We start from the raw sequence: 144,179 nt of genomic DNA, 5'->3' as shown, positions 1-144,179 counted from the left end.
TGTATTTGTACTATTCTGTGAGATAGTGAGAAGGGGAAGGCGGATTGAGTCAGTCAAAACATTTAATATATCATCCTGTAGGTAAGTATTTAATCTGAAACAGAAATAACAAAGATCACTGAACAGTCATACATATTTACCTACAAATGAAGACGCATTTAAATTGCAAGTTAGTGTCAGTGCAAAACAATCATTGCATTAATGCTGCATTTGCAATATAAATCTGAGTCCAACTTGACTACACAGCAGAGTGGAGGCACCATTTAAATTTTCCAGTTCTTAATTGACTTCCTATATTGTAAGTATTAAAAGAACACTTTTGGAAGAAAAACCTGCACAAGCACAGACACGCACAGAGCTCTCTCTGTGAGAGGGCCTGATGATTCAGGTTCCAGCGAAGTAGGAGCCAAGCAGAGTACACACAGTTCTGCCTGACTGGAAGCTGAACTGCAGCTACCAATCTCGGACCTGTAGCTGCAGTTTAGATGTGATCTTACTGACTTTTAACATCAGAGCAGTTAGTATTTGTATTTTGAGAACTAGGAGGCAAGAGCATTTAAGATGAAATTCAACATAAAAATATGTAGGGGCCTGGGCTAACGGTATAGAAACTATGTGGACTAAAAAATTGAGAAGGCAGGTTAGTAGGCACAGGATCTTGAGTGCGATTACCCTGGTTTGATTATGGTGATGTAGGCAGCATGCAAACTCCATACTGCATGTTCATCTTCATGATTGAGGCACGCAGTCCACTATTGAATGCACTGCTGAGTGGCTGCGCGTTTAGCTTGGGGGCCCAAGTTTGTGCGAGGTTAGCAACAATTAAAGCTAGCCTACACTTCTTAAAATCTGTCTCTCCTCTCTCATAATGACAAAATTCATTCTCCCACAACTGCCACTCTGCTCACGCTGCTCATGCTGTCACCACTCAGCCAGCAAGTCTAGACTGCTGCAGTCCATGCCAAGGTGGTTCAGTTTGAAGCCAGCCCCTCAAAGGCCCAGACCTGCTTAGGGCGTCCTGCAAGGTCATTTGCAGTTCCTCCATTAAAAGTCTGCAGCCTTCCACTGGCCTTGCTGGAGCACTGGGTTAGCACTGGGTAGGAGCACCAGGACAAGAAAAAGCAGCCTCCTAGCTAAATGAAGGCACAAGGGTTAATAGTTGAGTAGTGTATGTTTTATTGGAAAATGTTGGATAAAGTTGGAACTGAGTGGGTTGTTTGGTCTTGTCTTTTATTTCAGGAGTTTGACTAAGAGGATGCAGTGTGGTCTGTGACAGAGATTTCTGATATGTATGTGAACTAGTGATGTTTTCAGGGGAACCGGAATCCCATGAGAAGCTCATGGCTGGACTGGCCAGAGCGATGAATTTCCGGATCCCTCCTTCCTTTCACCTTCTCCTCTTCCTCCTCCTCCTCTGCAGCACTGGCTTGGAGAGGTGGCGCAGCTCTGTGACTGGCTGCTTGGCAAGGTGCAGTCACTGCAGACACCGCTTCTGGCTGTGGTGGAGTTGGGAGAAGTGCTCCCTAAGGGAAAGCCCCTTGCTGAGAGCCCTCCGCCTTCTTTCTCTGTGACTAAGTTCTCCTCTTTGCTGCCTCTGCTCCCTGTCCTTGTCATGCTGCAGCCTAAGAGGGACTGCAACTATATTGCCCCATAACTGGGAGGAAGTTCTGTGCTCAGAGGCATTTCAAATCCACACCACTCCTTGCAAAGATATAGCACCACTCCCTTCTGACTGAACTTCATTCAGAGCCTCCAACAACACAGCCCTGGCACTAGCTCTGCAGCAGTGAATAGAAAGCCAGAAGCTGAATGGTGATGATTTTAAATAGCATTGGCTGGGTGGGGGGTATCCCCACCAGAGCTGAATCCATGTCCAACTCCACGTACTTAGGAAAGGGGGATAACATGACCAGTGAGGCCTAAATAACAGGTCAGCCCCGAATCAGTATTAGATGCTGATGCCACAATCTTCATTTCACATGGTTCCAGCACACGCACGAGATGCCTTCGTTATTGTCTTTCAAAACATAGTGATCGGCGTGAGTCACACTGGAAGTAATCAGCAGTGGATCAACCTTCCTCCTTTTCACCTCCAAACTCCTGTCGTGACAAAACTAGTGACGCTACAGAGCCAAACTTTGCAGATGTTCCTTCTTCATAAGCAAGCCAAGTTTTTGTTCCGAAGTTGCTAATCATCAAAACTCCTGGTTAACACTAACGTGGCCTCGATCTCAGCCAATGATAAAGATAACATCATATCTTTAAAATAGTGAACTCAAAACAAAATGAAAAGGTGCAAGGTAGCTTTTTATATTTAGATGCTGATGATTTTCCATCTGCAGAAAATGAAATGGAAGAAGATGCAAAATCCTACGCAAGATATGTTGATGGAAATTCTCATTTCCATATAAATTTAAAGCAGTAGTGTGCATACAAACAATTCTTGCTCCGACAGAGCTAATTGCTTTTGGATATACTGACAGGGAATTTCCTTGAAGCTACTTGCAGTCCGCTACCGTAACTTCACCTGATAAGTGACGAAAATCGCACTTATGTATGGAAACAGAGTTTGTGCATTTCCATGCAGTCACAATGGCAACACGATTCTGAGAAAGTTTCCGTCCGCGTATCTTCACCACCTAAGTAAAGAAACAAAAGATGGGCAACATCAAGAAATACACTCAATGAAAACCAGCGCTTTGTGCTTAAAGTGTGATTATTTCTAACTTATGGGAACCAGAAAATATAAGGGGGGCGGTGAGGGTGTAGGGGGGTGTGGGGGGAGTGGTGGTGTGGGTGATGGTTGGGTTGTTCCTATTCAAAAGCACTTTATGCCCAATCGAAGGACCTGGCATTAGGAAGTGGGGAGGTGCTGCTGATAGCCAGCCCCCCTGTCCTTTTCTCCAATCCCCCCTTCCCTCTCACCCACACTGGTGACACCCTCCCTGCGACTTCCAACCTGCCCTCACTCAACCGTGTCCTGGGTTTCGGCTTCAATCCTGTGGCTGGGTCTTAGTGGATTACCGACAGCAAGCACCGCTGATGGCGGCGCTGCCTGCAATGGAGCTGGCAACTCTCAGGGGTGGGATTTCCACCCTCCAGGGTCCTTGATTGTGTGGGACACCCAATGTTGGCCAGTTAATTGCCTAACAGGCACTCAATTGAGTTGAGGGTGTGGGGTGCAGGGGGGAGGTGGTGGGCGGTAGATTCACTTTGCTGGACCAAAATCCAGCCTAGTGGCTGCAGATTAAATGAATGGTTATTGCTTCCCTGTCATTCAATCCCATCACCTGAATTTACTGTTGCCTCCATGCCTCAGCAAAATCTTTCAAACAGACGATTTGGGCAAAGCTAGTGATCTAACTCAATTTATTTTGGTCCAAACATAAGTGCTAAATGTGGTTCTAATGTGTATGTCAAAGTCATCGCCTGTGAAAGCGATGCAGCTCTTCTCATCTCATGGCATGGACAATGGAAGCATCCTCTACATTCCCCCTTTGGTACCATTAGCAGCAGGGGAAGATGGCTCATCCAATGTATTAGGGGTTCCATACCCTTCCTCCTTGCAGTGCTTCTTGGACCCTGAAATTACGAGAACAAAATGCACACAGCAAACAGGGTTTGGCTTAACCTTAGATTTGTTTGTTTATGGAACACACAAAACCACAGTACAAACTCCTTGACCATTTGACTGAAAGCTAACAACGACAGAACGCAAGAGTACGGAGTTGAGATAGAGAATCAGCCATGATCATAATGAATGGATGAGCAGGCTTGACGAGCCAAATGACCTACTCCTGCTCCTATTTTCTATGTTTCTAGGACAGCACAAACCCCTTTATGATTTGACTGAAACTTACAATCACCCACGCGGCTGGTCATTACCAGTGTTGATTGTAGGCCTGGGTCTAGAGATGACCAGTCCCTGTCCTTCTCCTAACTGCAGTGACCATGCTTTGATGCTGTCCCTTTTTTTATTGTGTTCAAGTCACACAATCACACACCTGGGCCTCTGGCGTAGATCCCGATAACCTTCCGTTGGGTTGTCTTCGGACCCCCTTACCCTAGTCCTTTCAGTGTCCTGAGCTATGCAGAAGGCAAGGGCATAGAAAATGTTCCTGCTGTTTACGCAACAGGAGGATAATATGATTTCCCTTCCATGGTGAGGGGCGCTTAGCTCATAGCTTATTCAAGTGTAAATGCTCCTTTCATTCTCAGCAGGAACTGCTCGTAATTCATAATTACAGTTAACCTGTATCATTGTCCAGCTGCTATTGCTCTTTAAATCAGTCATGAGTCCGTTAGTTCATTCCCTCTGTGTGTTGAGGGTAACTGTTTCATGTCCTTCAGTTCAGGAGTTAACTCTTTCATGCCCTTCAAATGGAAGACTTCAACTTAGCAAAAAATATTAGTTTTTGATTAACGTAAAATTATTTGGTTACACTTTGTAGGTTATTTATGTTTGGTGAATCACCATGGTCTGTCTAGCAGCCCAAATATCTGTGATGTCTCCACTCAAAAGCCAAGAAGGTCAAGTAACCACTGCTGCTTTTATCTCAAAGTAATAGTTTATTCACTCCTTCATTGGGCCAAGCTGCCTTTCCACATTTTGGGGCTTTCATTGTCAGGCTTGGCTCTTTGTTGTTGAACTGCTCACTGTCCAGCACAACTCATGAAAACCATCCTAAGTAATAAAAGAAAAAAGAAGATATGCATTAATAAAGTGCCTTTCATGACCACTGGAAGTCTCAAAAGGTTTTACAGCCAATGAAGTACTTTTGAAGTGCAGGGAATACAGTTGTCAATTTGCACACAGTAAGCTCCCACAAACAGCAATATAATACTAACCAAATAATCTGTTTTTGTGACGTTGATTGAGGGATAAATATTGGACAGCACACTGGGGATAACTCCTCTGCTCTTTTACAAAATAGTGCCATGATATTTTCAATATTCACCCGAGGAAGACAGGGCTTCAGTTTAATGTCTCATCAAAAATGACAGTGTAGCACTCTCACAGTTCTGCATTCGAGTGGCAGCTATGACATTGGTGTTCATTTGGGACTTGATAGGCTTAGAGGGAGCGGAATTCTTAAAATGCATCCAGGAGAGCTTTTAAAGTCAGTACGTAGAAGGTCCTATAAGAGAGGAGGTGGTGCTGGACTTAATTTTAGGGATTGAAGCCCGGCAAGTGGCAGAAGTATCAGTGGGGGAACATTTTGCAGATAGTGATCATAACTCCATTAGATTCAAGGTTGTTACGGAAAAGGAAAAGGATGGTCCAGAAATCAGAGTTCTAAATTGGGGGAAGACCGATTTTAATAAGATCGGATATGATTTGGCCAGAGTGGACTGGGAGCAGCTACTTTTAGCTAAATCTGCATCAGAGCAGTGGGACACATTCAAGAAGGAAGTAGGGAGAGTACAGGGCCAACATATTCCAGTAAAGATAAAGGGTGGGACCAACAAATCCAGGGAACCCTGGATGTCGAGGGATATACAGAATTAGATACCGAGGACTCAAAACAGCGGAAGCCCTGGAGGAGTATAGAATGTTTAGGGGGGAACTTAAAAAGGAAATTAGGAGAGCAAAAAGGGGGCATGAATAAACATTGGCAGGTAAAAAGGAAAATCCAAAGTTATTTTACAAGTACATTTAGAATAAGAGGATAACTAGGGAATGAGTAGGGCCCATTAAAGGTGTATGTGGAGCCGGAAGGCGTAGGTAGGGTTCTAAATGAACACTATGTGTTGGTGTTCACAAGTGAGAGGGATGACGTGGATATGGAAATCAGGCAGAAGGACTGTGATATAATTAAAGAAATTGGCATAGAAAGGGGAGAGGTTCTAAGTGGTCAGGCAGGCTTAAAAGTAGATAAATCTCCAGGCCCGGATGAAATGTATCCCAGGCTGTTGAGTGAGGAAAGGGAAGAGATAACAGGGGTAAAAGCAAAAAACTGTGGATGCTGGAAATCCAAAAGAAAAACAAAAATACCTGCAAAAACTCATCAGGTCTGGCAGCATCTGTGGAGAGGAGCACAGTTAATGTTTCGAATCCGCATGACTCTTCAACAGAACTAAGGAAAAATAGAAAAGGGGTGAAATATAAGCTGGTTTAAGTGGGGGTAGGTGGGACAAGAAGAGCTGGATAGAGGGCCAGTGATAGGTGGAGATAACCAAAAGATATCACAGACAAAAGGACAAAGAGGTATTGAAGGTGGTGATATTATCTAAAGGAATGTACTAATTAAGGGTAGAAAGCAGGACGAGCAAGGTACAGATAGCCCAAGTGCGGGTGGGGTGGGGTGAAGGAATCGAAAAAGGCTAAAAGGTAGAGATAAAACAATGGATGGAAATACATTTAAAAATAATGGAAATAGATGGGAAAAGAAAAATCTATATAAATTATTGGAAAAAACAAAAAGGAGGGGGAAAATCGGAAAGTGGGTGGGGATGGAGGAGACAGTTCACGATCTAAAATTGTTGGACTCAATTTTCAGTCCGGAAGGCTGTAAAGTGTCTAGTCGGAAGATGAGGTGCTGTTCCTCCAGTTTGCGCTGAGCTTCACTGGAACAATGCAGCAGGCCAAGGATGGACAAGTGGGCATGAGAGCAGGGTGGAGTGTTGAAATGGCAAGCGACATGCAGGTCTGGGTAGGTGTTCGGTCCGTCCGCAAGCATTACTACTTACCTGGTCTTGAAAATTGCATTGCCTCTTCCGTTCGCCGGAGCTGCTTGGGGCCTACATTGAAAGGCTCCTCGCAGGCCCCAGTGAAGTGCAGCTCCAGCGGATTCATGGAAGCCACGCCCCCTTTTTTACGGCACTTGCTGCCGTAAAGCAGGTAAGTTTAAAGGGCCAGGGAAGTTGACAGTCTGGGGGCGGGTAAGTGCCTAAGGTAAGTGGATAGGATTTGGAGGGGTGGGTGTGTCTGGGGCCAATTTGGGCGGGGAGGTGGGTCAGAGGTCGGGGGGGGATAGGGGAGTTGGTCGGATGTCTGGGGGGTGGGAGCTGTCAGTCGGAGGTCCAGTAGTGGGGGCGTCAGAAGTCCATGGGGTGGGTGCCCAAGGTAAAGGGGAGGAGTGGGGGTGGGTAGGGTGTCGGAGGGGTGGGGGGGGTGTCAGTGGTCGTGGGGGTGAGGGGTGTCGGAGGTCAGTGGAGCAGGGGATTGGAGGTCACGGCAGGGGATTGGAGATCGGTGAGTTGGGGATCAGAGGTTGTAGGGTGGGGATCGGGGGTATCGGAGGTCGGGGTGTCAGTGTTCGGGGGATTAGGGGATCAGTTGTTGGGGAGTGGGGGATCGGAGGTTGGGGGTAGGCGTTCGAAGGTCAGGGGGTAGGGGATAGTGGGATGCTGGGTGTCAGATGTTAGGGTTGAGAGGTGTCGGCAGTCGGTGGTGGGGTTCATAGGCTGGGGGATGGGGGTGTCAAATGTCAGGGGTGGGGATGTCGAAGGTCAGGGGAGTGGGGGCGTGTCAGGGAGTCAGCGGTGTGGGGGGAGTTCTGTGGAGCCGGTCTGGACCTTGACAATAGTTACTCAGAAATTAGAAGAGGTTTTAATTCTTCTAACTTTTTCTGAGTAACTATTGGTGTAACCCTGACGGAACCATCCGAAGTTTGTGATTTAAATTGCATTTTTGGATGGTTCCCAGAGCAGCATAATTGCCCAGAGGAAGTGTGCACTTCTGGACAATTGCCGTGCAAACCCTTACCTGGGAACTTTCCAGACGGATCCCATAACACATCTTTGGGGTAACCCCCAAATCTGATGCTGGGAGCTTGGAAGTTATGGGCCAATGTGTTAATGAGGAAATGGAGACCGTCTCACATTCCAGCAAATGACAAGCGGGCGGTAGTGCATCAAATAATAATACCATTTGGGTACTGAAATGAAATATTAAGAGTGGCTCATGAAATTCCAATAGCTGGACATTTAGGAATTAGGAAAACTCAGGCTAAAATACAAAATCATTTCTATTGGCCTGGACTGCATAAAGATGTAGTAAAGTTCTGTTGAACGTGCCACACATGTCAGGTGACAGGAAAACCTCAAGCTGTGATTAAACCTGCACGTTTAATTCCAATTCCAGCATTTGAAGAACCTTTTACCAGGGTCCTGATTGATTGTGTATGGCCCCTCCCTAAGACCAGAAGTGGAAAACAGTACTTGCTGATAATTATGGATGTGTCCACTAGATTTCTGGAAGCAATACCTTCAAAAAAATTACAGCAAAGAGGATTGTAGAGGAGTTGACCAAATTCTTTACAAGATATGGGTTACCAAAAGAAATACAATCAGATCAGGGTTCGAATTTCATGTCACAGCTGTTTAAGGAAAATGAACAGCCTGCAAATAAAGCAGTTTAAGGACTCAGCTTCTCACCCTGAATCACAAGGTGCTTTAGAGAGATGGCATCAAACTTTAAAAACTATGATGAGGGTGTATAGTCAAGATTACTCACAGGACTGGGATCAAGGGATTCCATTCTTGTTATTTGCCATTAGGGATGCCCCGAACAAATTGACAGAGTTTAGTCCTTTTGAATTAGTCTATGGTCATGAAGTAAGGGGCCACTTAAGTTGATTCAGGAGAAACTAGTGGGTCAAAGTTCCTGGATTGTGTGATAAAATTTAGAGAAGGATTGAACAGAGCATGTGAGTCAGCTAAGGAACATTTAAAGACATCACAGCAAGTGACGAAGGCAGGTGCAGAGAAGAAGGCAAAAGCTCACGGTTTTGTTGAGGGAGAAAAGGAGTTAATCTTGTTGCCAGTGTCAGGCGAACCATTAAAGGAAAGGTTTACTGGGCTTTACTGGATTGAAAAGAGACTAAGTGAAGTCAATTATTTAATAAATATTCCAGAAAGAAGTAAAAACCAGGGGGTGTGCCATGTAAATATGCTTAAAAAGAACTTTGACAGGGAAGATAACCAAAAGGAGGTGACAGTGAGAGTAGATAAAGAGAAAAAGGTAAAAATGAAGGATTCTGAAATTGACTTTCCTTTAATTTAATTGAACAATGAGGAATTGCTTAACAATTTAAATGTAATATTGAGTTATCTTCCACACAAGTGTCAAAGTGATTTGGAATAGCTATTGCAATCACACAAACTATTTGTGGGAATAAATTGGGGAAAACAAATTTGGCTACACATGATGTGGATGTGAGAGATTCAGTTTCAATAAGGCAACATCCTAATAGATTAAATCCAGTAAAATTAGCTCAAGTGCAAAAAGAAATTGATTTCATGCTTCAGAATGACATCATAGAGTCTAGTTGCAGTAATTGCAGTTCACCCATTGTGATGATGCCAAAACCAAATGGAACACAAAGACTGTATATTGATTATAGAAAAGTGAATGCGATGACAAAAGCAGATTCAAGCCGTATTCCACAGTTGGAAGATTGTATTGAGAAAGTGGGACAATCAGAGTTTATCACAAAGATTGACTTGCTGTGAGGATATGGGAAATACCCTTATCGGAAAGAGCAAAAGAGATATCAGCTTTTGTAACACCAGGTAGACTATATCAATTCAAAGTTATGCCATTTGGTATGAAGAATGCACCAACATCATTTCAAAGGCTGACAAGTAAACAGGACTGAGCAATTGTGCTATTTATATTGACGACTTAGTTGTTTTCAGTCAAACTTGGAAGGAGCATTTACAGCATCTGAAAGAATTGTTTAATAGCCTGCAAGAAGCGAATTTAGTGGTGAACTTGGCTAAGAGTGAATCTGCGAGAGCGCAAGTTACATATTTAGGCCACACTGTTGGACATAGGTGGCCCAATGAGTTGTGAAAGTAAAAAACATTGTGAATTTCCCAGTACCTACATTTAAATGCGGTGTTTTGAGGCTTCTAGGCATGAGTGGGTTTTATCAGAAGTTTGTACCAAATTTTAGCAGTATGGTTGCTCCACTGATTAAATCACTGAAGAACAAGAAATTTCAATGGACATAGGACAGTCAGAATGCATTTGAGAGTTTAAAAACTATGTTGACTACTACACCAGTTTTGGCAGCACCTAATTATGCCAAGCAGTTTAAATTGGCGATTGATGCAAGTGATCTAGGTATTGGCGTTGTGTTGTTACAAGAAGATGAAACAGGAATTCAAAAGCCGGTAGGTTATTTTTTATAGAAGCTGAATGTACATCAGAAAACATACTCAACCATTAAAAAAGAGACTGCCGGTCTAGTGTTAGCATTGCAGCATTTTGAGGTTTATGTTGCAAGCAATTCTTCAGAAACAATAATTTATACAGATTGCAATCTTTAAAATTTCTGGAAAAAATTTGAGACCTGAGTGCAGACTGCTCAGATGTAATTGATTACTGCAATCATTTAATTTACAGATTATATATGTGGCTGGATGAGAAATTTTAATTGCAGATGCGTTGTCAAGAGTTTAAAGTTGAAAGGAAATTGGACATTTGAAACATGGATAATGGACTCAAATGACCTCTGTTGACATGAAGACCTGGCGTAAATTGTCACGTTAATACATGTACCTGGAAGTGTAATAGTTTTGGGAATATAGATAACAGTAGTAAGTAACGTGAAATGGGTTGAGAAAATGAAACCTTTTAAAATTATGATGGTTTATCTTTCCATAAGAATGGAGGTGTAAAGAGAATATCATTTTCCCAAATATTACTGTGGGATACTGAAGCAGGCTTATACGGGCTGTGTATGGGTGTGTTTTGTGTATGTGATTAATTTAATTAAATTGAAGACAGTCAGACTACAAGTTTTAAATCATCAAAGTGATTAAGTGTAAAAGCAGGCATTTTGAAATGCAGATGGACAAGCTAAGATGAGATCCCAGTTGATGCAGTATGAATGGGAATTTGCATTTGTAGATAAGTTGAGAGGTTGCTTGAATTTCAATGGGGAATTAGAGGTAACAAGGAAAATGTTTGCATCGTGCAGGTGTTCATAGATAAACAAGTAGTGGGGATATCAAATTTTTATTGACCCAAAAGCAAAGACAAGATGGAAATATGAAAGATCTTACATTTGGAAGAGTTTTTTCAAAGGGGTGCGAGAACAATGGGTTTAAAGATTAAAGAGGAAAAATATACTTAAGGGAAGATTGAAAGCTGTATGAGAAGAGTGGCCATGTGAGATCTTAAAGACTGTACTATGAAGTAGCAGCTTCTCGCCACTCCAGAGAAGTGCGTTTGTTCCAAAAAGCAAGGTTTTTACACAAGCCTTGGATTTATATTGTTGAGTGACAGAGAAGCTTGTGAAATGCCTCCCTTATAGCAACAGTAGGTGGATGTTTTATAGATTAAGGGAGTCTAGCTAAGTAGAAATGTTTTAGGAAATGTTGTAAGACTAAGTTTACCGGGTAACTGTAATCTTGCGTGTAAGACTGTTATGGCACAGCCGATGGTAAATGCTGAATTGTTCAAATCCCAGAGGGAAACTTGAGACAACTGCCACAATTATTTTTGTAATTTGTATGTTTCGAGATGCAAGCTTTGAATTCAGTAATAATAAGACCACCGAGCCTTATAGGTTTTTACAAAACTAGATTAAACATTTATTAATAAGAGAAATAATTTTAAGCACATACATATGTCTACAAATTGCTACTATAATAACTTCCAAATCCCTGAATTAATCTGACTCCCAGTTACACCTCTGTTAAGGCTACAGTAAGACACATAGATTTTATAAGACCCAGGCAAAGCAACATGATACCCTGAACAATCCTGTTCAAAGTGAGTTTCCTTAACTTCAGTTCTTTGTAGACAGCAGCTTGAGGCCTAGATGCTGAAGGTGTTTCACACTTCTTAGGTCTTAAAATGCCTGCCTTTACACACACCCTTCTCTCCTTTCGACATATTTCCCCTTTGAATGCAAATTCCCATTGTTTCACCATGTCTTTGGACTTTACCTCTCTGATCATAAAAAATTATCATAGTACCAATTGTACTTTGGGAAAAATAAACACACTGTTTCTCAACTTCTGCTGTTAGGTGTAATATTTCACTCCCTCTTTTGAATTCAAGCTTTCTAGTTTATTTAAAGATGCAAATGTCCTTTTACACCTTACATTCTAAACGTCCCCCATGTTTACCGACTTAACATTTCAAACTTAGCTTATCTTCTGATACATCAAAGCTTCAAACCAGCTGCCTTTAATCCAATTAAGTCTCTCTGCCTCTCTCTCCAACACACGCACACACACACACACACACACACACACACAGATACCACTATTTTACAATAAATTCCAATAACATTATTATATCTTCCTGACAATGACCAAATTAGCTGTGTAACTGTAATCTTGTGCATTTAAGCTTTATTTTATTTTGTTAATGTATGTTTTTAGTTTAATATTTAAAATCTCCAAAAGTGGTAGTGGAATATTTACTTGTGACTGCAGTGCACATACCTTCTCACAATAGAATTACAAATTGCAAGTTATTGTGATAGCTTGGCCAAATTTGCCTTTGGGAATTGGTCAGCCTGGCAATTACCATCTGTGATATCATGACAATGGCTAGAAATTTCAATGTTCCTTGTCCTCTGAATCTGTCTTTATTTCAGCTCAAAAGAGCTAATAAATGATGCCAACCATCATACAAATACTGCCACCTCCACCAGGAAAATGTGCTGCTAGATGCAGCCATGGTCCTGGTGGCACGTCTTTTCTCCCACCTTTGTGCCACCTGGTCATACATGTCGTAAAGCTCTCTCATGTTTTTTGCCCATCCGGCGCCCAAAAAGTGTAATAGGCAACAAAAGATTTCATACAATTTGCTCTTTAACAAGTTCAATACCTTGTTAATTGGTGATTTCAAAATGGTGGGTGATCTTCCGATTTCTGCACCCGCTTGCCTTGCATAATATCTGAGATTGTATTGCTGATCCGACATCATTATGCCGTATTTTATGTTCACAGTGATGGCAGGGGCAAGGGCAGATGATGCAGCCCACCTGATTTACAGCCGTAAAACCCAGCCCTAAGCTTCAAACAGTTTTAAATTAATTTGCATTGGCCACTGAACCCAAAGGTCACTTTTACAGGTTCACAATACCTGCTGCTGGTCATATATAAATTCCTATTATAGATCTGCTACTGTGACCTTGGAGTTAGCGTTAGAATCATGACTTCCAGGCAACCTATAAAGCATTATTACAATGATTGTTTAAAACAGTGCGCTCAGTGGAGTTTTGATGTGACGAGATAGAGCAGGTGCAATTTCCTGGAAATATTTAAATATTTTTATTTATGTATTATTTTTCTGTCATGTTAAAAAAAAAGTTCCAGAAGATAACTGTGGTATTGCAGTAACCCACAAACCCCCGCCCACACAGTTGCCTCTGTTCAAACACCCATACACCCACTCACACCATCCACATACTCGATTTCAAAGACTTGGTGAGTTTATGAAGGGGCAACTGAAGGTAAATGCGTGGGTTTGAGTTTGCTAAGCTGCGCCCATTCCTCTATCAATCCTATCTCATCGACATCTCCACTATAATTTCACTCTAATTTTCTATAAAGCTGAATTTAATATATCTTTCGGACAATGGTGCCTCATTGGATCTTTACGGTGTTACAGCAAGCACTTAATCCAATGATTTTGTTCTTCTTGGGATCTTGTCCTATATTAAAGGCACTATACAAATGTAATTTGTCATTTTTAATTGCCTCTGGGAAGTAAGAACACAAGGAATGTGGGCAACCTGGGAATTATATACTTCTGTCACAATTATGAGGCTTGTAAGATTGTTAGGTTTTTGAACTGTGCCTTTAATTTAGGGAAAATGAAGGGGGTCATATGGCCTATTCTGAAAGCTGCCTGACAGCAAGTTTGGGTGCTTTGACTGTTGGTGATTAAAGGGGGCCCAGATTGTTTTACTGGGGGTCTTGCAGTGCCATGGGTAATGCCACCTGCCTCTCAGCCGGAAGCTCCAAATTTGAGTCCCATTCCAGGACTTGTTGGTCACAAAAGGTGCATTCATAACGTGGCCAAAAAGCGTGAGTATTGTAAATCCTTCCAATATGCCTGTGGCAGGTGGTAAGAGCAGGGAAGTCTCTTGGTCAACCATGCTTGATGCGGAATGGCGACCCTCAAGCTATAGCCTCTGGAAACAAGGTGGCAACCTGTTCCAGGAAAAACTAGCCATGAAAACAGACAAAGATGGGTGTGTAAAAGGTGCATGCTTTGTCTGCCTCATGTGTCACTAGACACAGGAAAGCCTCTAATTTTTACTGAGAAGAAGGTAAAAGGTGTTTACACTTGGAGATACAATGGAAGAAACCTTTCTGCTGACAATGGGTAGATCGTGAGTCTCCAAAGTGCCAGAAGGGTGTTGGGAATGTCGTGTAGTAAACAGTTATGTTTTAAAATGTCCATTTGCTTCCAAGACGAGAGAGAGTCGGGGCTCAGGAATAGCTAATCAGAATTTTTACTTGGGATACAAGGCCCATGTGATTCACATTGCCATGGAGATGGGTTTTGAGAGGGAAAGTATTTAAGATATTCTCTGAAAGCTGAAAGACACAGCTAGTTTGCGAGGATCCATGAGAGAGAGGGAGTAGCTAGAGGTTACCATAGGGGAGAATTTTCCCCTTGTAGGGCAGGCCGAGTGGGAGTGGGCGTGGGTGGGCGTGGACCTAATCACCACCTGCGATGGGGTCCGTGCCACCATTTTACACAGGCAGGCTAACAAAGGCCCGCCCAGTGTATTTATCAACTCCCAAGGATAGCAAGAGTGGGTTGGCGGAAGCAGGAGTGCACTGACCACTGGGTCCAAAGGTGACCCAGTGGCTGTTTAAATGAAGGCCTGGCAGCCTTTGCAAGGCTGCTCACAATGGCCAGTAGAAGGGCCCTCCAGAGGGCTTCTGGTGAGCAGGCAAGCCTGGAGGATAGGCCAGCGGAGCAGGCCAGGTCAGAGGGTAGGGCAGCGGGGCCCCCCTCAGTTCTTGGGTGAGTGCCTAGCTGCCCTCCTGGAGGAGGTGGAAGCACGACAGGAGGTCCTGCTTCTGAGGGACGGGAGGTGGAGGCCTCCTCACTTGACCAAACATGCGTGGGAGGAGGTGGCCGAGAGTGTGAGCTCCCGTGATGTGGTGCGACACACATGGGTCCAGCGCTGAAAAATATTCAGTGGCCTCCTGTGCTCGGGAAGGGTGAGTACCATGTTGTCTGAGGCCACTTAATGCAGCCGTCACTCTTTCCCCCCCACCCAGCAACTCTGAGTGCAGTTACAGCATTGAATCCTTCACTGCATGTGTTCCTCACTGGGTGGGCCAGCAGATATTGCCCATGCCTAGTTCACCCTGAGAGGGTTGAGCTGAGATGGGTTCTGCACCCACAGCACGGGTGACACAAACACCCATTGAATAGAATGGTGGGGAAACTCAAGGATCTGTACCTAGGCATAGTGCTGGAACTACAAAGCATGCCAAAGTCAGGGTGCTAATATGCTGGGAGGGGAGCTTCCAGGTGGCGGGGCATCAATCCATCTGCTGGCCTTTGTGTTCCACGTGCCTGTGTCTCCTTGCTTTACAAAGTTAGACCGTGTGCTGCCAAATGTGATGGAGGCAGCATTTGGGCAAGGGAGGGGTCAGCCCTGGCTTCTTTGTGTGAATGTGCGGTGGCTGTGGGGTAACGAAGAACTAGAGCCCTACAATGTCCCACTCTGGTTGGGTTGGCAGGGATGCAATGGGAATCCAGGTAGAGGCTGGACTAATCAGTGCTCTTCTCTCCTTTTCAGGAGCAGACTGCACACAGTTCCGCAGAGCAGATGTGGGCTGGCTGAGGCTAGGCCCAGTTGGCCTACTTGACTCCTTTTGAACAGCAGACCATGGATGTGGAGAGGTGCCAAGTGCCCAGGTCCACCGGTGGCGGTGAGGCTGCGGTGCCACGGGGAGGTATCTTTGCGGAGCACTGAGGTCACCATGTATGTCCCAGCAGCCATGGCACTGCTAAATGCTCAGTGATTGAAGTTAGCAACACGGGTTGACCATTGATAATGGAAGGATGAGCGTATAATAATCTCGGAGACCAGCGTGCAAATTGACATTGTCTCCACTTTAACAAATCAAATGTCCTTGTTTGTCCTTTCAGCATCACCAGAACAGGGCTGGGAGGAGGAGGAGGCAGAGGGGCCTCCTGTCGAACCTGAGGGTCCTGAACATACTGACTCACCAGCGTCACACCATCTCTGCCACACAGGCACCAGCGCAGATATTAGCACCTCGGTAGGAATTAGATCTTCGGCTAGTGTCCAGGGGCACAGCGGTGAGGACACTTCACACTCGCTTGAGGTGCGGGCAGAGACAGAGAGTGCCCAGGGTGCCGGCAGTCAGAGGGCTGCAGGGGACCAGGCACATGCTTGGTCGGTGGCTGATGATGTGCCTCTGGAGTCGTCTGTGAGGCAGCAAATGCTGGAAGTGCAGCAGGGTACGCGTGGCATGGTGCCTGTGCTGGAGGAGTCCATGTGGACCATCACCGATGCAATGAACCTCATGGCCAATCGCCATGCTTTCTCCATGGAGAGAGTGGTAACTCTAGTGGAGAGGCTCCTCCAGGAGATCAGTCAGGGCCTCCTGGGGATGTGCTCGGACCTGCAAGTCTTCACAGTAACATTGACCTCAGCTGGTCAGTGCCAGTGTGGGAGATGGCTTGGGCACCAAGTATCCCAGCTTGGTGCCCATCTGTCTAGGTGAGCAGGGAGATCAGAAGCGACCTCACGTCAGCTCAGCAGCTGCCTGTCGCAGAATCACAGAATCACACAGAATCACACAGAATCACAGAATCACACAGAATCACAGAATCACAGATTCACACAGATTCACACAGAATCACAGTGCAGAAGAGGCCCTTCGGCCCATCGAGTCTGCACCGACACATGAGAAACACCTGACCTACCTACCTAATCCCATTTACCAGCACTTGGCCCATACCCTTGAATGTTATGACGTGCCAAGTGCTCATTCAGGTACTTATTAAAGGATGTGAGGCAACCCGCCTCCACCACCCTCCCAGGCAGTGCATTCCAGATCGACACCACCCTCTGGGTAAAAAAGTTTTTCCTCACATCCCCCCTAAACCTCCCGCCCCTCACCTTGAACTTATGCCCCCTTGTGACTGACCCTTCAACTAAGGGGAACAGCTGCTCCCTATCCAGCCTGTCCATGCCCCTCATAATCTTGTACACCTCGGTTAGGTCGCCCTTCAGTCTTCTCTGCTCCAACGAAAACAACCCAAGTCTATCCAACCTCTCTTCATAACTTAAATGTTTCATCCCAGGCAACATCCTGGTGAATCTCCTCTGCACCCCCTCCACTGCAATCACATCCTTCCTATAACGTGGCGACCAGAACTGCACACACTACTCCAGCTGTGGCCTCACTAAGGTTCTAAACAACTCCAACATGACCTCCCTACTTTTGTAATCTATGCCTCGATTGATAAAGGCAAGTGTCCCATATGCCTTTCTCACCATCCCACTAATATGCCCCTCTGCCTTCAGAGATCTATGGGCACACACGCCAAGGTCCCTTTGTTCCTCAGAACTTCCTACTGCCGGGCCGTTCATTGAATACTTCCTTGCCAAATTACTCCTTCCAAAGTGTATCACCTTACACTTTTCAGAGTTAAATTCCATCTGCCACTTATCTGCCTGTTTGACCATGCTGTCTATATCTTGCTGTCGCCCAAGACACTCAACCTCACTGTTAACCACCCGGCCAATCTTTGTGTCATCCACAAACTTGTTAATCCTACCCCCGACACAGTCATCTATGTCGTTTATATAAATGACAAATAATACAGGACTGAGCACAGATCCCTGTAGTACACCACAGGACACTGGCTTCCAGTCACTAAAGCATCCTTCCGTCATCACACTCTGTCTCCTACAACTAAGCCAATTTTGAATCCACCTTATCAAATTACTGTGTATCCCATGTGCATTTGCTTTCTTTATAAGTCTCTCATGTGGGACCTTGTCAAAGGCTTTGCTGAAATCCATATAAACTACATCAACTGCACTACCCTCATCTACACACTTGGTCACCTCCTCAAACAATTCAATTAAATTTGTTAGGCATGACCTCCCTCTGACAAAGCCATGCTGACTATCCCTGATCAAACCTTGTCTCTCCAAGTGGAGATAGATACTCTCCTTCAGAACTTTCTCCAATAGTTTCCCTACCACTGACGTGAGACTCACTGGCCTGTAGTTCCCTGGCTTATCTCTACAACCCTTCTTAAATATCAGAATCACATTAGCTGTTCTCCAGTCCTCTGGTAACCGCAACCGCCCCCCCCACCCCCCCCCCCCACCGCCCCCCACCCCCTACCCGCCCCTGTGGCCGGAGAGGAATTAAAAACTTGGGTCAGAGCCCCTGCGATCTCCTCCCTTGCCTCCCTCAGCAGTCTGGGACACAAATCATCTGGACCTGGAGATTTGTCCACTTTTATGCCTGCCAACACCTCCAATACCTTGTCACTCCCTATATCAATTTGCTTAAGAACCTCGCAGACTCTCTCCCCAAGTTCGATACCTTCATCCTCATTTTCTTGGGTGAAGACGCATGTGAAGTATTCATTCAACACTCTAGTGATGTCCTCTGGCTCCACCCATAGATTGCCCCATTGGTCCCTTATGGGCCCTACTCTTTCCCTGGTTATCCTCATCCCATTGATATACTTATAGAATAACTTGGGATTTTCTCTACTTTTACCAGCCAGAGCGTTCTCATATACCCTCTTTGCTCTCCTAATTGCTTTCTTAAGCTCCACCCTGCACTTTCTGCACTCTACTAATGCCTCTGCTGATTTGCTTCCCTTGTACCTTTCTAAAAGCCTCTCTTTTCCTTCTCATCGTAACCTGAATATCTCTGGTCATCCATGGTTCTCTGGGCTTGTTACTCCTTCCTATCACCCTAGAGGGAACATGTTGAGCCTGAACCCTCCCAATTTCCTTTTTGAACACCCCACACTGTTCCTCTGTAGACTTCCACACACGTAACTGTTCCCAGTCTCGCTTGGCCAGATCTTGCCTTATTTTACTAAAATCCACTCTCCCCCAATCCAAAACATTTTTTTGCAACTTGTCGATTTTTTTTTCCATAACAAACTTAAACTGTACCATGCTGTGGTCGCTATCGCTAAAATGCTCGCCCACCACCACCTCAACTATCTGTCCGGCTTCATTCCCCAGAATCAAGTCCAGCAATGCACCATCCCTTGTTGGGCCCTCTACATTTTGACCTAAAATTTCTCCTGTATACAATTCAAGAAATCCACCCCATCCAAGCCCTTAACACTATGTCTATCCCAATTAATGTTGGGAAAGTTGAAATCACCTAATATAATTACCCTATTGTTATTGTTTTTACACACCTCCACAAATTGTGCACATATTTGCTCCTCAATTTCCTGCTGATCATCTGGGGGTCTATAATAAACACCTAATAATGTGGCTGCCCTTTTTTTATTCCTAAGCTCTACCCACAAAGCTTCATTCGATATCCCCTCCAAGATATCATCTCTCCTTACTGCAGTAATTGACTCCTTAACTAATAATGCAATGCCTCCTCCTCTTTTACCCCCTCCCCTGTCTCGCCTGGAGATTCTATATCCCGGAATGTTGAGCTGCCAATCCTGCCCTTCCCTCAACCACGTCTCAGTGATGGCTACTATATCACAATTCCATGTGTCAATCCTCACCCTTAACTCATCCGTTTTACCTGTAATACTCCTGGCATTAAAGTAGAGGCCATCCAGCCTTGCCTTACTCCCTTGAAGATTAATGCAGCTGTACACCCTCTGACTTGATTGTTTTACTGTATTATGATGTGTCCCTATTCTGCGAACATTCTGTGTCCCCTCCCCCTGCCGAATTAGCTTAAACTCCTCCAAACAGCACTAGCAAACCCGCCCGCAAAGATGTTAGTCCCGCTCTGGTTCAGATGTAGACCGTCCCACTTGTCCAGGTCCCACTTTCCCCAGAAACGGTCCCAGTGATCCAGGAATCTAAAACCCTCCCTCCTGCACCAACGCTTAAGCCACATATTCACATGCACTATTCTCCTATTTCTGAGCTCGCTAGCACATGGCACTGGGAGTAATCCAGAGATTACAACCCGAGAGGTCTTGCTTTTTAGTCTACTGCCTAACTCCCTGAATTCTCGATGCAAGGCCTTATCCCTCTTTCTACCTATTGGCACCAACATGTACCATGACCTCTGCCTTATCACCCTCCCTCTTCAGGATGCCCTGCAGCTGTTCAGTAACATCCCCGGACCCTGGCACCAGGGAGGCAACATACCATCCTGAAGTCATGTTGATGGCCACAGTAGCGCCTATCTGTTCTCCTGACTATAGAATCCCCTATTACTATTGCTCTTCCTCCCTTCCTCCCCTCCTGTACAGACAGGCTGCTTGTGGTGCCAGAAGCTTGGCTCTGTCCGCACTCCCTGGAGGAACCAGCGCCCTCATCAGCTTCCAAAATGGAATACCGATTTGTGAGCGGAACCCCAGGGGACTCCTGAACTACCTGCCTGTTTCTCTTGGACTGCCTGGTGGTCACCCATTCACTTCCTTCCTCAAGTCCCTTCATCTGCGGTGTGACCACTTCTCTAAGTGTGCTATCCACGATGTTCTCAGACTCACGGATGCTCCACTGTGTCCCCAGCCACCGTTCCAGCTCTGAAACCCGAACTTCCAGGAGCTGCAGCTGGACACACTTCCTGCACACATGCTGGTCCCGGGCACTGGAAATGTCCCCGGCTTCACACATGGAGCACGAGGAGCACACCATGGCTTTGAGTGCTCCTGCCATGACTTATCCCTTTAAATTAAGTCAATTGCTCTAGGGCCATTCTTTCCTGATCCTCGTTACTGTAGAATATACAAACTGTAAACTACAAAAAGACTTTAAACTATAAGCGATTAAAGTAGTAAATACCTTACCCACTACTTACCAGTGATTCCTTTCCCTTGTAGCCTCTACTGCTGCAGCACGCTTTGAAGATTTAAGAAGTTGGATAGCAAGGAAAAAATGCAAAGAGCACCTCGTCCCCTATGCACCGAATTCCCGCTTTGCACCAAATTGCCAATACCCACTCTGGCTGTGCCCCACTCAGGATGTGCTCTCTCTCCTGTTTGTGTGCAAGCACGAGCTCCTCTCAGGGTGCTTCGGATGAGGGCAGCAGCTCCTCCGCCCCTCTGCCAGTGACCTTGTCAACCGATCAGTTAACTGAATAATGAAAACAGAACTGTAAAAACTACACCCACGTGATGAAATGAGCAGCTTTAACTTCTTTGTATTCTTACAGTTGCATACACCATTTTCTCCTCTTCAGTCACCAGAACATCCATAAAGCTAATGAAGAAAATGGTAAGTCTTGCTGGGGATAAGCCAGCTGTGGAACTGGCCGCTCCCTCCCCGGCAGGGCCATCAAAGGCTCCGTGGACCAGAGGGCGGCCGCCAAGGTCATCGAGGCCAACAGGACATCACTGTGAGCAGGCTATCTCAAATGCCAGTGCCAGCGAGGGGACAGCACCTATACGTAACACCCGTAAGCGTAAATTTAAGGCACTTTAGGCACACCACAGGTTTCTCACTGGTGCTTTTATGTTGCCGCATATTCATTCATTTAAGACCTGGTGTGATGTGCAACACCGGTTATTTTTGGTTTCTGAAGTGAATCTTTTAATCTCATCAAATTTTGACATGTTGCCATGCCTCAGGATGATTCCTTACTTCTGCAGGTGGACGGGAACCAATGATGTTATGAGTGAGTTGTTTGACATTGAGCTTTATTGACAAGGAGTTAATGTTATTATCCAGGCAGATTTAGCACTCGGGTATTGAGTGTGGAGCCTGCAGCCCTGGCGTGTGTTGAAGGTCCATCTGTGGTGGGCAAGTTGAAGGTTCGTGGGATGAGAGCCTCCCGGGTGTCCCTCCCTCCCTGGAGTATGCCCGGGTCAGTGTCTACCCCTTAGCGTTCTCCTGTGTGTGCTCATCCTCGGACTCACTGCTGGAGTCATCGTGTGCATCAGGAGCAACTGCGTCCACATCTTCTTTGTCCAGCACCAGATTGTGGAGAGCACAGCATGCAACCGCTATCAGTGACACACAATCTGGGGGGCATTGTAGTGCGCCACCTGAGCGGTCCAGGCATCGGAAGTGCATCTTGAGAAGACCGATGGTTCTCTCCACCACAGTCCTTGTGGAGACATGGCTCCTATTGTACCACTGCTCAGCCTCTGTTCTTGGATGGCGGAGAGGCATCATGAGCCACCTTTTGAGGGGATAGCCCTTGTCACCCAGCAGCATCCATCCAGCCAGGCTGCAGCACTGAAGAGCCTTGGCACCTGGGGGTGTCTGAGTATGTAAGCATCGTGGAAGCCGCCTGGGTACCTTCCATAGACTTGCAGAGTCTGCATCTTGTGATCACACACTATCCGCACGTTCAAGGAGTGGAATGCCTTCCTGTTGACGAAGGCACCGGGCTCACCCGCTGGTGCCTTGACGGCCACGTGTGTGCAGTTGATTACACCCTGGAAGCAGGGGAAGCCAACAATCACTGCAAAGCCTCTGGCTCATTCTGTCTGGCTGGCCTCGTCCCAGTGGTAGTAGATGAAAGCCCATGCATGCCTGAACAGAGCATCTGTCACCTGCTTGACACAAGTTTGGGTAGCTGACTGGGAGACTCCGCAAAGATCATCACCCACCGACACCTGGAAAGAGCTGGAGGCATAGAGGTTCAGGGCAGCCGTGAACCTAAGCGCCACTGGCAAGGGGTGCCCTCCCACACAGTTGGCGCAGATCTCAGGATCTATCACCTGACAAATGGAGGTGACTGTCTCCCTTGAGAGACGGAGCCTCCTTCGGCACTGCATCTCAGACACATTGAGGTAGCTGCTTCACTGCCTGTAAACCCTGGCAGCAGGATATTGGCGTCTTCTGTGGCCATTTCCGCTTTGGACTTCCTCTCAGCCCTGCACCCCTTGTGCCATAAGACCAAAAGACATAAGACATAGGAGCAGAAATTAGGCCATTCGGCCCATCGAGTCCGCTCCGCCATTCAATCATGGCTGATAAGTTTCTCAACCCCATTCTCCTACCTTCTCCCCGTAACCTTTGATCCCCTTACCAATCAAGAGCCTATCTATCTTGGTCTTAAATACACTCAGTGACCTGGCCTCCACAGCCTTCTGTGGCAATGAATTCCATAGATTCACCACTCTCTGGCGAAAGAAGTTTCTCCTCATCCCTGTTCTAAAAGGTCTTCCCTTTACTCGGAGGCTGTGCCCTCGGGTCCTAGTCTCTCCTACTAGTGGAAACATCTTCCCCACGTCCACTCTATCCAGGCCTTTCAGTGTTCTGTAAGTTTCAATCAGATCCCCCCTCATCCTTCTAAACTCCATCAAGTATAGACCCAGAGTCCTCATACGTTCTTCATATGTTAAGCCTTTCATTCCTGGGATCATTCTCGTGAACCTCCTCTGGACCCTCTCCAGGGCCAGCACATCCTTCCTGAGATACGGGGCCCAAAATTGCTCACAATATTCTAAATGTGGTCTGACCAGAGCCTTATAAAGCCTCAGCAGCACATCCCTGCATTTATATTCTAGTCCTCCCGAAATAAATGCCAACATTGCATTTGCCTTCCTAACTACTGACTCAACCTGCAAGTTAACCTTAAGAGAATCCTGGACTAGGACTCCCAAGTCCCTTTGCACTCCAGATTTCTGAATTCTCTCCCCATTTAGAAAATAGTTTGTGCCTTTATTCTTCCTACCAAAGTGCATGACCTCACACTTCCCCACATTGTATTCCATCTGCCACTTCTTTGCCCATTCTCCTAATCTGTCCAAATCCTTCTGCAGCCTCTCCGCTTCCTCAATACTACCTGTCCCTCCACCTATCTTTGTATCATCTGCAAACTTAGCCAGGATGCCCTCAGTTCCTTCATCTAGATCTCAGGGTGCCTATGCCTATCCTCCCAAAGGTGGCTTCCCTGGAGGCTGAATGTGGACTCCTGGCCTCCTCCCCCTTCTGGCCCTCCCTTCCTCCTCAGAGGAAGTGCCTTTAGTGGATAGCACAACTCCCATTCCCAGGTGAAGCGAAGGCTTCCTGTAACCTGCAGGCCCCAAAAATGATCTTTACTGTAGAGTCCTGACCTGAAGGCTGTTACTCCTGTCCAAGCAGCTGGTCTGAGTTTTGAGCTATTCGTGCTCACACAGCAGTAACTTTCACAATTAAATGTCTAACAGATACCATTTACGACACCACTCACCCCTCTTATCATGCCCATCTCCTACCCGCCTGCCCAAAGCGCCCGTGCGATGACCTGAAGATTGCACGGGCCCTGAAAAATTGCAGACAATTGCTGCCTCAAGGGCCTTAAGCACATGATTAATGAATGGCGGGCGTGCATTCGAGAACATCACGCACCCACCCACCTAAATATCGCAATGGCGTGCGGTGATGTCGGGACACACGCCCAAAGTCACCGTGCATCATTTTACTCGTCGGCATGCAGGGCCCAACCCCACATGCCAACGGGAAAATTCTGGCGATGGTTACCTTTCAGGAATTCAGGTGGGAGTTTGCACTCAAACTGGAAAGGCCAAATTCGTGAGGAGTTAAAGCGAGGCTGGAAGATTCACCTCGCTTGCACTAAAAGAAAACTCTCTGTAGAAAATACCTCACTGTGAAAGACAATTCTGAGATTAAAAGCTCCCAAACTGAGAAAGGAAAAGAACAGAAGCATACCCTGCTAACAAGCTGAAATTTCATGACTTCAGTCTGACCATCCACTGCAGCATGAGGATGTTGGGGGACTTCTGCTCATGCTGCAATGGAAGCTGAGGGATCGGCCATCAGATACTGTAGCATGGTTGGATCTGCAAGTGCTCTCATGGAGTTGGCGATCTCTTACAAACACTAGAAAGGCTAGGCTCCAAGCTCTGTGTGAACAAGCATGGGTTAATCACATATGGTGATCCTTATGTCTAATAACTGACCTTATCCAATTTTACCCTCTAGGTGGTTTTGAAAGGAGTTGGTTATTGAATGGAAAGAACTATGTGTGAAAAAAAATTAAGTATCAGTTATCGGAATCTGATGAGTTCACCCAGATTATTGCATAGAATTTGTTTCCTTTTGTTCCGTCTAGGTCAGCTCTTTTATTTTACATTAAGGGATGGAGACGAGGGACATGCTGCTTATCTTTATGAATCTGTAACCTTTCTTAAATTCTCTTCATATTCGTTAGACATTTAAAATCATTGGTAAATTTTCTGCAATCTTCACATTATGAATGCCTTCAAGAACTGAGATAACAGCTATGAGCCAGTAAAACATTCTCTGATAATTATCATTTTCCAGTTTCTATGCTATAAGTTAAATCCTTTGCATAGTTCAAGTGCTCATGATCTAAATTGAAAAGATAATGGAAATTCTTTTATTCAAAGTGTCCTTATGTCCACCAGCCTTTTTAAATTTAAATATTTTACACACTTCGATTCAAAAAATATTAGATAGAGTGAAATGTGTGAGAAATGTGGTTATTTTTAAAATATTTTTGAGGAATATTGTGTTATTCTGTGAAGAAGACTGTGTGTGTGTGTAAATGATTTAATAAAACTGGGCAGAGGAAGACTGGTTGTTAGGTGATTTAAAACATGAAAGGATAGAGGCATTAGGTTTGAGGTACAAGTGAATAGGTTGGATTTTGTATTTTTAGATAAGTTGAGAGTTTGTTTGAATATCAAAGGGAAGTCAGAGGTAAAAAGAAACATGTTTGTACCTTGCAGGAGTTCCATAGGTTTACAGAAGAGGGTATATTACATTTTATTGACCCAAAAGTAAAGGCAAGATGGAAATATGTGCAATTTTATATTTGGAGGGATTTAAGTTTCAAAGAGGTGTGAGAACAATGGAACCTGAGATAAAACGGGGTGAAAAGTATTTTACAGTTGCTGTAGCTGTGAGATGTGGCTGAGATGGGAGCTGTTAGCTGTTGGCTGTGTGAGGAAGATCTCCTGGAAACAGCTCTAGGCTGGGAGAAGAAGCAGTTTGAATCAGCCTTCTAGTCATGCCAAAAAAGTCTTGGGCTGCAACAAGCAGTTTTGTTCTGAAGTTCTGGATTTCCACAGCAGAGTGGAAGAGAGTTAAGAGGTCATGCGGTATGCTACAACAGTTTGCCTTGGGTAATTTTACTGGATTTTTATAGTTAAATGTAAGGGAGTGTTGCCTGCAACACATTTATTTGTGGATCTGACAAAGTCGAGAGTCTTTTAGGGGGAATGTTTTGCAAGACTAATTTTTAACTGTGTAACTGTAATCTTGTGTGCTTAAGTTTTCTTTTATTCTTTTTAATAAAACTTTTAATTTTATTTTTTAAAAATCCCAAGTTACTGGACTTCTTGCTGCTGAGATGAGTACATCTTCATTTCGTTTTCAGAATACAAAAAAAAAGAGCCAGTTTTCCATCTGGGATTTGGTTTGTGCAGCAATTAACGTCAGCTGTGGTCATAAAAAAGTGGGAATTGACAGAGAAAGACATTCTTGGAGGAACTCCTGAAATCACGAACCAGAGAGAAACAAAGCAGCATTAGCCAAATCAAAACTGCTACAAAATATCTAACTCTGAAGCACCATAATTTTTCAAATAAAATGCACACCGAGATATCATATGCACTCCGATTTTCATGAATGAAGAGGCAAATATCCTCTATCACTATGTATGATACACAATATAAATTTTTGCAATGCAATGGTCAATATGATCCTTTATTGGCAAAAGTAGTGAGAGTACATATTAAGCTAATTCCTACCCTCATTTGCTGAGCATCCGGTTTCCACACCCATGCGAAAGGTGCAATACTCAAGTAGACCAAATGAATCAGCAGTGTTTATCAATCAATTAAACATAGCATGTGACATGTAGATAAGACTTTCAGGGCAGCAAGGCAGGATTCTTTGTACTAATGTTAACATGGCAGGCAAAAGAGCAAGATATGTGACAGCTTTCAAATCCAAGGTGATAGAAGCTGCTGATAAGAGTGGCAGCATGGAATTTTGATGTTAGTGAGGCAAATGTTAGGCTTTGCTGAAACTCAAAGGACAAGCTAACGTCCCAGCCCATCTTTTCGTCAACAGCACTGCTGTGGTAGACAACAAAGTTGCAGACAATGCCTGTGGTGATGCCACTTACAGTAATGAGGCAGTAGAGAAGCTTTTTGAGGAGAGCGATTCAGGCACAGCATTTCAAGATTTTACTGAAAATGATCTGTAGCTTTGAATATTAAAAGTAGTAATAGCTAGTTTTATTTCCAAACATTTCCAAGTGTACTTCAATTCATGCAAATAAATGTAAAATATCTCAAGGCTTAGCTTCCTGATCATTTCTTTCAAAATTATGTTTAGAAATGCTGAAAATTAATGCAAACAAGAAAAGGCTGTCATATATGCCTTAGAAACAGGAAGAATTTGAAAGAAATGCCATTGAAATGCAACATTCCTAGTGTGTGTCCAGAAAATTTTTTCTTGACAAGCTGAAAAAATCCATTGTGATTTGTTACATACCCTAATTTCTAGATAATTTTTTTAAAGGAAAATCTAAGTTATCTTATTCTGCCAGATCCAATGGGCTAGGTTGCTTTCTAAAATGCTCTTCCAAAATCATTTTGCCTCACCATCTCCCTCCCTTATTTCAAAAGATTCCAAAGACATGTTCCTGACCCTTAAATGCAATATAATTATATACAATATACCTTATTTACTTTTCAAAGTGCTTCTCAGCCAATTTATAACTTTAACATGGAGTGTTCATTTTAACTGGGCAAAAATGGCAGCCATATTGCAAACAGCAAGATCCCACGAATTGTACAAATCACCGGTTAACCTATTTTGGTGGTTTTGCTTAACGAAACACCAGGCAAGAGCACCAGGAGAGTGCTCTGCTACTCATCTAAAAAAAAATTCCCATGGTGTTTTTGATATTCAACTGTACGCTGAAAAAGACAACAGGGTCCCAATTTAATGTTGTGCCCAAAGGATGGTATCCGTGAAAATTCAACACCTGTAAATAGGCAATTAATGCTTATGTTCCCAACATCACCCATATCTCAAGGACTCATTTTATATAGAACTCCCTCACTATTGTATTGAATTGTCAGCTTAAAGCCCTGGAAACAGATGACATTAGCTTTTCCATCTGTGGGAGTAGTGAATAAAATTATTGAAGGTGAAGATTTGCCAAATGGAAAATATACACACTGGGCTTAATTTCCTTGTGCCTGTAGTGGCAGGCTTGGTAGTGGGGGGTGGGGGGGGGGGTGTCAGGGAAAATGAGGGAAGCCAGCCCGAGATGGCTCCCTAATTTATTCCCCGCACTGGGAAACTTTCCCAGCTGCAGCCTGGGAAGTAGATCTGCTGCTCATTGCATGGAGGAGTTAAGGCCTCAATTAGGGGCGATTTTGCAGCTTCACAGGCACAGGAGAATAAGGGTCCACAGGGCATGCGGCCTCCAGTATGTTTGGGAGTCCGGCGGCTCAATGGAGGCAGCCTCCCTGCAACAGGCAAGAGGGCCATCGGAGTTGGGGGCCTCGTGCCCCAAAGATGGGAGCACGGCCAGGAAAGGCCACACCTGTGGCCCTAACAATCCGACCATAGGAGAGTTCCCCTTCAAGGGTCCTAGCAGCTTCAAAACCTGATGATTTTTCACTTACCTGAAGGTCTCCGAGGGTGCCTTCATGTTGACCTGCCGGGACTGAAAGCTTAATGGCAGTCAATTTAGAAAGTTACCTCCAAGAGGATTGTTACACTGGCCTTGCTGCCAGCAAGTGCTGCATCCAGGTGTCCATTTTGTTCCAACATCAGGGTCCTGTTATGAAATCAATTCATTCTGTTTCTCTGTGTGCTATGTAAGCTTGTAGTCTGTAGAGATTGTAACATTTAAGGCATAGTAAGTTCCACTGCTTGTTACATTTGTTCCTGCCTAGTAACAAGGATGGTACCCTCTTGGAATGTTGTGATAGGTCACCAGATCAGTTCAAGGGCCAGTGAACAGCAGTTCTGGGAGTCAGGTTTTAGTCAGTGAGTCAGTTTTTGGTCAATCAGCCACCAAAAGTCTCAGGTAAGGGATGAGGGAGGGGGCAGAAAGAGGTGCCCGTTGAATTTAAAAGCATGAAAAGAGCAGCAGTTAGCAGATTTTAAGTGAAGTGGGCTCAGGAGAAGTCCTGAAGATCCAAAAAGGTAGCCAAAGGTTGGTGACCCTGTGCTGAAGGCCATTGGGGCAAAGGTACCCCTTTTGACTAGTGGCGTTCTGCTTGGCATGGCCAAACATCTGAAGTTGTGCTTGTAAGTTGATGTTTGAGTGTACTCGGAAATCCAGGGGAACATAATCTCGGAAGGCAAGATTGAAACCCTGCGAGGTTTGCCATCGTTGAAGCCATCTGAGTTGGAGCAGCTCTTTGGAGAGAATCCCAAGGAAAGATCTTTGAAGGTGAAGATTGGAAACCCTCATGAGAAAGATGAAGTTTCAATGAGATTGGCTGGCTCACAGTGTGACTAGCTTCTGGGTGAGTTGTTGAGAAATCCCTTGAATCCATTTTGGTCGCATTTAGCATTTATTCAATAGTGTGGTGCATTTGACCACAGATTGCCTGTTAATTCAGATCTACCTGAGTTTTAGAGTATAAAATAGATATTGTAAATTGTTTTATCTTTCTGAACTTATATAGTAAAGTTAATTTTTGTTTGTTGAAAACATGTGGAATGTTGTGGCTTTATTCTATTAGCAGGTGTCTTAAATCTCAAACTTTGTTTGCTTTAATCAAAATGTTATTGGTCCCCTAACTGGATCTCCCCCACAATCCAGGGTCTGGCCAAGGATTGTAACAGTCCCAAAGCCCACCGGAAAACGCAGCCCACTACATAATACATGCATATACTCACATAGCTTGTAACACAGCCATAAGCATGGTTTCTATACTGGAAGGTGCTGCTCAGAAATTTTCCACAGTGAAATAGCATTGTCCCCTGAGTCAAACACCAAGAGTAGGGTTTAAACCCATAACTTGCTTGGGCTTGAGTGCTACCCACTGAGTCAAGTAAATAAGAAAAACAACATTGACATTCAGCAGTCAGCAAATGGTTTGAATCATTTTTTCCACTTTATAAACTCAATGATACCCGCTTGAAGGTATGAGATTAGAATCTTGTTGCGCCAAAATGTTACAAGTACCTTGTTGGTGAACAAAAACTTGATTAGTAGTATTGTGTTTTTAACCTATTCTGTTTTCTCTTTCATATTTAAAGTTTTACAAAATTTCTTTATATATATATGTTCAAGTTTTACAAATGTTTTTTTTCCCAAAAATTAAAGTTAAACCATTGCTTAGAATAGATATATAACAAAATTCAGAGATAGCTCTGGTATGAACTGAAGCAAGCAGCAATAACAGATAAAGTCAGAAAGCTTCCACTGTTAAGTGATAATGTCCTAGAACACATGGGGAACACTGGGACATGCCCATGCAGTGGGGCCTACACAGGAAAATTCTACTTCTGCTCAGGATGTGACAGATTGAAAATGAAAACATTTTGTGAACAACTCAATGCGGGCTCAAGATTTAGATAGAACTTTGCAGTGAACTTTGCGGGGAGTTGAAGTTAAGATTCCAGACAGCTTGACAGGTTTTCAAGTTACTCGTGCGCTATAGTAACAATAGGTTATGCATCCCTGGGACTACATGCTAAAATTTGCATTAATGTAGCACGTGTAACATAGTAATTGTGACTTGCTTCTCTCTATACTTGTATGTCAGTGCAGCCAAATCTAGACTGTGACACTATGTCCATCTATTCTAGACTGGCTGTAAATTATCGACTTTGCTTTTTTCTCTTCTATGATAGCTTTCCTTATTGGGCATGCCAATTTTCTGTTACTGTGTAACTACGGGAAACTGGCTCATCCATCTTCACATTTTAAACCAGTAACAGCAACGTTTCTCAAAACAATCTTATTGTGCCTTCCTGTATTCTAGTGGGGTAAATTTCTCCAACCTGATACACTGACCCCTTAACCACACAGTTAGCTGAAACATTCAATTGTGGTCTGGCCTTCTCCATCTTCTCACCATCTCTGAAATAATACTACCTGCTACTTCCTTTTATATTTGTGGGGACAGCGGTTGGATAGGCAGATGATGAAAAATAAAGAAAACCTTCCATTTCTGTGGCATCTCTCCTGTCCTCAAGATACAACGCAGGGAATGGACAGAATTTAACGGTCTGCCATGGGAATGAACTGGGAGATGGTGGGCATGTATTGGAAGACAATGCTAGCAAGGGAACAAACTCAGAAAGTTTCCATGGTGAAATAGCATTGTCCCCTTAGATAATAATTCAAACATCTAGAGTAGGATTTAAACCCATAAGTTGCTCGGGCATGAGTGCTACCCACTGAATCATGTAAATAAGGAAACCAATATTGGGATTCAGAATTTAGTAAATGGTTTGAATCATTCTTACAAACCCAGTGGTACCCGCTTAAAGGTATGAGATTACAATCTTGTTGTACCAAAATGTAACCAATACCTAGTTGTTGAATATAAACTTGATTAATGGTGGCGTGTTTGTAACTTGCTCTGTTTTCTCTTTTATTTTTAAAGTTTTACAAAATCAGGGTGGAGAGTGCGATTCCTTCTCAACTCCCCCGATTAAGTAAGAGGGATGGAAGGTTGGAGTCAGCCTTCATGTCCCTAAGTCAATTGAAGCCCTTAAGTAGCCAATTAAGGACCACTTTAGGGTCTCATCCTGCTGGTACTGGTAGAACGCCAGTGAGTGCCTGCTGACTTGGGAGGTGGGGCCCTCCAAATTGGGTACCCTGTGTCCACTGTAAGAGCCTTTGCTGTCTTCTGCACGTAGCATCCCCCTCCTCTGGCTGGGACCCTCCTAACTAGCCTTGGTGAGCCCATCCCACTCACCCCTCTCCTGGGGCCTCTAGCGATGATTCTGGTCCAAGGCCTGCTGCACACCTCAGCAGTGGCCACCACTCCCAGTGGCACTACAGGGATTGAAGAGCTACTAGCATCTGATTGGTTGGCAGCTCTTAAAGGTGGGATCTTGGCAGAGTTGAAACAATGGATACCTTGGGGGGATGTGGGACAATGGTGTAGGGCTGGAAGAGTTACACAGATAGGAGGGGTTAAACTATGAAGGGATTTAAATATGAGGATGAGAATTTTGAATTGCAGGTTTGAACTTAAGTTGTGTCAGTGCCAACATAGTTCAGTTGTATGTTTAAAATGGTAAATTTTAATTGAAGAAACTACATTTTTACCGACACTGGCAAAGACATCCAACAGATAGAATTGAAGGAGAATGCCTGAAATCATATTGGTCAGGAGGTAATTTCCAGAATGAATTGCAGATGGCTTCTTTGACAATAGTTCCCAAACCTGCAACTCCATTACCTAGAAGGCCAAGGCCAAGGCCAAGTCACTGAATATATTTAAGAAGAAAATAGATTTCTGGACTCAAAAGGCGTCAAAGAGTATGGAGAGAGCGTGGGAGTACAGCGTTGAGATAGAGGATCAGCCATGATCATGTTGAATGGCGGGGCGGGCTCGAAGGGTTGAATGACCCACTCCTGCTCCTATTTTCTATGTTTCTATGCCTATATGGACACCATGGTTCAAGAAGGCTCACCACGACCTCCTCAATGGCAACCAGGGTTAAATAATGGTGACGCCCATATCCCAAGAAAGAATTATAAAAAGTCATGTGCAAGTGAGAGAATACTAAATGTGCGCAGGAATTCTGAAGGGAAATGGAGGGTTTGGTAAATCCATCTTTGATGAAGCAGTTGAGCACCCTTCTAAATATCTCTTTCTTTGCCCATTTTTTTGTCTTTGGGTTTTGGTAAATCCTAAGTTTTACCATCCAGGTCTCAAGATGGTATGGATATATTAATGTACCTATAGTTTCTTGTTCAACTGCCAGTCACAGTTTTTGTCCATGGGTGTCCATGTACAGTACCTGCAAAACCAGTTTGTAACAGGACTCCAGTTGAGAATAGTGGACAAGCATGTTATTTATGTGCTATGCTATGTGGTTTATTCATACTTTTTCACACTTATACTTGCGGAACTTATATATAGGAAATGCCTTTCTTGCAACATAATGAAATTCAAAGGTTAATCCGTTACCTGATTAACAACTGCAGTATTGAGTGAGAATACGCCTTTTCCCATTGACTTCCACACTGCGAACAGAGCCCCAGTTTACAGTAAACACGCTTAAGAAAGGGACTTTGTTCTTCCAATTATCAAAACAGCCAAAGTCTTGCTTTGGTTTCCTGTGTTTGATTGCTAAATAACATTTTAAATACCCATACTGGGTGCAATAGGTATTCTGCAAGTTAAGTGTTTCATGCACAGCAATCAAAAAAGTTTCTTATTCTTTCAAAGTTCAGCAGAAATGTAGCTCTTGTAAGATTAAGGTTAAAACAGAAAACAAATGACTAGTCTGACATTAACCAACATATTCAGATGTCCCCCGTGTACCACAGAAAGCTACAAAATTTGCATCTTTCAGTACATTCCACGTTACTCAGTGACACTTGGGGGCCCCAAGCAAAAGAACTAGCAAAAACATTGGAAAAATATGTGAGGCAGCTCACAAAAACCAACAGGGGATGGTGGGGGGGGAAAATTTGCTAGCTCCCCAAAACACATTGCAGCACAAGTAACTTCCTCAAAGGGTCAAGTGGAAAGCCAAACAGCTGTCATTGTGACTTTGGAGACCAGTGCTCAAAGTTAAACTGCACCCATTTACCATGATACAGACAGCATGCTAAATTTGTGCATGCTGCCTGCTATTTAAATGATTCCTGTGTGCAGGCAGTTCTACTAGCACTGTTTATTAACACACATCAACAAGAGGCCCAATATCATAAGTGGCTTGCAATACCTAAAGGCAGCCTACACCTCTTAAAGGGGATGTGCATTGTAGCTCAAATAGGTGTTGGGTGTCCTTTGTGAACTGAATCTGTGCTGATTGGTGAATGGCTAAACATGGTTATGATAGTGCCCCAAGACTTTTTGGTAATGCTTTGGAGACCTTGGTGGAAGGGGTGAAATGCTGGAGAGATGCCCTCAATCTATCTATAAGGTGGCAGAAGGGCCTCTAGATGCATATTCAGGAGGTAGTGGGAAGAAATAGCAGTGGATACCATTGCCAGGTGTGCTACTCCTTAAACATGGAGGTATTGCAGGTAAAAGTTTAATGATCTCACATAACTTGCCAAGATGAGTGAGTTCATCTTCAAATGGTTTATTCAACTAACTGCAACAATAATGTCATGTACTGTCCAATTCACTACACCCCCATCACTCACCCACCGATAATCTCTATAAATCAGGTTTCAACCCTAACATTCTTAAGTTGCACCTCACCCTCAATGTTGCAACCCTCACATCCATAATTCACAGCTCATGCGCAATGGCAGCTATTTAACCATTTAATCATATTTGACGCACATTGACACATCTCAATTCATTGATTTCCAAGGTGATACATAACCATAGGCAGAAGGAAAGTACTAGAGGACGACCGCTCCTGCACTTTTTTATGCTGAGGTAGGAGTCAGTACTGGCCATCATAAGAAAGGGCATCACTGAAGTCATAGTCACTGGCAGCACTGAAACGATTGATAATGAGGGTATCTGCATACCCAATCCTCATTGTCTCACTGTCCCTTCTCCCTCATCCACCAATTTCTCTTGAGTGAGAAGCTGCTGATGATGTAAGCACACACCTCTCACTTCTTCCAACTCCTACCACCACAAACAACTCCTGTCCCTTTTTCATTTGAAATGCCCAAGAACTGAAACCTGCCTAGTCAGTGGAGAAAGTGAAAGAAGATTTTGAAGATAAAGAAATGCCATCACTTGATCTTACACTGATAGACATCAGCTCAGATACTGATACTGTGTTTGAGACTAGGAGAGAGGTGTGATCTGCATGTGGGGAGACGCCAGCCACAAGTGTGGAGAGCCAGGGCGGAGGGATGGGATAACACAAGAGGTAGCTCCCTGGAGGGTAAGGCTGCAAAATAGATTTGCTGAAGATTGAGAACTCAAATGAGGACTCCTATGGTCCAGACTACAGAAGACGGTTGATGAGTATACATACCAAAATGCTTTGTGCACTGTTAAGTCTGCCAGAACGCTTGAATTCAGTGTTATGGAGCATTGAGGAGACAAGCACTAACTTGTCACAAGGCTTTGGGCAGAGTTTTTCAATGTGTAACATGTAGGCACCTCCATCAGCGCACCCTTAGAACCCATCATGCTGCAATGTTTTATGGCCAATTTCTCAGTTTCCATTACAACACAAATAGCTTACTTAAAGGGTTGAGCACTGTAATGGAAAGCCAGACTTCTGCCATTGTGAATTTGGAGATCAGTGTTCAAAAAAGCTTCCAAGGCATCACAGCATCTGTTCCCCAACAGATTGCTCGGGTTGCTGAGTCACCACCCCAGGACAGTGGCAGTGGCTCCATGCAATATGAACCTGCTGCCCTCTCAGGATGACAATATTCATGCTCCCTCCCCTGGCATTCCACCAGTGCCCTGTCATTGCTTGTCAGCCAGCCAGCCCTGACTACTGCAGCCCAGGTTGAGATGATGCAGTTCACAATCAGACCTTTAGGCCCAGAATGACTTGAGATTGTCCTTGAAGACCATCCAAGGTCTCTTAATTGAAGGTCAGCATTCTTCCATCACTCATACTGCAGCCATTGGGGAAGGACTTCACAGGAGCACTAGGAGTAGCAAATGCACCAAGGGAATGCACAACATTTTATTTTTGTCTGCAATATTATGTCATGACTTAATTTAGATTTGATTGGAATGTAAATATTCTTTAACTCTTGTGTTGTCAGAAAGAGAACAATGTGGTGGTCCGTGACAGTGAAAAGATAAGGATTGTGGGACTGTTGGTGAATGGGAAGCTTATCCATTCTGCGTGGAATCCACGCACGTGTGCACACAATGAGAGCCATGTTGCCACATGGAACATTATACAGCACACCATCGATGTCCTCAAACAATGTTTCCATCGGTTTCCGCACAAGTCTTTAAACCTGCAGAAAAGTACTTCAGCATCAGCCAGACTACTCCCTGTAGATATTCAAGCTTCAGGCAAATACAGGAAAGCTCAAAAAAGGCAAAAGGTTACACCAGCAGTAGAAGAAATAATCCACCATCTAATCTGTAAGTAGTCCATGGTTCCATTAAGCAGTACTGGTGGGTGGTCCTTCATGCTGTTCAAAATTATGTACAGCTGTATGAGGTGAAGATAGGGCACAGGTTGGTCCGTGACATTCAAACTTGACAGCGCTGGCATCTAATCAATGTTGTACACCAGTTGACATCATAATTTGCCTGTCCTGCATGTTATCAGAAGTTGTTAGGTGTGCACATAAAAACCCTTTCAGAAATGTGCACACACATCTTGGATATCATATTCAAGCATTAAGAAAGCAATTAGTGCCTAAAATGTTGGATGCTACGGAGCCCAATTTCTCCCTCAATGGATCTAAAAATGAAATACAGGTTTTACACAGCTTGACCTAACAAAACACTTTTAATGTTCTCAATGCTCCCTGGAGTGGCCCAGTAACTACTCAAAATTTCCATGGTAACTAGTGATGGGCAAGAAATGCAGCCTTGTCAGATTTATCCCCAAACTAAGCAAAACATGTATATCTTAATCTCAGCACATGAAGAATGTAAACATGACAGAAATTTGCTTATCTGTGAACCATTATAAGTGGACAGTATGCATTGTGCATATTTAAGGGACCTTCCTGTTGGTCAGCCTTTTTGATTCCTTCCCATTGCATTGGATGCTACCTGCTTTCTGATTTGTTCTTACATTTACAGCCATTAGCAGTTGTTGGTAACACTGTTCAGAACAATGATTTTTACAAACTCAATGGTGCCACCCATAGATACTTCAATGTTCTTGCACCTGGCTTTTAAATGTCCATGGGCAATTTACTGCATGAAATAAAGTTATTTTATATTTCATGCAGGGTTTCTTTGAATTGTTAACAAGTCACTAAGAACAGGAAACACATTTTACAAAGAAAGATGCTCTCTAGCTGGGCATTTAATTTTATTATTTAGGTAAAGAGATTTTATTGATCCATTAGTTATTTAATGACCGGGTTAAATATGAAGAATAAAAATAATTGGAGTAAAGGAATGAGAAGGCTGAAATGATATAATCAGATCCATATAGGGCATTAATAATGGGAGGAACTAAATATATTTCTTAAAATACAAAAATCCCTCAGTGGCCCATTAGAAAGGTGACAGGATTGTATGCAATGCTGAGCTTACACTCCATTGAAACCAATGAAGGTTACTAAGAGGAGGGTTATAAGAGCACCATGCCACCTCATCCTGTGGCTTACCACTTGACAAATTACAACCCCCTCCCCCAATCCCGCCAACCACCATCACTTCGGCACTGAACTCAAATATTTTTCCCTTTGACCTGGAAGCAGTACAGAAAGGAAAATCTGTAACTTCTTTCAAATGGAATCTGGTATTGTTTTTAAGAATGTTTGTAAAGAAGTTTTATGAGGCTACATCAATTGTAAAGGGATTGGGGGTTACCATCAACCAGAAACTAAATTGGATCAGCCACATAAACACTGTGGCTACAAGAGCAGGTCAGAGGCTGGGAATCCTGCAGAGAGTACCTCACCTCCTGACTCCTCAAAGTCTGTCCACCATCGACAAGGCACACGTTAGGAGTGTGATGGAACACTCTCCAGTTGCCTGGGTGAGTGCAGTTCCAACGCCACTCAAGAAGCTCAACGCCATCCAGGACAAAATAGCCTACTTGATTGACACCCCCTCCACCACCTTCAACATTCACCCCCTCCACCACCGACACACAGTGGCAGCAATGTGTTCCATCGACAAGATGCACTGCAGCAACTTGCCATCACCTTCCAAACCTGTGACCTCTACCACCTAAAAGGACAATAGCAGCAAACACGTGGGAACAGCACCACCTGCAAGTTTCCCTCCAAGCCACTCGCCATCCTGACTTGGAACTATATCACAGTTTCTTCACTGTCGCTGAGTCAAAATCCTGTAACTCTCTCCCTAATAGCCTTGTGGGTGCACCTACACCACATGGACTGCAGCGGTCAAAGAAGGTGGCTTACCACCAGTTTCTCAAGGGCAATTAGGGGTGGGAAATAAATGCTGGCTTAGCCAGTGATGCCCACTTCCCATTGACAAATGAAAAAGGAATCGATTGAAATTGTTTGGAGAATAAGAAATTCTGGTAATGTGACCTGATGACTTTTGACCTGGAAACAGTACTAACTGGAAGAAGGTTAAATAAACTGTGAGGCTCCACAAAGGAAAGCTGCAGAAACAAAGGGCAGCTGCAAGCAGAGGAGCTGGAGATTGAAGGTGATCAGCACACAGATACAGGCACAAAGAGAAGGCAGACAGAGATCAAAAGAGGAACACAGACAATTCACATACCACCCTCAGAAAGAACTCAGGTTTTCATTTAACAGAAAAGGAAACAGGATCGGTCTTGGAGGTATTGTGTAAACTGACTAAAAAAGTGAAAAACATGTGTGAACAGTTGAGAGATGCTAAAGAGCTGGCTGTTTTCCAAGAAGTGACCAAACAATGAACCAGGGTGTTATTGGTTGGTTCATTGAAAACAAACTCTGGAGCATCCAGACTGTAATGACCCAAGGGAGAGATGCCTCATAGCAGTGTGCCTTACTGATGATACCTGTACCTATGAAACTCAAAGGTGAAAGCTACTGTTGGATAGGGCTTCTGACCTAAACCTACATGAATATAGAACAACATATTGTGGAATGGTGGAGCTATCTAGTGCCACATTTTGCGGGGAGTATTCAGGTGCTTATGGTCAAGTAATATCTATCTGTATTGTATTAACTATTTATAGTGAAATTAACTTTTTTTATTTGAAATATCATTCACCTGCTAAATCATGTTTAATTTGCTTTGATTTTGATTCGTGTTAGAAGTTACTAAAAATGAAATCTTGTTGGTAATTTCTTCTTTTGGGGTCATTTTGTAAATCAGGTTATTTTGGTTTATGGATCCCCCATGGGGACCGGACTAAGGTGCAGTCAAGAAGTGAAAGGGGTTTTAGTAAACTACCTTGAAGAGAGCCATCCAAAATAAGAAATCCCCACTGACACAATGAGAAGCTAAAATAAAGTCAAACAAGGTTCAAACACCACAGATTGTGCTTGGGTACTAATTAATTCTGAGACTGATGTCCGAGCAGTGATGAGATTAACATCAGTATCTGACTTCACACCTCTAGCAGGAACCTTGAGTGTCAGAACTGATCAGAAATTCTGACACCCGCTGTTAACAAGTAAGATTTCCACCAGGAGTGCAAAATCACCAAACTCCCCCTGAACAAGCCAGCATGGGATGCTAATCACTTAATCTTTGTCATTATTAGAGCAAAACCTTTCACAGCGAGGACTTTTAACTGGGAGTCAGTTCTCTCTTTTCCTGAAGGTGTTAAATCTCACTTGGGTACAGTTTCTGGTCACTTGCTGGTAATTCAGCTAATTGGGCCCTCTTCAGTGATCAACCTACAGTGATGCCAACAAACTTTTCAAAGAACAAAGAAAAGTACAGCACAGGAACAGGCCCTTCGGCCCTCCAAGCCTGCGCCGATCATATTGCCCATCAACTAAAACATTTTGCACTTCTGGGGTCCGTATCCCTCTATTCCCATCCTATTCATGTATTTGTCAAGCTGCTTCTTAAACACCGCTATCGTACTTGCTTCCACCACCTCCTCTGGCAGTGAATTCCAGACACTCACTACCCTCTGCGTAAAAAACTTGCCCCGCACATCTCCTCTATAGTTTTCTCCTCTCACCTTAAATCTATGTCCCCTAGTAATTGACTCTTCCACCCTGGGAAAAAGCTTCTGACTATCTACTCTGTCCATGCCACTCATAATTTTGTAAACTTCTATCAAGTCGCCCCTCAATCTCCGTCGCTCTAGTGAGAACAATCCGAGTTTCTCCAACTTCTCCTCATAGCTAATAACCTCCAGACCAGGCAGCATCCTGATAAACCTCCTCTGCACCCTCTCCAACGCCTCCATATCCTTCTGGTCATGTGGCAACCAGAATTGCACGCAATATTCCAAGTGTGGCCTAACCAAGGTTCTATACAGCTGCAGCATGACTTCCCAACTTTTATACTCAATACCCCTGCTGATGAAGGCAGGAGTATTGAGTATAAATTTCAATTAGTGGGCACTTAATTTCCTACTACACCCTTGCTGCTGTAATGGTTAAGGTCAGCAGAGACCAGGGACTAAGGGTGGAATTATCCATGCCCACTGGCACTGGGCGTGCTCAGTGCTGTGAGCGGTGAAGGCCAGAAGTTGGTTTCACGACGATTGTCCGCTCAGCCCATCGATGGCGGGCCACATTCCTTGCCTTTGGACGCTGGGAAGCTGCATAAGGCTAGCCCGCCAGGATCATCACCCCCCTGCTGGATTGTCCACCCACATCGGCATGATTGCACACTGGCGCAGAGCACATCTTGTCAAGTGTGATGTGCAGAAGTCGTGACTTACCGCCAGGGCCTTGCTCATTTCGCGGACATCCAAGGAGAGAAGATGCTGGAGCCCAACATCAATGGCACACTGGAGGAACATCCATGGCTGACTGGATTCTCATGGGCATACCTCTGCTGTGAAGCAGCCGACGGAAGTTGGAAGGTCACCGTTGAGGGTCTGCTCACAACAGATGATGGTTGAGGGGATGGAGAGGAAGGTCCTGCTGTGTTTGGAAGAGGAAGATGTATCTGGGGGTGGGAGAGAAAGGTCTAGGATAGACTGGGAGAGGAAGAGGTGTCAGGATGGGGTGAGGTTGTGAAGTGGGGAATGAAGGTGTCAGGGGGAAGGTTGGTGGGGAGGGAGTATGGGGAAAGGAGGGTGTAACAGGGAAGAAGACAGTAACTGGGGAGGTAGGTATAAGGGGGGTGTAAATTGTAAGGGAAAGAGTCCAGAGCAGGGAAGGAGTGCGGAGAGTGGAGGAAGTCTGGGGGAAGGAAGAAGGAGAGTGGAGGGAGTAAGGCTGGAGGAAGAAGTAAGGGTGGAGGAAGGAGTGGGGAAGGGGGAAGGAGAAAGCCGGGATGAAGTCCGGGGGTAGAGGACCAAGGGAGGGAGACTCTGGGAGAGGGGGGAAGGGGTTCCAAGGGGAGAAGGGATTCCAAGTGGGGAAAGGGTTCCAAGGGGGTAAGGGGTCTGGAGTGGGGTGGGGGGGGGGGGTGTCCAGCTGAAGGTGCAAGGGAGGGCTCTGATGAGTCCATAACTGCCTCCTGAGGATGGGCATGGAACAAGGAAATGGTGAGTATGACCAAGGGCAGAGTGAGACAGTAGGGTGGGAGGAGGGTTTGACGGTAACGGTAGAAGGGACGGTGTGGGTGGTCAATGGGGACTTGGAGGTAGACACGGACCATGGGAGTGGGAAGGAGGAGGTCAGGGTGGTGAATGTGGATAGGGTGGGATCTTCGGGAAGGAAGGGAACATGCTTGTTCACCTGGACATTCCCAAAGGAAAAGAGTTGTGGCTCGTAGGTCACGGAGGAGAGGTGGAAGGTGATGCCAGGGGGATCATCAGTGAGGGGGGGAAAGGAAATGGGTGAATGTCGGGGGGGGAAGATGGGGGAGCATATGAAAAACTGAATTAAGACCATGATGTCTAAATCGAAAGTCAAACAAGAGTCATGGTTGGAGAGATCAGGAGCTGCATGGGAGTGTGATCAGTGGGTGGGTGGAGATGCAGGTCAGCTCAGATGGACAACTTAAAGCAAAACCTAGCAGGCAGCATTTAAAATGCTTAGGACAGTGAGACCTGTGTGTTATAGGAAGGATCTGTGTGTGTGGGAGAATACTTGCATGAGGCTTCGAAAGGCCCCGCCACATTCTCCCTCCAGAATCACTTATTGGCCAGCCGTTCCCTCAGCGGTGACAGAGGACGAGGTTGAGGGGTTCACAGACAAAGGGGACTCGGGGGGAGTGGGTAGACTCTGAGATTCCTGAGTGGATGATCCAGGAGTGTCCAGCTGCTGCTCCTCCTCGCTTCAAGTGCCCGGGGCCCTGGCCTGTCTCCTTGAGAGGAAGGAGCATCTGGAGGGATGTCAAGGGGCCCTGTTTCTCTCTCATGTTCCCACTGCAGGAACTCATCCATGGCTCACGCGATGGAGTGCAGGTCTGCACACATATCCACATTCTGCTGGACCAGGGCCTCCATGGCATCCACCATCCTCCCCATGGAGACTTCCACATGCGCATATGTGGGTACCACTTCATCAGAGATCTGGCGGATGTACTCATCCAACTTGAGTGCCACTCTGTTGAGTGCTTCCAACAGCTCTGCGTGATGTTCCCATGCCTCCCACTGACTCTCCACAATGAGTTGGAAGGCCAAATCCAGAGGCTCATCATCTGACTTGGACCTCACAGATGCCTGATCCTCAGCAGTCCTCAGAGTCCCAGGGAGCTCAGCTGAACCTGGCTCCTCCTGCTGTGCGCACGTTCCATGAGGTGACCACCAGATTGTGAGCCAGAGCCTGCTCTAGGTCTAGGTCCCACTGAGGTGTGTGTCTCTGCGCTGGTGCAGGGTGTGGGTAAGCACCGTGACGGGTCTTCCAGCCTGCTTATTTCCACCTCTTCAATGGAGGAGGTGTCCGCTTGGCTGGAGGTGAGGACCTGGGTGGAGCTGAGGAACTGGCTGGCTGAGGGTGTCTGATGCTTGTCGGAGCTCTTCGCAAACCAAAATAGAGATAAGTGCATGGCAGCAGAGTCAAAAACAGGAGAGAGAGCATTCACATCTGCATTGAGAGAGGGATGATGTGGTGCAGAATCCTCACATGGGTGTTCGCCACCGACCTCACCGTCACCGGAGGCAGGGTCCACATCCTCACCAGTCAGCGCGATGGCCTGCTCCTCAAAGTGAGTGAGGGGCCTAATTTGGGCTACTCCACCACCGGTTTGGGACCTCTCCCTGCTGTTTTGAGCAGGCTTCTGCTGTGTGGAAACAGATGAAGATCATGTGAGTGGGACACATGGCACTGCGTGGAATGTTTATGTGGTGAGCGGAGCCATGGACAGGATGAGGACATGAGCTCGTGAGGGTATGAGCCTGATGGAGATGTGAGGCTGTGTGTGAGGGTTAGCCGTATTGTCCCTTGAGGTGTGAGATTCCTGTGGATGTATAATAGGTTTGTGAGTTTGTTAGTTGAGAGTGATGAGAAGTCAATTATCCTGGCGGAATGGATGAGACCATTCATCCTTTTGTGGCGCTGGGTGGCTGTCCTCTTTTGCAGGGTATTGGCGCTGACCACTGCTGCCGCCACCTCCCATGCTGGATTGGTGTTGCAGCTGCCCCTCCTGTGGTCAGAGCGAGGGTAGAGGACATCACGGTGGGCCTCCATGGCGGCGTTCAAAAGGTGCTCGAGGGATGCATCACTAAAGCAGAGGGCTGCAGCCTTGTTGCCTTTTGGGGCCATCCTGTCTTCCGTGCAGCAGTAGTGGGCTGGAAGCTCTGAGAGGTGTGCGCACGGCTGAACTTTAAATATGGTGCCCGGCGTGATGACGCAGCGAGGTGATGACGTGGTAGGTGAATGGCAGCCCGGCCACTATGGAAACGGTGTGTTTCCTGGGAATGCATAATTAACGCGGCGTGTCTGGGACGATACGACATGAGAAGCCGCCATTGCGTCCAGCAGGTAAATCAGTGTAAATATGTAATGATTCCACTCTAAGCCAGTGCTCCATAAGGCTTGGTACCATAATAAGCAACTGGAGTATCAGAGAACAGTACAGTACACATTGCAGTCTAAAAAAGACTTGATTTACTTCACACATAAATAACAGATTTATCTTAAAGTACAAATTTTCCACTATCGGCACATCAGTAAGAAGCTAGGCGTTTAATTCTAGTTTATGGGAACTAGCACCTGGTCAAGGTACCATTCACAGTGCAATAATGTGCACTTCAAGCTAACCACCCCCATTTCCTGCTTCTGCACCATTATACCAAGCCTTGTTGTTCTGGCTAGCAGCTGCTGATGCACTTTACCACAGTGTGCTTAAGTTATAACTGGTGCAGGAAACTGGAGGGAATTGAAGCTTTTTTCATTGCGCTGTTTTTAAATTTCAAATTGATAAGCAGCTTGGATTGTGGTGGCCTACTTTGAATTACAAGCCTATTATAAAGTAAGTAGTCTCTAAATTTCTGATTAAGGAACATAGGGGCAGGAGGAGCCATTCAGTCCCTTGAGTCTCTTCCTGAGTCTTTACAGGTCATGGCTGACCTTTACCTTTACTGCATTTGCCAACCTTTGCTCCACATTCCATGATGCCCTTTGCTTAATAAAAATCCATTGATCTCAGTCTCGAAAATTTCAACTGAGCGAACATTTATAGCGTTTTGGCGGAGAAAATTCCAAATTTCCCCAAACCTTTGCGTGAAAAAGTACTTCTTGAATAGAACTGTTTTTCCCTTACTCAGAGCAGAGATCATGCACCATTTGAATGATGAATCAAGACACAAGTGCATCCTACAGCCGACACTCACAACATCAACTTAATGCTTGCAATACAAAAGGATAACATTTAAAATAGCTATTCTCACAGATCAGAGCAGTTTTAAGGGCTTGCCCAGTTTAATAAAACAGTGTCATAAAACAGATCCTTAAAGGTTAACAGCTTGAACATTAGCATTAGAAAATGAATTCTAAAAAGGAATCATGCACAGCTTAAATACAGATAAGGATCTAGTCAGTGGGCTACAATGACCTGCAACAGAAAGAACGTTTCAAATATCAAAGGCAGAGGCTGAATTGTGGAGATGTTAAACTGCTGTTAGACTGGGTCACAGGTCAATTCTCAAGGAGAGAAATTCATTTGTGTAGCGCCTGTCCAGACTTACCTTGGCTCCCCTGGGCAGGCAGTGCCACACAGGATGTTGTGGGTCTGGCCTACATGGCATTCTTAAATGATATAAATGAAAGATTGTCCCATGAGCCACACAGGTAGGCAGCACTGTCTACCCCGGTGAGTGAAGGTCAGTGTGCGACTGACTTCCTCTCCCTCAGGGCCAATGATATAAAGTAATTCACCTCTTGATGGAATTTATTTATCACTCAGTAATATTAATGTAATACTCTGCTGATTTAGGTATGAAATGACCTCAATCACTTCAGTTTACCACTATTCCGTATTTGCATCAATATTAGGAATTTAATTTTATTTTGAACACTAAGTATAAAAAAATGGCCTGTGGCTCTGCACTTCCTATGAATTTTTTGATGTTTTGTGCTAAAAATAGCTGTAATATTAATGAAACACCCACATAAATAAATGTAGAATACAAAATTCAGGCCCTCAAATTTACACACCCTCTTGTTAACATCCATAGCCAAACCAGTGAGTTTAAAAACTGATATAACCTATGTGGTCCTTTTTTAAAGTCTGAAATATTTAATTTGTTTGATCGGCCAAATGTTTATTTCGTTTTGTACTCTGAAAATGTTAATTATACAAAAAAATTGCACTGGACTTTATTTGGGTTGTTAAATATTGCCATGTTTCATACAACTAGAGGACAACATCTGTCCATGAAATCACGCCTCAAGTCAACTCATTTCTCAATATGGCTTGTTCCTCAATATGAATCATAGTGCCTGGAATCTTATAGCAGGAGAAGAGGCCATTTGGTTTTGCCTCATCTTTGAAAGAGCGACCTGATTAGTCTCACTCGCCTGTTCTTTTCCCGTAACCCTGCCGTTTTTAAAACATTTTTTCAAGTATTCTCTTTTGAAATATATAATTGACTCTGCTTCCATCACCCTTTCACAAAGTGCATTCTAGTTCATCACAACTCGCTGCATTCAAAAAAAATTCATTTCCCCTCTGGTTCAGAGTGTCAAGAATTCTGTGTATCTCCTTCCCAACCAAATGCATGAGTGGAGCTTCTTTCCTACTGTAATTCTCATCATTCCATCTTGAAACCTCGGGCCAAATTTAATGCCCCCACTCCGCCCCCCCCGAAGACAAGTTCATGGGGCTGGGGGAGGGAGTGGGTGGGGATGGGGGGGGTGATGAGTGTGATCAAATCGGAGGGTGTAGAGTGGAGGTCTTGCCGCCTTCCTGCCTCGTTCTCATTAAGTCCGGGGTGGGAAGGCTTGCGGGTGGCCTACCCACCCAAAGGCCAATGAAGCCCTTGCTTGGCCACTAAAGGGCCTCATTCTACCACCCCTGGCATTCAACCAGCGGAGGACGGGAGACTCGCCATCTGAGACCGCCCAGCAAACCCTGTCAGTTCTGCCTGTGGCCTTCTTGGAGGAGGGGAGGGGGTGGCTGGTGGTTGCGGGGTCCCTTGTTCTCAGGCACTCTGTGCCCAATCAAGGATCAGGAAGGGAGGGGGGAGGGAAGCCACCCCCATGCCCTTGCTGTTCAAAGCCTCTCCCACCTACCCCGGCTGGTGCTCCCCTCTCTGACAACCCCATCCCACCCTAGTTACCTGGCTCCAGAGAATCCATTGCGGATCCTCTGGGTAGGCCCCACAGCAATACCATTGGTTGCCATCACTCCCAGTGGCGCTATGACACAGTAGAGATGCTGACTTCTGATAGGATGCCAGATCTCTGGGGTGGGATATCTGCCCCAGACATGGCAGTGCAGCAATTGAATGACCCTGGGCATGCCCAGAGACCCAGCAGCAGGATTTCCACTGCTAAATAGAAACATTATTCCATCAGGGCTTGCAGCGATCGTGTTGGTAGAGCTGCCACGAGGTTTTGTAGTGGATGATGGGTCCCCCATCCACCACATTAAATTCCACCTCTCGTCAGCAATTTTGGCCAGTAAATGACAAATGAGAATGATTGAGACTGAGTGTGAATAACAGTCAGTGCTGACAGTCAGGATCTGGCACATGCATGATGGATCAAATGGCCTCCTTTTGTGCTATATCGCCCTTTGATTCTATATATCTGATGCCAAGTTGCTAGACACTCACAAACTATGTATTCAAGCTCAGAGCTGACTGCCTCTTGTCAACATTATGCATGTGGAACTAGGTTTGAACAAAAGAGAACAGGGGCCTCTGTTTTTACTAGTTAGCTGTTCTTTGGGTTCCTTTGGCAACATATCTTCCAACTTATTGACCTTTTATATCTCAATTAGGAGCTGACATTCAGTCATGACATAATGTCCAAATCAAGTATTGCTCTGCTGGTTGCATATGTAAATACACAATAAAGCCCTAAACTTTGCAGAAGGTAATGGTTAAACTGTGAAACCACAGTTTTTGGTAGATATCTAAAAGGAAGTAACAAGCTTCGAGGAGCTAACCTGTGAAGTTGGAAGACCAAAATACAATTAGCTTCTAAATATTTCCTCAGCACCAAGACTGGGGATTGTTAGTGAATTGTTAGTAGGCACCACCTAATATTTACACTGCACATTATAACAAGGCTGCATGTAACAACTTGAAGAAGAGGGCTTCAGCCTAGTGGGTATCATGAACCTAAAGCTGTTTTCAGGACATTGTCCAAACAAACTCTACACTGAATTTAAATTAAAAGTACTTAATTTCAAGTATTAATTAAAATGAATTAATGAGACAGATAGGATTTTCGATAACCACGGCTATATATACCTATTGTGGTTAAAAATGATTCTGCAGCTGCACACGATAAAAATCAAATAGATTTCTACATCACAATCGAATTAATAAACATATTTGCAGATTTCACATTTTGTGGGGAACTTATCGCTCGGTTCACACCATTCTGCCATATTGAAGGAAGCCTTCCACTGGGCAGCTCAGGTGGTGACCTGAATCAGATTGCAAGCTCATTACTATATTCGACCTGGGTCCTTTGATGACCCCAGGCCCCCAATGCAATGTAGAGGGTCAACTAGACAGTGCCCTTCTTCCCTGGCCCTACCTACCCGCTTAGCTGGGTTGGTCCAATATTGTGCCAGCCCTGAGCTGGCAAGATTCAGTGGTGTGCCCTGTTGGAGTGAGCAGCTCGCTGGTAGCAAATTAATGAGACCTAACTTTGAAAGCGAATTTCCATACGGCCGGTAAGATCTAGTGGTCAGCCTCTACACTCTGCGCCAGGTCATCAAGAATTAAAATCTCCCCGAATGTGACAAAACCATGACTTCCACTATATCCAATATTTTTAAGCATGAACATTAAATTACACTTTAAACCAGCTGGAAAACACTTCTAAATGTAGAAACAAGTGACATCTTTGAAAGTTAATTTTTTTTTCCCATTAAGTGAATTATAAAACAGGAACTGTCAGCATCTTATATGTTCCTTAAAATGCCAGATATACCACATCATCATAGCATCTGCAATTATCTTTATTTAGATGAGCCAGGTGCATTGCTCGACAGTTTGCAAACATATAAATAGTTTTACGGTCATGTTGTGCAACTAACTCTCAGGAGGCTTTCAAAGCAATTGTTTCTTCTATTTACTTTTGGCCCACGCTAGGCTTTTTGAGGTGAAGATGTGATAGTATTCTTTTTCCATTACTTTGCAGCCTTCTATTTGAATGAGGTTTACCACTTTTTCCGTGAACATTGCCTATTTTCTCCCTCCTGTCGGCATCAACTGACACGGGCACAGAAGTAACACAGACATTGGCAGCCCACATATCACTGTTCCATTGTGTGTGAATTGAGATAGTGAATATGCTAATTGATCGACAGGATCACCTTTGTTGAGGTGACTCCCACCTAAACCAAAGGTAATTGGAGAACTGGCAGTTTATCTTTTGCTGGTCTCAGGGGCACTGACAAAACTCATGCAACCACAGATGAGATCAAGCAATTCAGAACATACAGAAGGTTAATCCTGAGGCTATCACTGAGCATTAAATTAAAATTAAAAGGAAATGCAATGCACATAAACAGCTTGAGGCAGGATAGTAATACACCCTTGACAAAATATGAAATATATAAAACTATAAAATATACACAATATCTTGCATCCGCAATCATTTCCTGTCTGTGCACTTTGTCTTCCTGTCGTCACATCCTTCCCACTTCCCCATTATAAATTCTTTATCTGTACTGATTACTGTTTTTACCAATGTAAATTTGTCATTCAGATTATACAATCTGACCAATTCCGAAGAGCATTTTCTTTAATTTTTTTTTCCTCTGACATTTTCCCCATAGGAACTGCAATTTCAATGTTCAAGCAAAAGGTTTAACCAAAATATAAAAATCCAAAAAAGAAAGGACACATTCCACTATATGATCAATTTGATCAATTACATTATCTTTTGTGTCTTTCAATGCCTCCATTAAAGTTTTCATTGGAAGGTGTCAGCCTCCTCCAAAAGACTGGGCTTGGAGCTGATATTTTTGTTGAGGCCTGTGACTCTGTGAACAGAATATAGTTTATATATTCTGTTCATATGCAAAATTTCCTATAGGACATATCAGCTCCTGTCATTCAACTAATAGAGATGGAAATTGTTCTACAGTTTCTTCAACTTTCTGCTCAGTAGCTTTTCTTTAAATTATTTTCAAAAAGGCAGGGGACTAATTTCAAAAGCGTAAACTAAAAGTTAGAATGATTTTTTCAAAAAAAACCGCATCTATGTACATTTGTGAGACAAACACATTGTTGCTTTGTTTTGTGGATTAGAGAGTGGAATGATCCCTATACTGGTACAAATAGGCCCAACTGAAATTGGGCCTCAGGCCTCATTTAAATCGGACCAGTCATCTGCAGATGACTGCAGTTTATTCCCAAGCAGTTTGCCAGAGAAATGGTCATCAATATTGGGCTGCTGATAGCAGCAACACAATGAGATCAGTGGTAGTTAAGAGAGCCAGCACATTTATCTCAGTTTATGTAACAATACGGGAATTTAGCAAGTATAATATTAAAACTCTTGAGCTGGGAACATACTTCCTGTCATCAAACCTTCCTTCCTGTTGTCATGATTTTTGGTTATTCTTTCATGTCAACACATACCCCAGTGCTACTTACTAGGTCAGCATTTCCTATTCAACTTTGTCAAATGCTTACAGTAGGTTCAGACCACTTGATGAATCTCTGCAGTGATTTTCTGAAGTCAAATTTCTCATGATCTTTTACAATATATATTTAAATTATATTGATAAACTGGCCATGCACAATTTATTAGTGATAATAAAGATTTTAAAGCAGTTAATAGAGTATTATCTTCTCCCAGCAAACTTAGTGAGCAGATGCTGAATATAAGGGGACAAAATAATTGGGAATAGGGCTAATTGGATAGTACATTTAAAGATGGGTTAAATGCCCTTTTCTCTGCTGTATCATTCCATGATTATAATGAATTAGCCAGAAAAGTCTTGCATCTGTGGCATTTCTGCCATATAACACTTACTTCCTGTAACAACCACATATGTTTTGTTACAAGCACATTTTCACTATCACACTTTCACCATCTCACTTTCACTGTCACACTTCCTTGATTAATTCAAATTAAAATAACAGCAAATTAATAACCAATAACCAGTCAGAATAATCTCTAATTACATTAAATGAAAGTCTTTCTTCATAAATTTTTTCAACAGGTTTTAGCAAGTTTCTTGCAAGTTACAGAAAAGGGGGTCTCTCCTGTAAGGATTTGTGAATTTCTTTGTATGCTCAAAAGACAAATAAAACAAACTTGAAGTTGAATTTTCAAAGTTTTATTCCAATTATGAACTTTTCAGTTTCTGCCTTGCTTCCAGTTAGATTAATCACACCCATGGGGCAGAATTTCAGCCATGTCGGGCGGGCATGGCGGGGGCGGACGGGGACAGTCAGGAAGCCAATTCCGACCCGCGAACGAGGCCGGAAGGCGATTTCATGCTGGCGGGCCAGTTAAGGTCTGCCCAGTGTGAAACACAAGTGGCAGCACTCAGTGCTGCCTGTGCGGGTGGTGGGGGGAAGCACGAATGGGGTGAGGGCGAACTTCATGCACGCGCATGAGTGCCATTTGCAAATATTCCTGGGGCACAGAGCTGCCTCAGGGAGATGAACAGATCGCAAAAAAAAATTAAAGATTTTATAAATGCTATAAAACATGTCCCCTCATGTGACTCTGTCACATGAGCAGAGACATGTTATTAATGAAACATTGAAGTTTTTATTTTATTTTTATTTGCTTTTGGAAACCTCATCCCACCCGTGGAGGAGGTTTCCAAAAAAGTGCAAAGGCCGCTTGGCCTTTTCGCCTTAGTTTGCTGGACAGCAAAAAAAATTATTATAATTAAGTTTTTAATGGCCTTAATAGGCCTTATAATTGTCGGCAAGTGTGCTGCCGATCGAAATATCACACGAGTGTGCGATGACATCGGGACCCTCGCCCGACATCATCGCACATCAATTTACGCTTGGTCGGGTTGGGTGCACGCCCACCTGCCAAGCTAAAAATTTTGCCCATGGTTTACTGTGTTGACGTTTTATCAAGACTGTTTTTCTCCCTCAGTGGGAGAGTTGGAGAATTTAGGTTTGTTTTTCTAAGTGTTTTGAACCTTACTGGGAAATGAGGCTGAATCATTGGATGACTGCCTTGTTGGCGACTGCCCATATCTTCCTTCTCCTCTCCATTTTAGCCCAACTCCAATTAAAATAGTTTCCTTCTGAGAAGGAAGCAAACTATTTTGGGGTCAGTTCTTTTGCACAAACAATGAACTTCTGAATATTTTAGAAGGAGAATCATGTTTATTAAAGAGTTAATAATAAAAACAGACAGAATGTATTTAGTGCTTGTAGATAGCTGGTCAATTTAGTGGTAAGTTGTGGGACAATCCAAAATCAGTCACAAAGAGGTTAGATAAGGGAGCTGACAGGCACAAACATATTGAGGTTGCCTGACAGTTCAAAAGAATCCAAATACAGCTTGTCAATTTCCTTGGCCCCTCTCCTCCGCAGTACTGCCACCCCAATGCTCCCAGGTTTTCCTCTCCATATGGGCCTTCTCCATCACAATGCCCACAAGCCCTAGGCCATCCGCCCAGTGTTTCATGATCTATAGACTACTGTCAACATTCCAAGAACATAGGGCCCTGCTCTCAAAAACTCCATTGCTCCCAAACCCTTCATGCCCTCTGATCCCAGAAGGTCTCTCCAGCTATCATCTCCCAATAAGGTTCAAAACACTTAGAAAAACAAGACAACAATGGTTGTTGTAAGCTTTGAAGATTGGATTTTATTGGTTATTGTTCATAGAGTTGTCCAAACACATTCTCAAGAGATTCTTATGTTATGTTATCAAATTGCAGCAAATAATAAGTCAGCACTGTGGGGCACCAGCTAAATTCATTCTAAACTACATGAGCATTTTTGACTATTTTCAGTGCAATTACTTTTTATTTGAAATATGACATATTTGTGTGTTAGTTGCCTGCCCCTGGATTTTGCATATATGTAAAAGAGACACTTTGACATAAAACCATGTTCTTGCAAATAGAAGAGTGTTGTAAGTGTTAAATTGTGGCCGCATTACAGAATCTACTCTGTCTTCGCATGAAAAATGGAGCAAAATATAAATGGTTGTCATTTTCATATTGTGCAATCCTGGGTGCCGAATTTCCTGTGCATAAGATTTTGCGTAAACATTTCCATTAAATATTCTTTATTTCATCTGTGAATCATGAACATTTTTTGTAAACCTGTAATTTTGTACATTCAAGCAGTGAAATGTTGAATTTTTAAAGTTTTTTATTAGTTACATGCTTAGAATTCTACTGCTGAAATAGCTTTTCAGTTATGTTATAATTTCTCACTAGTCTTTTGATGGCTCAGTACACAGTGCAGTGCAATTCTGAACCATGCAGGAAAACTGTTCAGGGTTTGACCCTTGGTCTATTATGAGTTAGCTAAACTCAGTTCAGATGGCAATTCTGTGACCATTGCATTTGTCCTCTTGTCCCTGAGTGACCATGATCTGGGCAGAAAATCCAGCTAAGTTCCTGACTTCTTACTGTTATCCAGTGTCTCCAGCTGTAAAATCCATGGATGATGAGTGAGAACATGTGGTAATTGACTGTGGTGCTTTCCACAGTTGGACAGCCAGGCTTCTGAGAGGCTGAATTTGGGACCTTTAATTTTAAAAATAAGTTCAAAGCTTATGCTGCACATAAACAAAGGGACAGTTTGTGGAGGTACCCAGAGAGCTGCAGGTACTAATGGAACTAGATGTCGCCATGACGCTACACTTAGCAGGAGAAGGAGAGGCAAATTAGATTTTGGGGGATGGGGTATATGTTTCAAAATGTTTGACTCTTTATGGATTTCCAGCACCTTAATAAAAATGAATGATAAAATCCTATCAGAATCATAGGAGACGCTATGAAATGACACAGGCCCTCCTGCAGCTCAGTTCTAGTTCATTCCGTCACAGTCCTTCAGTTTGCAGATGTTTGTTCCATCAATTAAGCATCTTTACTTCGGCAAGTCTTTTTTGTGAAGACTGGCGAGCAGTTTGTTATACATGCTGCAAATATAGAAGGAAGCTAATTTCTGTTGCACAGTCAAGCAGTTCTCAAATCCTGGCGTGAAACTCGGACTGCAGAGTATTCAGAGGTATCATCAACATGTTTGTGAGGAGATGAACTATGGATGTATTTGAAGTCATTCCTGGTATTTTTCTTTTTTACATCAGGGAGGTGCTGTAACAAGTGTGAAAAATATATGAGGAAAACACACTCAATCTTTTTACAAAGCATCTGATGTATGCAGAATAAAACTGTAAAGTGTTGGAAACACTCTGCAGATCAGGTAGCATCTGTATAGAGAAGAAGGCGAAGGGTTAATTCTTCAGGTCTATGACCCTTTTCCAGAACGAAAGGGTCATAAGATCTGAAATGTTAATCATAATTCCCTCCCCACAGAGGCTTCCTGATTAACTGAACGTCTCCAGCATTTTCTGTTTCTATTTCAGATATCCAGTATTCTGCTGGATATTTTACCTTTTGCCTCAAAGATGGAGCCATATTGTATTCCTATTCCCACCTGTTTAAAGTGTTTTGCTGTGAGTTTCCCTAAAACAACGATTCAATGTATAGTCTGGATGTGGTCTACAGAATTCTCAGAAGCAAAAAGGGTAAAAAAAAACTCTCCCTCTCCACCCCCAGTTTCTAGGTACCTTATCAGGCCTGGAAACTTACAAACTCATTGTTTTTTGTATAATTAAAGGAGGAAGGAACAAGTTTTGAACAAATTATAATAAATGGAGATCGAATCATTCATTATTTTGAGTATTGCTGAAAAAAGAGACATGCTGTCAAAGCTTTTCATCTTGCACCCATCAGGACAGATGCAAGAATGGCAAATTTCAAAAGGCACAACAATTTTTACTACATGGGAAATGAGGTGTTGATTGGCTGGCAAGTCAACTCAGATTGGCAATGTCTCAACCAATCAGAGCCGACTTGCCAATCAATCAGCACCTCTTTTCTCATGCAGTATAAGTTGTCGTTCCCTTTGAAATTTAGCATTCTTGTGTCTGTCCAAATGAGTGCAAGACCAGAAACTTTGACAGCATGTCTCTTTTTTCAGCAATACTCACTATTTTGAATTAATTTTGGTGATAGGCTTAAACCCAAATTGCAAGATAACAAATTTATATAGTTGTGAAGAACAGGATGTAACAGAAACTTCATCCACTCTTATCTCTGATTTTTCTGGTAAGTCACCCATTGCATCCATGGCCCTGTCAATGGTGCTTAGAATTGGAAACTTTTGCCTTGGGTCTCAGAAAGGTCTTGGGTCTACAGCTTCATAGCTGTAGAAAGTGACATGTTGTAATATATAGCACTCCTATGTTGAAAAGGGTTTATATTTTCCATCTTGTCTTGTTTGAAACTAAATAAGTTTTTTTTCCCCTCTAAAGAATCAACCCAACCTAAAAGCGATTCTGGAAGTTGGAGATAAATTTTGCAGTAGCCACAGGGTACAGAGTTATTATTTATTATTATATTTCAAATGTTAGGTTAGATGAGATTTGAGATAATTATGGAGAGTTCTGTTTGTGTCAGGACAAAAGGTTATTGAAAGGTTGACAGTCAGTTCTGAAGACACTAGCATTTAATTCCATTGAAGCCAAGGACCAAGTTTAAAAGTGTCCAAGGCAAAATAATGATAGATGTTACCAAATTTTCATTCTATAGGAAGAACTGTTCGAAAAGATTGTAGAATTATTTTCTCCATACCAAGGAGCATAATTAAGAATCACAATTTTGTGCTCTGTACTGATATAATAAAATATATTAACTTAGGTTGGACAGGTTAGATGTGTCAGTATCACATGGCCATATGCACCAAACTCCAATGTTGTATCAGAATAGGCAAACACATAGCTATAACAAGAAACAAAACACTAAGATCTCACAATAGCAGAATATCAGGTGAAAGATTTAATTTTCGTGCCATATTCATGCACTTTGAGCACCAAATTTAAAAACTGGTTGATTTGTCATGGGTTCAATTCCTCCCTGACCCTGTATTTAGTTTCCAGTTTCAGATGTACAACTGTAAAGAGGCATCAAGTGGACACAAATCTTATTATATTTATGGATGTAAAGTCCTGATCAAGATCAGCATTGTATCAGTGCTGGAAGAAATTTAAGACTACAGCAGTACCCTTCTCCAAATGAAATTGAGGTACCAGATGTTATCAGAGCCATTCACTGTCTACTGATAGGTCATAGACACCACTATGTGTTCTCTCTAATTCTACATGAAGCCAACTTTCTGTATTATACAGAATCTGTCTCTCTCTCTCTGATTACACTACTTTGCCTCACTTCAGACCCATTTATAAAGAGATACTGCTAGTCAATGAATCCATTCTTCCCTCAAAAACCAGTCTTTGACAAGAAAGGACTTTAATTCAGCAAAAAAAAAATCACAATTCTTCATTGAGTATAACTCTCCTTAGAAGGCATTGACTCATTACTGGTCCCATGCAGAACTGTGGACTTCAAGTGTAAATGAACAAGGAAGATTGTACTGGAATAATGGTAATACCTTGGGCTGTTGATTGTGGCATTGTTGCTTTGGATTATGAATGACAATATCTGCATAAGACACTTCTTCATTTTCCTCTTCTATATTGTTGTATTCAATAACATAATCTGCTTTTGGAGATTAAAAAAAACTTCATAAAACATTCATTGTGGTATTAATATAGGAAGAATTTTAAGGTGATGAAGTTTATCTTACCTGTTGCATGTTTTGGATTACTTGGTAGATTATTTCTCCTGACTAATGCATATATTGTATCTGCAAATTGAAACAGATTATGCAAACATTAAAGTGAATAAATTCCAAAACTGATACATTGATTTGTTAAATGAACAGAAGTGGGAGGAGAATCATGTGGAATATAAATGCTGACACAAGCCCATTATGCTAAATGGCCTATTTCTTTTCTGTAGAGTCTATGTAAAATATTTTTTCCCTTTTCCCATTTACTTTTTTTACTGCCCTTTTTAAAAACTCATCTGTGTCATGGACAGTTTCTCAGATGTTAAAAATCATGAAGGATAGATGGTCCCATTTATCTGTCATTGCTGCTCTTCAGCTGGTTACAAGGAGCTGGGTAGAAGCAGTACAAGCTGACTATCAGCTTTCCCTGCCTTTTAGCTAAGAAATGCCCCTCCTTAGATCAATACATCCTCCAATGGGCTGGGTAAAATTAGCATGTGAGCAATTAGGGCAGAAATGCAGCCAATCTGCTGCATAGTGAATCAGCTCAATGCTTAAGTCCATAAGAATCTAAACTTTCCACTGTTGCTGTCTTCAAAGATGGATTGTTAATAACCCACATCATCAACAACAACTAAAACTTGTATTTATATAGTGCCTTTAACCTAATAAAACATTCCATGACACTTTATAGAAGCGTTATAAAGCAATATTTGACACCGAATCACATAAGCTGATAATAGGGCAGGTGACCAAAAGTTTGGTCAAAGAGGTAGGGACATCTCAAAGAGGGAAAGAGAGGCAGAGAGGCACAGAGGTTTAGGGAGGAATTTCCAGACCTAAGTGTCAAGGCTGCTGAAGGCATGGCTACCGATAGTGGAGCAATTCAAATTGGGAATGTCCAAGCGGCTAGAATTAGATGAGCTCTGATATCTCAGAGGGCTGTGGGTTGGAGGAGGTTACTGAGATAGGGAAGAGTACGGCCTTGGAGGAACTTGAAAACGAGGGTGAGAATCTTAAAATGGAAGTGCTGCATGACCAGGAACTAGCATATGTCAGTGAGCATAGGGATGCTGGGTGAATTGGGCTTACTTTGAGTAACGACATGAGCGGCAGAGTTTTGATTGACCTCAAGTTTACAGATGTGGAAGGTCAGCCGTTTGGAATTGAATATTGCATTGGAACAATCAAGTCTAAAGATAACATAGACCTAGAACAGGCAGCAATTGTCACATCTTCACCAACTGTAAGTTACTCAAATTTGATTGAAGCAGGACAAAACTTGCAGGAGCATTGTTTTCATATGAGATGTTATCCATATGTCTACTGTGCCTGTATCTCTGATTGCCCCTTATCAGTAAGCTAATAAAAGAAATTGGAAGATGACAAAAAGACATGGGAGAAGTTTCCTCTGTGCTCCTGCACAAAATGGGTAAGATCGCACTGGCATTGGTGGGGAAATAGGATGCTGAGACCTATTGCTGTCTCATGCCCCAACCAGTATTACAACAGCCTACTCCTGCCCTGTCCTCCATCAGCAAGGACTGGGGTCCTGGTAGTTCTCAGTCCTTCCTCCAGTGTAATTGTTACTTCTCAGGGCCAACATAGAGAATGTAGCAGTGACCCCTGTAAAGAATGATAACTACACTGAGGTGCTCCCATGAAGCTGGAGGGGCTTGTAATTGTCTCCTCTCCCTGAATTCTATCCCCAGTGGTTTATATATTGAAGGATTTGATCTCTGCTGAGACCTCCAGTGGGTCTTTGTTTCAGATCTTGGGGGTGCTTCTGCCCATCTGAAGTCCCTTATTGATCATCTGGTGCTGCAGTTGGAATTTCCCCATTTGCAGTCATAATGGCTTCTCTATTGATGGCTGAAATCTGCTGGACGCCTGCTATACATATTTAAATGAGTCATGGCTGGGATGGTTACAGAGGGTGAGTACCTCATTGGGATTATTTGCAAAAGGAAGTAAAAATGGTCTACTCTGAAGTATGGTTCCAGAGTTAGTAATTCACTTAGTGGTCATTCTTGAGCTTCACCCTGATTCTTACAGACTCAAATTATGTCTTCAAATAGATTTTCAGGAAGAAGTTTCTTAGCTGAGTCTGGACATTGAGTTGACAGCAATTGTTCAATTGCTACGACAATAAAAGCAGAGCACACATTTCTAGAAGTGGTCACTGGATAATACACACTGAGTGATTAAGTTCCTTTATTACAGTAAAGCTGATGCTGATTGCGGCTTCTCAGTGCAGCTGAGACCTGCTATTTCACCAAACCTACGACTTTCCTGTCACAACACTACCAAACAAGCTTTAAAGAACTGACCACATTCAATAAATATAAACTAAGTGATTAGTAATTTAAGGGCACATCCTTTTATGGACTAATGCTGCATGATTTAGTACAACCACTTCACCGTCAGAGCACTCGCACTTTAACCACAAATGATATAGATAAGTGAATGTACCTCTGACTCTAGTATCAGTGACACATTTAAAACTGCTGAATCTTAGGGGAGAATTTTTCCTATGGCGGGTGGGCTGGGCGGGAGCGGGTGGAGGCGGGCGCGGAGCCTATCGCCTCCCGCGATTGGCTGCACGCCACCATTTTACATGGGTGGGCCAATTAAGGCCTGCCCAGCTTAACGCGCGGCCGGTAGCGCTCAGCACTCCCGCCCATGGATGAGGTCTCCTGAAAAATGCAACAGCCGCTTGGGCTCTTCACCTGTCCGCCAACCTTGAGGTTGGACGGACAGCGTTCTTCACAAGGGTAATTACTTTTTTCATTGGCCTTAATAGGCCTTTGGCAGTTTGGTGGGCGCGCAGCCACCCTCTGGCGCATGCCCGCCAAACGAAATATCGAAATGACGCGCGATAACATCGGGACGCACACCCAACGTCATCGTGCATCATTTTACACGTCAGCGTGTCGGACTCGCCCCTGCACGCTGACCGGAAGATTCAGCCCTTACTGTTGGTGCTGTTTGCCAAAAGACTTGGGGATTTAACTTCCTGATTTTCTGTATAAAGTATCAACTTCCTAGTTTCATTGGTTTAATGGTTACAAATCAACACGGCAGGCGATTGCAAGTTTTCTGGCAATGACTTCTTGGAATACAAATCAAGTTGTGAGGCTAAAAGAAAACCACCCATTATGAAACACAATTTAATGTTCCTTTCATGCTTGTCATGGGATATTGGCATTTAACTAGTATAAGCATCAAATATTTTATTCAGTCAAGTGTAGAAAGTACAATTCTACATTGATGAAACAAAAACTTGGGAACAACTGTTTATTGACCAGGAATTGAAATCCATAACTGGGGGCATATGTGAAAAGCACAGTGAACTTTTTGGTACAGTAGAAGAGGGGCAGTTCACAAGCTTGCATCAGACGCAAAGAGCTTGGCAGTCGATTACAGACCAGTGAACTTCAAGTGGAATACCGCAGTGATCTGTGATGAAATCTGGAAGAAGTGCCATAATTCAGAAGGAAGTATCAAGTTATGACAAGGCAAATATGCAGTCTTAACATGGAAGACACATGAAGAGGTTAAACAAGGTAAATACTATACGCTAATGCAATTGTGTCACATAGGCCAAGTTGGCAAAGAAAATATGATGCTGAAATTAATTCTTATGGCTCAAATCATCCCATTTGAATTCCTATTATCCTTAAAGGTCAAAGTTACATGCAACAGAAGTCAAGGAGCAGAATTAGGAAATATCATTGTAGCAGATTAAACTGTCACCACTATTTCCAGAAAATTATTTTCACGTTTTAGCTCCTCATGCTTGAATAGATGCTTTGGTAGGGAAGTGAACAGACAGGCAGCCAGCTTGCTATCCTCTGTCAATGGGGCATGTAAACAGATATATTGGAGCAGCCAGTGGTGCCATTCTTTCTGTCATGTTTAGTTGTTTGTGTTTAATTATGAGAATCTGTTTACTATTGACGCTCACTGTGTTTGATTGATTATGCTTGGGTGTGGACTCAGAGGAAAGCAAACAAAGTGTGGAAGTTGCTAGAAGTTAGAACTGTAAGCATGGAGCATACATTTTGAAGCACTGTAAATAAATAAGCTAGTGTCATCTCTGCATATCTCCAAGATACAAACTATATAATGCTTTGCAATTCATTTATTTCACATTTTGTTAGCAGCAGCTTCTGTTCTCATCTTTGCTGATAACCCAGTGTAAGAACAAATGCTTTGGAGATTCAATCCCCACCACACTCCTTGAAGTGAAGTGGCACACCTATTGTTAGAGATACAAAATGACCAGTTGGATAGAGTTACATTTTCCTAAAGACTCCTCAGCAATGCCTCACTTGTTGTAATGTATCACCATCCAACATGATCACAACAATATTGGAATTGCTGAATGAAAAATGACCAAGATCCATCTCATTTGCATTCTACTGTTATGCTTACTGCTTGATAAAATGATAATGGAGTTGTTAACAATAGCAATCAATCTCTCTCAATTAATCTACAACAGTTTCAGAACTGACACCAGGAAGACCTAGCGAGATTTACAAATCATAGGTATAAAGTCACCTCTTCCTTCTCAAATATACTACACTTACTACATGACATGAGTCAAATTGTTCATATTCTTTATTTAGCACTGGCTGATATTGGGCTGAATTTTCTTGAGACAGCAGAAATCCCACCACCAGGATGAAAGTGGGAAGTGACCCTTCTTCAGAAGGCGGCAAGACACGAGTGGCATATCGCCAGCAGGCCAATCAGAGATCCCGCAGCTCAGCAGCCGCAACACTGCTACCACTAGTGGGCGCTATTGCTGAAGCTGCAGCTGCAAGCAGAGTATAGCTCAATGGTTCAGAGAGAACTGGTGGAAGAGAGTTCAAGTTAGGGGGAAGCCAGTGGCCAGGCAGCCAGACACAAGTGATTTGGGGTTCGTCATAGAGCACTGGTGGTGTTATACCCCTCTCTAGGAAATATCCACAGAGAGCCCCCCTGAGCCTTTTGATAAGCCTCCAGCTTTCATTGGATGGTGTCTCTATGCAGCAACGGGACTCCCAATGAGGGCAAAATGCCTGCAGAAAGGCGAAGTTCCTCTTAATTGGATCAAATAGCCAACTTCCCCACTGCTGGTAGTATGGCAGGGTGGTGGGAAGATGTCAGGCACCTCCCTGCCATTTTGTCAACCCTCCCATTTCCCAGCCCATTGCCAAAAGGCCCAAAAAATTCCAGCCAATGTTACCCCAGGTTAGATTTAAATTTACCGCCCTTCAAGTACAGACCATTTCCCCTGGTTCCATTGTCAAGGTTAAATAGCTTGCATTTTAGTGCAAATCTACCATGTTTTGTGAGCTCTTATATTTTATAGCTATTTCGACACATGCATGAGGTTTGTTACAATGTCCATCTAACATCGGGAATACACCAATATTTACAAATGGGGCTATTTTACTCATTCCAACATTTTTTTTGAAAGATAATCCATTTAGTTGAATAGATGGACTTTGCAGAGTTACATGATATTTCCATAGTTCTAAGGATAAATACACCCTTACAATATTTAATACATAGATATATACAATGTACCTACCCAACTCACTGTTGTAATTTGCACTCCTGTCCATGGTTTTTGGGCTGGAACAGATGGAAATAAAAGAAAATTAATGTTATGTAAGATACTAGAGTAAGGTACCAGAGCTTCATTTTATTCTTCTGTGGTCCAGTAATGTCGTGTATAAGATCTAGAGATAACAGTTAGCAACTTTCAACATTTTAATGGTGTATCACAGCTTTAAGAGCTGTTGTAAATTAGATGCTGGGTGGTTTGAATTACCTAACCTACCTTTGTAATAATGTGGCTTGAGTAGAATGGTGTTGCAAATATAAGAAACACTGTTCCCAAGTTCACCTTTATCCATACTTCTCCACTTAGAGTAGATCAAGGTACAAACATCCTTTTTATGAAATATGTATTTAAATACGTAGCATTTCATCATGGCTTTGTTACTTCATTTCTGGTTTAATGAGTATTTCTACACCAAACACATTTGAAAATAAAATCTCATCGCAGGGCCTTGGAGCATAAGCATGGTTCCTCTATTTGTGGAAGGGGTATGTGTTGTGATGAATCACAAACTTACCTTATTTTGAAATCCGGAGGTTGGGAACTCCAGTTCCTGGCAAACCCTGGGTCTCCCACGTATGCACTGGCGGGTAACTGGCCGCACATGCGCAGTTCAGTTACCTTTACGTTCTTCAGGCCGGGGACTGACCCTGCGCTGAGGGGAAAAAGAGAAAAATGGCACAAAGAGGCAGGTCAGATGACCTCATGCAAAGTGCCATCTTAGTGAGTGTGTCTACATGAAGCAGGAGATGGGATGGGGGCAGGGAGAAAGTCCCAAACCAGGGAGAGGTCCCACAAAGTAGTCCCAGGTGAAGGATGAAGACAGGAGACAGGAATAGGTCCCATTCAGTTGAGTTAGAAGAAAGGGGCAGAGAAATTGGCTCCAACTTTAAGAAAGGGCTGCAGGGAGAGACTTTGAGTAAAGTGGGCACGAGAGAAGCCCTGAAGATCCAAGGAGGCAGCCGAAGGTTGGTGACTTCACGCTGCAGGCTGTTGGGTCAAAGGTACCACTTGGAGAAGTGGCGCTCTGCTTGGCATGGCCGAAGGTCTGAAACTGGGCTTGGAAGGTGTAGCTTGAGTGTACTCAGAGATCCAGGAGAAAGGAATTTTGGAAGGCGAGATTGAAACCCTACGAGGTGAGCCATTGTTGAAGGCGTCCGAGTGGGAGCGACTTTTGGAAAGAATTCCAAGGTGAGATCTTCAAAAGTGGAGATTGGAAACCCTCATGAGAAGGCAATGTTTCAGTGAGATTGGTTAGCTCACAATGTGAAAAATGTCTGGGTGGGGTTTTGTGAAATCCATGGAATCTGTTTGGGTCAGGAGGTCTGCACTGCGGTTGATGTTGGTGCATAAGCACATGCAGAGTTGGTGGGGGGGGAGGAGAGTGGCCACGCATTAGCGAAATCTTGTATAAAGCTGCAGCTGAGACAGTTCAGACACAGTTGCATTGACATGCTCGGAGTCAGGCCTCTAGCTTATGTGCTCACTCAAGCAACACAGAGGCATGAAAGAGCCACCAAATGCTCCAGAGCTTTTCACACCCTCGAGCACAGACTGCAAGCTAATGAGCATTTTAGTAGACTGCAGAACAATTGCATAAGTGGGCACGTTGTACAATCTCCTTCTGAAAGCTGCCATGAAGCAGTCACTGGTGGAGGTGCTCACAGCCCCTTGCGATGTCATCATTCCAGTTTGGACCAGTCTCTCCCGTGGTTCAAGCTAACAGTGCAGCCTTGCAGTGTGGGTTAGGAGAATGCCTGCGCCTGAGCTGAGAGCACAGCCTGCAGTAAAGTGAATGAAGCTGCCGCCAATCGGTCAGGGGGAGTAAGGCAGAGTTGGGTGGGGCCTTGAGCAGCCATGTAGTGCACTAAACTCTGGCCATCCAAGTGGTGGCCAGCACTCTCTGGGATGCATTCAGGGGCCTTCAGACATAACTAAAGAGAGGTTCTTAGTACATCCAATTAGCCCACACATCTCTCTCTTTCATCCTGCAGGAGTACATCAGGAGCATGGAGCCTGGCGATCTAGCTGTATGACTCATGGCTTAGAGAGAGTGGAGACGAAAGAGAAGAGAGCGTTGGAGGATCTAGCTGGGCAGAGGGAGGAGCAGCACCTTTAGGAAGAGGGGCGGCTAGGAATCCTGAACACGCTGCTGAAGAGCCACAGCAAGCTGTCGCTGGTTGGTACTAGCTGTGAAACTGTAAATGCATCTGATCCTTTGTCAGCCTTCAGTACCTGACCCCTTCAGGAGCACAGCATCACTGGTCACAGATGCTGAAGTGATGGCGGGGGTGGGGGGGCATGGGGTACTAGTCCCACCTCAAAGGCACTAAGAGCACACAGAGAGAATGACAGAGCTCTATGATGCCTGCCCACAACATTCTTGCAGCAATGACAAGCAGTATTGAGCTGCAGGCACCAGTAATGTGTCCAGTGCGTGTGAAGCCTGACCATCAATTTAGTCTGAAGGCTGCACAAAGCACAGGGAAAGGTCCTGGACTGAGACACCTGCCTTTATCTTGCGCAGGAACCAATGTTTCTGAGTGACACGAACACTGCTCATCAGAACAAGGAGACATAGGCAAGGAGACATTATTGTGCGTTTATTTATAATAATGAACATTATGTACATGCGATTAACACCCGTGCCTGCACTGTGCAACTACATCTTCTTAACCTTCTTAATGCAGGTGCTATGTATTGGTGCTCCCCCGACATCCAGAGCAGAGGTAGAGGCAGCCTGCAGATGGCTACCCTTTGTCTGAAATGACCTTGATGGGCATCCTCTGGTGGGCCAAAACCTGGAGGGTTCCAACTTGCTTTTGGTGTCCTGCTGTATGGCAGCGGCACCCTCTTCAGCCTGTGAAGCTGGAGCTGCTGAGGTCACAGGAAGAGGAGATTTGGATGGGCCAGACACTCCCGGAGTCACCTGGGTGGATGGCCTTGGGAGATTACACCTGCTGATCCTCCTCCCTATGGGCGCCCAAGGGATCCTGGCTGACTCATTGAGGTGAATGGTAAGCTGGAGTGAGATTGAGCTGCCCCACACCTCTTTCGTGTTGACACTGTTGGAGGCCAAATATAGCGACAGAGATTAAGTTCAGCCCTCGCAGCAGTACAGGACGAGGTCCTGGACCAAGGTCTCTATGGAGTCCACTATCCTACAGTGTTGACCTCAGTGAGTTGATATGCTGGCACTATCACCTGAGACTGAAGGTGGACGACTCCTCCATTGTACTTTGCAATCTGAGCAGTGCAGCATGTTACTGAGCTTGCCTCTGCAGCTTCAGCAACTGAGGTATGATCGAGGCCAGAGGCTCGTCATCTGACTCGTACTCAGCAATTTCTGGCCTCCAGCAGTCCTCCGTGTGCCGGAAACCAGGGAAGTCCATGTCGTCACCTGCTGTGGATCAGAGAGTGCGATGTGCTCACCAGATTGTGAGCCTGAGGCTATACTAAAGCTATGTCCCACCGAGGTGTGTGTCTCTGCGCTGGTGGAGTGTGTGGGTGAGCGCTGTGACTGGTCTTCAATAAGGTGCCTTCAGATTCTTCTTCCAAAATGTCTTCAGGGCTTGGTTGGAGGCCCTGGGTCATGGACTCTCTCGGCCATTTCCCAGATGGGCCTGTGAGCAAGGAGAGATAATTAGTGCATGGCAGTGGCCTATGGAACAGGATACATCACAGACAGCTAGATTCTCACTTAGTAGAGCATTGATGACTTCACCATCAGCACAGGAATGGTCCAGACCTTCGCCGGCCAGCTGGATGATTCTATTTTCAAGTCTGTTAGGACCTTGATGTTGGGAATTCCTCTACCTGTCTGCGACCTCTCCCTCTTGTTGTGTGCCAGCTTGTCCTGCATGAATACAGATGGACAGAGTGCAAGCAGGACACCTGAAATGCTAGATGATAGTATACCTGGTATGTGTGGGTGGTGAGTGGTCCCATGGATGGGATGAGGACAATGAAGGTGTGTGTGAGAGAGTGAATGGTGATGTCCCTTGAACTGGCAGTGAGTGAGATCCCTGTGGATGTGTGATGGGTTTGTGAATGGGTGAGTTGAGAGAGATGAGAAGAGTGACTTACACTGGCGGATCGGAGAAGATCATTCATCCTCTTGCGGCACCGGGTAGCTGTCCTTTTTTTGCAGGTTAATGGCACTGACCACTGCTGCCACAGTCTACCATGCTGGATTGGTGATGTTGCTGCCTCTGCAGCAGCCAGAGTGGGGTAAAGGACATCATGGGCCTCTATGGCATCCAAAAGGTGCTTGAGGAGCATGTCTCTAAACCGGAGGACTACAATCATCTTGCCTTTCGGGGCCATGTCTTCTTTGCAGCAGACGTGGGCTGGGAGCACTGAGAGGTTTGCACATGGCTGCACTTTAAATATGGCGCCCGGCATGATGAAGCAGCGAGTGTAGCGGGCAAGTTTTTTTATTCATTCACGGGATGTGGGCTTCGCTGGCTGGGCCAGCATTTATTTCACATCCCTAATTGCCCTTGAGAAGGTGGTGGTGAGCTGCCTTCTTGAACCGCTGCACTCCATGTGGTGTAGGTACACCCACAGTGCTGTTAGGAAGGGAGTTTCAGGATTTTGACTCTGGCAGTGAAGGAACAGCGATATATTTCCAAGTCAAGGTGGTCAGTGACTTGGAGGGGAACCTCCAGCTGGTGATGTTCGCATCTATCTGCTGTCCTTGATCTTCTAGATGGTAGTGGTCGTGGGTTTAGAAGGTGCTGTCTATGAAGCCTTGGTGAATTCCTGGGCAATTTTCCACATAGCTGGGTATGCCAGTTGACTAGATGGCCAATACGCATCCGATTGCTGCCAATAGCACAAGGTTAGATCCCTGTTCCAGCTGGGGTAGATTCAGGACCTGCCTTCTTGCCCTACCTGTGGCGGAGGTCATGGCGCTGTGGGTCCAGTCTGCCTCCAGGCAGAGAACTAAAGAAGAAGATGACATCAAAGTTGCGTCAGTTTGTGGTAAAAGGCTTGTTACACCACCTTCTCAAGGGAAATTGGGGATGAGCAACAAATGCTTGCCTTTTTCAGCGATGCTCACATCTCATGAAAACATTTTAGAAAGTGTTCATGTGTTTTTTTTAACCAAAAGAAACTGCTTGTCATGTAGAGGTTGGGATATATTGCAGTGTGATAGTCAAAAGTCATGACACAGATAATATTTTCTACAATGGAAGTAGAGCAACAGAACAATCCACAGCAGAGCGTACGTGTCTGATGTTCATTGATCCTTTTGGGGAATGTCAGGAGATAGGCCATAGATTCTTCAGAAGTGGACCAGCAAATAGCAGTACATGAAGTTTGCAAGGCCAAGCTTTCACCTTAGCCCAAGGGCAGCCATAACCACACTGCTGCTGAGCATACCACTCTCACGCTATGTCAGTAAACTGCACAGAAGGCTTAAAGGAAGCAAAAAGAGAGAGATGGACTACCAGCTAACAGAGAACACAGGAAAGTTCAGACACAAATCCTCCAAATTACTAAATGTGGTAATATGTGGGTGACACAATCTTCTTTAATGTTCAACCTCCACTGGTTCCATCCATTTTAGAATGGAGAGGCCACACCAGTTCTACACACTTCCTCAACAATGAAATACTGCAAATGTCAATAGCACCCAGCTGAATCTCTCAGGCTCAGTTTCCCTGCCTGCTGGCCATGCCTTGAAGGCAATGACGACGTTGTGCAACATGTTATTATAGTTTGCATTGCAAGCAACAAGGAGACCCAGAACTGTGGTGAAACACCACAAACATGCAAGTAAAGGATCTACCAGTGTATGCCAGTCAAAGCAGGTGATAACTGGTTTCTTCCTACAATGAAAAACTCCACTTAATTTAAGCCCCCATCACCCCATTCCTGGAGTTCTGCACAAGGGAACACCATCCACAACCCTCCTCATACTCCCCACAATCCTCCACCACTCCAGCAGTTCCCTTCAGGAGAATTTCGAAGATGATATGAGGTGGTAAGGGCGTTTTTTTTCTGACAACCCCAACTACCACAAAGCTTGCAAAGCAAATCAAATACAGTGGCAGTGTTGGGTAATCTTAGAGTTCCTCATTTACAACTAACGCCACTAACAAAGCACCTTAGCCCTGACAGTTCATGCAGGTACCTCTGCTGTCTCTTCATGCTTCCAGCGAGAAACCAATGGTACCCCTTGACAATGTAAATCACCATGTGCAGCCACTTCCCTGGGAGTTGCAGCAATCTCTTGCTGGAGCCGTGACAATAAAATCGGAGAACATGACAGAACTTCAGGCCCCAAATCCTTAAGCATGTCATATGCTAACAGATCATATTAATCTACTTACCCTTGCTTTTCTCATCTCACCAACATTTCTGGTTGTATGTGCCCATGTCATATATGCAAACATGCCAGCAATGTTAGGACTGGCCTGGGAAAATTTCCAATTTTGGTCCCTGCTCTTAATATCTTTATGCGCTGATGCATGGAAAGTGTGTACAGGAAGACAAGTCTGGAAAGATGGTTGGTAAAGAGCTGCTGGTCAACTTTAGGATGAATTGCAAAATGCGAGAGCTGGATGAAGGTGGAGGTGCAGCAAAAATTCTAAGACATTTCTAATGATAATTATGGCAATGGATTCTTGAAATCTTATTCCAAGAGACACAGTAAAGGAAGATGGACTTCAATAGAGCATTGGTGAGGATAAGTTTGGAGTTGTGAGCAGGTATGCTATTGTTTGGGTTTTGAAATGTAACCACTCTGATTGTCACATCTGGCATTCCGTAGTCATGTGACCATGCCATGAGGCTGCCTCTGGAGGCAGGCATCTTGCAACAGTTGAATGAAGCCTATCACTGAGAAGACACTGATAAAGCACTGCTGCCCTTATGCCTGAAACTTGGCGTCAGAAATTGAAGAAAAAAAATCGATGTTTGAACCTGGAAATTATGTAGAGAAGACACTGAGAACCCAGAAACACAGAAAGGTTCAAAGCTGCCAAACACTACTGAAAAAATAAGAAAAAAACCTGCAAAGAAAATATTGGCTATAGAGAAGACACAGCTAAGAAAAGCACACAGAAAGTTGTAAATTTGTAGAAAGCTACTAAAAAATAGGACAAAGGAAAAGTATTGAGCTGCAGAAAAAGGACAAAGGAAACAGAGACCAAGGCTGCAAGTAAATTACTACGTGAGTAAAATGCCTACAGTAAATTTTCCACTCCTATATCCAGTTGAATTAAAATGTGATGCATGGAAGAACTGGCAGTTTTTCTGCTTACAATGGCAAAACTATGAGATTGCAATAGACTTAATTAACAATACTGAACTGATAAGAGTAACCACACTTTTAACACTGCTGCGGAAGGACTGCTTCAAAGTGCATACCACTCTAACTCTAACAGATGAGCAAAGAAAAAAAAGACAGAGGTTTTGACCGCTTTGAACGCACATTTTGAACCCTGAGTGAATGTTACATGTGAACATTATGTATTCAACACTAAAGTTCAGAGTGAAAATGAGACCATTGAATGGTACATGATGGCAATAATGCAGCTTGCAGAATAATGTGAATTCAGACAGCTCAAAGATGACCTGAGATAGATTTGTCTTAGGCATGAGAGCTCCCTCGGTGAGAGCCTACTGAAAGATGAGAAACTGATGCTAAAGAAAGTGATACACGTATGTCGAAACGAGTGAAATGGCAGCTAGAGCATATGTATAGCAGAGCAGACCAGGAGGTACATTATGCTGAGAGACTGTCTAAGCCAAAAGAGCGGAGCAATCACAGACAAAGGGCCAGGTGCAAATACTGTGGAGGACAGCAAACACAAAGGAAAGGAAAGAAAGATTGTCCAGCATGGGGAAAGCAGTGTTATAACTGCAAGAAAAAGAATCATTTCGCAAACAAGTGTTTGGCTAGAAAGAAACGAAACAAGTCTATGCAGATGGCCATGGCCATGAACCAACAAGTTAGTTCAGTCAAGTCTATGGGCGACAAATGGTTTGTGACTGTTACCTTGATGACTGCAGAGAGAGAGTATCAGGCAAATAAGATATGCCAAATAGACACTGGTGCATCATGCACCATAATGACTTTCACAGATCTGTGTGAAGTGGCTCAACATGGCAATCTAAAAATTAAGCCCTCAAAAGTAAGATTGAGGCTGTATGATGGCACAATACTCATAGTGAGAGGACAAATTAGTCTGACAACCCATTGCAATGGCAAGAAGGGAGATTTGGAGTTCCAGATCATAGATTGGATGCAACAGCCACTCATCTCAGCTGAAGCAACTAGGGATGGGCAATAAATGCCCAGCCAGTGAAGCCCGCATCCTGTGAATGAATAAAAAAAAGCAAATCTAAAGCTTGGACTGATAATCCTAAACGTACCAACAGAGGAAGGGAAACAAAAAAATTCCAGAGCGAGGGAGACAATATGTAAGTAAACCACAAGATGGTTGCCCACCACATCAGCACAAGGAAATGCACGATCCCAAGGTAAATGAAGCAGTTCTACAGAAAAATATACACATCAAAGCTGAATTGGAGGATTTGAAGGGCAAAATTACAGCTGAGTATATACTGTTGAAAATGCACGATAAACCGAAGTCTTCAATGGACCAGATCAGAACAAATAAATTTCAGAGGCAACACAAAGATACCAGGAGGAAAGAATGACCCACAATTCCACAATTGGCAACTCAAAGCAGGAGTTGAAGAAACTCAACCAGATGTACAGCCAGGCAGAACAGCAGACAGGAAAGGCACACAAAGAAGTTGCAACCTTGAAAGGCTCCTTGAAGAATCAATATGTAGCCATGGAAAAACATGAGGAGCGAGACAGGGTACAAACCCTCAACTCTCTCAACAGGAGTCAGCCCACGTGTAAACTTGGCAGTGAAGCGGTTCCTTCATTGCAATTAACCATCAGGGATCTCACCAGCTGTACTGAGTACAGAGCTACAATCAATACCTGACGTCCACATGTCCCTGACTATTGGAACAACAACAGTCACCAAGGCAACAAGGGCCGCAGGAACAACACTCTCCAGACAAAGAACAGCACCCAGACAAACAGCCAATGTCAATGTGCTTGCGTACCATTAAGCCTGCATGATTTAAAGACTGTGTGCAATGCATGTGCAGTTACTGACTAATAGAACAAACAGTGGTTAATGCATGAGAAAAGTCAGTGTATAGTGCGTAACTTGGTTAACTCACAGTCACACATGATCGTGCATGCAAAGGTGTCTCTTGTTTGCTAGGAAAAAGGGGATGTTTGTATCTTTTGTTCAATATGACAAAGGGGAAGGACTTCTGTAGAGTATTGGTGAGGATAAATTTGGAGGTGTGAGCAGGTATGCTATTTTTTGGGTTTTGAAATGTAACCAGTCTGATTGTCACATCTAGGCTTTCTGTAGTCATGTGACTATGCCATGAGGCTACCTCTGGACAAAGACATCGTACAGAAGTTCAATAAAGCCTCTCACTGAGAAGACACTGATGAAGCACCACTGCACTTATGCATGAAACGGATATAATCCTCATCTTGTGATTCCATTTCAAAATCCTGCTTTCAGAGACTGTTTGTTAGTTACATGATATACTAAAGTTATATGGTCTAACTTGTCTTATAGGCTATTATCGAGGTTCCCAGTGTAAAACAAACTTTTTTTTTCCAGATTTTCCCAAAGCTTAGGAAATGGCTGTTCTTTCCAAGCATACATTCCCTGTGGTATTGTAACCTAATCCATACAATTTGTTATTGAGGAACAAGTGGAAGTGGCAGCAGTGAAAGATGTAAAATCTTATATTTTTGTGAGCAATTTGCCAAGTACAAAGACAAGGGATCATATTCTACTTGGTTTGTCTTTAAAAAGGTTTTTGGGACAGCAAGATGCATTTGTAACCTCCTTTGTGTCTGCCATGAACAAACCTCAGCTGCCACCAGGGAATATCCAGTGATGCACCACTGACATGACCGCATTGAGATACTAGGAATGTATTAACATCCAGAGGACCATGGAGCAAGTGATATCCTTGTAATCCTTTGTAAAGAAGCTCCAAAGCAGTGAAGGAGCAAACCACAGGAGATATCTAGCATGACTGCTGTGACTGGCACTACTTAAGATTTTAGGTCTCAGTTACAGCAGTCTATCATTTTGCCATTGACTGCCATAGACCGGGGTGATCATTTGGACAGAGATTTACACACAGTGGGGGACAGGCTCCTCTCATGCAGACCACAGTGGGCCAACTGAGAGGTTCAGTGCTAAGACCGTGGCAGGAGAATGCTTTTTATTGCACAAAGTCCAGCACAGTTTATTAGGTCATGTTGCTGTTACAAGTCAGAAAGAGGGCAATGCAGGCTATGGGGTACAAATAAAAGAAGGAAGAAAGGCAGGAACTTATATTCAGGATATCCCAGCACATAATAGCCAATGAGTTGCTATGTATGTTTGTGAGGCTTACAATTTGTTTGCTCTTAGAGAGTAACAAAAACCAGGCAGAGACAGGAGGTGTCCATTATTAAATGCAATAGTTGACCAATTTTACTCTGTGCCTACTCACACAATAGTTCCCTATGTGAAGGCCTCATTCTCTTCCTGGGGGTGACAAAGTTTCCTCTGGGCTGCTGTGTGACCATTATTTTTTTGAGAGCTAAACTGTGAAGGATGTCCAAACAACAGAAGCATTTATTGAGGTCTAATAATTGTAGTGGCATGGCATAGGCTACCTTGTATCACTGCCTTGCTGGTAAATTGAGGTGTTCCTGATGGGCAGTCAGTCAGTTTAGCCCTTGTGTCCCAAGAGCTCATAAAACCCCTCAAACATTTGTAGCACTGTTAGCAATTTCCAGTTGGTGGTTCATCCGTGGAGTCCTGATGGTCATCTGAATTCCATCTACAGTGTTCCGAACTCTTGGATAATATACTAATTGGAAAAAAGGTTCTGTGCCCTCTCCAATTGTTGAATGCATTCCACTGGGAGCATCATGAAGATTGGCACAGCAAGATGGCCAAGTTCTGAGCCCAACCTTTTTCAATAAGCTCGTAACTTATTCAAGCTAGAAGGAATTTCATCCCAAAATGTGGCATGGCATGACATGGTGTGGTCTCACCTTTAAGCTGATGATGCAGGTGACCAGCGCAATACCATTTTTGTCAATCTTACAAAATAAGAGCTGTCTCATGACCGAGTGAGAGCTACCTACAACTTCACCAGCTAACAACAGACATGCTTAACTGTTTAAAGAAGAACTGTTTTTAAAAAATTACAAAAATACTGACCAAAGATGGATACTAGCAGTCACCTGATGGCTGAGACTGTAAAGTTGACCACTTCTCTAGAAAGTCTATATGAATTGCACTGCAGACCTGTTACATGAAATTTCACATATCGGGGATGTCAAGGCCCACTTTAAACAAGGGATCTTAAAAGGAAGGCATTAAAAATGTAAAGTCCTGTACTCTTAATCCACTGTCTTCCTGTGATGACAATGGGACTCACTACCCAGACAGTTATACCCCCACCAGACACTCAAAACCCACTGTGGACGATGAAATAACACCACTTCCCGTTGATTTATATCTCAAAAATGTGTCTGAGATGAAAGGTAAAAAAAAAACTGGGATTACTGCAACAAAAGATGCAAGGCATGCTAATTGAATTCCCTTTGGGAATATACAGAAATTAGTTTGAACTGGCTCTGACAAACAGAGAAAGGAGGACAAGCAGGGGGGGAAAGAAACAAGACTGTCATCTAAAAAGACTGCTGGAGAAGAGCAGTAGATCTCTCTCCCCCTCTGGAAGCAAAAAGTATCTCTTTGACAGAGTGCAGACCTGAACCGAGCCAACTCCAGTATTCTACCAGAAACCACCTAATTTCCACAGCTACAACATTCCACAATTACACCTTATGGGCAAGCAAGTGACTTATTCGTGCAGTCTTTTAACTTTTATTTGGACTCTTAACTTTCTTACTTCTGATCTGTGTGTGTGTCGTTGCATCTTTTATTATTTTTCTCAGGTTTTAGTAACTAATAGATTTACTTTTTCTTTGATTTGAGAAAACCTGATTTTGATTGGCTCTTTGTTAAAATGTAAATACCTTTGGACTGGAAAAAGGTATCTACGGGGGAAATTAATTTTTAAAACCTTTGCTGCAACCAACCGACGGGGGCGGAATAAAAGGGTACCCAGGTCACGCCTCCTCACCCACTCGTAACAGAGCTTAGGAGTTTATCAGAGTTGAGTTAAGATTCCTCGCTTATCCCAATAAACACCAGCATCTTCAAAAATAAGGCATTGCTAAAAATAAAAGACAAATGCTGACTGGGAGATGCAGAATTTAGGAATCCATTCCCACTGGATTGCGGTGCTACTCTAGTGAATCAAATAATAATCGTACAGCAGCTCTCTGTTAAGGGTATCAAGGTTAGCATATAGTGAGGAGGAAAGGCAAGGCATCAATAGTCAAACCACAAGTTATATAAATCTTAGTCGTGGTGAATAACCATCTCGTTATCACTAAGCAAAGATCTGTATATTTATGAAACCCACTGATGCTTGCAAGCACTTGCAATCATGATTGATAGTGTACCAGCTATTGTCAACTGCATGACCAGGGTAGCACTTTACTTCATTTAGCAGATATGGTCAGGCAATCATTTATTGTGGTTTCAACAAGAGTTCTGTGTCACATTAGGCCACTGAATGTCACGAGATTAACACATAATACTGCTCTGCTCTGAAATGCTTAACTATTTGAGATTAATGCAGCACCCTGCATCTCAGTCAAAAACATAACAAGAACCAAACTCATTCTTCAATGCTGTTAATTAAAAGTTCCAGGACTCTGTACAATTCTTTAGTTCTGCATTTTAATTTTCACCACAAGAACTCTGTAATTATGCCATGTGAATCATAGAATGGTTACAGCACTGAAGGAGGACATTTGGCCCATTCTTTCCATGCCAGCTCTCTGTAACAGCTCCTCAGCTTACCCCGCTCCCCTGCGTTTTCCGTCAGCCTTGCAATTTTTTTCTCTTCAGATAATTTTCCAATTCACTTTTGAAAGCCACAACTGAATTAAGCTCCACCACACTCTCAGGCAGTTCATTCCAGACCCTAAGCACTCTCTGCATAAATAAACTTTTCTTCATGTCACCATTGCTTTTGCCAAGCACCTTAAATCGGTGTCCTCTGGTACATGACCCTTCCGCCAATGGGAATGGTTTCTCCCTATCTATTCTGTCCATGCTTTTGAACACCTCTATCAAATCTCCTCTTAACCTTCACTTCTCTAAAGAGAACAGCCCCAGCTTCATCAATCTATCTTCATAACTGAAGCCTCTCATCCCCAGAACCATTCTCGTTAATCTTTTCTGCACCCTCTATTATGCCTTCATATCTTTCCTAAAGTGTGGTGTTTAGGTTTGGACTCTATAACCTATTTGAGGCCAAGCCAGTGTTTTATAAAGGTTCATCATTGTTTTTGTACTCCTTCCCTCTATAAAGTTAAAGTTATAAAGCCTAGGATCCTGTATACCTGATTGGAAAACCACATAAACGCCATTGAACACATTTGTCCATATTTTCACTGTCTCAATCTTAACTGAAATATATGCTAGATTTGAGACTTTATGGTGTTAGCAAAGACTCTGTCTCATAGCAAAAAACAAGGCCTTTCAGTCCATCATATCTGTGCTAATTCTTTACTAGAGCAAACCTAAATGAACCCCAATGGGTGTTATCCATCACTCTGTATCTTCCTCTATTTTAATCCTCTTTTCCCTTTAGAAGTACAATTCTCTCTCTCTCACAACTATTCCTTGCAGCAAAGTATTCCAAGTTCTAACAACCTTCTGCATATAGAAATTGCTAATCCCTTGGTAAATATTTTAAATTGGTGATCCTTTGTCACAAATTTTCCCCTTCAGAGAAAATAATCTTTTGTTATTTCCCCAAATTTTCCCCTTCAGAGAAAATAGTCTTTTGTTATTTCCCCTTACGATACCCTTCATATTTTTAATAACCTCCATGTAAGTACCTCTTAGCCTCCTCTGCTCCAGTGAAATGAGTTCTAATATCTGAAATATCCCATTAGTACTTTGCTAAGGTTAAACACACAGCTGGCATTTAAATGCTGAGCAATCAAAGTCTTTGCGCTCCTCTGGGCCCTTATGTTCAAAGCTCCAACATGCTGCTGAGCCTATGATATTATTCTGTTCTGCTGTGCAGAATACTAAAGAAAGTACCAATGTCAAAGAGTACTACAAACATGTCTACTGCAAAACAGTAGAGGCTTATTAAAAGTATCTATAGATAAGCCAAATAGTGACCTTGACTCAACGTTATGGAGCAAATTACAAGTCTATGCATGTGTATTTATTGAGGTTAAAATCTCATCCATACATGATCAAAATCCCCTTCCAAAAAAATGAGCTGTAAGTTTTGAGCTTCTAAATTATTTTTGACAAGGGCGCAAATCAAGGTTTGAAAGGAAACAAAATCACTGCACCTTAAAATGTATTCTATTCAGAAGGACAGGCAATAGAATGGCAATTCAGCCATTAACTGAAAGCATTCATCTCACTATCACATACATGGCAAACTGGTGATACTTTTTCATTTAAGCATTGAGCATTAGATGAACTCTTATTAATTGAAGAAAACGTTCAACAATTGCATTTTCTTGTATGTTAAGCGTCAAATGTGCATAAATGATAGTTTGACAGCTTCAGATATTAATTTTGATGCACACAGGGAGACTTGAAGGAGGAATATGGTTACAAATTTGCTGCTTTCTTCAGGGGGAGAATTTTCTGCATGTCGGGTGGGCTGGTCAGGAGCGGGCGGGGAGCCGATCACTGCCCGCGATCGGCTGCGTGCCGCCATTTTACGTCGGCGGGCCTTAGTGTAAAATGCATTCCGTAGCGCTCAGTGCTACCTGTGCCAGCCGAGGGAGGAGGGAGAGTCAGGGCCTGCACTATTTCGTGCATGCTCGCCTAAGAGCGCAGAAATCTCTCTGAGGCACAGTGCTGCCTCAGGGAGATTAAGTACATGATAAAAGTTCATAAATAATAAAGCTAAAATTTATTTAGATGTGTCTGCGTCAGAGCAGTGGGACTCATTCAAGAAGGAAATAGGGAGATTACAGGGCCAACATATTCCTAAAGATAAAGGGTAGGACCAACAAATCTAGGGAACCCTGGATGTCGAGGGATATACAGGATTGGATAAAAAGAAAAAGGGAGGCATATGGCAGATACCGAGGGTTCAAAACAGCGGAAACCCTGGAGGAGTATAGAATGTGTAGGGGGGGAACTTTAAAAAGAAATTAGGAGAGCAAAAAGGGAGCATGAAAAAACATTGGCAAATAAAATAAAGGAAAACCCAAAGTTATTTTACAAGTACATTAAGAGTACGAGGTTAACTCGTGAAAGAGCAAAAAGGGAGCATGAAGAAACATTGGCAGGTGAAAATAAAGGAAAATCCAAAGCTATTTTACTAATACATTAAGAGTAAGAGGATAACTAGGGAAAGAGCAGGGCCCATTAAGGACCATAGTGGTAATTTCTGTGTGGAGCCGGAAGACGTAGGTAGGGTTCTAAATTAATACTTTGTGTCGGTGTTCACAAGTGAGAGGGACGACATGGGTATGGAAATCAGGCAGAAGGACTGTGGTATAATTAAAGAAATTAGCATAGAAAGAGAGGAAGTTCTAAGTGGTCTGGCAGGCTTAAAAATAGATAAATCTCCAGGCCCGGATGAGATGTATCCCAGGCTGTTGAGTGAGGCAAGGGAGGAGATAGCAGGGGCACTGGCAATAATTTTCAATACCTCTCTGGTCACAGGAGAGGTGCCAGAGGACTGGAGGACAGCCAGTGTGGCACCGTTATTCAAGAAGGGAGGAAGGGATAAACCAAGGAACTACAGGCCAGTCAGTCTAACCTCAGTAGTGGGGAAACTATTGGAAGCAATTCTGAGGGACAGAATTAATCTACACTTGGAGAGGCAGGGATTAATCAAGGACAGTCAGCATTGTTTTGTTAAGGGGAGGTCATGTCTGACTAATTTGATTGAATTTTTCGAAGAGGTGACCAGGTGTGTAGATGAGGGCAATGCATTTGACGTAGTCTACTTGGACTTCAGCAAAGCTTTTGATAAGGTCCCACATGGGAGACTGATAATGAAGGTAAGAGCCCATGGGATCCAAGGCAATTTGGCAAATTGGATCCAGAATTGGCTGAGTGGCAGGAAGCAGAGGGTGATGGTAGAGGGATTGTTTTAGTGACTGGATGCCTGTGTCCACTGGGGTTCCACAGGGATCGGTGTTGGGTCCCTTGCTGTTTGTGGTATACATAAATGATTTAGACTTGGATGTAGGAGGGTTGATCAGTAAGTTCGTAGATGGCACAAAAATTGGTGGGGTGGTAAATAGTGAGGAGGATAGTCTTAGATTACAGGAGGATACAGATGGGCTGGTCAGATGGGCTGATCAGTGGCAAATGGAATTTAATCCAGATAAGTCTGAGGTGATGCACTTGGGCAGGACAAACAAGTCACGGGAATACACGATGAATGGTAGGACCCTGGGAAGTACTGAGGATCAGGGGGACCTTGGTGTCCATGTCCACTGGTCCCTTAAAAAAGGTAGCGGGGCAGATAGATAAAGTGGTTAAGAAGGTATTTGGGATACTTGCCTTTATTAGCCGAGGCATAGAATATAACACCAGGGAGGTTATGCTGGAACTGTATAAAACGCTGGTTAGGCCACAGCTAGAGTATTGCATGCAGTTCTGGAATCCACATTATAGGAAGGATGTGATTGCACTAGAGAGAGTGCAGAGGAGATTTACCAGGATGTTGCCTGGACTGGAGAGTTTTAGTTATGAACAGAGATTGGATAGACTGGGGTTATTTTCCTGGAACAGAGGAGATTGAGGGGGTACATGATTGAGGTGTATAAAATTATGAGGGGCATAGGGTAGACAGGAAGGAAATTTTCCCCTTGGTAGAGGGATCAATAACCAGGGGGCATAGATTTAAGGTAAGGGGCAGGAGGTTTAGAGGGAATGCGAGGAAGAATTTTTTCACCCAGAGGGTGGTGGGAATCTGGAACTCACTGCCTGAAAGGGTGGTAGAGGCAGCAACCCTCATAACATTTATGAAGTATTTGGATGTGCACTTGCGATGCCATGGCATAACAGGCTATAGGCCTAGTGCTGGAAAATAGGATTAGAATAGTTAGGCACTTGTTTGACCAGCACAGACTCGATGGGCCGAAGGGCCTTTTTCTGTGCTGTAGACCTCTATGACTCTATCTCCCCTCATATGACAGTGTCATATGAGCTGGGACATGTTCATGAATTGTGCAAAAATGATTTATTTATGTAATAAAACCTTCAGGAAACCTCATCCTGCCCATGGATGAGGCTTCCTGAAAAACGCGAAGGCCGCTTGGGCTCTTCACCTGCCCGCCAACCTTAAGGTTGGATGGGCAGCGCTGTTAATTATCTAAACTACTTCCCTAATGGGCCTAATAGGCCTTTGACAGTTTGGCGGGCGTGCAGCTGCCTCTGGCGCGTGCCCACCAAACGAAAGATCTAAATGACATGACATGATCTAGATGACGTGGGGACACGCGCCCGACATCTCGCGTCATTTTGCACATCAGCATATCGGGCCCGCCCCCGCATGCCGACGTCAAAATTGTGGCCCATGCCTCTGTTGCTTACATCGATTTCCTATTGTTTTACAGCAGTTTGAATATTCCAGGGAATGCTAATGAGTTTCCCAGGAAATTTTGGTGTATCTCGCTGAGGCAAAGGCCAGTGTAACCTGCCAGTCATGCTATTTCAGGAAATTCTATGCCACTGTGATCAATATATTTGGTGGTGTGAGCTGAATGAGAGAATCATGCAACCTGGCTGTAGAATATCAGGCTCTTGAAATTACATAAATTCAATGGAGCTGGTCTCTACAAGACCTGACACAATATGAAATAAATGTATCTAATTAAAAATATACACATTTTAGATAAAACACAACTTCTTGTCATGTTAAAAGCACTATTTAGCATGAAAGTGGCTGCAGAAAAAGTTAATGAGCAAATTCAATAATGGTTCTTACCTTAGTTCCATGGATACATTAACTGGATCTGGAAAAAGAAATAAAAGATATTTTAATACTTAATGTTTGCTAGTAACCCCTAACTTCTGTATGAGTCTTCTCAGTTATGATGCTAGGACAGTCCACTCACAGGGTATCAGCAATGTTGGTCCTTTAGAAAATATGCTTCATTAGATAGACTATTTGGCTCACCACAGCACAATTCACAATCTTCCATCATAGCATTCAACCATTTCTAAAAAGACTCCATTTACCATAGAAAGCCAATGCACAAATTAAAATTCTCTTCAACTGGGAATAGAGGAATTAAACGTAGCCAATGTCAAATTACTCCAACAATGCACTGACCTATCTTCAGCGGTGATACCCTTTAATGAAACCTGTCCACCTATTTAAATATTGCCCCCAACAATAAACTTTAATGGCTAAAGCTAAGTTTATTTTAGGTCCTTAGCTGTATAAAAACAATCTCAAGGAAAATCCTAAGGTGGTCATCAGAGAAAGATATCAAGGCATTTAAAGGGACCACATTTCTAACAAACATCAACTCCTGTGGAAGCGATGAAGGAGTAAAAAGAAAGGCCGGCATTTATACAGCACTGTTCATGACCACTGAATTCCTCAACACGCTTTGCAGCCAATGAAATACTTTTGAATATTTAGTCACTGTTTAGCGTAGAAACATGGCAGCTAATTTGCGCAAATCAAGCTCCCACAAACAGCAAAGTGATGATGACCAGAAAAAGTTTTTCTGAGTTTACTAAGAAATAAATTTTGGCCAGGACACTGGGACAGCTCCCCTGCTCTTCTTCAAAATAATGCCGTGGGATCATTTACATCCAATGGAACAGGCAGATGGGGCCTCAGTTTAGCATTTCATCTGAAAGATGGCACCTCAGACAGTGCAGCACTCCTTCAGTACTGCGCTTGAGTGTCAGCCTTGATGTTTGTGCTCAAGCCATGGAGTGCATCTTTAGCTCTTCCTATCATAATAGATCAAAGATATGTGTGATGGTTTGAGCACAGCTCGCTTCAAAAATAAGCTTACTTAAAAATTATGATGAATCAATTTATAAAAAAGCACTATGACTGACACTAACTGACTAGATCATCCATATCTTCCTGCAGCCTAAAGCTTTCTTCCTTCCTGTCAACCATACAGCCAATTTCTGTATCATCTTGAAGTTCTTTATCAAGAGTCTTACATTTGAATCTAAATCATTAATATAAACTACAAGTAAGAAACTGATTAATGAATACTGTAGGGCATGACTGATAACAGCTTTCCAATCACAAAAGCACTCTTCAACCATTATCCTTTGCTTCCTGCAATTAAACCAATTTTGGATCAAATTTGCCATACTTCCTTGAACCTAAAGGAAGCCTGCCATGTGGAACCTTGTCAAAAACCTTGCTAAAATTGAAGTAAACCACAACCACTGCAGCAGTAGATAGAACCAATAGCATAGGTAAGTTGATGATCTTATCAATTCAACATTGTGTCACTCTCAGTTACTCTTTCCAATCACTCCCAAAATGCAATTATCAGCAGTCATGCTTTAAAAATGTAATTATTTATTGGCCTGAATCTTCTGGTCGGAGTGCGAGGTGGGGCCTGCTTGCTGACGCGTAAAATGACGCACAGTGACATCAGGCATGCGTCCCGACATCTCCGCGTGTCATTCAGATCTTCAGTTCGGTGGGTACGCACTGGAGTCAGTTGCGCGCCCACTGAACTGTCAAAGGCCTATTAAGGCCATTTAAATATCAATTAAAACAATTAACAGGGCTGCCCACCAACCTTAAGGTTGTAGGTAGGCAAAGAGTCCAGGTGGCCTTCACATTTTTCATGGACCCTCATCCATGGGCGGTATGAGGTTTCATGAAGGTTTCTAAACTTTAATAAAAAATTTTCATAAAATTCATAGACATGTCCCAGCTCATGTGACACTGTCACATGAGGGGATATGTCTGAATAATTATTTGAAATCTTTTTTTCAGTTTTTGATCATGAAATTAAACTCCCTAAGGCAGTTCTGAGCTTCAGGGAGATTTCTGAGCTCTTTCGCGCGCATTCACAAAAGAGCGCAGACCCTGACTCTCCCTCCTCACCCCACCCGCACAGGCAGCGCTCAGCGCTTCTGGGTGCGCGTCACGTTGGACAGGCCTTAATTGGCCCACCTAAGTAAAATGGCGGCACGCAGCCAATCACGGGCACCGATTGGCTGCGCACCAGCCTGCGCCCGCTCCCGCTCAGCGCCCCCCAACAGGAAGAAAATACTCCTCATTAATTTTTAAATAATTAAATTATAAGTAATTAAACCACTTTTATAGGTGAATTGGGTTAATCCTCAACGTGCAATATAATGCATAGCTTTGGGGCAAGAACAGGGGGGTACAGGATTAATTGGATAGCTAATTCAAAGAGCCACCAAATCAAGAGTAATAACCTCCATCTATACTGTGCGATTCATAAGAAAATAACGATATAAAAAACAGGAGCAGCAGTAGGTTATTTTCCCCCCCAAGCTTGCTGTGCCATTCAATAAGATCAAGGTTGAACTTATACATCAACTTCACTTTCCCACCCTATCCCCATATCCCTTGATTTCCATCGTGCCCCAAAATTCTATCAATCTCAGACTTGAACACACTCATTGACTGAGTATCATCAATCCTCTAGGGTAGAGAATTCCAAAAATCCTTAATCCTCTGACTGAAGAAATTTCTCCACATTTCCACTCTAAATGGCCAACCTCTCATGCTGAGACTATGTCCCCCAGCTCTAAACTCTCCAGCCTGGGGAATCAGCCTCTCAGCATCAATGCTGAGCCTCAGCCTCTAAGGATTTTATATGTTCCAGTGAGATCACCTCTAATTCTTCTAAACAACAGAGAATATAAAATAATTCTATTAAACCTGTCCACGTAGGACAGTTCTCATAGCTCAACAATTCAATCTGGTGAATCAATACTGCACCCCTTCTATGGCAAGTATACCCTCCCTTAGGTAAGGAGATCAAAGCTGTACACAGTACCCAAGGTGTGGTCTTACAAAAACTCTATGGGCAGGGTTTAATTCTGTGACAGGGTCCCGTCTCCCCTGTGGCCAATAGCAGGCCTTCCCCGGGATCCAGGTTGAAGACCAGTGGTGGTATTGGCAGCATCAATTTCCACTTAAGGGCCTCAATTGGTGGTCGGCAGGAAGGCTGTCCATGATAGTTTCTGCCCCAGCTTTAATCAGGGTGGAGACGGGTAGTTGGTAGGGTTCCCATTTGGCACCCTCCCACCCGATTAAATGCCCTCCCATCTCCAAACACACCTCTGGGGAAGGCATTAAATTCCACCCAATATATTGACAGCAGACCCACCTTACTCTTATACTCCAACGCCCTTGCAATAAGGGCTAACATATCAATTGTCTTCCTAATTGTGTGCTCTACCTGAAAGATAATTTTCTGCGATTCATGCACAAGGACATCCAAATCCAGTTGAATATCAACATTAAAAATATTCCTTATTTAAAAGCCGTTTTTCGATAATTTGAAATATTGTTAAATGGTCCTCCAACAGTGTGAGTCCTCTCTAACGTCCCAGGTATTTAAAAATGTGACAGTGACACAGGGACTTATGATGCTGAGCTAGTAGTGAATCTTTCAGGACTTTAATAATAAGTGAACAACACAGCATTGGTAGTATCTGATTTGGAATGAAAAGATAACAGTTTGTGTTTGTATCACTCAGCCCAACTGAACAGGGACTCAGGATGGGATAATTGGGGCAGTAATTTTAAACAGTTATCTCAAGCATGGCATAGCATTGGAAGCACAGAGTCATTTAAACCAGAAATCTGGCATTAAAGCAGAAAAATAGGATACCATTCAGAAGGTACCAGTTTTCCACCTACCCATTTCTACATTTTAGACTCTTAGGTACGGGTATTACAAACATTGGTTTTAGTCTTCTGCAGGTATTTTTCTCTATAATGGCAATCACATAGCTGTTTATTCAACCCATGGTCTCTCACAAGAATCTGCCTAAGTCCAATCTATAGGATTTGTTTATTTCAGGACCACACTCTTCAAAAGAACATCTGCTAGCTTTGTTGTACCTCCTACTAGTGCTCATACTGTGTTTAAACGACCATGCTGCTATTCCCTTTCAGAAAATTTTATTCCTAGTATTTCCTACTCTTCTATCCTGACTGATACATAATGTCAGGTTCACGGTTAGATTCTGGTGCTCCATCCAAATGGCCAATCTTCATATCTAAGCCGAGAGAGTAAATGGCAGGCGATTTGGATCATTGTGGGAGTTACAGACCTCACTCTGAGTCACACACAATTATGTCCCTCCCGCTAGTCTGAATGTAAGCGATCGGGTTTGACATGCAGAGTCCCACGTACATTGCTTGTGGTCCTCCCAATCTCTTACTCAAATCAGCGCTTAAGTGTGCTCTGTGAGAAAAGGAAGAACTGAGTCAGGCAACATGGTCAGGTGTGACGACAAAGCCAAGGAGGAAATAATGAAGGACATGAGGTAGAAGAGGTTGCTATTTTCAAACTGGTGAATTACATTTGGGGCAAGTTTTCCAAGGAAATCTCCTGCTACAAACTGTATCTTTGCTGGAAATGTGGCAATATTATAGCAGTGCAGCGACAGTCTAACGAATTTCAAGACCTTTGTTTTTTAACTGACAGACAATGAATTATAACTTACATTGTGATGAATTCTCAAGTCAGATTATCTACTCCAACCTTGGGCCATTATTAATAAACCCATGTATATATTTTGAAGCAAATGAGAGAAACAATTCTACATTATTGTCGTACACAGATTAATTAAAATATAGGGAACCTCATATAGGAAGTGGGTAATAATGAATGTAACTTTATTCATGGTGCAATAAAAGGCAGTTTGATGAGTGTTATGGCTTTCTCAATGCACTAAGAGGAATAAATATGTTTACTCAATGTGTCAAAGAAATTGAAGGACGTGTCACTTCATCATGGAATAAAAGGGACAGTAGCAATGTGGACACAAAATTGGCTGAGTAATAGGAAACAGAGGGTAATGGTCAATGGATATTTTTCAGGCTGGAAGAAGGTTTATAGTGGAGCTCCCCAGGAGTTGGTATTGAGAGCCTTGCTTTTCCTCGTGCGCAGGGGATAATTTCAAAATTTGCGGATGATACAAAACTTGGAAGCATTGAAAACTGTGAGGAGGACAGTATAAAACTTCAAAAGGACATAGACAAATTGGTGGACTGGACAGATGGGTAGCGGCAATGAAGTTCAATGCAGAGAAGTGTGGGGTGATGCAATTTGGTCAGAAGAACATGGAGAGACAATGTAAAATAAGGGGTACAATTCTTAATGGGGTGCAGGAATAGAGGGACCTGGGTGCATATATGCACAGGTCACTGAAGGTGGCAGGACAGGTGGAGAGACCAGTTAATAAAGCATACAGTATCTTAGGCTTTATTAATAGGGGCATAGAGTACAAGAGCAAGGAGGGTATGCTGAGCTTATATAAGACACTAGCTAGACTTCAGCTGGAGTATTGTGTACAGTTTGGAGCCACACTATAGGAAGGATGTGAACGCATTGGAGAGAGTGCAAAAGAGGTTTACAAGAATGGTTCCAGGGATGGGAAACTGCAGTTATAAAGAAAGATTGGAGTGGTTGGGACTGTTCTCCTTGGAGAGGAGAACGCTAAGAGGAGATTTAATAAAGGTGTTCAAATAATGAGAGGACTGGATAGGGAGAAACTGTTCCTGCTCGTAAAAGAATCAAGAATGAGAGGGCACAGGTTTAATGTGATTTGCCAAAGGAACAAATGTGATGTGAGAAAAAACTTCTTCACACAGCGAGTGGTTTGAGTCTGGAAAGCACTGCCTGGAAGTGTAGTGGAGACAGGTTCAATCGAGGCATTCAAGAAGGCATTAGATAATTATTTGAATAGAAACAATGTGCAAGGGTTCAGGGAAAAGGCAGGAGAATGGCACTAAGTCAAAATGTTCACTCAGAGCACCGGTGCCGACTCAATGGGTCGAATGGCCTCCTTTGGCACCGTAACAATTCTGTGATTCTGTGATCAGTAAGTAATCAATTTAACCAGCATGGAAGTGATTGTTGAGAGCGTAAATGTGGTCTTCACCATCTGTTACATCTAATTGGGAATTGGAGAAGAGAGGCAACTTAAACTATCACGCTGACTGTGACTTTGTGTCAGCTGTGGCTCATTTGGTAGTACTTTCACCTCTGAGCCAGAAAGTTGTAGGTTCCGGCCATGCAGAAGGGACTTAAATGAACTCTAAGCTGATATTCTGGTACTATACTAAGGAAATGCTGCACTGATGAATGTGTTTTCTTTCAGATGAGACACTAAACTAAAGCTCCACCTGCCCTCTCTGATGGGTGTAAAAGGTTTAATGCCACTATTTCAAAGGGGAGGCCTTGGCCAATATTTGTCCCTCATCCAACACCTAACCTGGTAATTATCACATTACTGTTTGAGAGACCTTGCTGTGTACAAATTAGCTGCCACATTTTCCACTACAGTGAATACATTTCCAAAGTACCTAATAGGCTATGAAGCATTTTGAGGTGTCCTAAAGTCTTTCCTCTCATGTGGGTATGATTACATCGCTCTAAACCTCTATTGACAGAAGTGGCTGGCACCCATGTTTGTCCAAATACCTTCACAAAAGCTACTGTAAGCCCAAATTTGTACATTAACATTTTGGAAGTACAGCATAAAAGAGAGACAGTAAGGATATCTCATACATATTTCAACAGACTACAGAAAGTATTCGTGCAAGTTGGCAAATGATGCATATTATTCAGTAGTATCCTCATTATGAGTTAGACCTATAAATATTAATGTAATACTCTTCTAACTGAAGTTTACAAGATATTTTATTCCAATTTTCCCAACGTGAGGAAATTTCAAGATACAGACTGCTGTGCAGCCTTCGCCTGTTTTCAATATTAGTTATCAGTTAACAAGGCTAGTTTTATATCACCTTTTACTCAAACAATTAGGTATGGCAGTTTTTATAGCCAAGTTTTGGTAATAGAATCATAATGCCTGTATTTATGAAGAAGAACTGCAGTGTTCAAAACAAAGCCAATTTTTTTTTTTGGAAACTCACAGTGTGCTAATCAGCATCACGGAAGTGAAAAGACAAGTTAATCTTTTGTAACCTTACGTCTTAACTGTAAACTGACAGATAAGTGAAAAAACAATCAATAACCTCACGGTAATAGACTTTAGTGTTAAATGCAAACTACTTACCACAAAAATGTCCAGTGTTGCAAATGATCATCTCAATGAGGCATTAAAAAAGCAAAGGAAGGTCAAATAAATAAGGTGGGGAAATTATACCATGAAAGAGTCAAAAAAATGGAGGCAATTGGAGGAACGGAAGACTACAAATGCAGCAATCTTGTGACCCCCACACTGCAGCCTTGCAAAAAAGTACCACAGAAGGTGAAAATGCTGGTTTCTCAATAGATTGGAGCACTAAAAACGTACTTGCCCTAATTCTGTTAACAATTAAAATCTGAACATTATTCTACCATAAGTCACCAGGATAAGTTCAAGCATTAACAAATCTAACACATTACAACCTCTTCAACATTTATATTCGGAACAACTGATCAGGTGATAAAAACAAAAAACTGCGGATGCTGGATTACCAAAACAAAAACAGAATTACTTGGAAAAACTCAGCAGGTCTGGCCGCATCGGTAGAGAAGAAAAGAGTTGACATTTCGAGTCCTCATGACCCTTCAACAGAACTGAGTAAAATTAGGAGAGGAGTGAAATATAAGCTGGTTTAAGGTGGGGGTGGGGGGGGGGGGAGTAGAGAAGTGGCGGGAGGGGTGTGGTTGTAGGGACAAGCAAGCAGTGATAGGAGCAGATAATCAAAAGATGTCACAGACAAATGAACAAAGTGGTGTTGAAGGTGGTGATATTATCTAAACGAATGTGCTAATTAAGAATGGATGGCAGGACACTCAAGGTACAGCTCTAGTGGGGTTGGGGTGGAAAGACTAACAGGGCATAAAAGGTATAGATTTAAAAATAATGGAAATAGGTGGGAAAAGAAAAATCTATATAAATTATTGGAAAAAACAAAAGGAAGGGGGAAGAAACGGAAAGGGGGTGGGGATGGAGGAGGGAGTTCAAGATCTAAAGTTGTTGAATTCAATATTCAGTCCAGAAGGCTGTAAAGTGCCTAGTCGGAAGATGAGGTGCTGTTCCTCCAGTTTGCATTGGGCTTCACTGGAACAATGCAGCAAGCCAAGGACAGACATGTGGGCAAGAGAGCAGGGTGGAGTGTTAAAATGGCAAGCGACAGGGAGGTTTGGGTCTTTCTTGCGGACAGACCGCAGGTGTTCTGCAAAGCGGTTGCCCAGTTTACGTTTGGTCTCTCCAATGTAGAGGAGACCGCATTGGGAGCAACGAATGCAGTAGACTAAGTTAGGGGAAATGCAAGTGAAATGCTGCTTCACTTGAAAGGAGTGTTTGGGCCCTGGGACGGTGAGGAGAGAGGAAGTGATGAGGCAGGTGTTGCATCTTTTGCGTGGGCATGGGGTGGTGCCATAGGTGGGGGTTGAGGAGTAGGGGGTGATGGAGGAGTGGACCAGGGTGTCCCGGAGGGAACGATCCCTACGATCAGGTGATAGTCTGCTATAGACTATCTTTATTTCACCTGCATATTTTATATATATATATAAATGTATATAAATGTATATGTTTATATTTAGCATTGAATGCTACATCTCCAATTTTTTTGTATTTTTTCCTTCAATTAAACTTGCTTTTAATTTTATTAAATTGCAGCATCTTATTTCACCGCAGTAATCTCTCCGTATTCATTGTCCTGCTGGTTAAACAGGAACTCCACAGAACTACAGCAACACATTTTGCTGCTACCACCAGCTCAGTAGAAATATAAATATGTTGCTGTGAAAGCTGCGGTATTGCAAATTTATAAGATAGAGCTCAAACAGTAAGAACCACAGGGCCAGCATAGGCAAACTGTCCTGTGCAAACTGTAGAGAACACAAATGATGTGGTCATCTTAAAACGCGGCAAGAATAAATAGCATTATAACATTTGAAGTATCATTCAAAATCCTTTAATAATGAGTTTAAGAGAGATGAAACATTATGTTTCATAAAATTCTGAGCTACTTTCCTTTTCAGATGGATTGTTGCAATATTAGTAAAACTTATAGTAGGTTGCATTTGATTTTTTGTCTCTCTCTGTGCTAAGCTCTGTTTGTTTCTCTACTGTGTTCACTTATTTGATAACAGTTAATGCATTTCAAAGTAATGAGACATTTCTGTCTCGAAATGAGAAACATTATAAAGCGCCAAAGAATGATTTTTCTTTCTGGAGTTGACTGTGTTGCTGCTTTATTAGCTCCGCCAATTTATTTTTTATTTTTCTTTATTATTTAGAAACCAGAAGGCAATGCTTTAAAGTGTTCAGCTGTGGTACTTTGGTGAACATATTTAGAACTTAAAGCACTGGAAGCATATGGCAGTAGTATCCCAATTCATACAAAGACGCTAATTCTACTTTTAACTGTTGTATAATTATTTTTTATTTGTTTGGAAATAGAATATGAAAGAATGTTTACTTAGACAAGAAGATTCTTCCATGTCCTTTCCTCTTTGAAAACTGGACAGAGTTGTAATTGTTGTCTAATATTTGCAATAAAACATGTAAATGTACTTTCCAAAACTGCAATAATCATTATTTTAACAAAGATGTTGATTTGATTAATGATTTGGGCAAAATATAAGCAGGTGAACATTATCAAATTAAAAGCACCCGTTCATTTCATTTGCTCAAGCTTTTTTTTTTAAATGAGAACCATTTCTATCATATTTTTAATGGTCTCAACCCTTTGCCTCTAGGATTGGTTGTTGCTGGAAAGTACATCATGATATATCAGGGAAAACAGCTTACTTCTGCGGGCCCGTAGCTTTTAAAGAAATCATGTGTTCCTAATATTACAACTTGACCATGTAGACTGTTGTTAAAATAACTGTTTGTAGCAACCTTCACTCTAAGCATACCTTTATAAAAGTAAACAGTTCCAAAGAATTCTGAAATATCAGGTGGAATTTTACAGCCCCTCCTGCCAGCGAGATTTTCAGATACGGCAAAAAGCAACGGACATTTGAACGGCTCTCTGCATTTTTCTAACCCCACCCTTGCCACGACAGGGCTGTAAAATCCCGCCCATCATTTCAGTTTTTGACTATCTATTTTTGTATATTCTTGTTTTTTTTTTTAAAATAGCGTTCACAAAATAATTTGGGGAAATTTGCTTGGTGGAGGTGCCAAGATTGATAGTATCAGGGAGATGAATTGACATTTATAGAGACATTAATAGAGACATTAGTGATAGTGCTTCAGCCATTATGCAATAATTCAGATCAGACATCATGCTGGGTTTGGAAACAGTTATCAGAAAGGTAGAATTGAAAAGCAATAAGTTATGTTAAACTTGTATAAGAGCTTGGTAAAACCACACTTGGAGTCCTGTAAATAGTTCTGACACCCAAATTATAAAAAAAATATTGAGGCGCTGAAGAAGGTGAAAAATATATTTACCAGTATGAGACCAAAACCGAGAGGTTAATGATTGAACAAGCTAAAATTCTTTTCTTGAGAAACGAGAAAACTGAGAGGTGATCTGAAATAGGGCAAATCTAGAGAAGACGTTTCCGCTTGTGAATGAGGCCAGAACTCCCAGCCGTAAATACAAGAGTCACTAATAAATGCAATAGGGAATTCAGGAGAAGCTTCCTTACAGAGAGTGCTTAGAATACGGAACTGACGACCAGAGGTTGAGGTGTATAGCACAGCTGCATTGAAGAGGAAGCCTGATAAGCACATGAATTGATATTTAAAAATATAGAGACATTAGGGATAGTGCTTCAGCCAAGGAATAAAAATTAAAGAACATCCCAAAAGGAATAGAAAAATGTATTGAATGGGTAGATGAAGAAGGGTGGGAGCAGGCTGGTGTGGACCAGAAACACTGGCATGGACTGATTGGGCCAAATGGCCTGTTTCTGCGCTATAAATACTTTGAAAATACTTAGAGCATCAACAGAAAAAAAGATGTTAGTTAGAAATTTTTTTTAATGATGCACTAGTTGAAGCCTGCAGTGTGAGTGTTCATTGTAGATGCAATGGCACACAACTGTTCAATTGAGTCATTCATTGTTTCAGAGATTTTACATTTATTCTCATCATCTACTCTGATCTTAACTGTATCTCTTCTTTTATAATTCAATACCTCAGTCATGCCCTCTGTCTCCACAAGAAGATTTCTTCCTTGTCCTTACTTGGCCCCATCATTCCTTTAACTATCCTTATTATGTATTTATAAACTATTTTTGCATTCCATTTCACATGATTTGCTAATCTTTTCTTATACTCGCTTTGCCCTTCCTGTTTCAATTACCCCTTCTCCCTGTGTTCTGCCTGAGTTTAAATCAGCTACCTAATTATTCTGTGCCTGGTGTTTGTCATAAACCTCTTTTTCCAGCTTTATTCTGCCCTCTATTTTCTTGGTCATCCAGGGAACTCAAGCTTTGCATGCCACACCTTTTTTCCTTATGGGAATATGCTAGATTTGTACCTGAATTATCTTTGCCTTAAAGGCCTGCCTTATTCATGTACTCTTTCCCTGGCCAATTTTTTATTCCAGTCTACCTGTGCTAGATCCTTACTCAAAGCACTGACATTGGCTCTGTTCCAGTTGCATGTTTTTACATTTGATGTTTCTTTGTTCATTATCTAATTATATTATGATCGCTACTCCCAAGATGTTCTGACACTGAAACATTCCATTCATCCTACTTATCCAAAGATGCCACAACCTGAAATGAGACTTTAGTCAATAAATAATTGAAGATTGGGGATGTCATGGGACTGGACTTAACAACCCAGAGATTTTGAGTTCAAATCTTATATTTGTGGAGGAGCACCAAAAGAAAAATGACAATGAAAGTCAGAACCTTGCTATAAAGCAACAACTGGCTTAATTTATGACATTTAGTGGAGGAAATCTGCCAGCTCGATCTGGTTTGGTTAAAATGTGACTTTAATCCGCATTGCGTGGTTAGTTCTTCATATCCTCTGGGGTGTACAAACACTCAGCTGTACAAACAATTGCTGGTAAAAGGCCCAACACCACCACTGCCTACTCAGAATAACCTAGAGATGCCCATATAAAGCATCCTTGCCAGCTTTTACATGATGAGAACAAACGATTAATCCACTGAAAGGGCAGATAACAAATTAAAACAAGCTTTAAATAGCCAAAGAGAGTTGTCCTGATTTTAACAATTGCAATTTGAATAAAAGTACAGTAAAATATATTTGCTCCATTTAAAATTAGTTGTCCTGTGTGTTTTCATGTTAGTTCAATTGGCGGAACCTGATCAGCTACATGTAGGGAGCTTTGGAGGCAGGAGGGTGGGGAAATTTTGAAATTTGAGTATTCCCGCCTCTGAATGATCTTGACGAGGTGGGATGAAAGTAGCATCTGCTACCTGCCTGGCAGCTGCATGTAGTTAACTATCATCAATTAATTGGCCATTTAGGGGCAGATTGGTGACACTGCCAGGATCTTCCCAATGTCAAACGAGCTCCTTGCTAAGGCCGAAGATGGGCAGGTGACCAGAGGTACCCCGTGGCAAGCTGGGGTTCCAATAAGTATTCCTTTAATTTCCCCCCCACTCCCACCCCAGACCCAGAGGCACCAGAGGGCCACAACTGGGGCCACAGCTCATTCTGTGAAAGGCTTCACCCTCCACGATGATGGCTTGGCGCTGTGACCACACTTATTTATACTGACGTTTGAAGTCTTCAGAAGGCACCTCCTGCTTGAGATGCTCTCATGGTTTCCCTCCTAATTCGGCAGCACCTACCCCTTCCAGTGGGGCTACATGCTGCCCACAGCTTTGGGTACTCTGTTTGGCCCTCCTGCCTACACAGCCTGCCTACTATCCCTAAGTAGATGGGGCTTCCGGAGAGGACCAGTTAATTGGCTTCCTTCAGTAAGATTGCACAAACAGATGGACTTCAGAAACCATTGCATTTGGTCCCTAAAACGGTCCTGGACCATGTTTAAAAATGGAAGCAGTAAGATTCCTCTCAATGTCACCAGCACATTTTAGCATGTGATTGATTGAATACAGAAGCATTATTAATTTAACATGCATACTTCCATTTTCTTTGTACTTTCATACATTATTTTTGCTGATAAAAGCAGGTTTCAACCACATTTAATTGAACAGTAGGTCGGACTATGTGGGGGTGGGGGTGCGGGGGTTCAAAGATAAGGAAGTCGAAATGAAGAGACAAAATAAACCTGTAGCTCACAAAATGAATGGTGACCTGACTTGTGGCTATGTAGAGACAAGCGGAATCAAGGGGGAAGATATCAATCATAGATAAATCAAGAATGCAGAGCAAATATAAACGAGGAACAAGTGAATTGTCAGAGAGGCTTACAGAAATGGAGCAGGACTGGGGAAAAAAAGGTAAAATGAGGCAGCGTCAGCAGTTGATAGGAAGCAGGCGGCTACACATAAAATAGCTGCATATCACTGTCTGCATCCTTCATGTCTAACATCAGCCTTTGAAAAAGTAGGGATTACTTTGGCCCGTAGCTTCAGGAGCTTCCAAGAGTCGTAACTGGGGAACCACCACCCCGGAAGTCTCCAGGTAAGGATTGCTGGGCAATTGCCTGGGAAATTCAAACTTCCGTTGGGCAATTGCCCTGCGATCGGAAATACCCGAAAGTATGATTTAAATCGCAAACTTTGGATGGTTCAGACTGCCTTACAATAATAGTTACCCAGGAAAAGTTAGAAGGATTAAAACCACTTCTAACTCCTGGGTAACTATAACACTCAAAAAAAATGATACATGTACCATACCTCCCTAAAATCAGACCGGTCTAGCAGGGAACCCACTCTATTAATGACATACTGCTGAACTGCCAGCAAGAATTTTTTTATTAAAAATAATCAATCTGCTGTATTTTAGCAACCGTTGATTATTCTACACAATTGAATTATTTCGGAACTGGTACCTTCTCCCTTGATTTTGCCTGTTTTTGCATGTCCACCACTGCTGATTGTTCAACAAGAATAAAGATGAAAGCGGCTGCAAAAAGTCTGGTAGGAAAGTGCTCCAAGCAGTGTGGTGCTGAGCCCATTTTGTATTACCTTTTGGAGCTGATCTCTCCTGACTTAGCAGTTGAGATTTTACAAATGCTTCTTTCCTTCTAGGCAGGGGGTAAAAGGTTGGGTCGGGGTAAGATCAACCAAATTTCTTTCTTTGTTATTGTGCAGTAACCCCTGGATTGGATTATGCCGGATTACTGATTAATGAAACATTTTACTTTTGAAGTGCTGTCACTGTTGTAATATAGCAATACTATAGCATCATTGTATGTAAACACACACAATCCTGGCTCACACCAGAAGGATGACCATTTGGACCAGGTTCAGAGGGACACAGTCACCTCCAGAACTCCAATGGAAAAATAGACATTGCAGATAATGATGCTGTCCTGTGAGGTGGATAGTGATATGACATTGGACTAGCAACCCAGAAGTCAAGAGATTAAATCCCACTAAATTGTGAAAATTAGTGTAATATATCTAGTTATTAGTTGTCAACATCAAGAAAAATGCCTTTGAAAGCTTTGATTTTTGTGTCATAATAAGGCAACTGGTTTTGCTAATATCGTTCAGGGCACAGAACCTGCTGCCCCTAACTGGTCTCATCCACACAACACTCTGGTCCACATTGATTCTGAAATAGCCCTAGTTAGTCAATATTTGCATGAATGTGGTCTTGTCAGTATTGTACACAATCCAAGAATAGACAAAAAGTGCTTAATGTGTTAGCAGCAAATTTCTCTCTGCTTTAATAGGGACATTAACCTGTTTATTTTAAACATGTTAAATTGCCTGTTGATCTGGCAGAGCAGAATTTGCCATAAATGTGTTTAATATTTGATCACTAACATTAGAAAACCTAACTTGCAAAAAAGTTCCTTTTCCTGTTTCCCTGAAAGAAGCAAGCAATGCCTCTAATATTTGTATAGTCGCAATAGCAAAATGCACCCACCCCGCCCCCCACCACAAGTCCCAGCACCAACCCCACCACAGCCAGTTTTTCTCCTTAACACACTTTATCCATCAGTTAATGACAATGATGATCACTTACCATTTTGCCAGAACTTGTATTGCATTGCATATGCCTCATTAACAAGCTGGTCAGCAGGTTGTAAAAAGTTACTAGTTAAACGGTGACGGTGGCCTAGTGGCAATGTCACTGGACTCGGACTCCAGTGATTCAGGTTAATGCTCTGGAGGTATGGGTTCAACTCCCACCATGACAGCTGGTGGAATTTAAATTCAATTAATCGAGTCTGGAACTGAAAGCTGGTCTTAGTAATGGTGGCCCTGAAACTATCATCAATTGTTGGAAAAACCCATCTGGTTCACCATGCCCTTTAGGGGGGGAAAATCTACTGTCCTTACCTAGTCTGATCTATATGTAACTCCAGACCCAAATCACCTGTCCTCTGAAATGGCCTAGCAAGCCATTCAGTTCAAGTGCAATTAGGGAAGGGCTTGCCAGCGTCATCCACATCCTATCATAGAATAATAAAGAAAGGTGAAGCTAACAACAGAACCGGAAATATTGGTTCATGCTGCCAAACTTCAGTTTGCTCAAACCAAATATAGGTCTGTGCTGGTGACTAGGTCACAAAATGATAGATCCTTTCAGATTAATAACTCCCACTAGTCCCCTTTATTTTTGTGACTTTTAGTGTTTTTGGGGGTGTTGTGAGTCAGGTCCTATTTGCGTACTGTTGCTGTCTATTAAAGAAGTGGAAGATGTGTTTTTTTTATAAATTCATAAGAACATAAATTAACCGTTCACAGGAAGGCGGCACAACTGTGCTCATGACTTATCTGAAATCATTAGAGTCGGCAACAGTGCAGGAAGGGCAAGGGAGGAGCCATCTATTGATTTGTGTTGTTCAGACTGAGGGAGATGTGTTCCTCTCAGCATTAAGTTGAATGGAAAAAAGGTGTGTAAGTCTGTTCGAAAGTATTAACATAGCACTACCAGAACTCAGAACCTCACTCCCATCTTAAATGGTGGCAGCACGTAGCAGAAATAAAATGTGGTGTGAAAAATTAGAAAATAAATTTTATCTCTATTACAAAATATTAAGAATGTCACTATTTTTTAAAAAAAAAATCTTGGTGCAGCAGAGATAGGTCAACAGATTAGCTCAGGATTCTGATTCTGATTCAAGATAGTCTGCTAGCTGGTGCAGATTACTCTTAGAAAACACAGAAGTAAAACCTACAAATTAAATTATCTATTAGTAAAGGCCTTGGTAAAAGCAATTCATGGGAAGGAAGTCCAGAACTGCACAGAGGGCAACAGAAACAGAACTGGATTTAACCAGCTGAACCGGCTTGAACAGGCACAGTTCTAAATATCAACACAGGGCAGGATTTCCCCGTCAGTGAGTGGGGAGGCGGGGCTCGTTCACCGATGCGTAGAATGATGCGCAGTGACGTCGGGCGGAACTCCCAATGCCACCGCGCCCCATTTCAATTTTCAGGTAGGCAGGGGCTCAGCAAAATCAGTTGTGCGCCCGCCAACCTGTCAATGGCCAATTGAGGCCATTAACAGAGCAATTAAACTAATTAATGGACCTGCCCATCCACCCTTAAGGTTGGCGACAGGCCAGGAGCCCTGGCGGGCTTCTGAAAATGTGGATGAGGTTTCATGTAGGTTTTAAAACAACAGTGTCACATGAGGTGACATGTCAGGGAATTTTTTTTTCTATTTTTAATAATTTGTACATTAGAGGCGATCTCCCTGAGGCAGCACTTTGCCTCAGGGAGATGAGTGCGCTCTTTCGTGCGCATGCGCAAAAGAGCACACTCTCCGGTTTAGGGATTCCCCGCCCCGCCCACACAGGGAGCACATAGCGCTTCCATGTGGATGTCACACCCACGTAAAATAGCGGTGCGCCCCCGATCGGAGGCGCCGATCAGAGGTGCGTCTCCGCACGCCCGCACTTCAACTTCCTCCCCGACAGGGGGGAAAATCCTGCCCAGCCTTTCCTCCAACCTTGTCCTGAGATCTACAACATAATTTACCATTTTATATGAATGAAAAAATATGCTTTACTCTGTTATCCTGCAATATTTTCACTCACATACAAAATCTTGCCAATCAATTTAACTGTTGATCAGCCTCCGATAATTTTATCCAAGAGTTGATCTGCAGACACCAGTTCACATGATTAAACAGTTCTAGTTTAATTCTTGCTTAGTGAGTGAAGATGGGCTAAACTAAAGATGCATCGATACAGGGACATAAAATCTAATTTGCATATCAGGTTTCACAAACTTTGCATCAGTTGAACCTTTTTAGCATTTAGTTGCTTGAGATATGCGAAAGGAATATTATTACAGATCTATTATTCTCAGTCACTTCACTAACTGGTAAACTAGCAAGGCATGAAATTCCCTGTAAACAGCATTGATACAATGATTTGATATCTGACTGTTAAAATCTATGAAACTAGTTGCTTCACTACAAGATAACAGCACGCTATGTAATGTTCTTGTGATACTTTATATCCGTCTTTTTGCAGCTATTTTGAGATCATCAAGAATTAACCAACTATATTACCAGTGGTTCAAATGGAACTTAAAAATAATGTGCTCATTAACTTTTGTTAATATGAATCCCTTTTAAAGTTCTTTTTCATGGAATTTTACCTCTGTATGAATCTTTCAATTTTTACTAATGAAAATATTTATTTTCGTTGATTTCCTTCCCTCAGTGTCAGCTGTATCTCAGTTGGTAGCACTCTCACCTCTGGATCAGAAGGTTGAACTCCGGGAGTTGAGCACAACAACTTAGGCTGGCACTCAAGTGCAGTGCCGAGGGAAAGCTGCACTGTTGGAGGTGCCATTTTTTGATTGGGCTATTAAGCTGGGGCTTTGCTTGTCTAGCTCTCAGGTGACATAAAATATGATTCCATACCACAATTTCAAAGAAGAGCATGGGAGTCATCGTAGTGCCCAAGCCAATATTTATCCCTCAATCGACATCATAAAATGAATTATCTGGTCATTATGATGTTCCTGTTTGTGGGAGTTTGCTGTGGGCAAATTGGTTTCCTACAGCAGTGACTACACTTCAAAATGTACTTCATTAGCTGTAAAGCACTTTGAGATGTCTGGTGCTTGTGAAAAGCGTGATATAAATGCAAGTCTTTCTTTTTATTTTTCTCTTTAGTTGCGAGACTTTCTTTAGAATTATTGGTTGGTTACTTTCAAAACAATTTTATTCATGGAACATTTCAGCAAATTGTTGTGATAAGAAACACCAATGATCATGTAAAAATATTAACATACATAGGATCGGCTACCCTTAATCATTGGAAGTGAAGCCGACCGTCTTAATTTGTATATCACACATATTAATTTATCTGACTCTGAAAAATAATCAGCACATCCGATGTCAATGGTTACAATCTATCACTTTCTCTGATCATAGCTCCCATTCCAGTCATTTCCCTGATGTAAACATCTTCACATACATAGGAACATTTTAAAAGAAAGATAGGTTTATGTTACGTTTAAAATATTAAGATCTGCAGCTGGATAGATCACTCATGGGGGTCTGCGGATTTCTAATGTACTGTGCTGAAGGCAAATCTAATCTTGTACTGCACACTGCTTCTCACTTACAAAGGTTGCAGTAAACCACGTTTCCGAAAATTATAGAATGGTTGCTCGGAGCATAACAAGCATAAGAAATGCAACAGCAAAACTACCGACCTTTTCAATCTTTGCAGAGTTCATTTTCAGTGGTTTCAAGAAACCGTTCATTGCAAAGAAGCACAAATGTAACTGAATGTACTGCAGGCATTATTTTAGTGCGTCCTGTTTATCATCACCATGCTTTGGAACCAAGGGGCACTTTATTGTGTGCAATACCACAAGTTTTCAAATACAGCCCTGTTTTACCTTTTAAGAAAATTCTGGATGAAAAAAATGTATTCAGAAACTATTTGCAATTTAACATGTGACTAATAATGCTCCCTATTTACCTCAGTACTTGAAAATGGTGTTTGGGCATCCTTAAAGTTTGTATCTCTGAATCTGCTGTTGTGGGATTTTTTTCATCATAAACCAATAAGTTACAGTGCATTCCTTGCTTGTTTTGAAATGACCCTTCCAAATTCTAATGTAGAAGTATTAAATTATATGATTCACTCCTTTTTTGAATGTTCTATAAATCTCTTGGATAACAAATCTGGGACGTGAACATTAGTGTTGTTAAATGTGGAGTTTTAATTCCCACTTCTATTGTATAGGGCAGGATTCACTGGTCGGTGAGCAGGGGCCCCCCCACTCGCTGATGCGTAAAATGACGCGCGGAGAGATCGGGCGGACGTACCGACGTCACCGCATCATTTGAATTTTCAGTTCGGCAGGCGCACAGCCAAGTTGGCTGTGCACCCGCCGAACTAGCAAAGGCTTATTAAGGCCATTTAATTAGCAATTAATTCAATTAGCTGAGCTGCCTGTCCAACTTTAAGGTTGGCGGGCAGGTGAAGAGCCCAGGCGGCCTTCGCATTTTTCGTGAAACCTCACCCACGGGCGGGATGAGGATTCATGAGGTGCTTTAAAAGTCAATAAAAATGTTAAAAATAACTATTTCACATGTCCTAGCTCAAGTGACAGTGCCACATGAGGGGACATGTTGTAAAAGTTTTTATTTCCCTTTAATTAAATTTACACATGTCAAACCGATCTGCCTGAGGCACCTCCGTGTCTCAGGGAGATGTCTGCGCTCTTTTAAGCGCGTGCGTGAAAGAGCGCAGGCCCCGACTCAGGGAATACCCCCCACCCCCCGCCCGTACACGGTGCGCTCAGCGCTTCTGGGCAAGGGTCATGCTGGGCAGGCCTTGATTGGCCCACCACTTAAAATGGATGCGCGGACCCGATCGGGGGCGCTCACTCCCACCCGCCCCTGCACAACCCCCAAAACGGGGGGAGAATTCAGCCCATAGTTTATTTCCTCTGAGTTGAGGAGGTATTGGGACAGGAATTCATCTTGGTTAGGGCGAGTGTAAAATGAGTGGTGTATCAGCCGCCAGTTATTTGTCCTGTCCAATATTCAGTACATGGGTGGGCAATGCAATAACTTCTGTTTGCCAATACTGTTCAGGATTATTTTCTTGCCCAATTGGTTTTCTATAAAACAAATATATTTTAAAAGTGTCTAATTGATAAAGAGATGAGTCAAACACTGCTGTGACTCTGGTAGAGAGGAAGGGCAGCCAGAAATCCCTTGCATACAGCAGTAGTTTGGTAGGGTAGAGTGCCTCATCAGAAAGGAATGACACCAGAGAGATCATAAGCAGAAGGCAAGTGATCAATGGAATTTTGGGCGAGAGGCTCGGAAAGCCAAAGATTCCACATTTTAAAACTCCAGAAAAAAATTCTGAGGTTGAGACAATGGGTCAGGAGGGAAACTGGTCCACTAAATTGGAAAGTCCCATTGAATAAGAACAATAGCGAACCAGAACTAATATAAGAATTCCTTTGACTTCTCTTGAAAGAAACAAAAAGTTTTATGAAATAAGCCTCTATTCCCTTTGTGCCAGGAGTGCAGCAAGCAAACATTGAATAAAAGGAAAAAAAACACAAGAAGTGAATATGGTTTACATATTAAATTTGAAACTTTTAACAAATATATTCTCTAAGTCTCTTTCAAACAACCTCTTGTGTGCTGCACATCTAAGCCCATTACAAATTGGCATGGATGCAGTTTCCTCCCACATCCATATATTTTTAGTAGATGTAACTCAGGCACAATTTCCCCTAACCTTGGCCTTTTGTACAGCAAAAGTAGGAGGAAACTCTGTCTGCAGTAATTACCATTTAAACAACTTCCTCCAGCTTCAAAAGTTAACAGTGTGAAATCAATAACATTTTAATTAAAATAACAGCTCGCACTTTCGGTTAAGGTACAATAAATAACTACTGATAGCAATCCAGGAATTACCGCATCAGTGTAACACTGTCACCCACCCAAGGAGTCACACTAATTATAACCTCTTTACTGAAAGTTTCCAGTTTCTTTGAAAAATATTTTTTATCTGAGTGAGCACATTACAAAGGGAAACAAATCACCATTTGAAATTAATTAATGTTAAGAATATCCTAATGCCCCTTCTTTACATTAATTACTTAACTTAAAATGAATTAATGGCAATGAGTAACAATTAATTATAATTTTTATCCTAATTTATTAGTTTTATTGAGGAATCATGAAATTTGATATTTCTGAATTAATAAAGGCTAATAAAGCTACTGATGTGGAGAATTTTGCAAGTTATTGTAGTGCATCTTGTAGATGGTATGCACTGCAACCACAGCACATCAATGGTGGAGGGAGTGAATGGTTGATGGTGGATGGGGTGCCGATCAAACAAGTTACTTTCCCCGGGCCACTAGGCACAGAATACACAGCCCCTGACCTGTTCTAAAAGCCATGGCATTTACTTGGTCTAATGGCGTTTCTGGTCAGTATGATGACCTCCCAGGATATTGATGGTGGGGGAGTTGATGATGGTACAGACTTTAATTGTCATGAGAAAGCCATTAGACTTTCTCTTCTTGAAGATGATCATTGCCTGGTACTTCTGTGGCCTTAATGTAATGTAGCTCTTATAAGCATGAGTCTGAATGTTGTCCAGGCCTTGCTATACATGGGTATGGACTGCTTCAGTATCTGACTAATTCCACATGGAACTCTATAATCATCAATGAGCTGCCCTACTTCTGACCTTGTGGTGGAGGGAAGGTCATTCATGAAGCATCTGAAGATTGTTGGGTCTAGGACTCTGACCTGAGCAACTCCCACAGTGATATCCTGGAACTTAGATGCTTGGCCTTCAACAACCATAACCACCTTCCTTTGTGACAGATAGAATTCCAGTCACCTGAGAGCTCCCCCCACAATTCCTATTGACTTCACTTTTACTAGGTCTCCTTGATGCCACATTCAGGCAAACATCTTGATGACAAAAACAGTCACTCTCACCACACCTCTAGAATTCAGATATCATGCCCATGTTTGGATCCAGGCTGTGGCGATGTATGGAGCCAAATAGCTTTGGTAGAATCCATATATTCAATAGTAACATACATATTCAATAGTAACCCACATATTCAATGGTAACACATTCTGTGTGCAGAGATATTAAAGCTGTAGTATACATGCAACATTACATAATGGAAAACAGATTTTATAAGACGGAACTTAGATTCAGAGTTGCAGTAATATTCCCTTAACTGTGCCATTAGAAACTCAACTCTCTGCCATCAGATACTCCCAGCTCCGTGGCACCCACAACAACTCACTGCTTGGAATATTCCCCTAATCTGTGCCACCATGTATTCTATGTTCTCTGCCATCAGAAACAGCCAGATCTATGCTATTGGACTTTGTCAGCTCTGTGACATTGACAAACACTCATTGTGCTGTATCATCAAATATTCTTGGCCACAAATCACATTTCTTCCCATATACTTCATGCATCACAACAGCTGCTCTAAGCCTCAGTGAAATATGGAAACCATTGAATGCATGTAGTTAAAGGTGCAGCCATAAAAAATACTAGTGCAAAGAATCTACTGGTGAATAACTTTTCCCACATGATTTCCATTGCTCTTTCACTTTGAGCCGATGAGTCAATGTGTATAAGTAACAAGTGCATCAACATATTCTGTTAACCCTGATCAACACCCAGTTAATTTTCAGTAAATGTGAGTCACAAATCCTTTAATATTTTCAACTGTTAACAATATTTTTTATATTCCGCTGAATATGGCATAAGTTAAAAAGGATAGAAATGAATGCAAGAGCTTTTGTCGAGTTCAGGTGATTTATTATTGTTACAGTCAGTGTAGCTGTTGTCCATCACTTAACAAAGATAAACCTAGGACCAAGTTGTCCCAGATTTGCATTAAGTGCCATGGTGGGCGGGGAAAATGCTGTTTTACCCAACAACCACAATGGCGGCTTTTCACGCTGTATCGACCCAAACCCACTGCATTAATTATGCATTCCTGGGGAAACAGGCCGTTTCCATGGTGGACAGGCTCTCATTCACCTGCCAAGCCATCACGTCGCTGCTTCATCACACCGGGTGCCATTAAAAGTGCAGCCACGCACACACCTCTCAGTGATGCCTGCCCAGAGTTGCAGAGAAGACAGGTTGGCCCTAAACGGAAAGAAGACTGCAGCCCTCAGGTTTAGCGATGAGCCCCTCGAGCACATTTGGAGGCCTGCCATGATGTCCCCTAACCCCAGTCTGGCTGTAGGAGGTGCAGCTACATTACCACTCCGGCTTGGTAGACGATGGCAGTGGTGATCAGTGCCAATGCTGCACAGAAGAGGTTGGCTGTCCAATGCAGATAGAGGACATATGATCTCAACCGTGTTGCCAGGGTAAGGCAACCATCTCATCATTCTAAACTCATACACTCAAGCCCATCACATAGTAACTGGCATCTCACTCACTGCCAGCTCAAGGGACATCACAACTCATTATTTCACACACACCCTCAAACCTCCATCTGGCCTCAGCTGCTCTGGAGACTGCCTCCCCAGCCCTCACCATCTTGCGGCCACTTGTACAGATCAACTTGTGCCCCACACAGACCACGGGATACCCCTATTCCCCAGTGCAGACCTCACCTTGCAACCTCTTCCCTTGCCTGAGGCCACTTCTCACCATTCCCCAAACAAGCCCTAGCCCCGCAGTCGTACAAAGCCACCCCCGCCTTAAGGCTGGTCTGGTACGTAGAAACCAGCTCGTGAGCACCCCCCCTAAAAGTGACATGGCATTGTCTGCGAAGCCTGGCACTTATGACTGCGAGTGCTGACTGAAGCAAACAAACCTCAAAATCCTAAGATAGGTGCAGCTCGCCAGGTGCATGTCGCATATGTGCTGGAGTGAAACGGGTGGATGATCCAGCGTGAGGGGATGAGTCCAGTGGGCTGGCCTTACAATGATATGCAGATGTATTACAATGAGGTTCCCGATGTCCGATGGCAGGAGATGCGACCTGCCATCGATGGGCCGAGCGGACGATGGCAATGGTTTTTGGCCTTCTCACGCCGCCAAACATGCCCGACGCCAGTGGGCATGGAAAATTCCACCCCTAGACATTGAAATTTGTGGACAAACGCTTAGCACATTTACATGATATTTCTTTGTCCACTGCTTTCATTGTGTTATACCACTTAAAGCACAAAAGGTTAATACTTTCATTGAAGCAGTTGACAAAGGAATGCCATCCAAATGTGTTATGTGTTTGACTATAAATTGCCAATAAACTTTGTGTTGAGGCTATTAGTTCTGGTGACATTTTGGGCATCTATACTTTTTTGAGAGAGTCGTGATATTAATGTTGAAGGGACCTAAAGAAAGGATGAGAAATAGCAAGAATTCGTGGTCAGATGACATGACACTTTGGTTACAAGAGCCTGTAAATGGCTGGAGAAAGGAAACACAGAGGGAGGCAAGGCATTCCGCATTTTAGAGGTTTTGAGGTGGTAAGTTTTGATTTCAATACACTTCCTGTTCTCAGCACTGACAGTGTATGTAGGACAGTGTATTTGGATCTTAAGCGGACCAAGAGGGCAAAGTTGAGTTTGGCACCAGTAACAAAATGATAAACAATCGCAACACATGTAAAGTTAAATAGTTTCTGCTGTACAACAACAAAAAGCTCCAGCAGCATTGCTGCAATTTAAACTTTAATTCCACTGCAGGGATTTATTAGTCTGAGAGACTGATAAAGCTGCTTTTACATAGGATCACATGTTACAATATAGCAAAAGGCTATTTTCCCAATTAATTTTGTTCCAATGTTTTTCTCCATATGACCTATTCCCACTCTTCTGCTCATTCTCCATATTCTTTAATATCCCTCTTTTTCAAGCAACCATATAATTTATTTTTAAAATAATTCATGCGTTCTATTCCAAAATGGTTTGGGGAGGGAGTTCCACATCTGAAGCAGCCACCATGAAAAACTATTTTTTTCTGAGAACTTCCCCTTCAATTTTTTTGTGTTTAAATTAAACTTTGTCGTCTCAGTACTGCCTCAGTGAACAGGTGAGACAATCTCTCATTATTTAGCTTACCATAATCCTCTTTCAGAACAACCTTAATCTCCTCAGCTTCAGTCAAAAAAGCCCTTTCTTCTTAAGCTTCCTCATAACAGTAACTCTTCATTCCCGATAACATTCAAGTGATTCTGGACTGCACCTTCGCCACCACTATTTTTTCCCCCAGTTTCTGTAATAACAGCTCAAATCTACACACAATGCTCTAACTTCAGCCAACAGTTCAACGTTACCTTTTTTCTATTCTATGATTCTGGATACAAAAGCAAAGGTTTTATTTACAGTTCTTTGGCCTTACCTGTTTGTGAATTAAATTACTTGTGTATCTGCACAACTACTTTGTTCTGCTCCGCTAATCTAAAATACCCCCATTAAACTACTCTATTTTTTACTTCAAAAATGTTTGAACTCAATTTGTTTCTGCATTGAATTGCATCTGATACCTACATCCAAATCCTGTTAAACCTATATTTTGCAATATTTCATAATTCTGATCACAATTTTCCATATCTTTCAACATCCGGTGATCAATCAATATTGACATTCTTTCCTCAATTCCCGTAAACAGATCATTTATAAATATAGTATTACTAATAATGACCCAATACAGATCTCTGTGGAATACCAGTCATCAGACTGCTCGAGTCCAAGAAATTTCCTTTTATCTTGACCCTTTGCTTTCTGCTCTCCGACGTTTCCTGGAGCTAATTATACAAGTCATTGCCATTCGGATGAAGCTCTTTATGACAGCTTAATAAATGTTTTTTGAAAATCCAAATAACTTGCATCCATTGCAACTCCCCTCTGTTCTTAAAGAATACTATGAGCTGGTTCAAGCATAACCTGTCTCTTAGAAATCCGTGTCAACTGACCCTGGTTAACTCCTCCTGTGATGTAGATTCCAATCGTTTACTAATGTGTGCAACACTAAATTCCAGCTTTATCTTCATTTTGAAGAAGGGTATTGATTTTGTCACCCTCCAGTCATCTGGCATAATTCTCTTGACCAATGAGTTAGAAAATTGTCAAAGCCTTTAACACTACTTTTGCAGCTTCCCTCAGTATTCTGATACGTGCTCCTTTCTGTCCCTTTGATTTGTTTGTCTTTAGTTTGAATACAGTGCTATTTCTAATTGCATATTGCAGAATATTACAGGGATAGAAATATTAGAGTACAGTCACTTTTACCTCCTGTATCATAGTCCAACCATGACTACTAAATATTTCCCATTCAGGAATTAATAGAAAATGTTGGTTTCACAATTGCTGCAAAATAATATAACAATCCACTTTATTATCTAATTTCCTGGTATAGCAAAGAATCACTCTGGTGTAACATCTAGGACACAAGTGATGAAAGTGTTTTAAAAGATTTTTTGTAAAGCCCTAGCTTGGTATGAGCAGCCTACATAACAGTGAGAGACTGGGACATGAAAAATAACCTGACAGGCAAGAACATTCACAAACACATTGCAAAAGGCTAGAGTCACACCGGCTAGTGAAAACCACATCATTTTACAGTTTGCTATTGATGTCAATGGTAAGGTTAACACCTACAACCAAAGACTTTTTTTAAGTTTTACCTTTCATTTGCCTCTTGCAGATCAGACATAAGTATATTGTTACCACAACGCTGAACCCAATAACTGCAATGGCTGGAAGTAGAATGAGAAGCAATGGATCAACTGTAAAAGAGATAATAAATCATAATGAAATCACAATTAGTGACAAGAATCACAACACATAAACAGAATTTGAAGCGCTTGGGGATATTACTGAAAGGCATGAATAAATGGTATATAAATGCAATTCTTAATTTTCTTCCTTTGACAACAGCATAACCATTTTCTTCACAAATCACAAGTTTTGTGCCTAACACATATTGCAGTTAATAGATAAAACTGCAGCATGTTTACTTTCTATTTTCTTTGCCCAACATTAAAAAAACGCTGTAGAAAAGCGAAGTACTGATGTTATGGCTAAAAACAAATAGTGTTAATCATGGACAAATATGCATTAATCCAGAAGCGGTTAAACATTGATCAAGGCCAGAATTTTCCACTCCAGGCCTAAGACCAGTGGCGAGACCGGGGAGTTGGAGTGAATTCTGTAGGAGAGCAGGGCAGGTGAACACGCCAAATCGTACACTGTTTACTTAATTAATTATGCAGCCACAAGGTTCACATCGAGTCTCGTGGCAGGGCAGGCAGGAAGTTGCATGCCCCACCATTATGTCCAGATGGCATATTTAAAAGGCACCTGGACAGCCATTCAATCACCGCACCAAGACATTCGGATTTTGGCATGTCATCTATGAGAAGGCAACAAGCTCCAGCCCCAAGCTTCAGGGATGCCTCCCTGGAGATTATCCTCCAGGTCATCCAGGAAAGGCAGGGGATCCTCCTTCCGAGGGATATCAGCAGGAGGCCCTCCCATCTGACTGCAGCAGCCTGGGAGGAGCTCACCAGGGTGGCCAGCGCCTGTGGGGGTTCACAAGAGGACAAGCCCTGCAGTACAGGAAATGGGTGAATGATCTCATCCGCCCTGCTAGGGTAGGTGAACCATCTACTCTCCAAACTTACATCGGAAATGATTTTTTTCTCATCTTTCATGGGACATGGGCATTGCTGGCTAGGCCAGCATTTTCATTGCACATCCCTAATTGCCTTGGAGAAGATGGTGGTGAGCTACCTTCTTGAACTGCTGCCGTCCATGTGGCATAGGTACACCCACAGTGATGTTTGGGAGGGTCTTCCAGGATTGTGACCCACCAGCAGTGAAGGGACAACAGTGCAGCTCCAAGCCATGATGGTGTGTGGCTGGGAGGGGAGCTTACATGGTGTTCCCTCATTCCCTGTCCTTCTAGGTGGTAGAGGTTGCAGGTTTATAAGATGCTATGAAAGCGACCTAGATGTGTTGCTGCAGTACAGCTTGTATCTGGTACATACTGCTGCCGCTGCATCGGTGGCAAAGCGAGTTAACGTTGAAGGTGGTGTATGGGGTGCCAATCAAGCAGGATACTTGGTCCTGGATGGTGTCCAGCTTCCTCATTGTTGTTGGAGCTGACTCATCCTCTCTTCTAGCCTTCAACATCCCCCTCCCCCACCTCCACCCCCACCACCTTGCGTATCATCATCTGTGGTCCTCACCAATGGTGCAGACTGACCGGTAAGTCCTATAAGTTTCCTTTGCCGGGTGCATGCCACGTTCGTTAAGTCAGATAACTGGATGGCATAATTTCCTACTGGGCAGAAGATTTGATGGGGTCACAAGATTCCTGTCTGTTGGCCTGGTAATGAGCATTCATGAGATGCAAAATGGACTCCCGATGATCTCCAGCGAGAAAGTAGACCTGCCATTCACCTACCATGAAAGTCGAGAGAACACAATTCTGACCTGATTTCCTGATGCCAGGAAACTGATTGTTGGATTTTCACCACATCTCCTCCCCCATCCACCACGATTCCCACTGAGGGTGAGAGGGTAAGATACTGCCCCATCTTTTTGGGAATGGGATGTGCTATTTATTATACAAGTTCAGTTTAAAATAAAATACATATTACAACCCTACTAATTCTGAGACCAAGAAAGAAGATACTTGACATAAGCAATCTATGCTCTCATTTTCTAAAAGCAGTTTTTCTTTAACAGACATTGAGATCTTTACACATGCATTATTACACGTTTGTTTACCTTTCTCATCGGCTTTTATCCAAACGCTTGCATTTCTCCAGCCGTAGCTATTGTTTGCCATACACCAGTAGACTTCTCCATCTGTAGACTGGTAATTTGTTATCTTCACTTTTGAACTATTTAATTCAGCTGTGGATTGTAACATCACAGTGTAGTTTTCATTGTTCTTCCCCCAGATCACAGTGGAGGCTGGGTGACTATCTACAGAGCATCTCAGTTCCAGGAAGGAGTCCATAGGGACAGTGATGGGGCTACTGTTCCAAGGCTGGTAAGTGTCACTGTTGTTCAACCTGTACATTATTGTGAGATTCTGTGGTCCATCTAACAGTAAAGATAATGTACACTTAATTTTATATAGAAACCACACATAATTAACACATATGTAGATACAGCTAGTTAACAAGGACCTGCATTTACATGGCATTTCCGACATCACAAGGTGATTCACAAGAGTGTAATCAGACAAAAATAGACATTGAGTTGAAGAAGAAAGTATTTGGAAGAGTAACTAAAAGCTGAGTCAAAAAGGAAGATTTTTGGAATTGTCTTTAAGGAGAAGAGAGATTAGTTTAGGGAGAGAATTCCAGAACTTAAGGCCTAGAAAGCTGAAGTGATGGCTAGCAATGGTGGGCGAAGAGGGTGGTGGATATACAAGGTCAGAGTTGGAGAAATGTGGAGTTCTTACAGGATTGTATGGCTGGAAGAGGTTACAAAGATGGGTTGGAGCAAGACCATGGGGTCAATTGAACATGAGAACGAGAATTATAAAATTGAGATATTGGTGGACTGGGAACGAATACAGGCTAATGAGCACAGTGAGTGTGAGAGTGGAACTCAGTATGGGTTAGGGTACATACAGCAGAGTTTTGAATGTCCTCAAGTTTATGAGGAGGTGAAAAGTGTGGAGCTGGCAGGCCAGGACAACACTGGAATAGTCGAGTCTGGAGGTAACAAAAAAATGAGGGTTTCTGTAGCAGATGAGCTGAGGCAGAGGCAGAGACAGGCAATATTATGAGGCTGGAAGTAAGGGGTCATTGTGATGGAGGGAATATGGGGTTGGTAGCTCAGCTCAGCATCAAATAGAATGGCAGCATGCAAAATGTCTGCTTCAGCCTTAGACAGTAACAAGGGAGGAGGATGGAATTGGTGAAGAAGGAACAGAAATTTTGGCAGGGGCCTAAAATAATGGCATCAGTCTTTCAAATGTTTAGTTGGAAGAAGTTGCAGCTCCTCTAGAGCTGGATCTCAAACATGCAATCTCATATTAAAGAGGTGGTGGGGGAATCAGGTGATAGGATGGTAAATTAAAGCTGGGTGTTGTTAACATGCAAGTGGAACCTGACACCATTTCTTCGGCTAATGTCAGCAATGTAGGTGAGAGATAGGAAGGGTTCAAGGATAGATCCATGAGAATACCAGATATAATTGTCTAGAGTAGTTAAGAGTGGGACCAGATGAGTACAGTCCCAACGGATGAGTGGTTTTTGAGGAGTCTGATGTGGTTGACTGCGTCACAGGTTGTGCAAAGGTTGAAAAGGATGAGGAGGGATAGTGCACCAGGGTTACGGATACAGAGAGTGTCATTTGTGACTTTGATTTAGCCCATTCCAGTGCTCTGGCACTGGAACCCAATTGGAGAACTTCAAACATGCAGTTGGTCATGGTTGTGGGAAGCAACATATTTAAAGACTTCGGAGAGGAAAGGGAGGTTGGAAACATGGTCATGGGTGGATTTTTGAGGAATGGTGACCACATCAGAATTGGTGATGCATGGTTAACCCAGTTGTGCATCATATACATTTTTGTGTTTGCACCTATTAGGACTTGAAGCACTGAAGATGGTCACTATAGCAGGGGAACAATCAAGTTGGGAGAGACTACTTTGGACAAGAGCATAGCTGAGGGTGTGATTGATCAGATCTATTGCTGAAAAAATAGTGTGGCTAATGTAGGGACAAAGGCTGGACAGTTAGGAATTTGAAAGTGCCATTGTAATGAGTTATGGGGAAGTTTTTCCACAAGTGGACATAGAAGTAGGTGGGGTTAGAAGTGAAAGGAGGATGTGAGTGGTAGAGGATACATGGAAGTAATTAGAGATGACCTTGGCTGTGATTGGGATAGTGAGAATGGGGAGGCTGCATGAGATGGCAATATTGAGTAGTAGCTGTTATTATGAAATGGAGAGAATATATGGAAGGAGAAGTTAAAGGAAGATAGGAGGACAGTAAACTCAGAGGAATAAGATCAAGATGGATTAGTGAGACGAAAATTGAAGTCACTGAGGATGAGAAGCCAGTGCAAAAGCTGAAGGAGGAAAGGAGTGGGGCTTTAGGAGGTGGCAGACCGTGAAGATTTTAAAGAGGAGGCGTGAGGCTAGAACAAGGAAAGGCTTCAGTAAGGGGCAAGGTGTCATCCAAATTTTCATCAGGGCATGAGGTCAATGCAATCATACATAATAAAGTCATGGGCAGAAAGGGCCTTGTTTACAAATGAAAATATATTTTGGAGGGAGTTGTGGAGAGGGACGGGGATAATTGATCTGCTTGGAGAGTTCACAAAGTCAGTACAGGACAGGAAGGAGGTTGGCAGCATTAGCCCTCAGCAGGTGCACTGGGTGGGAAGATAGGCAAAGAGAATGAGACACAGCAGTTGAGTTTGTTGTTCATAAAGAGGCAATCATTTGTCTAGATATGGCCTGCACAGATTATTGAAAGGCAAAGAGGGAAGCTATGGGTTTGCCTAAGAAGGACTTTAGCCTGGGAGAGCAACAGGAGAGTAAGAAGTTAGAGGAATAGTGGAAGGTTGGTTTTGGGAGTTGGATGAATAAAAGCACCCAAGAGATGAGAAATGAAAGGATGTATGACTGAATAACAGGAAGAATGAGAGACAGGAGAAAAGGGCCCAAGAGAGGTAAAGAAAAGAGAAATAAAAAGGAAGATAGAAATAACGGGGCTAGGTCTGGAACAACGGACAAAATGAACACAGGGGAAATCCCATTCCTGGCATGAAGCACTTATCCTACGAAGAAAGGGTAAACAGGTTGGGCCTATACTTATTGGAGTTTAGAAGAATGAGAGGTGATCTTACTGAAACACAGAAGAAATTGAGGGGACTTGACAGGGTAGATACCTGGAGGATGGTTCCTCTTGTTGGGGAGACTAAGGGGCATAGTTTAAGAATAAGAGGTCTACCTTTTAAGACAGAGATGAGGAGAATTTCTTTCTCTCAGAGGATCATTAGACTGTGGAATTCTCTTCACCTGAAAGTAGTGTGGGCTGGGTCTTTAAACTTATTCAAGGCTGAGTTCAATAGATTTCTGATAGACAAGGGGGCCAAGGATTATGGGAGCAGGCAGGAAAGTGGAATTGAGATCACAACCAGATCAGCCATGATCATATTGAATGGTGGAGCAGGCTCGAAGGGCCGAATGGCCTCCTCCTGCTCCTATAATCCTATGTTCCTATGAAATTCAGATTACAAAGGCATGGCACAGATACATATGTCCTGGTTGTAAATGGAGAATAGGGAGGAGACAATAAGAGGAAGTCCAAAGTTAAAGTAAGCATTAGAATTACAGAGAATAATACAAAGTATTCAAAATGTTAAAGATCATACTCACACATAACATGTAGTTTGATTTTATTTGTCACTGGCTGTCTAAAAGTCACATGGTTTATCTGACATGTACAGACAGTTCCATGGTCAGTCACTCTAGGGATGATCTCAAGCTGGCTGGTAGCAACAGATGTACCATTAACAGTTATTTTTGAAGTCGGTGTAGTGACGTTTATTCCATAGCATGCCCATGTAAAGGAGATATCCCCAGAATTCAACACCTTGGCAGAGCAGGTCAGGCTGGACTTCTGTCCAGCAACCAAAGCACCATCCACACTGGAAACTTCAGGGGGGTCTGAGAGAGAGGAGAAACATAATTAGTTAATTTGGTAAAATGGAGTCACATCAGTAGTTAAGTAACCTACCCTTTAGATTAAAGGAATCAAGGAACAAAATGTGTCTTGAAGAATTCCACTAATGTTACTCTAGATCACTGCCCAATTAGGATCCTATATAGTAATTTGTAAATAGCAATCATTTGATCAGAGTGACTTACAACCCATAATCCTATGCTTTACTTTACCTACTGAGCAACATTAATGCCACACTAAGACTATTTAATGGTGGATTAATGGCAGCACAAGCTTGAGCTTCAAGATTGTTTGTTGATATTGGGATTCTTCTCTGCGACTAACACCAAATTAATATAAGGTACTTTCAATAATGCAGATGGTATATTCCATTACTTCAAGCTTACCCTGCGAACAGTTATTTTGTGTGCAATTCACCTGATGTGACATTCTGTAGTTCCACTCCAGTGACATCAAGAAAGGGCACATAAAGGGAGGTGGTGGTGTAGTGGTATTGTCACTGGACTGGCATTCTAGAGACCCAGGGTAATGCTCTGGGGACCCAGGTTTAAATCCCACCATGGCAGATGGTGAAATTTAAACTCAATAAAAATCTAGAGTTGAAAGTCTGATAATGACCACGCAACCATTGCCGATTGCCATAAAACCCATCTGGTTCACTAATGTTCTTTACGGAAGGAAATCAGCTGTCTTTACCTGGTCTGTCCTACATGTGACTCCAGACCCACAGCAATGTGGTTGGCTCTTAAAATGCCCTCTGAACAAGGGTAATTAGGGATGGGCAATAAATGCTGGCCTAGCCAACGACACCCGCATCCCACGAATGAATAAAAAAAAACACAGGGATTCCCAGAAGCCTTTTGCAAAAGATAGAGCCTAACACAACGGAAGCTTATTGGAAAACTTCAGCACACTGCCACTGGCTTCCATCCTTTAATGTCACAGGACAGAAATCATTTGCAATTTGCATGGAAGGCCCCCTCAATGCAACTTGGCTTTGGAAACTTCTGTCCTTTTAGCTTTCAACTTTGATGACATGACTGCAAATTCAGTAGCATTCACCTTCTATTAATTAAATTTTTTACCATAAAATAAACCTAGCATGTTCACAATTTATAAATAGAATTGTTTGGCATCTTGGATTTTAAAGCTGGAGAGAATATTTTTTCATGCAAAATATTTATGGATGTGTTGACCATCTTTTAAATAGTTTCTTTGAACATGAGCTCTTATACATCAATAGAGATCAATTTCATAAACACATGGGGCCATATTTTTAAATGGTTGCAGAGGTGGTACCAGAGGCAAACAGGCCCTTCACCAGCAGGCAGGCCAATTTATCAGCATGCTTTGCCTCTAGGCCATTTTTAAACATGCCGGTTCGGTGTGGGAGTGCAGGGGGAGGGGGGAGGTGCTGGGGGTGTCTGCTACCTGCCTGAAAGTGTCAGGTAGTCAATTAAGTCCCTTAAGATGCCTTTTCGGGCCACTGCGCAATCAGGAATACAGCAATTTTCCAATTGGCTCTTGGGGCCCCTGTTGAGGCCAAATACCAGCTGATGAATGTACACAGACTCCTGGTGACAGTCCAGGGGTTCAGCCCTCCATCTTTCCTCTTAACACCCCCTTCCCCCAAGGCCGCAAGTGGGAGATGACCATCTTGGCCACAGGCATCTCCTCCACAATTGCAGCCTGGAAGCTGTGGCCTCTTCTTACATTTAACTCATTAAGAACTCTTTAGAGGGCATCTTAGCCACTAATTGATCTGTACTTCAAAAATTGCATCAGGCATTGGACACATGCAGCGAGGGGTCAGGACACAAAAATGTACCCGTGTCGGGGTCCCGAACCCAAACAAAAATTCAGCCCATGATGTGTGAGTTTATGCTCTTTTTTCCTAGTCACATGCCACAGTTGCAAATCAAACATTGTGGGCCTGGTACTAGCAATTTTTCTTTCATTGATTTCAATAGGTGCTTTTACAATGTATTACACTTGCATTAGTATAAAACTTTTAATACAGCAAAACCTCCCATGTGCTTCACAGAACAATATTGGACAATATTTGACGCTGAGTCATGCAAGCAGATATTAGGACAGGTGATCAAAAGCTTCACAAAAAAAGGCATGCTTTAAGAATAGTGTTAAAGGAGGAGAGATAAAAGGAATTTCTAGAACTTAGACCCTAGGCAATGAAAAACACAGCTGCCAATGGTGAGAACTGAAAAAACACAGAGTCCTGAATCTTCTGGTCAGCGTGCAGGGGCGGGCCCCACTCACCGACAAGTAAAATGGCATGCGGTGATGTAAGCTATGCATCCCGACATCGCCGTGTGTCATTCTGATCTTCAGTTCGGCGGGCACACACCAGAGTTGGCTGCGCGCCCGCCAAACTGACAAAGGCCTATTAAGGCCATTATTAAACTAAGTGAAGTAGTTGTCTGGGTTGCCCGTCCAACTCTAAGGTTGGCGGGCAGGCGAAGAGCCCAGGCGGCCTTTGTATTTATCATGAAATCTCATCCACGGGTGGGATGAGGTTTCATGAATTGTTTGAAAATCCAATAAAATTTTTAAAATAAAATTCATTGACATGTCCCAGTTCATGTGACACTGTCACATGAGGGGACATGTCTGAATATTTTTTATTTCTTTATTTTAATTTTTCAAAATCAAAGTAATCCCCCTGAGGCAGCTCCGTGCCTCAGGGAGATTTCTGCGCTCTTTCGCACGCATGCCTTAATTGGCCCGCCCACATAAAATGGCGGTGGGCAGCCGATCGCAGGCGCTGATTGGCTGCGTGCCTGCCCGCGCCTGCTCCCGCTCAGCCCCCCCGATAGGGAAAAAATTCTCCCCAGAGTTTTCAGATTGTTGTTGGGCTGGAGAAGGCTACAGAGATTGGGAGGGGTAAGGGCACGGATGGATTTGAAGAAAAGGATGAAATTTGGAATTCAAGGCATTGGTGAATTGGGAGCCTACATTGGTCAGCAAGCACAAGGGTGATGGGTAAACGATATTTGGTGTGAATTAAGTTACGCATTGCACAAGATCCCTCACGATGGATGCGGGCATTTTTATGCTACAAATGTGCACAATATAACCAATAAAATAAAAAAAGTTCTCAGAGAATCAATGAATAATTAACAGAAAATGACACATAGTCCAAATGTATGCTGCAAGGTATGAAACTCAAAAGAAAATAATTATCCCAAACTATTATAGAGATCTATGAATAACTACAAATGGCATCAGCAAAGCCATTTTGAAGAACTGCATGAGCTTCTTGTCAGTGCAGTTAAAATTAATTGTCTTCACTGAGAACTAAGTTTCATATCTGCATGTGTAACACGCATATTACCACATTCATTCTTTATTATTCATTAGGGTATTACTTCTCCTGTATCCGGATCTGCATTTTATGTTGCCATTAGACATTGTGAACAGGTTGTGATTCCTGAAATGACTATTTTAGCCTGAAGCTGTACTCTTTACATGGCAAGTCTCATATTTGCTATCTGAAATCCCCTGCCTAATGTTTCCTTATAACTGGCAATTTATCTTACATTTGTCCAATTTCATTGTAGTTTTTTGATTATATAAGAACATATTAAACCCCTAGCAGGAATAGGCCATTCAGCTCCTCAAGCCTGCCCAGCCATTCAATAAGATCATGGCTGATCTGCCCCAAGCCTCAACTCCTCTTTTGTGCTAGCTCCTCATAGCCCTCAACTCCCCAATATTTCAAAAATATATCTACCTCCTCTTTAAATACTTTCATTGATCTAGCCTCCACAACTCTCTGGGGTAGAGAACTCCAGACATTCACTACCCTCTGAGAGAAGAAATTTCTTCACATCTCAATTTTAAATGAGTGTCCCCATATTCTGTCACTATGTCCCCTAGTTTGAGATTCCCCCACTAGTGGAAACATCTTCTCAACTTCTACCCTGTCAAGCCCCCTCAGAATCTTCTACGTTTCAATATGATCACCCCTCATTCTTCTAAACTCGAATGAATAAAGGCCTAACCTGTTTAACCATTCTTGATAAGTCAACCCCTTCATCCCAGGAATCAGCCTAGTGAATCTCTTTTGAACTGCCTCAAATGCCAGTATATCCTTTGTTAAATACAGGGACCAAAACTGTACACAGTACTCCAGGTACAGCCTCACGAACACACTGTACAGTTGTAACAAGGCTTCCCTATTTTTAAACTTCAACCCCCTAGCAATACAGGACAAAATTACATTTGCCTTCTTAATTACTTGCTGTACCTGCACGCCAACTTTCTGTGTTTCATGCACAAGAACACCCAGATCCCTCTGTGCTGCACTTTTTTGGAGTGTCTCTCCATTTAAAGAATAGTCTGCCTTTTGATTTTTCCTGCCAAAGTGCATGACCTCACAATTTCCTACATTAAACTCCATCTGCCAAGTTTTTGCCCACTCACTCAACCTGTCTATATCCACTTGCAGATTCCTTATGTCCTCATCACAACATGCCCTCCCACCTATTTTTGTATCATCAGCAAATTAGGATACATTACACCCTGCCCCCTCCTTCAAGTCATTAATATAGAAAGTAAATAATTGAGGCCCTAGGACTGATCCTTGTGGCACTCCACTAGTTACATCTTTCCGACCTGAAAAAGGTCCATTAATCCCAACTCTCTGTCTTCTGTCAATCCATGCTAATACATTTTCCCCAATACCATGAGCAATCTTGTGCAATAACTTTTATGTGGCACCTTATTGAATGCGTTATGGAAATCCAAATACACTACATCCACCGGTTCCCCTTTATCAAATCTGCTTGTTATATCCTCAAAGAACTCTAGCAAATTTGTCAAATATGATTTACTGTCATGAAACCATGTTGACTCTGTTTGATTGTGTTAATATTTTCTAAGTGTCCTGCTATTTATTCCTTAATAATGGACTCTAGCATTTTCCCAACGACAGATGTTAGGATGACTACACTATAGTTTCCTGCTTTTTGTCTCCCTCCCTTCTTGAAAAGGGGTGTCACATTAGTGGTTTTTCAACCCGCTGGGACCCTCCTGGAATCCGAAGAGTTCTGGAATATTTCGACCAATGCCTCCACTATCTCTGCAGCCACTTCCTTTAAACACTTGGATGCAGGCCATCAGGTCCTGGCGACTTGTCTGCTTTTAATCCCATCGGTTTGTCAAATACTTTGTCCCTCATGATAGAGACTGTTACAAGATCTTTCCTCGCATTAGCAACTTGGTTATCTGATATCTTTGGAATGTTTATAGTATCCTCCACCATGAAGACTGATGCAAAATATTGGTTTAAATTTCTTTTTATTCATTTGTGGGATGTGGGCGTCACTGGCTAGGCCAGCATTTATTTCCCATCCCTTTAAGGGTCAACCACATTGCTGTGGGTCTGGAGTCACATGTGGGCCAGACCAGGTAAGGACAGCAGATTTCTTTCCATTAAGGACATTAGTGAACCTGATGGGTTTTTACAACAATCAACAACGGTTTCATGGTCATCATTAGGCTTCTAATTCCAGATATTTATTGAATTCAAATTCCACCGTCTGCTGTGGTGGGATTCAAACCTGGGTCTCCAGAGCATTACCCTGGGTCTCTGGATTACCAGTCTAGTGACAACGGCACTAGGTCACTGCCTCCCCCCTATTTCCCTGTTCCCCCTTATCAATTCTCCAGTCGCATCCTCGAAGGGTCCTACGTTCACTTTACTACTCTCTTTCTTCTTATATACCCATCGAAGCTCTTGCTGTTTGCTTTTATATGTCTTGCCAACTTACTTTCATAATCATAATTCATATGACTTGACTTTGATGAAGGGTTTGGACCAAAACATTGACCTAACTCTTCTCTTTACAAATGCTGACTGACCTGCTGTGTATTTTCAACGTTTCTAGGCTTTCTTTTTTTCATTTTATCAGTATATTGATTTTATATTATTGGTCATACATGGAATAATGGAATATCTTTGGATATTTAGAATATTAACTGGCAATTGCAAGGCATTAGAGGACAACGTCTTGAAAAGCAGTTAAGATAAGCAAGTATGAAAATATACCCAATCCAGTAATCTTAAAAGAGTATGCTTGAACAATTGTAAAACTAATATCTTGTGGTATGAATGGCATAGGACCATTGACAATGAAAAAGACAAAATTCATTTCAGTGTTGGCCTTCATACCTCACCACTGACTCTACAGTGGTAAGTCATCACATACTTGGTTCAGAAAACATTATTCAAATTAATAACACTGATTTATTCCTGATATTCTTCTAGGTAGCAATGCAATTTGCTTGGATAACCTGGTCCTTCATTGAGTGTGCTTATTAATAATGAATGATTCCATAAATAGTTTGGTGAAAATGTCGCTGTATCCATAATTAATACAACCTCGGTACTGTAAATCCATACATCATCGCTTTCTACTTATTACAAAATATGCAAATACTTTACCATAAATCTGTATCCATGTTCCTTGCCCTGACCTCTCTAATGGTGGGTTGATAATCGGTACCTTCACCGTACAGGTATATTTATAAACAGAGAGATCAGAAGAAATGTTTTCAATCCTCAGTGATGAAGTACAGTGTTTCAAACCACCCAGTGTAACATTAGGAATACAGGTAAAGTTGGTTTTTTCCATGGAAATATTAAGCGTCCCTGGAGATCTCTTGTACCAGTTTACATGGATCCAGTCACTATCAGTTCCATTATACATAAATGTACAGTTTATTGTGACTGACTCTCCTCTTAGGACACTGACCAGGCGTGGCTGAGTCACCTCCCCAATGATCTGGCCACCTGATGGAATAAGTAAGTTTGTCATTTTCAGTTTGCGTTTAGTTAATCATTATTTCAAAATAAATGGGAAACATTAAAAAATGATTAAACAACGCTGAATTTGAGATCACCTTTCTGTTGGGTCTAATGTAAAACAAAACACTGTTAAAAACACTTGCCTTTTCCCAGATTTCATTCTAAACTATGCAACGCTTTGTAACCTGGCATTCTGCAGTAATATTTTCTTCCTGTTTTGAATTTGTTTCATTTTATAAAACCAGGCGGATGTCGCCATCATAATCTATGGGAGATCTCTGCTTCCAGTTCTGTGAAATAGCTGCTCTCCATACTGTTCAATGAATGACCCACTTTTACTGAAGATCTACATAACTTTCAATAATCCGACTCTTATCACAGTGTGAAGATTGACAATCATTGTACAAAGCATCATCTCAACCGAAATATAAATTATACAAGGGGGCATTTAACCCAACCACCGTGATGTGGGCCTTGATCGGTGGTCTTAATCGAATCAACCAAGTGGCATGGTTCTGTCTCACTTGCATTCTCTGCCTGCAGCTCCACACTCTATAAAAATGCTGAAATATTCTAAACATGAGGAACCAAATGCTTCCAATATCCACACCCCAGCTTCACGTTCATGTACAAATCTTTGAGCAGAGCAGCTTACCTTGAACGCCTGTTTGTAAAATCAAAAGCAGCTTCAGCAAGAGTTGCATCTTTCAGCGTTTCTGAATGTCCCTAAAGCTGTTTAAACTCTGGACTAGGAACGAGTCATTGTGTGTTGGAGACATCAATGCGGACGCTCCGCCCAGTAATTAATCTGCATTTCAACCTGAAACCGGCAGAAACTGAGAAATGCCATGGGTTTTTTGCGACCGTAAGGAAGGAAGTTACGTGGGAAGCGAACGAAGATTTTTTTGTCTGTCTAACGGCTCTGTTAAGTTCTACGTTGACGAGGATCTGTACAAAAGAAAATCGAAGACCTACAGTCCGGGTCAAAGAATCCCGCCATCGTATTTCTGCTCCGTAGTAGCTGATCCAGGGCTCTGAATACTGCTTATGCTTGACTTCAGAGCTACTTTTAACACCAACTAAAATACAGTAGGTGTGTTACAAGATTTAAAAACATGGTTTACATTGATTAAAATGACCATTCATCCCATGAACACAGTTATTTTCTACCTGCAAACGCTTTTACAGAACAATTCCCTCACTTGTTCGAAATTTATCAGTTAAATGGATCAGGAGGCTATTTTCTCCCTTCCTGAAGATGCAACTACATGGCACACTTCCCGTCCCAAGCCGTGCCCTTGTGCCCAAGCACCAAGACTGCACTGATCCTGCAGGTAACTATTTCAGGTCAGTGCCTGTTGTGATGAGCCGCCTACAAATTGGAGAAACTCTGATCTGTGCTTAGAACCCCACTCTCTGGTGGTTCATTTTGAATCTTATCAGGTGAGGCTGAAAACGTTGATTTCCTCATAATACTAAGGAGTTAATAAAGTTTTCGCACTGCATAATGGATATAGAATGGTGCTTCATGTTGGCTTCTCACCGTGCGGTTTGTGTGAACGCAAAGTGTGTGAGATGCATTTCTGGTTGGTTTTTCACTACTTGTCTTTAGTGCACTCTGGGGTCAGATTGTGAGCTGACCCTTTACATTGTTACATTGACATCAATGAACACCTGAAACTGCTTTCTCATGGCACATCACAATATAACTGCAGCCTAATGTCACTGTAGCCACTATCCCAGTGCTAACTACCAGTGCTCCACCTTGTGCATACATGTAACATCGCATTGTAAGGTTTCTGATGAATTCATGGGGCTCACTTGTAATGTCCCTTGTGCTAAATTAGCCCATTGGCACTCAGTCTGTGCTCATTCTTCAGTAAGGGCCACAAAAACGTGTACTAAAGTAGTCTGACAAAAAAAAAACACGGAAGGAGAGAAAAAGATGGGCGAAAATAGGCAAGAAAGATCCTGATTTGGCAAAAGAAGGGAATTTCAAATAAGAACCTGTTAACTCTCCTGTAATAAACAATGTGAACAGTTATCCACAACTCCAGAGTTAAGGTTAGGGCTCATGGGGTAATATATTATAATGATTTGTGGATTAGTTAATGGATAAAACAACAGAGTAGGAATACATGGGTCCTTTTTGGGATGGTAGCAAGCAGTGTCCCATGGATCAGTGCATTGGGCTCATCTATTTACAATATTTATCAACGATTTAGATGGGAGGACTGAGCGTAATACATCCAAGTTTACTGGCAGTACAAAGCTAGGTGGGAAAGTAAGCTATGAGGATGAGGCAAAGGGGCAGCAAAGGGATATGACCCTCTATTCTAGGGTCATAACGCTAGCCAAGGGAACCAGCCTCTTAGTATCAATGCTTGAATAATTTTACAATTAGATCACTTTCAATGAGATCACTTTCCAAATTCTGGGTAAAATACAGTTAATCGTTTGAGCAAGGAAGTGGAGATAGAGTATAATGCGTGGAAATATGAGTCAGAGACACATTCAGCAGGTCCTGGGGAGCAGAGGAATTGCCCATCGGAAGTTCAAACTTCCTGGGCAAATCCCACAGAGTCCTTGCGTTGGAACTTCCAAGGGGTCCCATAGCACATCCTCTTGGGGTGCATCCGACCTCCAACCACCCAGAGACCGGAAGATCTTGGCCAGAATATTATTTTTTAAAATGAGAGATAGGTAAATGTTGGTGTTCAGAGGATTTGGATGTTTTGTACATGAATCACAGAAAGTTAACATGCAAGGACAACATGCAATTAGAAAGACAACTGGTATATTAGCCTGAAATACATGGATGTTGGGGTATAAGTTAAGGAAATCTTGCAGTAAATATATAGGACTTTGGTGAGACTATACCTGAAGTACTGTGTACAATTTTTCCCCCCTTGCCACGGAGGGGTGCAACTAGATTGATTCCTGGGATGAGAGAGCTGTCCTGTGAGGTGTGATTGATTAGAGCGGATCCATATGGTGTTTGCAAGAATGAGAGGTGATCTCATTGAAATGTATAACACTCTTCAAGGGTAGATGCTGAGAGGCTGTTTCCCCTGGCTGGACAGCCTAGAACTAAGGGCTCATAGTCTGAGGATAGAGGGTCTGCCTTTAGAACTGAGATGAGTAAAAAACCTTTGTTGGGAGTGTTTTGAATCTTTGGGATTCTCCACTCCATATGGCTATGAGTGTTCAGTTGATGAATATATTAAAGACTGAGATCAATAGATATTTGGGTACTTAAGGGAATTAAGGGTTATGGGAATAGGATGTAAAAGTGGAGCTGATGTAGAATTTCAGCCATGATCTTATTGAATGGTAGGCTCGATGAATCATATTGACTACTCCTGTTCCTATTTCTAATATGCTAAAGCTCTTCATGGCCTTCTCCATATGCACTATTTGGCATAAATTTTTATGTCCATGTTGTTTCACTCCAACATGAGTTGTTTAGTCACTTGCTCAGATAGTTGGTTGAAAAGGTGAGTGAGCAGAAACATAGGATTAGATAAAATGACTGATATGGAGAAAATCCTTGGCAGGGATTTATTTTCATCCTTCGCCTTGTAGTCATAAACCTCACATATAGTCTTTTGATCATACAAAACTTGAGTATTGCTGAAAAAAGACACATGTTGTTGAAGCTTTTCGTCCTGCACTCATCAGTCAATTTGCAAGAATACCAAATGTAAAGGGAACAAGAGGAGAGAATGCTGATTGGTTGGCAAATGAACTCTGATTGGTAGAGACATTGCCATGGAGGATGCAACAGTTAACTGATGACTGACAGTTAACTGTCAAGCTTTGTTTAAGAGCACTCTCTTCTCGTGAAGTATAAATTATTGTTCCCTTTACATTTGGTATTCTTGCGAATTGTCCTGATGAATGCAAGACAAAAAGCTTTGAAAACATGCATTTTTGTTCAGCAATACTCAAAGCTTACATTATCAAATTACCAACACATGTATTTCAGGTTTTTGTATTAAAGGTGAATAAACATATTTAACTTATCTCATAGATTCACACTGAGAGAAAATAATTTTAAAAAAAGATTCAGTCAGGCAGTAAGCTCTGTTTTAAATATTCAGACTATGCTTTCGGTAAATCCAAAAACCACAATAGCAGAACCAGGGTGGAAAACAATACAGATGAGAGTACCTGACTGACACCATCCGACATGTCAGTGGAATTGATCTGCATGATAGACATAACACCAACTAATGAGAGCCTCATTTATATGGGGGCCAATGTCCTGTTGTCACATTTACATTGATTTCTCTTCTTTAAACATGTGCCTGCAGATCCCACACTTCTATTCATTATGCTCAATAAATGAAGATTTGTAAATTTGGAGACATGATAACCCCCAAAAAGAAAATTGATTGTTGAGCACAATTTTTTTTAAAAATTTTGTGTCATTCTGAATGTGCCACTGGATGTTTCTGGTGGAAACTATTTACCACTGAAAATGATCAGCTTCACCAACTAAGGGAACAGCTTCAATTGGCTTTAGGCTTGTGATTACCATCACTTCAACCATCTCCCATGTGTTCTCTCTTATTTTCTCTCCTCACACATCAGTTTCCCACTCACAAATGGCAAAACCAACCACTGGCTCCCTTTTTACAAAACAACTAAATGCCTGCTTACTTAAATCGCCATTGTAGGCCCCATACCAGCTGGCATCAACGGTCACCTCTTCTCTTTAAAATACCAACGACGAGCCACCTATTCTCTCCAAAGGAATATGTCCTGTTTATCATCAGCCAATCAGTGCAGATCCAGAATATCACTGCAGGAATTCCTCAGGGAAATGTCTTCAGGCCAACCATCTATAGCTGCTGTATCAATGACCTTTCAGGATATAGGTTGTTCACTTCCCACTTACAGCTCCATACACATCTCCAATAATGAAGTGGCCCCTGTCACCCTTAAGCAGAACATTGATTGGGCCATCAAGGGGAAGGTAACATTCATGTTGCTAAAACATGCCAGAAAATTACCACTTGAGTAAGAGAAAGACCAGCCATCTCCCCTTTAATTCTCGTGGTACCATCACCAAGCCCTCCACCATCAATATCATGGGTGTCATCGCTAACTAGGAGCTTAGGCCAGCGATTGAAATAACATGACTATAACAATAAAGCAGAAACTGGATACTCTGTCACCCTGAATCCCAGTCCACTACTATCCACAAGACTCGAGGCAGGGGTGTGGTGGAATATTTACCACTCACCTGGATATGTGCAGCTGTGGTTCAGTTTTAGCTTTCTTGCCTGTATTGGAGGAAAATAAACTTCCCTACATGAAATACTGAGGGATAACTATTAATGTTAAAAGTGTTGAAAGTCCACTTTTGCCTCATCACTTCCGTTCAGGGTGGCCCTGCCTCTACTTTGATGCCAGCCACAGTACACATTTCCCTGTTTTCATGAGAATTCCTGACACAGCTTGCAAAAGATGGTACCACATCCGTCAGCAATGGAACTTGGCACTGGGGAGAGATGGGTCCAATCCATGCTGATTCTTGCCTGCAGATCAGACTCTCAAAACATGAATGGTCAGGAGATATTGGCCCAGATCTTCCAGTTTCCAGCTTGTCAGAGACCGGACATACCCGGAAGATGCTCCACGGCACCCTTGGAAGTGCCAATACGCTAGCTCTGTGGGAATTACCCGGGAAGTTTGAGCTTCTGATGGGCAATTCCCTTACTCCCTGGGACAGTCTGAAAAAGTCTCCAGCCCTGAGCTAGAGTTGCAGACTTCGTACAGTTCCGGCTTTTTATTAATTTCCAGGATGTGAGTGTTGTTGGCTTGGGCTAGCATTTATTACCTATTCCTAACTGCCCTTGAGAAGGTGGTGGTGAGCTGCCTTCTTGAACGACTGCAGTCCACGTGGTGTAGGCACATTCACAGTGCTGTTAGGGAGGGAGTTCCAGGATTTTGCCCCAGCGACAGTGAAGGAATGGTGATATATTTCAAAGTCAGGATGGTGAGTGACTTGGAGGGGAACTTTCAGATGGTGGTGTTCCCATGTATCTACTGCCCTTGTCCTTCTAGGTGGTAGTGGTCATGGGTTTGGAAGGTACTGTATAAGGAGTGTTGGTGAGTTTCTGCAGTGCATCCTGTAGATGGTACACACTGCTGCCACTGTTCATCAGTGGTGGAGGGAGTGAATGTTTGTGGATAGGGTGCCTATCAAGTGGGCTGCTTTGACCTCAAGCTTCTGGAGTGTTGTTGGAGCTGCGCTCATCCAAGCAAGTGGAGAGTTTTCCATCACACTCCTGACTTGTGCCTTGTAAATTGAGGACAGGCTTTGGGGAGTCAGGAGGTGAGCTTCTCGCCGCAGGATTCCTAGCCTCTGACATACTCTTGTAGCTACAGTATTTATATGGCTAGTCCAATGCAGTTTCTGGTCAATGTTAACCCCCAGGATGTTGATAGTGGGTGATTCAGCAATGGTAATGCCATTGAATGTCAAGGGGCGATGATTAGATTCTCTCTTGTTGGAGATGGTCATTGCCTGGTGTGGTGGCCTAGACAACTATAGGGAGCCCACTTAGTACTGAAAGGGTTAATGGAGAAATTGAATTAAATGCTTAGGCCTAAAAGAAAAATACTGTAACCTTGAAGAACAATACCATCTTGTCTGACCACTGTTGTAGGATGAGCCCTGAGACATTCCATGTTGTTCTTTCTCAGGCCGAATGTAATCAAAGTTGTGATAACCAAGTGCGTAGGCACTGCATCTGTTGTGGTGGGAATGGAAATTAACTAAAGCATGGATTGGTCAGTTAACGTATGCAGATAAGCGGATTGAGATGTGCAAAATTTACCGATTGGCTGTAAAATGCTTTTAAGCAAGTGTTTGTGTATTCTGCTTTGAGACGGCACAATAGCTCTCGTTGTATTGTTCTCCCTTGTGCACAAGTAATAAATGGGGTTTCTATGAATTAATGATGCCTTGGTGTGATTAATCTCCGACAGTTTCTGGAGGTTCCACCGAGATGACCAACCTCTGGGGTTAAGTCACAGAGCGCCAGCGTTAGGACCTCGCGGTTCAAGGACCCCTCAGTCCGCGGCATTTGGGCTTCTGGGGTTCGTTGTCCTGCGATCTGCCTTCGCCTGCCTGTGGCTGACTCTTAGGGTAAGTCATCTATTTAAGTATTTAGGAGATTAGTCTGGCCAGTAATTTAGTGTACCCAGGGGTTCGAGTCCCTGGAGTTGAAAAGTAATATTAGTGTACCCAGGGGTTCGAGTCCCCTGGTGTTGAAGATTTAGTTTCTGTGTGTATTTTTGTGTATATTATTAAATAAAAATGGGAAATATGGCATCAAAGAAACCCCAGGTTCCCCCTTTGAAGGGACCCCAAATGCTTATATGTATGTCCATTACGGTTCTGAAATTGTCCAATATGTTTCTGATTGGGTTAAATGGACTCAAGGTAAAGGAGAGAGCTTCCCACCAGATGGAACTTTTAATCGGGACAGAATTGAGCGCTTATAATATGTTTTAAGGGAGGTAGATAGTCTGTAACTGAATTTTCTATAACTTAAAAAAAAGAATTGATTGTGCTGAAGAGAGAGAGAGAGAGAGAGAGGGTACCCCTAGGGGGTTAATGAGCAATTGACAAGCAGCAGCAGAGAAAATGTGAGCTTTCGTCAGTTTGAAGGTCCCTATAGGTGGAGCCTTCAAGATCCCTTTATTCCCCCAATGCTACTTGAAGCTTCATTTAGGGTTAAGTTCAATATTATAGGAGTATCGATACATACCTTTATCTATGTGTTTGTTTAAGCAAGTGTTTGTGTATTCTGCTTTGAGACGGTATAATAGCTCTCGTTGTATTGTTCTCCCTTGTGCACAAGTAATAAATGGGGTTTCTATGTATTAATGATGCCTTGGTGTGATTAATCTCCAGACATTGGCACTAGTGTGGCACGAATGTTATTTGCCACTTGTCAGCCCAAGCCTGGCTATTGTCCAGATCTTGTTGCATTTGAACATGTACTGCTTCAGTATCTGAGGAGTCATGAATGATGCTGAACATTGTGCAATTATCAGCGAATATCCCCACTTCTGACCTTATGATGGAAGGAAGGTCATTGATGAAGCAGCTGAAAATGGCTATGCCTAGGACACTACCCCGAGGAACTCCTGCAGTGATGTCCTGGAACTGAGATGTTTGGCCTCCAACAACCAGAATCATCTTTCTTTGTGCTAGGCATGACTCCAACTAATGGAGGGCTTTCTCCTGGATTCCCATGGACACCACCGCTTCCCCTGGAAAATCCCTGACTACACCCTGACTGCCTGACTACTTCCTGAGCCCTGACTACACCCTCTGACCTCCTGACTACCTCTTAAACCACCAAATCTCCCCAACCCCCATCTCCACGCCTGAACCCCCAACAACCTGAGCTGACTAGCCCCTGACAGACAGCCCCTCCCAATGCAACCCGACTACCCGCTAACCCACCTCACCATTCACCCATCTGCCACCCTACCCCCTACTACCCCACCACCTCACCCACCTGCCATCCTGCCACCCTACACACATAGCACCCAAGCCAGCTGCCACCCTGCCATGCAACAATCTGGCATCCTACTCACCTGGCACACCACTCACCAGCCTGCTGCTCTATCCACCTGCCACCCTACCCTTTTAGCTACTTATCTCACTTACCCTATCCCCTTATCCACTTACCCTACCCACTCTACCCTCTTACACACTAACCTTCTCTCTGTAGCTTTACAAAGAAGCTTTGGAGCATTTAAACTCTTTACTTACCAGATTATGGCAGCTAGTGCCGTAAAAAGGGGGTGTGGCTTCTGCGGGGATTGCCTTCGTTGGTGTCCAAGGTTCGCTGCACTGACTCAGTTCTGCAGGATCCTACCTTAGGAGATTGCCCAGAAAAATTAGAGGAAGTTAAGTGGGTTTTTTGTGCAAACAGGGTGAGTAATGGACATTCCGATCCTGATTTGGGCCATGATTTACCCAGAATCAGATCACACACTCCATGAGTAAATAGAGTTTGTCCAGCTTACCCTGATGTGGTTGAGGCACATCAATTAAGATAAGGGGCAGAATCTTGTGCTCTCGCTGGTGGCAACCTTGGGCGTGTAATTAGTAAGGATGGTCGCGTACTGAAACCCCCACCGCCTTCCCACCTCTTCCAGCATTAAGTTCTGGGCGGGAAGGCCCATGGTCGACCTTCCCTCTCCACGACCTATTGAGGCCCTTAAGTGGCCAATCGGTGACCGCTTAAGGACCTCATCCTGCCAGCGCTGATATTAGCCATGTGGCAGGCGGGCCTGTCAACATGCCACATGCAAGACAGGTAAAATTTTGCGGCCAGCTCATCACCTCTGGGGTTGGGGGGGCACAATCAAAGGCACTCAGTGCCTGATTGAGCGACTCAATATTGGTAAGAGATTGTGGCGGGGTTCACTCAGAGACAGGCATCAAGTTCTGTCGCCTGTAAACTTTGGATTATCATTGTGCTGATGGGTTTCTGTGACATTATTCCCGGTGACATCTCTCAGAATAAGTCCAGCCAGAGTTGGCAACCCTAGTATAGGTCCAATAGGGGCACATACAAAAGGCCCCAAGAAACCTGGAAATATAGTTAATTGCTCCCACATTCCACTGCTCCCCAAGGGGAAACGAAAATAAATTGCAGCCAATTTTTGTTGGCCTCTTCCAGAGGAATCCCACATTGGACAATGAAGTGTCACTTTATCAGGGCAGATGCTTCTGTTGCACCTCTTATAGGGGCAGGTCACTGCCCCTGAATGTGTAAATTGCCCCATCCCCACAATTGGAGCAGGGATAATGGCTGCTCAAAACACAAGTGGAAGCTGTACTCTGATACATTTCAAATTTATGGTCTATAAATAACATGAGATTTCCCATGCTATGTTTCATTCAATAAGGATCTTAATAAAACCTATGAACACTGCAAAAGATGTTGACAGGGATGGGAAAGATGTTGAACAGGGTGTCTTCATTCTTTGAACTTTAGCAGGAGTAATGAACAACTATAAATAACAAGAAATGACCTTTATGTTGAAGTTCAGCTAATCAGAATTGTGCACCCAAGTTTCTCTCATTCTCTGACAATAATGGTTATACTGTAAGATGTAACCTTCTACGCCTGACACGTTATTCTACTGTTCAGACATGAGAATTATGAGAAATAATGAGAAAACTCTCAAAGCTCAAATGAAACACTGATGGCCAGACCTTCTGGACAGTGTCCGAGAGGGTGTGTCCGACGTTGACTGCGATTTAATCTACCCACTTACCATTTTACACTGGAGCCTTTGCACCTTCTGATATCGGCTCGAGCAGGGAAGCAGGGACAAACATGGTCGGGCGACTATGTATTGAGCATAATTCCAGCACAGGCATGCCCCTTTTTCTTATCATGAACTGAAGATACGCCCCTTAAGGTTTGGCTTCAGTCTACTGATTTACTTTGGCCCAGAACTTCCAATCTCCAGGGTGGTCAGTCCCTGGAGTTACTCCACAAGATGCACAAAGGTTATCAGAGGTAGATGGGAATGTGGAATTTGAAACACAATTGGATTTTACAGTTAAGAGTCTATTAGGACTGTTGCTAAAAAGATAGTCTCATTGTCTACCTTTGGTAAAACATTTTTAGGGGTTAATTTGTGAGATCTTTTCTAACTGTGTGTCTTTTATCTTGTGTGTTTATGTTTTATCTTTTCTTCTAATAAACATTTTTTAATTCTTCAAATTTTAAAGGTTATCACTGAAGTTTCATACTTTTGAGTCATCCCTCCTCATTTCTACAATACAAAAAAATAGATTACAATCAGCTGAGGCGGAGTTCAATCTGAGGTCTGGCTTGCTCTATGTGAGCATCAACTGCAGTCATAAAACATCTTACAAGATACATACGATCACCCTGCAAGCAGTCAAAATCCCTGTCCAATGTACCCTTGAGGAGCTGACCAAGTGAACCATATTTGCAATAATTTTTACACCTTTTTTCCCAAGGTGGGAAGAATGTTACATTGACAAGATTGTACTGTCCTATCAAATCCACCTTAAGCTACAATTGTCCAATGAAACATCTAATTCTTTGTTCAGACTATGATATAGGAGATTCCTTGACAATGGGAATATGTTTAAATTCCTTCAGTAATTTCATCACTCCTCATTGATGTTGCATATGCCTTCAAGATCTTCACCAGTATATATAACAGCAGCTCTCTCTTCTGTTCACAAATGCATTTTATGCAGGCAATTAAATAATCCAAGTCACTTCAGTTATTGACTTCATTCAAAATGTTACTTGGAGAATTAAAGACAGGGTTTATCAGACAAAGCATATAAACTAAACAGGTCTCGTAACTTCTCTGTATTTCAAAGGGAGGCAATCACTGACATTGTCCAACAACATCAGTTTGTGTCACTCTCTTGCAGCTTTCAAAGCGCTTAAGTTAGCTAAACAGACATTTAAGCTCCATTTATTTATGTATGTGAAGCTTTTCCAAAGTTCTAACAAGGCATCAAAGCAAAACAAAGCTTTGAAGTATGTCTGTTTCTTGGTTTTGAGTCATTTTACAATGTTTTGTGTTTATTGCTGAACATTCCATATCCTGGAAGTATTACAGATTATGGATGGAATCATCCAAGATTTGCACTAAGTGCGGTAGCAGGCAGGTAAAACGGCATTTTACCTGTCGGTCACAATGGTGGATTTTCACGCCGTATCATCCCAAACTATGCATTAATTATGCATTCCTGGGAAACGTGCCATTTCCATGACGAGCAGGTTCTCATTCATCCACCATGCCATCACCTCGCTGCTTCATCACGCCGGGCGCCATATTTAAAGTCCAGCTGCGTGCACACATCTCAATGCTTCCAGCCCAGGATTACTGCAGGGAGGATGTCCACGAAAGGCAAAAAGAATGCAGTCCTCCGTTTTAATGGCGTGTCACTGGAACACCTTTTAGACACCGTGGATGACTGCCGTGTTGTCCACTACCCCCACTCTGGCCATAGGATGGGCAGCGGTGTGACCAACCAGGCTTGGGAGGCAGTGGCAGGGGTGGTCAGCACCAATTCCCTTCAAAAAAGGACAGTCACCTAGTGCCGCAAGAGACTGAATGATCTCCTCTGACTAGTCGGGGTAAGTCACTCTTCTCATCAGTCTCATCTCACACACTCACAAACCCATCACACATCCACAGGGATCTCACTCACTGCTGGTTTAAGGGACATCACCATTCACTCTCTCACACACACCTTCATTTCCCTCATCCCATCTATGGGACAACTCACCACCCACACATGCCAGACATACTTATCATCTGGTATGGCAGGCGTCCTGCTTACACTTTCTTCAGCCCTATTCATGCAGGACAAGCTGGCACAGAAGAGGGAGAGGTCATAAACCGGTGGAGAAGTGCCTGAAATCAAGGTCCTCACGGACTATGGAAACAGTGCCATCCAGCTGGCTGGCAATGATCTGGGCTGGTCCTGTCCTGACGGTGAGGTCAGCGATGCTCCACCCAGTGAGGGTCCAGCAGTGCAACATCCATCAGACAACCATGCTGCGAGTGATGCATCCTGTTTCACAGGCCACTGCCATGCACTAATTACCCCCTTGCTTCTGCAGGCACAAATGAGAAACAGCCAATGGATTCCATGACCCAGGACCTCCACTCAAGCCCTCAAGAAAGCTCTGAAGAGGAATCTGAAGGTACCCTCCCTGAAGTCCTATCACAGCGCTCACCCAGCATCAGCACAGAGACACACACCTCGGTGGGACCTAGCTTTGGAGTAGCCTCAGGATCACAATCTGGTGAGCGCATCACAGCGTTTGATCCACAGCAGACGGAGGCAGGGATTTCCCTGGTGCTTGGCACTTGGAGGACTGCTGGAGGCCAGAAATTTGCTGAGGCCGAGTCAGATGACGAACCTCTGGACTCGGTAATCTCGCAGTTGCTGGAACTGCAAAGGCATGCTCGTAAATATCAGGAATGGATGTCTGCTGCGCTCCTGAGATTGCAACATACGATGGAGGAGTCCATGCATCTTCAGGCTGAGGTGTTAGCGCTGGCATGCCAACGCACCGAGGTCAACACTGGCAGGATGGCGGCCGCCATGGAGACCTTGGTCCAGAAGTTCACTCGTGCACTGCCGCGTGGGCTCAACTCCATTGTTGATGCCATAGTTGGCCTCCAACAGTGCGCACGCGAGAGGGGCGCTGGGCAGCTCGGTCTCACTCCAGCTACACATTCTCCACAAGGAGTCATCCAGGAGCCCTTGGGCACTCATAGGGAGGAGGATCATCAAGTGTACCCTCTGGGGCCATCCATCCAGGTGACTCCGGGAGTCTCCAGCCCATCCAAATCCCCTCTTCCTGTGATCTCAGCAGCTCCAGCTCCACAGGCTGAGGAAGGTTCCACTGCCACACAGCAGGACCCCAAAAGCAGGCTGGGGCCCTGCAGGTCTCGCCCCTCCAGAGGGCACCTGCCAAGGGCATCACAGGCAGGGCGTAGTAATCAGCAGGCTGCCTCCACCTCTGCTGTGGATGTCCAGGGAGCACCAAGACGTAGCAGCAGGTTTAGGGAAGTTAAGAAGCTGTAGCTGCACAGTCTGGGCCTGGTTGTGTTAATCACATGCACATATTGTTCACTTTTGTCAATAAACTCCAAGACTGTCTCCCTGCCTATGGCTCCTTGTTCTGATGATTAATGTTTGTGTCACTCAGATGTGAAACTTTTCAGCACAAGATAAAGGCAGGTGTCTTAGTCCAGTGCCTCTTCCCTGTGCTTTATGCAGCCTTCAGACCAAAGTGATAGTTCAGCCTCATATTCCCTGGACACGTTACTGATGCCTCGACGGTGCTTGTCTTTGATGCTAGAATGTTGTGGGCAGGCATCAGAGAGTACTGTCATTCTTTCTGTGTGCTCACAGCACCTTTAAGGCAGGGCTGGCCCCCACCTTTTCAGCATCTGTGACATTGTGCTCCTGAAGGGGTCAGGTGCTGAAGCCGGACAAAGGATCAGATGCTCCTAAAGTTTTATGGCTGCATCTCTCTATTATGACACTGATCACAGGGCGCAAGTGAGCTGCCCTCAGCCAGACAGGAGTCAGACATTCTCAAAGGCTATGTGAAGATCTATGGAGTGTCCTCACTGCATGTCATCATCATCCGCCCGTAACCGAGCGACTATTAGGGCATCCACTGCGTCTCCATGACAGGAGAATTATTACAGAGGGTATGTTCACAATCATAAGCGAAACTGGAGTCAAACATTCATAGATGCAATGTGAGTATCTATGGTGTCTCCTCACTGCATGTCGTCATCACCTTCCACAAATCTAGCAGCTATAAAGGCCTCCTAAGCATGCCTGCCTCACCTGGCCAGTGCGAGGGCCTTATCCCCATGATCATCGCCTTCAAGGACCTCCTCACCCTCATCCCCATTGGTGTCCTCATCCGAGGAGACCTCCAGCTCCTCAGCCAGCTCCTCTCCCCATTGCAGCACCAGGTTATAAAGGCGCAGCAGGTGACGATGATGCATGACACCCTCTGTGGACTATATTACAGGCTCCACCAGACTGGTCCAGGCACTGGATCCTCATATTCAGCATTCCGATGGTCTTTTCCATCGAGTTGCGAGTTGCAGCATGAGCCTCGTTTTACCTTCACTCTGCTGCAGTCTGAGGCTGCCGCATTGGTGTCATCAGCCACGTCCTCTGTGGGTAGCACTTGTCCTCAAGGAACCATCCCTGCGGCTTCTGTGGACCCTGGACGACTTCAGGGATCTGTGACCAACTGAGAATGTAAGAGTTGTGCACACTCCCTGGAAACCATGTGCAGACCTGCAGCATGCATTTGGGATGGTTGCACACCAGCTCCAAATTCAGAAAATGGAATCCCTTGCAGTTGACATAGTTGAGAAGTGTTGTGTTGGGGAGCTGAGCACCATGTGAGTACAGTCAATGGCACCCTGCACCCGTGGGAAACCCGAGATCTGGGAAAATCCAACTACACTTGCATCTTGGCTGTCCTGGTCCCCGGCAAAATGCACAAAGTTGTGTGCCCTCATGGAGATAGCATCCATGACCTAATGTGTGCATTTGTGGGTGGAGGCTTGTGAGATCCCACAGAGGTCACCTGTGGAGCCCTGAAAGGTGCCACTGGTGTAGAAATTGAGCGCCGCTGTCACTTTCATGGCCACTGGCAGTGGATACCCTCCATGCCCCATGGAGTGCAGTAGCTGGCAGATGCGACCAACCATTTCCTTAGACATGCGCAGTCTTTGGCGACACTGGCCCTTGGTCACCTGCAGGAATGAAAGGTGACGTCTATAGACCCTGGGTCTAGCTAGGTGCCGACCAGTGACAGCTCGCTGTGGCTCTTCAGTGGCGTGTGTGGGAGTCCCAGCCGCCCCTTCTTCTTCAGGATGCTGTTCCTCCCTCTGCGCAGCCATGCGCCTCTATTGCTCTCTTCTCAGTTTTCTTCACTCTCTGTAAGCCACGGTTAGGTCACCAGGCTTCATGTTCCTGATGTACTCCTCCTGCAGGATGAAAGAGAGAGACACATGGGTTAGCATGGGTGCACTGAGAACCTGTCTTGGTTAAGCCTGAAGGCCCCTTAACGCATCCCGGAGAGTGCTGGCCACCACTTGGATGGCCAGAGTTTAGTGCGCTGCATTGCTGCCCGAAACCTTACCCACCTCTGCCCCTCTCCACCTAACCAATTGGCAGCAGCTTTGCCCATTGGGCTGCATGCTGTGCTCTCAGCTCAGGTGCAGGCATTGTCCTAACCCGCACTGTACGGCTGCACTGTTAGCTTGAACCATGGGAGCGACTGGTCCAAACATTGCAAGGGGCTATGAGCGCCTCCACCAGTGACTGCTCTATGGCCAGTTTTAGCAAGGTGCCCAGTCATTCAACTATTTTGCAGTCCACTTAAACACTCATTAGTTTGCAGTCTGTGCCCGAGGGGTGAAAAGCTCTGGACCATTGGTAGCACTTTGATGCCTCTGCGTTGCTTGAGTGGACAGATAAGCTAAAGGCCCGGCTCCAATCATATCAATGAGGAAGCACTTGAACAGTCTCAGCTGCAGAGGAATGGTCACTTTATACAAGGTACCCCTAATGCGTGGCTGCTTCCCTCGCCCAACCACCCCCTCACTCCACATGTGCTTGTGCGCTACCTTCAACCACAGGGAAGCCCTTGCACCCCCTCCCAAGTTGCCTCAACTGTAGGGCAACACTTGCGCTGCTGCCATCCCACCCCCCCACCCCCAAGTTGCCTCAACTGCAGGACAGCCCTGGCCACTCCCCCCCCACCAACGCGCCTCAACCTTGAAGTCCAATGGGCGAGCGCTCCACAACGTTACTGTGTACTCACCTCCAAGCTCCCCTGCAGCCCACCAAGTGCGCGCCTTTTATATGCTGTTATGAAACACGTCAGCGTGCAATCATGCTGTTGTGGGCGGACAATCCAGCATGGTAGGGGGTAAGGAATGATTCTGCCAGGCTGGCCTTATAATGATATGCTGATGTATTACAATGAGGTTCCCAATGTCCGACAGCGGGAAATGTGGCCCGCCATCAGTGGGTGGAGAGGATGATCGCAAACTGGTTTCACAACTCCCCCCACCCCCACCCCTCGAGTTGAATAGCCCCTGCAAATTTCAACCACAAATTTTGATTAAAAGTACAATTAAGTCAGTCAAAAATATTATAGCTTCTTACAATATGTCACTTTGCTTTTCTTTGAGTTGAATCACAGCCTCATTTTTTCCAATATGATTGATGAATTTGTATCGCATTTAGTACTAGTTAAGGACATTTTACTGTGTAAATTCAAATATGTCTCTGGTATCCCTTTTTCTGCTGTTTCAGTTTGTACTGTGAGGCAGTTTCACAAACAGAGAAGTGCAAAGTGGCCGTCATTCCCCTGACTAATTTTATTTCTTTAAACAAGAACTTTCTTTTCTCAGTTAAATGAAAATCTTAAAGCTATCTGCACAAGTACATAAATACACTCACTAAGCAATTTAATGGAAAGTTATATAAAATTGGGGAATGAATGATACACTCCAGAGCAATTTGTCTAGTGAGGTTTATTTCTAAAAGACTACAATGACTACATTAGACGTGAAAGCTGAATTATTTTACCATTATTGATTTAAAGGAAAACATCAAAACCATAATGTTTCTTGGTGATTTAAGCTTCACATCATTACCCGTTATTCAGCAAATAGTCAAGCAGCTCAATGTAGTTAAAATCAAAACGAATGCAGCCATAGCAATGGACCGTGTAACAAAAACCCAAAAACACTTGTCACCTGTAAGAAGTTTGTCAAAGATCAGTGTGACATTTTTAAACAAGGCAGCTTTGGATCATGTAGATCCTAAAGATTCCATCTAATTTATTGCATGGCAAATCAAAAATGTTCAAACTGGTGGGCAGAAACACAGCATTTCAATCTCCCACGGCTCTTGGAAAAGGGGAGGGTTTAATTTTCTCCCCAAGGTCTTTTATAATTTCTGGCTGGACATTGGCCCAAAATGCGCTAAAAATTAACAGCGTGTGAACAATGCCCACTATTATTAATGTGCAAATTGGCCAACAGTGTGTGGTGAGGAAGACATACCCCATTACTTGCAGATGGCACAGGTTGATGATTATTTTGTAATATTCTGCCATTACCTTTGCAAAAATTCCAATATGTCCCTAACCTCTCTATGATTCTCATGAAGTTATTGTATTTTCACATTAAATGCCAATTGAACAGGTCACAGAAACTTACTCTTGTAACTAACATCGTAATTACTCTATTAATGTCAGGTTAGTTCTTAATAACTGCCAATCTACCTATCTTGCTCAGGAAGTGAACAATTAAGTGTGGACTCTTATTCCTTCTAGTAGTCAATTGTTGGAGATTTTATACATGTCCCAAATTTTAAATTCTCAGTCATTTTTTTCCCTCCTTGGTTCAGAAGAAACACTACTGGTGCCATTGATCACCAAGATTCCAGACTCCCTGTTACTCTCACTGCGCTAATATCAGCTCACACTTTCAGCAACTTTACAGGTAGACAATTTTAAAACTTAAATATGCGCAAACAAATCTATCCAACAGTGTATGCTATGAGATGTGCTGCTAGATCAAAATCTGGGCCAGGGACCTCCATTCTTTTCACAGTAACTAACATACCGGCAGTATCATCTCACAAACTAGAAGTATTAATCACTAATCTTAACCTGGTTATGCTTTGCTTATAAGCAATAATTTATAGAAAGGTAAGTCACTTCCTCTTAATCAGATATTCTATTAACCTAGCAGTTATCCCCCACCTCATTATGATTTTTGTCTTCAAAGCAAAATAAATTCCTTTAAAGCAACTGATTGAACTCCAATGTGAACTCAGAACAATATCTGAGCTATGATTTTATATGAACATGATATGAAATGGAAATATGTTATCTGTGATGCAGGACGTAGCCCCACACCTATCACATCTATAATCATGGAAAGGTTTGCAAAGTAAATTGCTGGAGAGAGAGCTTTTTGTATTCCATGTCACAGAATGATTTTTTAATAGTTATTTCATGGGATTGTAGGTGTTGCTGCCCTGACCAACATTTATTACCCATCCCTAATTGCCCTTGAGAAGGTGATGATGAGCCACCTTGAACCACTGCAGTCTATGTAGTGTAGGTACAACCGTAGTGCTGTTAGGAAAGGTGTTCCAGGATTTTGATCCAGCGACAGTGAAGGAACAGCGATACAGCTCCAAGTTCAGATGGTGAGTGGCTTGGAGGAACTTGCAGGAGCTGGTGTTCCCATGTGTCTGCTGCCCTTGTCCTCTTAGGTGGTAGAAGTCACAGGTTTGGAAGGTGCTGTCAAAGGAGCCTTGCTACAGTGCATCTTGCAGATGGTACACACTGTCGCCACTATGTGTCAGTGGTGGACACAGTGGATATTGGAGACGGTGGATGGGTTGCCATTCAAGTGGGCTGCTTTGTCCTGGAAGGTGTTGAGCTTCTTGAGTGTTGTCGAAGCTGCACTTATCCAGGAACGTGGAGACACTCCTGACTTGTGACTTGTAGATGGTGGACAGGCTTTGGGGAAAATGCTACCTTAATAATTCGTACGTTAAATTAATCATTTATTAAAATTTTATTTACCTTCATTTTTAGCTTTTATCCAAACACCTGCATTTCTCCAGCTGTAGATATTGTTCACCATACACCAGTAGAATCCTCCATCTTCAGACTGGAAATTTGTTATCTTTACTTTTGAACTATTTAATCCAGCTGCAATTTATAACATCTCAGTGTAGCTTTCACTGTCCTTCTTCCAGATCACAGTGGAGGCTGGGTTACTATCTACAGAGCATCTCAGTTCCAGAAATTAGTAAGTAGGGACAGTGATGGGGTCTCTGGTCCCTCGATGGTAACTTCCACTGTTGTTAAACCTAAACATTATTGTGGGATGTTGTGGCCCATCTAATAGTAAAATGGAACAAAAAAATTTGTACGAGGATGTTTGTACAGAAAATAATCAGAATTTACAAAATGTGTATATATATATACATAGTAACTACAAATTAATGCTTAAATATACATTATAGGTCAACACTTCTGTTTTATGTGCAAAATCTAGTTGAAGGGTCAAAGGCCCTGGTCCAGAGCATGAGCAAATTTGAAAAGTGTCGACAAGGTTACTCAGGTACTAGTTGTTAGGTGAGGCCCAGTTTTTGTTTTAAAAGGCTAAAGATTGTGAGTGGGAAAAAGGCTGAGATGTTATACAATTTGGAGATCTTGGCAGAGGCTGAGTTAGAGCAGGGGACAGTATGATAAGGTTTGATTCCAAACTGAAGATATGTGCCAATGGAAGTGTTTACAAAATGCTGTACTTTCAGCTTAAATGAACAATGAATGATGCTTTTAGAATATTGTTGCTGCTTTTATCTAGTTGAATGCAGCACCCATTCTACGCCAGAATGGCCCAAACTGTCCATGAGATGAACAAATGGTTAATTTTTTTGATGGTATTTGCTGCTTGGCTGATTAGCACATTGGATAACTCATTGCTTATCCCCAAATAGAGCCAAAGCATCTTCAAAATTCACCTGAATCAGCAGGCAGGACCTTGTTTTAATATACTCAATGGAGGGCATCCCTAGCAATGTAGTGCATTCTCAATATTGCATGCAAGTTCAGTCTAGGTTATGAGTTCATGTCCTGGTGTGAACTTAAAACTTCAACTTTCTAATGAAATGCTAAACTAAACAAAGCCTGCAGAGTTGTAAATCACAGGCTAAAGAGGAATTGCGAATTGGACAGGAAACATTTTTCTTATACATCATGCACACGACCATTACTGAAAAGTACTTACACATAACATGTAGTTTGATCTCATTTGTTACTGGCTGTCTGAAAGTCACATGATCTATCTGACTTGTACAGGCAGTTCTATAGTCGGTCCATTTAGGAATGATTTCAAGCTGGCAGGTGGCAACAGATGTACCATTGACTGTTCTTTTGAGCTCGGTGTAGTGATGTTTGCGAAGCTGTTTATTCCATGGCATGATCACGTGAAAGAGATGTTCTCAGAGTACAACCCCTTGGCAGAGCAGGTCAGGCTGGACTCTGTCCTGCAACCAAAGCACCATCCACAGTGGAAATCACAGGGGGTTCTGAGAAAGGAGAAAACATGATGGATGAATCTATAAAGTACATATCCTGTCCTGTGAATATTTAATAACATCAAGTGCATTGAAGATCATTTTTAGAGATTCTTAGTGACAGTATTCTGAAGATGTACTTGTTATCAAAATGTAAAATCATTTACAGCTAAATGGATAGTTTACTCAAAATTTTAAAACACTTTGCTGTACTTATTGCCCGGATAGGTATTTTCCACAAAAAGCAAGACAAATCGAACTTGGCCATTTCCCACTCCATCAGTCTACTCTCGATCATCAGCAAAGTGATGGGCGGTGTCGTCAACAGTGCTACCAGGTGGAACTCACACAGCAATGCATGTGTGACGACCCCTGTAGAGGCCAATAACTTTTTAAAAAAGAAATGTAATTCCCAGTGACTGTCAGAAAGAATTGCAGTACAGGAATCCACATTTTAAGACTTTTACTGTAACATAGATTAAACACTACTTAAAAGGCAACTAATATACCAACCTACAGAAAATGTATTTCTCCATTAACTAACAAACATAACTGAGAAACTTTATAACATGTTTTTAACATCACGCCACACTCCATGCAGATATGTAGCCTTGAAGATTAAGTTACAAGCTCCTGCTGGTTTTCCGGCAGATTCCCTTCTCTCTGCCATGCCACAGCAAGTCTTCCAGTGTCCTTTGAACATAGTTCCACTCAGTCCACGGAGTAACCATGAACCAAGTTCCAGCTGCAAGAGCCAGTCCAGTGGCTCTTTGATGCTTAAAATTCAAAAAGCCTCATCAGTCCACTTCCCTTACTTTCAAACAGAAAACCAACTACTACAAGCATTCTGCTTATTTATTAACACAAAACCATGCTCTTCACAGCAGGAGAGGCTGCTTCTGGGAGAGCGGGAGTCTGAAGTTTGTGGCGGGCGTGTAGAGACCGCCGAGTCCAATGGTGACCCGGCGGTCTGTTTAAAAAAAAAGCCTGGCAGCCTCCTTCAGGCTGTTCTCTACGGCCAGTTGCAGGGGGTACCGCAGGGGGTCTGCACAGCAGACCAATGTTGAGGGAAGGCCAGTGGAGGAGGGCAGGCTGCAGGGTGTGGCCCAGGAGTAGGGCAGGCTGCAGGCTAGGCTAGCAGGGGGCCAATGTGCCCCTCGCTTTTCTGATGACTGCCTTGCTGCCCTGCTCGAGGAGGTGGCAGCACGGCGGGAAGTGTTGGTCCCTGCAGGATGGGAGGAGAAGGCCCCCCCCATATGACCAAACATGCCTGGGAGGAGGTGGCAGAGGTGGTGAGATCCCGCAACGTGGTGCGGCGCACCTGGATCCAGTGCCATAAGCGCTTCAACGATTTGTTGCACTCTGGAAGGGTGAGTACCATGTTGGTGTTGGGCATTTAACCCAGCACGTAACCTTAGCCTTTGAGGGCCCCACCCCTCCCCGAGTCTTACTGTTGTGACTGCATTGACTCATGTTGGGCATTTGTCACATGCTGGGTGGGCAAGCAGATAGTGCCCATGCTTATGTCAGCCTCAGCAGTCCATGAGAAAATGAGTTCTCCCCTGCACCATGTGTTGGTCTTAGTCACATATGACTAGTCTGGGGGCAACCTGCAGGAGATGCAGCTAAGCGCACACTCAGTACTCCAACACATGTCCTATTCACAGTGATGAGATTGTGGAAGGGGAGCCTCAAGGTCTCGTGGCCAAGAGCCATCTGCTGGCCTCAGCGCCGCACCTAGTTGCGCCTCCTTGGGAGCTAAGACCGCGTGTTTCTGAAAGTGATGGATGCAGAATGTGTCCAAGGTGGCCGTTTGGGGCGGGGGTTGGGAGCAGTCATACTATATTTTTGTGACTGATCAGCAGTAGCATGGAGAGGAGGCACTGGAGGCCTGAGATGGGCCACTGTGGTTGGGGTTTGGTGTGCACGTGCAGTGTACATGTGCAATTAGCCTCAATTAATGGTCTTCTCTGTTTTGCAGGAGAAAAATGCACACAATGATTATGAGCGTTTGCGCACTGGAGGTGGCCAGGCCCAGTTGATGATATTGAGACGTTTTGAGCAGGAGACCCTGGAGCTTGAAAGGTGCCATGCGCCCAGGTCCACAGGTGTTGGTGAGGCTGGGTGGAGCGGCCAGGTATTTGTGGTCCACAGTCATATTCGCTCTGTCTTCCCACCATTCAAAGCACTGATGATTGTTGGAATAGTTAATGCAGCAACACTGCTCATTCACAGACTGATAGAGCCAGACATGGGGGTCATAGGTCCCTTGGCCCTTCGAAGATGCGCATGTCCAGCACTATCCAAAGTCACCTTATCCCATTTCTGACCACTATCCCCATGGCCTTGTATGCCATGGCATTGTAACTGTATGTCCAAATACTTATTACATGTTAGGAGGGTGTCTGGCTCCACCACCCTTTCAGGCAAAGCGTCCCACATTACTGTGTGCAAAAGTTCCTCATCACCTCACCTGTCAACCTAATGCCCCTTACCTTAAATAAATGCCACCAGGTTAGTCATCCCTCAGCCAAGGGGAAAAACTGTTTTCTGTCCACCCTATCTATGCTCCTCATAATGTTATGAAGTTCAATAATGTCACCCCTCAATCTCCTGTGCTCCATGGCAAATATCACCAGTGTATGCGATGTCTCCTCATATCTCCAACTCTCCAGGCCATCATGCATCCTGGTCAGCGACCTCTCCACTCTTTCCATTCCAATCACATCCCTCCCATGAAGCGCTGATCATAACTGAATGCAGAAGTGTAGCTGTGATCTCAGCAGTGTTTTCTGCACTTGCAACATGACCTCCCTGTTCCTACATTCTATTCCTCAGCTAATAAAAGCAAGTATGGCATTTACCTTCTTAAACGCCTTATGTACCTGTCCCGCTACCTTAACGGGCCTGTCGACATACCCAGCAAGGTCCCTCTAATCGTCCTTACTTTCCACGGTCCTACCATTTCTCGTGTATTCCGGTACCTTGTTTGTCCTGCCCAAGGGCATCACCTCACTCTTATCCACATAACATTCCATTTGGCATTGGAAATGAGGCCATCTGACCAGCCCATCTGTATCCGCCTTAATGTTTGGGCCTCCTCCTGACTATTTGCCACCCCACCAATGTTCGTTTCCTTAGGTTCTGGAATGTTGAGCGCATTATGAGCCTGGTGTCACTGTGTGGACACTAACTGATCCACTGCCCTTGTTGTTATTTTCAGCATCATCAGAGGCTGGTGGCCAGGCTCCATTACAAATGCCCCCTCTCACACCTGAGGGCCCTCAGCTGTCACCTGCGTCACACCATTTCTGCGAGGCAGGCACCAACGCAGATACTAGCACATCGGTGGGCATTGTAACATCGGTTAGTGTCCCAGGGCACAGTGGAGAGGACACTTCATGATCGCTGGAGGAGATGACAGAGACAGAGAGTGCCAATGGCGCCAGCAGCTGGAGGGCTGCAGGGGACCAGGCACATGCTGAGTCGGGATGTGATGAAGTGCTTCTGGAGTTGTCCACGACACAGCAGCTGCAGGAAATGCGGCCGGGTGTGTGGGAGCATCTGGGAGTGTTGCATGAGACTATGCTTCATTTGGTGTCCGT

At 43.2% G+C, this 144,179-nt stretch overlaps 1 protein-coding gene across 1 annotated transcript; it reads right to left on the bottom strand.

Annotated features, from left to right (window-relative positions):
* Positions 1–52,321: 52,321 nt before the first annotated feature.
* On the bottom strand, positions 52,322–120,861 carry LOC144689753 (sialic acid-binding Ig-like lectin 13). The gene is made up of 10 exons (XM_078557129.1): positions 120,837–120,861; positions 119,499–119,846; positions 112,726–113,016; positions 109,107–109,427; positions 106,997–107,098; positions 80,098–80,125; positions 61,930–61,973; positions 56,364–56,423; positions 56,169–56,275; positions 52,322–53,809 (listed from the first exon to the last, which is right to left on the bottom strand). The coding sequence occupies exons 1-10, from the start codon at positions 120,859–120,861 to the stop codon at positions 53,672–53,674; spliced, it is 1,464 nt and encodes a 487-aa protein (XP_078413255.1). The 3' UTR covers positions 52,322–53,671.
* Positions 120,862–144,179: the final 23,318 nt, after the last annotated feature.

This window comes from Cetorhinus maximus, chromosome 2 (genome assembly GCF_964194155.1).
Source record: "Cetorhinus maximus chromosome 2, sCetMax3.hap1.1, whole genome shotgun sequence".
NCBI lineage: Eukaryota > Metazoa > Chordata > Chondrichthyes > Lamniformes > Cetorhinidae > Cetorhinus > Cetorhinus maximus.
This window is presented reverse-complemented; position numbering and strand designations above follow the sequence as displayed.

What these genes read in the sequence shown, in the direction of transcription:
- LOC144689753 (XM_078557129.1), bottom strand. Translation starts at nt 120,861, where the DNA reads ATGGCGGGATTCTTTGACCCGGACT. An exon ending in TAATCCAAAACATGCAACAG is followed by an intron (nt 56,276 to 56,363) that starts GTAAGATAAACT and finishes CTCCAAAAGCAG; the next exon opens with ATTATGTTATTGAATACAAC. An exon ending in GCCACAATCAACAGCCCAAG is followed by an intron (nt 53,810 to 56,168) that starts GTATTACCATTA and finishes CACTTGTTACAG; the next exon opens with CACCTCCCTGATGTAAAAAA.